At 42.2% G+C, this 105,768-nt stretch overlaps 1 protein-coding gene across 1 annotated transcript; it reads right to left on the bottom strand.

Annotated features, from left to right (window-relative positions):
- Nucleotides 1–43,071: 43,071 nt before the first annotated feature.
- On the bottom strand, nucleotides 43,072–95,427 carry GCH1 (GTP cyclohydrolase 1). Its single transcript, XM_068545259.1, has 6 exons — nucleotides 94,957–95,427; nucleotides 69,293–69,402; nucleotides 57,781–57,836; nucleotides 47,118–47,149; nucleotides 45,960–46,044; nucleotides 43,072–45,180 (listed from the first exon to the last, which is right to left on the bottom strand). Exons 1-6 carry the CDS (start codon nucleotides 95,294–95,296, stop codon nucleotides 45,054–45,056), a joined length of 750 nt encoding a protein of 249 aa, XP_068401360.1. The 5' UTR covers nucleotides 95,297–95,427; the 3' UTR covers nucleotides 43,072–45,053.
- Nucleotides 95,428–105,768: the final 10,341 nt, after the last annotated feature.

The following is a 105,768-nucleotide window of genomic DNA, read 5'->3' as shown; positions in this document are numbered from 1 at the left end:
TGTGTATCCAGTATAGGTTTTTGGTGTGTGGTTACCATGAGGTTTTAAGTTGCTGATCTCTTAATTTCAAATGCATTTTAACAACCCCACATTTGTACTGTCCTTCCCTCATGATTACTGTTTTTGATATTATGTTTTACATCTAATTGTTTTGGGTATCCCTTAACTGCTTATTGTGGATCTAGATGATTTTACTACTTTTGTCTTTTAACCTTTCTACTAGCTTTGTGTGTGGATGACTTCCTAACTTTACTGTATGTTTACCAATGGTCTTTTTCCTTTCATAATTTTTGTGTTTCTAGTTGTGGCCTTTTCTTTTTCACTTAGGGAAGTTCCTTAAACATTTCTTGTAAAGCTGATTTGGTGGTGCTGAAGTTTTAGCTTTTGCTTATCTGTAAAGCTTTTGATCTCTCCATCAAATCTGAATGAGAGCCTTCCCGGGTAGAGTATTCTTGACTGTAGGTGCTTCCCTTTCATCAGTTTAAATATATCATGCCACTCCCTTCTAGCCTGCAGAGTTTTGGCTGAAAAGTCAGCTGATAGCCTTATGCGAATGCCCTTGTGTGTTATTTGTTGCTTTTCCCTTGCTGCTTTTAATATTCTCTCTTTATCCTTAATGTTTGTCATTTTAATTACTGTGTGTCTTGGTATGTTCTTCTTTGATTAATACTGTGTGGGAATCTCTGGGCTTCCTGGACTTGGATGTCTGTTTCCTTTCCCAAGTTAGGGAAGTTTTCAGCTATTATGTCTTCAAATATGTTTTCAACCCCTTTCTCTTTCTCACTTCTCCTTCTGGAACCCCTATAATGCAAATATTTGTGCACTTGATGTTGTCCCAGAGGTCTCTTAAACTGTCCTCATTTCTTTTCATTCTTTTTTTTTTCTGTTCAGCATCAGTGATTTCCACTACTCTGTCTTCCAGCTCACTGATCCATTCCTCTGTATCATTTAGTCTACTGTTGAGTCCTTCTAGTGTATTTTTTCATTTCAGTTATTGTATTCTTCATCTCTGTTTGATTTTTCTTTATATTTTCTAATTCTTTGTTGAAAACTTCTAACTTTTCACTCTGTGCATCCATTCTTCTCTTGAGTTCTTTAATCATCTTTACAATCACTACCTTAAATTCCTTCTTGGGTAGATTGCCTATCTCCACTTCACTTAGTTCTTCTTCTGGGGTTTTATCTTCTTCCTTTATCTGGAACATGTTCCTGTGTCACCTCATTTTGCCTAATTTGCTGTTGTATTTTTATGTATCTTGTAGGTTGGTTATGTTTCCCGACCTTGCAGAAGTGGCCTTTTGTAGGAGATGTCCTATGTGTCCCAGCAGCACACTCTCCTCGTCACCTGAGTTGTATGCCCTAAGGGTTCCCCCTACAAGGGCTGTGTGTGTCCTTCTATTGTGGCATGCTGACTATGTGGGTGGTCTGGTAGACTTGGCTGGCCCCCATTCCGGTTGGTTGCCAGGCTCTGCCTCCTGTGGAGGCTGCCAGCTGCTGGTGGACAGGACCATGTCATGAGGTGGCTGACTACAGAACCCCAGGAGGTGGCTCCAGGGCTAGTGCTGGCTCACTGATGGATGGAGTCAGGGTCTAAAAGACTCTGTTGTTGTTGCCTGCCCACTGGTGGGCAGAGCCAGGTCCTGGGGTTAGTGCTGGCCTACAGGTGGGCAGAGCCAGGTCCTGGTGTCTGGTTTCAGGGCCCAGGGGTCCCCGAGCTGGTGTCAGATTTCTGGGGGTGGGGTAGGGTGGTTCTTGACACAGTTGGGTACAGTGTCTGTGGTGTCTCAAAGCTTGTGTTGACCTGCTAGTGGGAAGGGTCAAGGCCTAGCTGCTCTCAGGGAAGGTTCTGGCCTGCTGGTGGGTAGACTGGGTTCACAGGTTGTGGGATAGTGATTTTCTTGAGTCTGGTGTCTGCCCCCTGATGGTTGAAGCTGGTAGAGGGGCTAGAGCAGGCTTCCTGGAGGGCTGGATCAGGGCCCAGGAGATTCTGGGGCTGGTGCCTACCCATTGTGGGTGGAGCTGGGTCCTGGGCCCTCTGGTGGGCCGGGCCATGTCCAGAGGTGGCTGTGGGCCTGGGGGTCCTAAGGCAGCCTGTCTGCTGATGAGTGGGGCTGTGTCCCCACCAGTTAGTTGCCTGAGGTGTCCCTGCACCAGCACCTATAGGCTGCAGGGCCAAGGCAAGGCTGGGTCCTGGGGTTAATAAGCTAGAGGGAAGATTCTACAATGGCACTTGCCAGCATCAGTGTCCATATGGTAGAACAAGCTCCCAAAATGGCTGCCACCAGTGTCTGTGTCCCCAGGGTGAGCTGCAGTTGCCTCCTGCCTCTCCAGGAGACTCTCCAGGATTAGCAGGTAGGTCTGACTCAGGCTCCTATCAAATTTCTTCTGCCCTGGGTCCCAGACCATGTGAGATTTTGTGTGCAGCCTTTAAGAGTGAAGTCTCTATTTTGCCCAGCCCTCTGGGACTCCTGAAAGTAAGCCCTGCTGGCCTTCAAAGCCTAATGCTCTGGGGGCTCATCTTCTCAGTGCAGGACCTCCAGGCTGGGGAACCTGATGCGGGACTCAGACCTCTCACTCCTGTGGGAGAACCTCTGCAATGTAATTATTCTCCAGGTTGTGGATCACCCATGGGGATATGGGAATTGACTATATCGTGAGTCCACCCCTCCGACCTGTCTCATTGTGGTTTCTTCTCTATGTCTTTAGTTGTAGAACATCTTTTCTGGTAGGGTCCGGTCTTTCTCATCAATGGTTGTTCTGCAAATTGTTATGATTTTGGTGTGCCCATGAGACAAGGTGAGCTCAGGGTCTTTCTACTTTGCCATCTTGGCTGATCTCCTGTTGAGGATTTTTTTTCCCAAAAATATTTAATGAGGTAGCTGAGATCAAATATCAAATCCACAGCATGCACAAAGGTGGTTAATAAGTTCTCAGGCATTTTAAAATATATTTTTAAATGCAGACTATGACAGTGCCTAATAAATATACATTCTTCCCAATTCCTCAAGAGGAATTGCAAAGAGTCCTCTGCAGAATGAGAGCAGCAAGAGTAGGTGAAGCCAGACAGGTGGAGAAAGGAGGGCGCTCTGGGGCATCCAGCTTTGGTGAAGTGGAGTGATCCCTAGGGAACTAAAATACAGTCGGTGCAAGAGAACAAACACCGAGTAGAACTCAGGGACATGATGGGCTGAGAAGGGGCCTTGACTCCACACTGTCAGGGACACTTTCATTAAGATTGAGGCAACACTGGGGACTTCCCTTGCAGTCTAGTGGTTAGGGCTCCATGCTTCCACTGCAGGGGGCACAGGTTCTATCCCTGGTCAGGGAACTAAGATTCTGTATGCCGCACGGTGCAGCCAAAAAAAAAAAAAAGAGAGAGAGAGAGAGATTGAGGCAATGGTCAGTGCAGCTCCCAATTCCCAGGGTGCCTGGAACTGCCCTCAGGAGGTAGTCGGGCCTCCTGCCATCTCCACCGCGAACACTTTGGCCACTGCTCAGCTGCTCAGCCCCAAGTTCTCCTCACTGTCTGCTCACAGGCACAGGGAAGTGTAATCCTCCCCTGTGCCCAGGTGGGTAAGGTCCTAGGCTCCCCGATTGGCCAGTGTCCTTCCCCACCTGGGCACATTATCAAGACAAACTCTGGTCACTTCATCTAAGTTCACTGTCTCTCTTCGAGCTCTCAAAGTCTGGAGGAGCTTGAAGTGGCCTCATGGGACCAGGTGGTATCCTGAGTGGCCGGTTGACCTCCTGTCCCACCCGTGGCACACCGTGGAATCGCCAGACCTCAGAATCAGACCCAGCCTCACCTTTGTTAAACTCTCCTCCTCTGTCAGCTCCCACTGGACTCTGAGTAGGCCAATTTCTTTTATCGTACGTCTCCAGCTGGGCTGCAACCTGTGGATCACTCCAGGTTCAAAGACTCCAGAGCAGCGGAATTTAATGCTATGAAAAGTGCTTTTATGAGCAGCGGTTCTCACCTTCCAGGCACATTTGAGGCAGCTCTGACTCAGTCTCCCATTCAAAGGTTGGGTTTAATGGAGAGCCAGCAGGAAGCCAGCAACCTGACCGTTTGAGGGACTGACCCAAAAAATAAAATAAAAAGGAACAGGTGCTAGAGAGCAGAAGTGCCTGCAGCGGCCTCCTACCCACTTCCACTGGATGTGCCGGGAGTGAAGAGGCTTCAGCTCAACCCCTCCCTGCAGCCAGCGGAGCCCCAGGAGGACGAGCTGCTTCCTACTTCCGCTCTGCCGCCGACAGAGGTGTGGGAGGTGCCTGGTTCCTCCTGTGGTTTCAGATGTCCCTTCAGAGAAGCTGCCCACAGGACCCTGGCCCTGAGCCGGAAAGGGCCTCCAGCTCTCCCAGATGGGCCCCAAATCCCAACTTGGGCACATTTTCAAGACACTTTGCTTTCCATATTTTTTCTGAAGGGGGTATTCCTTGACCAGGATGCCGAGAAGATCCTAGGAACGCAGAAGCTTTGTGCCCATTTTGGAATCTAGTTTCTCTCACCTTGAAAATGGGATTGCTCCACGTCTGGGTACCTTGAAGAAAGTGCTGCAGGACTGAATAGACTGGCTTCAAATCCCTGAGGCTTCAGAGCCCAATTTCCTGAGTTCAGGTCCCAGCTATGCCTCTTACCAGCTCTGTGTCCTTGGGGAAATTACTCTGCCTCTCTGTGCTTCAGTTTCTTCATCTGTGAAATAAGGGTAATACCCAGTGGGGTTCTAAATACATAGTGAGGTAAATATTTAGTCCTCTGTTCAGAGGAGCAAATGAGTTGATGTGTGCAGAGCACCTAGAACAGTGCCTGTCACATAGGTTGTGCTTTTATTGACTGTTAGTGGCTAACATTATTATCATTATTACAAACCCCAAGTGTGGTCCAGTCCAAGCCTCACCAGCCAATGGCAAGAGTCATAGCTACAAAGTCAGAACTCGGGGTTGTTCCCAGCGCTCTTCCCAGCCTAGAAAAACCCACAAACCCAAGCATCCTATGGACTGACCATCTCTTCATTCCCCTCGGAATCTACAGCCGTGGCTGTAGGCTTAGAGACAGGAACCGTGAGCTCCCACGATGATGCCACCCAGGGGCTGCTGAGAGAAAACGTCCTCTAGCCCCCTGTATCTCCTGTGAGCAGGCAGGTGGAGGCAAAGGGCGCTGACACAGCCTATTAAGTGCCCCTGCCAACAAGGGCTGGGGGACGTCATCCTGCAGAGGGAGGAACATTTGGAGTATGATGAACCTGGGACATGGCATTTCCTTGGGGATTCCTTCCTTCTCCTGTCTGGGCAGAGGTTGTTGACATAGCCACAGGGAGGTGAGAAATGAGGGCGACTCAGAGCCAGGGAGAGGTCACGGTCCAGGGTGGGATGGTGGGATCTGGGAACGTAGGCATTCTGACTGCTGGGGGCAGAGAGGCGTGGGGCGGCTTGGTCGTTTCCGGGCAGACTCAACCTCCAGGCAGATGCTAACTGACCCGGAACTCACAACCCAGGGTCCTGCACACGCACACACACACACACACACACACACACACACACACACATCATACACCTTGCGAGCCCATGCATGCACACGCACACACGTCATACACCTTGCGAGCCCATGCATGCACACACACACACGTCATACACCTTGCGAGCCCATGCATGCACACACACACACGTCATACACCTTGTGAGCCCATGCATGCACACACACACACACACACGTGTCAAACACCTTGAGAGCCCATGCATGCACACACACACACGTCATACACCTTGTGAGCCCATGCATGCACACACACACACACACACGTGTCAAACACCTTGCGAGCCCATGCATGCACACACACACACGTCATACACCTTGCGAGCCCATGCATGCACACACACACACGTCATACACCTTGCGAGCCCATGCATGCACACACACACACGTCATACACCTTGCGAGCCCATGCATGCACACACACACACGTCATACACCTTGCGAGCCCATGCATGCACACACACACACGTCATACACCTTGCGAGCCCATGCATGCACACACACACACACACACGTGTCATACACCTAGCGAGCCCATGCATGCACACACACACACACACATACGTCATACACCGTGCGAGCCCACGCATGCACACACACACACACACACATACGTCATACACCTTGCGAGCCCACGCATGCACACACACACACACACACCCATCCCCAGGGATGTTACTCCAGTTCCTGCAGCACCTTGGTGACTAGAATCCCCCAGGCCTAAGTGAAACCAATCAGCGTATTCAGTGGACATAAAAAGGAAGAAAAGCTCACCTTAAATCTTTTCCCTGGCAAACCTCCTGTCACAGTCTGGCGGCTGAAGAAGTGGTTCCCGAAACGGGAGGGGAGGCAGCGCGGTGGCTGATGCCCTCTGGTGGACAGTCTTGGCTCCGCTGTCCGTACATGTGCTCGGGAACAGCACAGCGCAAATCAACAGCACAACTCAAGTCAGCACACGTTTCTGTGCCTGATGGGGGTGCTGCAGAGAAGGCGAGGGTGAGAAAGAGGCGATGCTCGCTTCTGAGGTGCCCACAGCCTCCCCCATCATGTCTCTCCTAGCCTGACTTGTTCTCCCCGACCCGGCATCCAGATGGTAACAGCTTAAACATAACCAATAAACAATCATGGAAGCTCCTCTCACTGAATCCCCATTATGTCCACATCCTGCACAAGGCTCTTCTCATCCACCAGTTCTCACTGTGACTTTAATCTTATCTGATTTTACAGACGAGGCTCAGAGCATGTAAGCAACTTGCCCAGAGTCACACAGCCAGCCCATAAATACCAGAGAAATGCCAGAGATTCTATTTACATGTATTTATTTAAAATGCATACACATGGTGCAAAACTCAAATCTTACAAAGGAGTTCACAGTAAAAACACATCTCCCCCACCACTGTCCCCCCAGGTCACCACCCCAGAGACAACCTCCGTTTTTAGTTTCTTGCAACTTGTCCACAAATATTCTATGCGTATCAAAGGAGTCCTTTTTAAAAAGCACGAAAGGTAGCATGCTATACGCTCTTTTCAACCTTGCCTTTTTCACTCAACAATATCGCTGAAGGTTATTCTGTAGCAGTAAATGTACAGAGCTGACTCATTCTTTTCAAGAGTCTATTGTATGGAATAACCACAGGTCATTTAATTGCCCATGGATGGGCATTTTGATGCTGCCAGTCTCCTGCTATTACAAATACACCACAATGGGGACTTCCCTGGTGGCTCAGTGGTTAAGAATCCGCCTGCCAATGCAGGGGACACGGGTTCGAGCCCTGGTCGGGGAAGATCCCACATGCCACGGAGCAACTAAACCCGTGCGCCACAACTAAAGAGCCTGCGCTCTAGAGACCGCGAGCCACAACTACCGAGCCCGCGTGCCACAACTACTGAAGCCTGCACGCCTAGATCCGGTGCTCCACAACAAGAGAAGCCACCGCCATGAGAAACCCGCGCACCGCAACGAAGAGCAGCCCCCGCTCACCGCAACTAGAGAAAGCCCGTGCGCAGCAATGAAGACCCAATGCGGCCAAAAACAAAATAAATTTATAAGTGCATCCATTCTTTAAAAAAAAAAAAACAAATACACCACAATGAACCTCCTTGCACGTATGTCCCTTTCACACAAGTGGAATTGCTGCATCAAAGGATATGTGCATTTGTGATTTTGAGAGATGTCAACATCTTCCCTCCAGTATAGCTGTACCACCTGACCCCAGCCTCCACCACTGGCAGGGAATGGAACCCAGGGCCTCCTGACTCCACAGCCAAGGCTGTCTCTCCTACAGCATGCCCCTCCTCGACAAACCCTCAAAGTCACAACTCGGACCCACTGGACAGGCCCTAAACACCTTTGCCAGAGCTCTGCCAGGAGGCTCTCGTGAACCACCTTGGAAGCACGGGGTTCATGGAGGAGGGGAGCCTTCCCGGCTCTAAAGGTAGAATGTCCCTCCAGCCGTAGCTCCTGGACAGACAAGGCCCTTTGAGGACGCACCTCGGTCTCCCCAAGCATCTAAAAGGAGGCAGAGAAGTGACCTCTATCCCCGGACTTCAGAGTCACCAGCCCCTCCCTCGGCCACTCTCCAAGGATCTGCACACACTCTGGCCCCTGCTGAGAGGAAGAGGCTCCGTTGCCAGGGAGCCTTTGAGACTTTGGCCTCACTGCACGGTCTTCCACACGGACGAGCCCGTCTTGCTGGATGCTTCTACCACCAAGCAGCATGCGCCTGGGAGGAGAGACGGCAAGAGAAGGCCCTGGCGACTCGCTGCCCCCTCGTGCAGCCTCCCTCACCAGCAAAGCTCCCTCTCCTCTCTCCCGGTCCCCCACTGGAATCCAGGGACACCTGGTGAGCCAAGGCCAAAGCAGCCTTACTGCTGAGGGGACTGGGAGGTGTGGGCAAGGACACCTTCACCAGCACAGAAGACAGTCCGCCAAGGAGATCCACACCATACACTTGGAGGGTTCCAGAAGGTGGGGAGGTGAAGCAAGAGTCCCAGCAGGGCCTGTGCAGCCCACCAGCCTTGGGGGCTCTGGGTGTCAGGGAAGCCCAGCTGGCTCCCACTCAGCACCTGGAGGAAGCCATGACTGGAGATCTGGGCGTGGAGGTGGGGCCTGGAAAACTGCCTGGACGGGCTCCAGGCTCTGGGGCAGGCGGTGAGCACAGGCAGGCAGGGGAGAACTCTCCCAGCGCGCTCCCCTGGCACAGCAGCTACTGTCATTACTTCAGGCACACACCCCCTGCCTGCTGACTGGGGCAGTGCTGCCATCCTTATAACACAGACGAGGAAACTACCCAGCCCTTTATACGGCAGAGCCACAAATCAAACCCCGGTTTTCTGACTGGACATTTGAAACCTAGGGTCATGTCAGGGAGCCCGCAGAGTGACATCAGACCGGCAGCCCTCAAGAGACTATCCCCAGTGGAACCCAGCATCAGCTGCCCTTTAAGTTAAAATATAAAATTTGTCTGAAAAATAACTAGCAGGCTTCGACTACAAGATGACAAGATTCCTGGGCCTGATACTCAGGGACCCTTGTGCAGTGCAAGTTGTCAGCCTGACTTTGCTCTATTTTCTCTTGTGAGTGTGGATTTTAAGAAGTCAGGCCCCTGCCAGCTTCCTCTAAAAATGCCAAGCTTCCTCTAACACGTCAGGCATGGCTCCTGCCACCAGAGGATGTGATCCCCCAGTTGACCCGTGGTCCTCACCCTTGACTCTGCATTAGAAACACCCAGAAACCATTGCTCATTTTTTTAGGCGTAATAATGATACTATGGTTATGCCTTTAAAAAAAAAAAAAGTTATCTCTTAGCCATATGTACTGAGCTGTCTATGGATGAAATAATCGGATGTCTGTGACTTGATTCAAAATAACTTGGAGGGGCATGAGTCGGGGTAGAGATGAAACAAGATTGTCATATTGGTAACTGCTGAAGCTGGGCTGTGGGTAGATGGGGGTTCATGATACGATTCTATCTACTTTTGTACATGTTTAAATGTTTCCATAATAAAAAGTAGAAGGAGGAGGAGGGAGCGTGCGGAGCTTGGTGAAATGCAGCGTCTCAGGCCCGTGCCCGGGGTTGCTGAGTGAGGCTGAGGGCGCAGGCATCTGCCCTCACAGACGCCCTGAGAAAGCTCAGGGTTGGAGCCCTGAGCCAGTCGAGGCTGGGAGGCTGGGTGCCCCTGGAGCACCCCTGCAAAGGCCCGTCTTCTGTCAGCCGCCACTCAGGCTACACTCGGCGTCAGTGCCAGGAATGTGAACCGCCTCGGGCTCAGCCTTTACCTGCTTGCCCCACATCACTGTCAAGATCACAATAAGAAGAGTAGCAGAATCTACACACGGAGCCAGTTTAATCTTTATTAAAATCTTTTTTGCGCACGATGTTCCCAATTTGTTTCTTTGTTCCTGGTGTCTGGAGTCGCACAGCTTCTGATGTTTGTCTTGGAGATGGAGCTAGTTTAAGTAACACAGCGTGGTGGTGGAAAGACCAATGCCAACCAGCAGGAAACATCCCCACAGCCGGGCTGCTGTGCCTGGTCAGCCTTCAGGGGCCTCGGCTCTGCCGCCAGCCTGGAGGGCCCCAAGGAGAGCTCTGGGCACGGCGGGCAGAGATGCGGGCAGCCCAGGCCTGGCCAGTATCACTGCTCCTGTGATCGACTCAGAACTCAACTGAAAGTTAAATCTGATGAAAGCTGACTCAAATTTGTACCTAGAGTGGTGTCATCACTCTGGGCTCCCCTGGGCCCCGGAGCAAACAGAGGCCTTCAGGCTCCATGCACCTCCCCAACCCTTCAGCCAAACTTCTATCTCCTTATCTGCTTTATTTATTGAGGGTGTAGGTATGACCTTTTTTATTTTTTAAGGTTCTCCTTCTTAAAAATATATATCTATTTTTTAAAGTTTGAAAGAACTGACTTTGATATATGGGGAAGACCAGAAAATGTGGCCAAAGCAACTATAAAACTGAACAGGTGGGGACATCGAATGGGACAACCAGGCTGGAAAACAGTTGGCGGTTTCTTACAAAGTTAAGCACACATTTACCCCGTAATCCTTCCATTCTACTCCTATGTATTTGTCCAGCAAAATGAGCCAGTGATGAGGAAGATTTGAGTCTGGACACCTCAAAAATCCTCAGAAGCGCCTATCATCCAATAGGAGCCATGCGCCATTCCCCATTTCTGATCTGTGCAGAGGCAAGATGACTTGGTCCCAGCCCTTGTGCAACCAGGTGGGAAGTACCTTCTCCCCATCTTCACATGCACAAGCACCAAGCTCAGAGGGTCAGGTTCAGCCAAGGTGGGGGAACTCCTCTGAGTGTTAACGCCTTTCAAGGTGAGAGAGAGGATCATCACAGGACAATCCCTGTTGTGAAAGTAACCAGTTTCCAACTTGTCAATTGTAAGCTATAAAGTAGCTTATAATAATAAGCATTTATAATAAGCACAACAACAGACATGAAAACTGGCTTTTATTGAGCCCTCAGCAGATTCCAAGAACTCTACAGATATCATCTGATTTAGTAATTCCAGCAATCCTGTAATGTATTATTCCTATTTTACAAATGAGGAAACTGAATCTCAGAGAGGTTAAGTAACTGGCCCAAGGTCACACAGCTGATAAGTAGCAGAGCCAAGAGTTTGAGGACAGCATCTGCTTTTTCAATTCTTGGGGTCCCTTGTGAGAAGTCACTTCTCTGCTGCCTTCAATGTAGTTGGAGAGATTAATGAAATTCTCAAGGTCAAGTTTCCCATTTGACCTTTTATTTCGTGAATTCACAGGCTTGATTATTTTTCCATCAGCCCCCTCCAGAAGTAGATAGAACCATAGCCCTTTCCCCTTAGGCTCTTCACCATGTCCCTGGCAAGGCCATGAAGGTGTAAAATAAGTATTGGTTGGAACCCTGCTTGAAGACAAGGACACTGTCTAAGGATCCTAGGCTGCCTCCATCTGTGAAATCCAATATTCATGGTCATCATCATTGTCATTATAATAGTTACTATGCATTGAGTGCAAACTCCCTGTGCTAACTGCTCTTTTTTTTAAGGTATTAACTCAGTTAATCTTCACACAATTCCTTGAGATGGATACTATTATTATCTCATTTTACAAATGAGAACTAAGGGCTGGAGAGCTTAAATAACCTGCCAAAAACAGCAAAGACAACAGCTCTCAGGTGAAAGGATCTCTGTTCTAGTTACATATACATCCTGGGGCAGAAAACAAGGTCTCAATGCCTACAAGGCGGAGGGAAGCTAAGCCTCCAATGGCATCTACTGTGCTCTGACTCTGTGATCTGACCCTGCCGTACGCAGCCCCCATCAGGACTGGGGGTCCATGCCCGACTCCTCAAACATGCACTGCCGTGGCTTGGAAAACACACGTAGCTTCCTCAACACACCTGTTATAAAACTGCCCATCCCATGAGGCTGAGCAGTTGGTCAAATACCGACTGAAACACTGAAATTAAATAACCCTGTGGAAAATATTCTATATTAGAAGATCAAACCAGATCTACAAGAAAGCCCTATGAAAAACACAAAGCAGGTTCATGGTGATTAATAATAAATACTGGCACAGTGCTAAGTTTGACCAAATGCCTTCCAGGAGGCAGTTCTCCTCTCCATGGCAGCCAACTGTGTGTGCCACCCATCCTCCCAAAGCCTCTCCTCTGTGCACTCAACACCAAAAGACCCCAAGTCCCTTCCCAACAAGGAGGGCTGATGTACATCCCCGTCGCGATGCTCTGATATTCTTAGTCTCTGACCCTCAAAGAACTACGGGGAGTCCAGGATTATCACCTCAGAAGAGTTCAGAGCTTACCTATGCCAAACCTGCTTTTTCCATTGTGAAAAGTCTTCATCCCCATGGCATCATGTCACCTTGCAGGGCCCTTTATGTCAGCCGACTATAGTTAGCTTTGGCCAAGTTACCTGAGAGTCATAACCCAACGTGAAAGATGCAATTTGAATTCCTCTCAGTTTCCAGCGCCTCAGAAACGAGAGGCGTTCGTGTTTAGTTCTCCTACAGGTTGCTTCTCCGAGCTTATTTATGACTATATTGGATTCTGATGACAGGAAATTATACATGAAACCTCCATCCTCTTTCCCACATTCCGGGTAATGATGCAGTTTCTCTCACACCTTGGCAGCTCTTCTGGGAGAACCTGACGGTTTGGGATGATGGAAGGGCCATTCTAGCCCAGGCTTCACGGGCGTAGCTCACACCACCTGCTTCGGCTGGAGGGAAACCAGCATCTCCTCAGACTTCCCTGCCTCCCAGGCCTTGGCCACAGCCATTGCTTTTCTCCTCATAAACTCAGTTGTTGGAACTGGGGGCAAAACACCTTGTGATTTTGCCATCCAGATCCATCCCTGGACCTTCTAACTAGAATGAGCTGCACTAAAGTCATTTGTGTATTATGAAAGGAGCACAGAGTATCTACTTTTCCTCAAAGCCCAGCCACACCACCCCAGGACTGCTAGTTCTCCCCACACATTGCTGGTTACATATTACAGCTTATAGGTCTGATTCAGAGTGGATCCCATGCCCACAATGACCACCACCTCCCAAATCTGGCTTCCCTGCTCCTACCTCTCCCCTCACCTGGGCCTGAGGACCTGCATACACAGAAACACCAGAAGCCTGGCATCCATACACAGCTGGTCCTAAACTACCTGCTCAACAGATTATTCACCAACCTCAGACTCCAAATATCAACCCTGGCTCCAAACACTCTATTTACCCCATCGTCAAGGGAACAGACACCACAAAACACAATGAAAAAATTTTGACATATGATTTTCTGCATGAATGAGGGGAAGAAAAGGGGGAAAGACTGGAGCTGTAGAAAATCAGTCTATTAGTTAGCTAGGCGCCCTGCCTGCATCCCAAAGCCACCCCAAGCCTCTTGCATCCCATATCATGCTCCATCCAGCCCTGCCCTCAGATTAGAAGGCCCACTCAGGGAAGACTGAAAACAGACACTTAGGAAGATTGGTTTTAGGCTCTGAAGCCTACTAGCAACTACTTTAACTGCCCTCAGCTCCCTGGCAGCACGCCCCAATTTCATCTTACTAAGTGATAACTAATGACACTTAAATTCCATCGTCTGGAAGCAAGGGAGCATAAGATATCTCTGCCAGCCAATTAACCGCAAGGAGAATGTTTAACCTCGTGGAATCCAAGATATTAAAATTAACAAGGAGACGTTCATTTTTCACCTATAAAATTGACAAGTATATTTTATTTTCTTATTTAAAAAAAATTTTTATAACTTTATTCCATAAATTAATTAATTAATTTATTTTTGGCTGCATTGGGTCTTCGTTGCTGCACGCAGGCTTTCTCTAGTTGCGGCGAGCAGGGGCTACTCTTCACTGCAGTGTGCAGGCTTCTCTTTGAGGTAGCTTCTCTTGTTGCGGAGCACAGGCTCTAGACGCGTGGGCTCAGTAGTTGTGGCTTGCGGGCTCCAGAGCGCAGGCTCGGTAGTTGTGGCGCATGGGCTTAGTTGCTCCACGGCATGTGGAATCTTCCCAGACCAGGGCTCGAACCTGTGTCTCCTGCATTAGGCAGGCAGATTCCTAACCACTGAGCCACCAGGGAAGTCCCGACAAGTATATTTTAAATTGCAATAAAAAGCGTCTATACACAGCTGGTCAGGAATATGCACTTTCAGAATAATTTAGGAATATCAATCAAAGTCTTTTAAAATGTGCTTAACTTTGACATAAAGAGGAAACCTCAAGGATGTTCATTACAGCAGTGATTATAATGGCAAAAATATATATATTGGAATCAACCTAAAGTTCACCTAACAGGGAATTGGTTAAATAAATCAGAACATGTTCATATCATGAATGCTAGGCAATCAAAATGATGATGTAGTGTAACCTGATGACATGGGAAGATGTTTATAGTACAATGTTAAATGGGAAAAGCAGGTGCAAAATAGTATGATCCCATTTTTAAAAATTATATATACACCTATGTAAATATGAGTATATATAGATATATATATTCTGAGATAAATGTTTCAAAATGTTATTAGTGGTTATCAATGGGTTAACGTTGGGTTATGGGTGATTTTTACATCTTTATAGTGCTTTTCTATTTTTTCAGCATTTTTCCACCATGAATATGCAACAGTTTATGATCTGAATTTTGTAAAAGATTATCACTGTTAAAGGTGCTTCACCATCTCTAGGGTTCTTACCAGTCTTCACTTTGAAGGAAAGGAAGGAAGGGTGGGTACCCTAGACTTGGCCAGGATATTCCAACAGCAGTAGTGATGGAAACAATTCTAAATGAGGTGGGACTGTCTCAAGAATGAAAGGCTGCTCCACCAAGGCGCTGCTCTCCACAGGTGAGAGTGATGCCTTGAAGGCCCTCAGAAAATCGGGATGCCCTGAAGCTGCTCTTGTCCTGGCCTGGGACCCTGCCAGTGGGGGCAGGGCCTCTGGTCTCTTCCGCTTGTCCCTTTACCAGCCCAGGGAATTCAGCTGCAGTTGACAATCTTGGAAATGGGCAAGTACATAGACAGGCAGATATATGTGCTTAGCAGCTCACCAGAATGTCAGCAGAGCCATGGAGACACTCAGCTTGGAGCCAGCTCATACTTTGGAAGTTTTTCCAGCAGCAGGACAAACAGAAGTCATAAAGGAACCATCCAAGGAAACACATCTTTTCAAGCCAGCAAGTGTCTGCTCTCCAGAGAAATAAAATGGGCGCTGTTTAAATATAGCCAGCATTTTCTTCCATGGAAATAGTGGAAGAGGAGATAGAAATCATGTGGCTCTTTAACTTATTAAGTAGCCAATTAGTAGTGAAAACAGTTGGCAAAAATAGTTATATTAGAACTAACCAATGAGACCCAAGCACCAAGGCGCATTCATATGAAACAAATCACAGTCCACAGCTACACAAGGTTTGCAAAGCTCTGCAAAGCTCTGCAAAATGGGATTTAGCGGTTGACGATTGAATGTCAATATCTAAACTCAATTATTTGTTAAAACAAAAGGCTGAACTGAAATCTGACCCGTGCTTGGTGAAGTGCTTCCTGGTGTGATATGCGAGGGTGGAACAGGGGGATGTCAGAAAAACCTTCAGACCACTGACCAGCCCAGATAGCCCCCCAGGGCAGTCTGGTTCGAGCAAGGACAGCTCTCTTCCCCAGGGAGATGGCTCCAAGCCTGCAGCTGGCCAAAAAAGGGGAAAGAATGCATCCTTATGGAAAGTTTGATTGGGAGACATCCCCAATCTGAAAGTCTTTGTCCCTGCTGGGCAAGCCAAGTCTCATATCATACAACAAATGCCAGAAGGGATTCTCTTCCACTTTCTTCTGTTTGGGGAACACAGGGACTGGCTCAGCCAGATTATCAAGAGCTCAGATCTGGCCGCATCCTCTGTGCTGCAGGAATCTCCCTCCAGGGGGCCTACGAGCCCCACCCTCTTCTCAGCAGCCAGAAGTCCTGTGAGGCCCAGCCTATCTGAATGAGTCTTGAAGAATAATCCTCAGCATTGTGGAGAAGACGTGATTTAAAATACAACTTAAGGAGGAGGAATTTCACCCTCCTGCCCCATCCCAGGAGTCCAAATCAGAGAAGATGGAGGGAGTCCTCCCAGAGAGGGGAGCTGGGGAGGGCTCCAGATGCCCCAAACCTCTGACCACATGGCCCCAAATCGTTGGACAACTTCCCCACCCAGCATAACTATGGGGTTGCAGAAGAGCTACGTGGGGTGGGTGAAGATACTAAGATGCTAAGTCCCTACCTGCCTGACCTAAGGTGGCCATGGAGCTACCGCCTCACTCTGGAGCTGTGCCCTCAAGCTCTAAACTTGGTGGATCCAGGAGGAGCCAAACCCTGAAATGGACACAGATGGTTTGACCGGAGAGAAATGAGGAAAGGAAACCCCTGGACCAGCTCAGCTGCCCAAGCATCCAGGATCCCCACTCTGGGCTCGAGGGCTCCGTTGTAGAAAGAGAAAAGCCCCCTAAAGAAAAAACTGCCCTGAGGGAGAAATCGCCAGGAATGCTCCCATCACCTAGTGCCACACCCACTGAGAAGTATCCCCAGGAAGAAGGAAGCCAACTGCCATTCTGTAAACACCTCCAGAGGGCCAGTGCCAGACACAGAGGTAGATTTGACCAGGCCCTCATGGCCCAGGGCAGAGGGGTCCTGAGGGCAAGATGGCTGTCTCTGATCTCCCCCCACCCCCCACCTCTGCCTCCATCAGCCGTAAGCTAGTATCTCCAGTACGCACACACACACACACACAGACACACACACACAGACTCACACACATACACACACAGACATACATACACACAGACACACATACACAGACACACAGACACACAGACACAGACATACATACACACACAGACACACACACATACATACACAGACACACATACACACACAGACACACACACACATACACACACATACACAGACATACATACACACACATACACACACATACACAGACACACACACATACACACACATACACAGACATACATACACACACAGACACACATACATACACAGACACACACACACACACACACACACACACCCCTAGCATCTAGGAAGGGAAATTCTATCTCTTGCTTATAACCAAGTTACCCCATTTTCTGACCTTAAAAAAGAACAGCAGGTTTCCTTTGAAGGTTTCAAACCTTATTAGCCACAGTGGGAAATGATGCTTTAATGGGGCTGTGATGGTCTGAGCCTCGGGTGTCTGTGTATGCAGCCATATTACTTAGCAACACCATAGCCGTTTAGGTTTAATTTCCTAGCTTGCCTGATAAGGAGGCTGCAAATGTAATTTGTGACGCCGCAAGCTGGGCAAACTCACGGGGCTATTAGATGAGTCACCGGGTGATTGAGGCCACTGTGCCGAGCTCGGCGGAAGAAGGGAAATGAACCCTGATCTGTGGGGCCACTGGCGCTCGGGCAGTCACAGTTTTCCGAAGTGTCTGGGAGTTGTGCTGCCTCCTCTCCTGCTTTCTGGTTTGGTGCCATCGTTTATTAAGGGAAGCTTCGCTCACCTCTCAACCCCTGTCAGAATCCTCTTCCAGCTTTCTGAAATCCTCATTGCTAGCATTACAAACTCAGAGCCCTGTAAGAACGGACAGCTAATAATAACAACAACAGTAATGACAGCAATAAGAGCAAACATTTCTGAACAATTAATAGACACCGTTCTAGTTGTTTTACATGAGTTATCTCCATTAATTTTCCTAACAACCCCAAGAGGTAGTACTACTGTTATTGCCATTTTCAAATGAGAAGACTGGGCACTGAAAGGGTAGCCCCAGTTGTAAGGTAATAGGGAGTAGTGGCGTGACTGCCCACTAAACAGGGCACGCCCTGCCAGAGGGAACAGCTGTCATTCAGGGCCAATCAGCTGTTACCTGGTTGCCAGGTCTGCCACTTTTCTAAAAGAGCAGGAAATCCAGATTTTTATGTAAAATGCCATGAGTTTTAAACCTCACCAGCTAATTCAGCTGTTTAATAAATACTCTGAGAACCAAACCAAGGACGTCTGCCTGCCAGATTTGGCCCATGGGCCACCAGTTTGCAACTTCTTCCTCATTAGAACAAGTACACTTGTACATCAATAAGTACACTCCAAAATGGATAACCAACAAGGACTTGCTGTATAGCACAGGGAACTCTGCTCAATATTCTGTAACAACCTAACCGGGAGAAGAATTTGAAAAAGAAGAGATACATGTATCTCTCTTCTTTGAAAAAGAAGAGAGATACGTGTAAAAAATAAATAAATAAATAGGTGCGCTCCAGTTTTTCAGCCTTGCTTCCATGTGCCTCTGGCCCCCCAGCCCTTGGATCAGCCTCGTTTAGCTGTGTCCCTTCTAGAGCCTCAGCTCCATTCTTCCAGTAGCTCAGGATAACGGTCTTAGTGTCACCCTCGGAACCTTCTCTTTTCTCACATCTCATAGGCAATCTGTCAACAGGTCTTGTGGGCTCTCCCTTACAATTTATCCAGAATCTTCCAATTTTCTCACCCCCACCAAAACCACCCTGGTCCAAGTCACCAACATCTCTTTTTTTTTTTTTTAAGGGACTTTTATTTTTTATTTTAAAAAATTTTTATTTATTTATTTATTTATTTTTGGCTGCGTTGGGTCTTCGTTGCTGCGCGCGGGCTTTCTCTAGTTGCAGTGAGCGGGGGTTACTCTTCGTTGCGGTGTGCGGGCTTCTCATTGCAGTGGCTTCTCTTGTTGCGGAGCACGGGCTCTAGGCATGCAGGCTTCAGTAGTTGTGGCACGCAGGCTCAGTAGTTGTGGCTCGCGGGCTCTAGAGCGCAGGCTCAGTAGTTGTGGCGCACAGGCTTAGTTGCTCCGCGGCAGGTGGGATCTTCCCGGACCAGGGCTCGAACCCGTGTCCCCTGCATTGGCAGGTGGATTCTTAACCACTGAGCCACCAGGGAAGCCCACCATCATCTCTTACTTGGAAATCATGAGCCAATGAGCCACCAACTATGCCCAGCTTCCCCCCTTACTCCATTCTCCCCAGAACAGCTCCCCGCCCCTGTAAAACCTAAGTCAGATCTGGCCACTTTTCTGATCACCCCCCTCCAATGGCTCCATCTCACTCAGTGAAAGTCCTAAACGGCCCTCGGACTGGTCCCACCTCCCACCTCTCTCTCCCTGGACTGCAGATACATTGCTTCCTCCTTGCTGTAGCTCAAATATACCAGATTCAAATGCGCTCCCACCTCAGGCCCTGGAACTCCTACTCCCTCGGAGTCTCTCCCCACAGGTATCCTCTTATCTCTCATCCTCTCTTCACTCTGTTCAGTTGCCACCTATTTGGAAAGATCTTCCTGGACACTTACCCCAAATAGCAGTCTCCCCATCACTCTCCCTCCCCTTGTCCTTCTCACTGAGCCCTAGGACATGCCATATATCATCTGTTCCTGTTTTCTCTCTTCCCACTAGAAGGCACCCTTCATAAAAGGTGGGAATTTGTTTTCTTCTCTGCTCTACCCCTGGTGTCTAGAACTGTGCCTGGTATATAGTAAACATTCATTAAAGATTTGTTGAATGAATGAAGAAATGAACACAGTGGGCGCTTATGAGAGACGCTCCCTTCTCAGATCGCTATACACACCTTGGCCCCATCTTCTCTACACTCTGCGTGCACCTGGGGGACTGTTGTCTCCACCATGGCTGCTGCTTAACAATCCCAGCTCAGTAGGGTGCCAGATTGATTGACCAGGAGACAGTCCTCGCTCTCGCCCACCTGCCATGTGGAATAGGAGCTGGTGATCTGGGAGCATCTTGCTCTGGATGGAAGGAGCCACGGCTCAGTCACGATGATGATGAATTTTATAATTACTCTGGATGAGACATGGCAGGTTTTGCGTTAGAGTAGAACACTTTGATCCTTAATTACAAGACTAGATAAAAGCTCTTTACTCATTTATCTGCAGAATGTGTGTATTTGCTTGTTGGCCTTAATTTCATTTCATATTTATTTGAAAGCGCATATATTCTAGGAAGGTAGATATGATTCAGTCCTTCATATTTCTTTCACATAGACAGAAACAGAGAATTATAGACTGAATGATTCCAACTCCATCCAAATCCTCTGGAAAGCCTGGACAGAGCTGCAGTAATTCGACACGTGTTCCCTCCATGGACCTCCGTGAACCCAGCACGGCATGGTCAGCCCTCCACAGGATCCCTAGAGGGCAGGGCCCGCCCTGATTAGCCATAGGTGATGTCTTGGATATTCATCCTTCCTTGGTCACTAAATGCTCCAGCTCAACAAGAAGATAAGCCAAGACATCAGGATGACTGGCCCCAAATCTCAAGTTTACTGGGGAAGGAAGCATAGCCAAGAGGCCCAATAAGACATACCCATGTGTGGCAGAGAAAGGCTTCATCTAGCAGCACCAACTCTAAAGCTGATGGAAGAGGATCTAGGAAGGTGTACAGACGTGTAGCTTAGTCCTAAGCCATGGGTGGGGGATGCACTGGACCATTTGTCATTTTGCTGAGGGACCCAGCATGTGAAAAAAGCATCTCCATTTGACTACCTTCTCTGTATCCCACAGTCTTGCTCTCTCAACATCTTTTCATCATTGTCTCAGAACTTGCAAGTCCATGTTTTTTCCTTGAATGTTTGTTGAAAAGTCCCCACTTTGGGCATGTATGCCCCACCCATCATCACTACCCTCTCACTCACAGCTGCTCTTCTAAGGATATGATAAGATCTTATCATGAAAGTGTCCACAGCCTTGCCTCCTCTGCCAGCCTGCAAAAACCAAGCCTGCAAGTGCCAAGAGACTTCCCCTCTGCCTCCCCCTCCCAAACAGGGATGGTCCTTTCCTCTGGAGGAATGGGTGACAGGAGGGAGAGAGGAGCAGTACTTGGGGAGAGTTTGAATTACAGGGAGGGATGTTCTTGGGCAGTTGGAAACACTGCGCATGTGGTAGATGAAGGCAAGAGGTTTTATCATTGTTTCTGTGATTTATGATTTATTATGTGATTTATGGAATCGTCTGGACAGTTTTATTTTTTTTAATTTATTTTATTGAAGTATAATTGATTTACAATGTTGTGTTAATTTCTGCTGTACAGCAAAGTGATTCAGTTATACACATATATATATTCTTTTCTATTATGGTTTATTATAGGATACTGAATATAGTTCCCTGTGCTATACAGTAGGACCTTGCTGTTTATCCATTCTATATATAATAGTTTGCATCTGCTAATCCCAAGTTCCCAATCCATCCCTCCTACCAGCCCCCAGCCCCCAGCCCCCTGGGCAACCACAAGTCTGTTCGTTATGTCTGTGAGTCTGTTTCGTAGATAAGTTCATTTGTGTCATATTTTTGATTCCACATATAAGTGATATCATATAGAATTTGTCTTTCTTTTTCTGACTTACTTCGCTTAGTATGATAATCTCTAGGTTCATCCATGTTGTTGCAAATGGCATTATTTCATTCTTTTTTATGTCTGAGTAGTATTCCACTGTATATATGTACCACATCTTCTTTATCCATTCATCTGTCGTTGGACAGTTAGGTTGTTTCCATGTCTTGGCTATTGTGAATAGTGCTGCTATGCATAGGGGTGCATGTATCTTTTTGGATTATAGTTTTCTCTGGATATATGCCCAGGAGTGGAATTACTGGATCATATGGCAACTCTATTTTTAGTTTTTTGAGGTACCTCCATACTATTTTCCATAGTGGCTGCACCAATTTACATTCCCACCAATAGTGTAAGAGGGTTTCCTTTTCTCCCCACCCTCTCCCACATTTGTTATTTGTAGACTTTTTTATGATGGCCATTCTGACTGGTGTGAGGTGGTACCTCACTGTAGTTTTGATTTGCATTTCTCTAATAATTAGCGATGTTGAGCATCTTTTCATGTGCCTGTTGGCCATCTGTATGTCTTCTTTGGAGAAATGTCTATCTAGGTGTTCTGCCCATTTTTCGATTGGGTTGCTTTTTGTTTTGCTTTGTTTTTTTGTTATTGAGTTATATGAGCTGTTTGTATATTTTGGAAATTAAACCCTTGTTGGTCACATCATTTGCAAATATTTTCTTCCATTCAGTAGGTTGTCTTTTCGTTTTGTTTATGGTTTCCTTTCCTGTGCAAAAGCTTATATGTTTGATTAGGTCCCATTTGTTTATTTTTGCTTTTATTTCTATTGCCTGGGGTAACTGACCTAAGAAAACATTGATACAATTTATGTCAGAGAATGTTTTGGCTATGTTCCCTTCTAGGAGTTTTATGATGTCATGTCTTATATTTAAGTCTTTAAGCCATTTTTAATTTATTTTTGTGTATGGTGAGAGGGTGTGTTCTAACTTCATTGATTTACACATGGCTGTCCAGCTATCCCAAAACCACTTGCTGAAGAGATTGTCTTTTCTCCATTGTATATTCTTGCCTCACTTACTGAAGATTAATTGACTGTAGGTGTGTGGGTTTATTTCTGGGCTCTCTATTCTGTTCCACTGATCCATATGTCTGTTTTTGTGCCAATACCACGCTGTTTTGATTACTGTAGCTTTGTAGTATTGCTCTTGACAGTTGTAAAGAAGGCTAAGCAATGGACTTGAGCTGTTTTTAAGTTGCCTTGGGATCCTGGATACTGTTTCTTTTACCATATCACTCTTCACTTGGGCCCAGGCTTTGAAAGGGTTACAAACAGATTTACTCACTCTGGGATGTTCAAGGAGAAAAGTTTGTCATCAAACCTGCCACTAACAGTTGTATGACCTGGGACAAGTCAGTCAAGCTCCCCCAGTTTCTTCATCTACAAAATGAGTGACCTGAAAGGAATGAGCTCTGAGGTATCAGCCCTAAAACTTTATGATGCTTGAAAGTTCTATTCTAGGCAGTCAGGGAATGATGGTGATGAGGTAGCATTCACTGAACGTTCATTCTGTGCCAAAATCTTCAAAAGCATCATCTCAAGAAAAAAGGTCTTAAGTTTTTATTCTGGGTACTATAATTACATGAGAAGATGAGTTTCTAAGAATGATGCCCGGCTGCTGGGGTGGAGAATTGGACACCTGAGCAAAGCACAAATGTGTTGATTCTTCCCCAAATTATCATTCTACTGTGATTTCAAGCCCAGAGACTCCTCGGCCCACAGAACCTCTGGACAGCATAATACAGGGATGGGGGGGTGGTAAAAGGGGGGCTCAAGTGGTGCCACAGCCCACTGTTTACTGCATGTTTCGATGCTATTGGCCCAAGATTACTTGGGGGGTCTGCATTCAAGATTCCCTTCTTTTTTAAGGTGTCTAGTTTGGCCACTGAACCCTTGCTTCAGAAACAGCCAGCCATTTGTAGCAGGGACTTGCCCTGGGCCCCTTCCTGCCCAGAGGGGCTGGGACAAGAATGAGGTAGCCAGGAAGCTGAAGCATCTACTGGTTGGGATGCAGGGGTAGGTAAATGGAAACAGTTGGGTTAATAGCCACAGGTAGGAGTCAGATCAGACTCAGCAGCTATCCTCAGGTAAGAAGACTGCTTTTTAAATATTTAATTTTGGAACGTTTTGAAAGTTCACAGAAGTATTTAGGACTATATGGTGAGCCGCCATTACCCAGCTTCAACGATTATCAATAATTTACTAATCTTGTCTCATCTATCCCAACCCCCCATCCTGACCCCACCCCCCAACAGAGTATTTAAAAGCAAATCCCAGACATGAAGTCATCTCACCCAGAAATGCTTCAGTAGGTACCCGGCTCCACCCTTGCTCCCCATACTCATACACCATCAAATGTCTTTGCATTCTTTCCATCCTCTTTCCCATATCCTGCCCACAAGTCATCCCTAAAATAAGTTCTAGACCCTTCCTCCTTCCTTCTCCTTGAGCCCCTAGCCCATCAATAATCCCGTCTCATACCTGTAACCCTCAACATCTCCCTAGAGACTAATTCTTTTCTTTAACCTATGAACCTGGTCAAGACTCTCCTACCTGAATAAGTAGTCCCCTGACTCCTCATCCACTCTAGATATGGCCCCTTTATCTCACTCTCCCTTTAGAACCAACCCTCTTCAAAAAGGAATCTACACTTGCAGCCTCTACCTCCTCTGTTCCCATCCGCTCCTCAAGCAGTGTTGGCGCTACCAGGTTAATGATTTCCCCGGTACTAGACCCAAAGAGCACTTCTGCAGTGTGGTCCTGCCTACTTATATGGGTGTGCTTATCAATGCAATACAAGTTCATGGTATATAATTTGAAAAAGAGAAGAGGTAAATAGGAAAACTTGTATGAGTACTAAATAAATAATAAAATAGAATTTTCTATTACTCACTTTGGTATATTTGCTGCTGATGTTTTACATATACATTTTCATATTTTAACAGCTGCATGGTAGTCTACCATAGGGTCATGTCATGATTTAGTTCCTGTTGTTGGATATTTAAGCAATGTCAACTTTTCAATATTATGAACAACTCCAGAATAAACATCCTCACAGACACATATCTATGCACACATCCATCTTAATTTCCTCACATTCACTCTTTTTGGAAACCCCATCCTTGGCATTGGGCACACCCATCTCTCAGGGTTCCCTGAGTCCCTTTGTGGATGGTCTCTGGGGAGTTCTCACGTCTCCAGTCTCCCTACTCTGTATCCTCTCCCTGGCTGACCTCGGCTCCACTGGTCTGCACTTGACTTTCACATCTCTGCCTCCAGCCCAGACCTCACTCCTAAACTTTATTTACTAGACATCTGCCTTTGGATGTCCCATCTCAACGGTCATGTCTAATCGGAGGCTCCACAGCCACCTTTCTCCCCACTCCCAGTACCCACCGAAGCCCATTTCTCTTACTATCATTACCTCAGAGATCAGTGATGCTGTGATTCCCAGACACTCAAGCCCCCCAAACTGGGGGTTGTCCCGCACTAATTGTCTTCAGCTGTTTGCAGACAAGCTCTTTCATGTTCTACCTCCTAAATCTGTCTGCTATCCCCTTCTCAGCATCCACTGCCACTGATCTAGTTGAGGCCTCATTATCCTCTCTGAATTAATGCAATAGCTCACCTCACTGTCCTCCAACTCTGATGACAGCCCACACTTCCACCAGCTTTCCACAGCTTCCAGATCAGTTCCTGGGCAGGACATAGGCAGGGACCTCTGTGATTGGACCTCTGCCTACCTCTTCCACCCTCTTTCTCCACTCTCCCCTCTCCATTGTGGGTTCCACATATATTGGAGCTCTTTATGTGCTTCAAATATTTATTGACATGCATCCTTCACTAGGTTTGAGGACAGGGCAGTCTCACTCATCTTTATATTCCAACACACAACACAGACTGAAGGGAACAAAGCCATGTAGGGAAGATCTGTGTCCTCCCCATTGATGGCAACTATGGTGACGAGGAAGGGGGCTATGTGCTGTCTCTAGGGAGGTCTTCTCAGGGCAAGCAGGACCTCACTCCCAGGACTCACCTGGGCTGGTCACCTGTGGGTGGAGACAGAGCCTGACATCCATGAAGCCTTCTTTCTGCCCAATCCTTCAGAAGCTGCTGGAGCCAAGGTGGCCCAATCCAGCTCTCCTGGAGCAAAGGGAACTCAGGGCTCTACGTCTATGACCGCCTTTTATCCCTATCTCTGGTAATGAAATTTCCAGCAATGATGGACTCATTGAAATATAGCTTCATTCACAGAGATGTTTCTATAATTAGACATTAAAAATAAATGAGAATAAGGGAGGAGGAGACAAGAAACAGAGTTTAACTCTTTACAGCCTGTGAGGAATTTAAAGATCATTTCCATAGCTGTGAATGCTGGGGAACCGATGCTGACCTATTCCATGACAATTCCTCCTTGAAGCCCAGACGGCCACAGCTCTTTGCTGTGCTTGGGCGGAACCACATAATTGTGTTACAGCTAGAGCAGAGGTCGGCAAATTACAGCCTGCTGGCCAAATCCTGCCCACCACCTGCTTTTGTAAGGTCCAGGAGCTAAGAATGATTTTCACATTTTTTAATGATAAAGAAGAAAAACCAAAAGAACACTAAGTTATATGTGAATATTAGATATTCACATAAAAATGATATGAGATTCAAATTTCAGTGTCCATAAAGTTATACTGAAACACAACCACACTCATTCACTTATGTATTGTCTAGGGCATCTTTCATACTATAATGAGTGGCCGCAACAGAAACCATGTAACCTGCCAAACCTGAAATATTTACTATTAGGCCCTTTGCAGAAAAAGTTTGCCAAGCCCTGATCTAGAACACAGAGGGCCCATGAATTACAGAGAAATAAAGATGCGAAAATTCAGGCCAACTAAGGTTAGATGAAAGCAATGATTCCTTTATTTCATCCAAGAATTCACATACTTCACTTCTATCTTTTTTCCCCAAAAACTTTACTTTAGTTGTAACATTCAAAGATATTTCAAATAATCATTACAGACACTACAGTCACCCTATTCTCTTGGCTCTATATATGTAGATAAAGATATAGATATATTTTTAACTTTTAATGAAGTACAGGCATATGATTTTTTTAAAAGTCAAATAGTGACAGAAGGCTTATAATTCAAGCAAAAGTCCTCCCCACCGCCCCAGTTAAACAGACAACTCCTTAAAAGTCCCTGTTAAGTCTTAATAGCTGAAAAGTTAGCTGTTTCTCCTGTATTTACTTACCTAAAATTTGAGCATAATTGCTTTCTTGATTGTTCAATTTAGATGTTATCTAAGCTGCATCATGACAGATGAGGATTTAACTCATATTCCTTCCTCTAAGAGAGGTTTTCTCACAATTTTTAGATACCTCAGTAATCAGCGTTTACATGATGAGTACGTAAATATTTCTCACCACAGAGACAAGTAGTATTCCATGGTTATATTTCTAAGTTATACCTCATTTTGTTTTGTTCCATGTATTTAAAAGCTAAGAAGGGGAACGCTGTGTCCCAATACTATCAGAAGTTCTAGACCTCCAACAATGATCTTCCCCAAACTCAGGACACTGCAAATTATGAGAGCAATTACATGTCTTTAAAACAGACTGTGAAACACAGATGTTGCTTAAAAAAATAAACAGTCTGTTGAAAATTACAGGAACTCAGGCCTGAACTTCCCTTCCAAATTGTAATATCTCATGTGGCATTTATATAAGGTAGATTTTGGCCTTTTGCTTCTGATCCTGAGGGAAAAGAAGGAAAGGATGATGAAGACAGTTCTGCATCCCTCACTTCCTCTGCTTACAGAACATTTTATCAAAGAACAAATTCCCCCAAACTTCCTTGCTCGAATCTCTAATGTAAAAGACAGTCGAGAATGCCACAGCGCCCGGCCACATGCTACACTTATAATGAAAAGCTAACTAACTCCTTGAAGGGTTCTCAAAAAGAACCAACCAAGAGTCCTGCCCAACCTCAGAACTTTGTTCCATGGGAGCCCAAGGGATAAAAACGGACAGTGGATCAAACTCTGATCTATCTCTGGGTAGAAGGATGCTAAAAATCACAACCCAAACTTCATGAGATCATTTCACATATTTTGGGTTCAGAGCTGACTTATAAATAAGAGCTTTCTTATTACAAACAATGCTGCAACAAATAACCTTGTACACAAATGTCACCTTCACATGTATACAAATACATGTAGAGGATAAATTTCCCAAAAGTAGAATTGTTGAGGCAAGGGATATATGCATTTAATGTTTTAAATTTAAATATATCTCTATGGAGAGAGAGAGAGAGCCTTTCAGAATCAGATCTTCTTTGCTTATATTCCATATATGATTTCTAGATCTAAAATATTCACGACAACATGGCTAAAATTAAATTGTATCTTCTATGCATTGTATGTGTTCATTTTTCCAGGCTAACTGGGGAATGATTTATCCTAAATTGCCTTTCTGGCCCACGTAACTCCCCATGATGTATTTGTTTGAGGACAGTCCCTTCTAATTCCACCTATCCCCCCCTACACTGTTCTTTAGATCCCTTCTAGTCCAAGTTCATCCCTATATTGTTGTTTATGATCGCCTCAATTCCAAGTTCAGCAATGCTCTGCCTTTAGGAGAAATGATAGCTTATAATAAAAGGTAGATTCCCCACTGATTCACTTTAGACCAGTAAGAATTCTGACCCCACAAAAGGAGCCTGCTGCCATGATGACCTGGATTACCCTGACCAGTAACAAGCAGAAAGAATATGCTCATTTCTCAGAGACAGAGACTTTGAGGGCCCCTCCTCCCAGAGATTACCTCCCACTCAAAGAAAATAAAACTATTTTTCATTAAGGTGTACTTAAAAAAGGTAAATATCCTTTGATTTAGATCAAATCCCTTTTAGAAATAATTTTAGCAAAGTCTTCCAGTCTGTCCTTAGCCAGAAAACCCCATTAAGCAAAATACTATTGTCTCAACTCCATGAAAAGAGTTCCTATAAAGTTAGCACCAGTTTTGTTGAAGGTAGAAGTCTGTATGCTTATTGCATTTGGCAGCTTCAGTGACTTGATTTTTGCTGAAAATAATGTTTCAAAGTATTGGATAACCAGAGAAATGAAAGAAACGGCTGTCCCATATTCTCTAGGAGAGGATTTATAATACTCTTTGAGACCCAATTTGATAATAAATGCATTAAAAGACTGTTAAGGTCTTTTATGTTAAATAAAGGTAGGACAGTGAAAATATTGTCCCCCTAGTAATATATTACATTTTTAAATGATACCCAATTCTGGTAATACCTTGCCAGGAAGTAATTTGGAATATTTATCAAGAGTCTTTAAAATGTGAAGGGAGGAGGTGTGATTACAATAAGGGAATACAAAGGATTTTTAAAAAAATTTTTATTGGGGTATAGTTGATTTACAATGTTGTGTTAGTTTCAGGTGTACAGCAAAGTGAATCTGTTATACATGTACATATATCCAATCTTTTTTAGATTATTTTCCCATATAAACCATTACAGAGCATTGAGTAGAGCTCTCTGTGCTATACGGGAGGTCCTTATTAGTTATCTATTTTATATATAGTAGTGTGTATTTGTCAACCCCAATCTTCCAATTTATCCCTCCCCCTTTACCCCCTGGTAACCATAAGTTTATTTTCTACATCTGTAACTCTATTTTTGTTTTGTAGATAAGTTCATTTGTAGCCTTTTTTAAGATTCCACATATAAGCGATATCATAATATTTGTCTTTCTCTGTCTGACTTACTTCACTCAGTATGACAATCTCTAGGTCCATCCATGTTACTGCAAATGGCATTATTTCATTCTTTTTTATGGCTGAGTAATATTCCATTGTATATATGTACCACATCTTCTTTATCCATTCCTCTGTTGATGGACATTTAGGTTGCTTCCATGTCCTGGCTATTGTAAATAGTGCTGCAATGAACATTGGGTTGCAAGTATCTTTTCGAATTATGGTTTTCTCTGGATATATATGCCCAGGAGTAGGATTGCTGGATCGTATGGTAGCTCTAGGTTTAGTTTTTTAAGGAACCTCCATACTGTTCTCCATAGTGGCTGTACCAGTTCACATTCCCACCAACAGTGCAAGAGGGTTCCCTTTTCTCCACACCCTCTCCAGCATTTATTGTTTGTAGATTTTTTGATGATGGCCATTCTGACCGGTGTGAGCTGATACCTCATTGTAGTTTTGATTTACATTTCTCTAATAAATAGTGATGTTGAGCATCTTTTCATGTGCTTTTTAACCACCTGTATGTCTTCTTTGGAGAAATGTCTATTTAGATCTTTCACCCATTTTTTGATTGGGTTGTTTGGGGTCTTTTTTTTGATAATGAGCTGCACGAACTGTTCATATATTTTGGAGATTAACCCCTTGTTGGTTGCTTCATTTGCAAATATTTTCTCCCATTCTGAGGGTTGTCGTTTCGTTTTGTTTATGGTTCACTTTGCTGTGCAAAAGCTTTTAAGTTTAGTTAGGTCCCATTTGTTTATTTTTGTTTTTATTTTCATTACTCTAGGAGGTGGATTGAAAAAGATCTTGCTGCGATTTATGTCAGAGAGTGTTCCGCCTATGTTTTCTTCTAAGAGTTTTATAGTATATGGCCTTACCTTTAGGTCTTTAATCCATTTTGAGTTTATTTTTCTGTAAGGTGTAAGAATTTCATGTAAGAATTTCATGTAAGAATTTCATTCTTTTACATGTGGCTGTCCAGTTTTCCCAGCACCACTTATTGAAGAGACTGTCTTTTCTCCATTTATATTCTTTCCTCCTTTATCATAGATTAGGTGACCATAGGTGCGTGGATTTATCTCTGGACCTGCAGCATTGGAGCCATTCAATATCGACTATGGTGGTGGATACACCAACCCAAACGTGTGATAAAATTGCATAAAACTTGGGCTTCCATGGTGGCACAGTGGTTAAGAATCCACCTGCCAATGCAGGGGACACGGGTTCGAGCCCTGGTCCGGGAAGATCCCAGATGCCGCGGAGCAACTAAGCCCATGCGCCACAACTACTGAGCCTGTGCTCTAGAGCCCACAAGCCACAAGTACTGAGCCCATGTGCCTAGAGCCCGTGCTCTGCAACAAGAGAAGCCACCGCAATGAGAAGCCTGCACACCGCAACGACCCCGCTCGCCGCAACTAGAGAAAGTCTGCGTGCAGCAATGAAGACCCAATGCAGCCAAAAAATAAATAAATAAAACAAATTTATTTAAAAATATATAAATAAAAAAATAAAATTGCATTAAACTTAATACACACATGTGTCAGTACAAGTATAAGTGGAGAAAACTTAATAAGACTGGTGAATTCTATCAATGTCAACATCTTGGTTGTGAGAGATTGTATGATAGTTTTGCTAAATTTACCACTGGGGAAAACCTGGCAAAGTATACAAGGGATCTCTGCATAGTGTTTCTTACAACTGTATGTAAATCTACAATCGTTTTGATAAAATGTTCCATTTAAAAATGTGAACCTGCCAAGATAAATGTGGCATAAGGTACCCTTAGGTAAAGAAAGAAATTAATTTGTGTGCTATAAAAATTTTAGCTATAAGACAGAGGATAGCTATACATTGCAGGGGATGAGCAGTGAATAGCTCATCCTAAGCCATCTGTTCTTGTCACTTAGGGGAGGGGAAGAGAGAAAAGGTGGTGACTTCTTTGTCCCAGTGAAATCTGTATCTAGAGCCTTATTCTTGAGAAATAGAGATGTTTACTGTAGCATTATTTATAGTAATAAAAAACCAGAGACAACCTAAAAGTCCATCATTATGAAATTGATCGTGACATTAGGACATTTCTACCATGGAATGTCATGTGACCATTTAAACAAATCTACAAGATAAGATACCAAGATAAGAGAGGGAAAGGCTATGTGTACTTTACAGTATCCAAGTATTGTAGACAGTTACATGGGGAGAAGCAGGAGGCAAAGACTGGCAGAGTAGCTATCAAAGTGTTAATAATGAACGCTAAAAGGAAATTTGAGACAATCCAGGGAGTCAGTGCAGTATGGGTATGATATTAAGTAATTATGGTAGATTTTTGTTGGGTGTAATAATGTGTGTGTGTGTGTGTGTGTTTTAAATCCTTCCTTACCCTTTATCCGTTAGTGTTACATACTGAAGCACATACAGGTAATGTCTGGATAGATTTGCTTCAATACTCCAGAAGGGTCCATATATTATTTGCACAATTTAAAAAGTAAGTAAAATAAAACAAATGTTAACAGTAGTTCTTTCTGGGCTATGTAATTATGGGTACCTCATCTTTTTCTTTATGCCTTACTATATTTTCTATGTTTTGTATGATGAACAACTAAAAATCAGAGGAAAAAAAGTAGGATATGTTTAGAAAAATCAGGCCAGAGAACTAAGTGATTTATACACAGGTAATTGCAGCACTGATTATATTAATCTGGAGACAGTCCCTTTTAAGGGGCAATTTACCTTTAGACTTATCAGCTGAGTGGTTGCAGACGCCCTTAACCCTGGGTGGTGGAACCGATCTCTCACAGAGTGATCCACGCAGCTGTTCTCCAGCCCAAATCGCCTGGGTATGGGCCCAGTAGCTTCCTGGTGGGTTCCACGGGTCTGAATGGTTGTATCTTAGGCTGGTGGTTCACAACTGGGGGAGCCCACCAGAATAATCAAGGGCAATTTTTAATACATTTATTTATTTATTTATTTACTTTTGGCTGCATTGGGTCTTCGTTGCTGCGTGCGGGCTTTCTCTAGTTGCGGAGAGTGGGGGCTACTCTTCGTTGCGGTGCGTGGGCTTCTCATCGCAGTGGCTTCTCTTGTAGCAGAGCACTAGCTCTAGGTGTGCAGCCTTCAGTAGTTGTGGCACGCGGGCTCAGTAGTTGTGCCTCTCGGGCTCTAGAGCACAGGCTCAGTAGTTGTGGCACACGGGCTTAGTTGCTCCGTGTCATGTGGGATCTTCCCAGACCAGGGCTCGAACCCATGTCCCCTGCATTGTCAGGTGGATTCTTAACCACTGTGCACCAGGGAAGTCCTGTGATTTATTTCAAAATAACAATTACAAATAGTGAATAAGTCCTCCTAGGGTGCAGGCACATGGATTATCTAAAAGTTCCCCATGTGATTTTGATGGACACACATGGTCAAGCACCGCTGATTTAAATAAGCAAACAGATATGTAATATATATAATATAGAAATAATTTTGTGTGTATGACTTTTCTTACATGTGCCTTAAATATTTTTGGAAGTATATTTAAGAAGGTGATACAAAAATAGTGGTTTTGGGTGTCCCCAGCAGTGGCTGGGAAAAGAGAGAGACTTTTCACTGTATATCCTTTTGTGCTTTCACATTTTATGCAAACGAATGTATTGCCTATTCCAAAAAAAAGGGTGAAAAGTGAAACAAAACCAAATTTTAAAAGAGTCTCTGCTTTAGACACTCGGTTCACCAGAAGCACTTTTCTTTTGCTAAGATAGTCAAAGTTCTGTAAAATGAACACATTTTGGGGGCAGAAGTTTTTGCTAAACAATTTTTTGAGAACGCACCTAACATTGACTTAAAAAGAACACTAGAAATAATCATTGTAGTGCATCTTACATTCTGACAGTTATGGAGACCACTCACCACTTTAGAGCCACGCAGCCTACCATCAGGAAGAACATACAGTCAGCCGGCTGGAGAAGGGAAGGTTTCTTGTTGTGCAGGAATAGTAAAGCATTTCATAAAATATCCCTGGTGATAGCAGTTGGCTGGCTCACTCAAGGGTGGAGGTGGGTAAGCTTCTCCTTAACATCCTTTTGTGCTGTTTGAATTTTGTGCTAAGTACACATATTACCAGTTTAAAATCTCTACACGGTATTTTTAAAATATGAGCATTTAAGACTGTGTGATCAGATGGAACTACAGGTGGCCAGTTCACGCCCCTATCTTAAAGTTACTCCCAGCAGCACTTTTGAGTTCAAAGGGCAAAGCCAATTGCATACATCTTCAAAAATCTGATTCCACAGATTGAGGCCAATACATTCTGTGGACAGGAAATTCAGTTTTAGCAAATACCGCACAATAATTAAATGTGGCTGGGCCATGATCGCAAAATCTAAAATTTAAAAACAAATCTGATTCCAATTCAAAAAAGTGGGGCCTCAGAGTTACAGAGGTCAACTGGAAAAGATTAACCAGCTACAATGGTGAGCTAGAGGTGACCTCATGGTTTAGGCCCATTGGTTAACAAGATGACCAACAGATGGAGAGTCAAGACAGGAACCTCCACTCTAACCCAGTGGCAGGAACGCAAGTCATTTAATCCTCCCTGAGGCCCAACTTGCTCACCGATAAAATGAAATAAATATTCTTAAGAAAGCTGTTGAGGAAATACTACTGTGGAAAGTACTATTAAAAGTTTAATACATCCCATAAAAGAAGTGGCACTTTATAACAATTTTTCCAGATTTAATGTAGGGTACAAACACACATGTACACATGTACACACATACACACATAATACACACGTGTACACACATATATACACACACACACACACACACACAACATTAAATCTGGAAGATTTCTCTTCCATCCTCAAAAAAACTAAAATGCAGGAAACGTAAATTATCAGTTCTCAGGATTCAGGGTTTCACCTTGATTTTATTTATTTTTTATTTATTTATTTATTTATTTATTTTTGGCTGAGTTGGGTCTTTGTTGCTGCACGCGGGCTTTCTCTAGTTGCAGAGAGCAAGGGTCACTCTTTGTCGCGGGGCGTGGGGTTTCTCATTGAGCCTGGAGCATGGGCTCTAGGCACAGGGGCCTCAGCAGTTGTGGCACACGGGCTCAGCAGCTGTGGCTCGTGGGCTCCAGAGCACAGGCTCAGCAGTTGTGGCGCACGGGCCCAGTTGCTCCGTGGCATGTGGAATCCTCCCAGACCAGGGCTCGAACCCATGTCCCCTGCATTGGCAGGTGGATTCTTTTTTTTTTTTTTTTAATTAATTAATTTATTTATTTATTTATTTTTGGCTGTGTTGGGTCTTCATTTCTGTGCGAGGGCTTTCTCTAGTTGTGGCAAGCGGGGGCCACTCTTCATCGCGGTGCGCGGGCCTCTCACTATCACGGCCTCTCTTGTTGCGGAGCACAGGCTCCAGACGCGCAGGCTCAGCAGTTGTGGCTCACGGGCCTAGTTGCTCCGCGGCATGTGGGATCCTCCCAGACCAGGGCTCGAACCCGTGTCCCCTGCATTGGCAGGCAGACTCTCAACCACTGCGCCACCAGGGAAGCCTGGCAGGCGGATTCTTAACCACTGTGCCACCAGGGAAGTCCCTTGATTTTAACTTAACACTCTTTTACAGTGTTCTAGTTAAAAAGACCATGAGAATTCATTGGTTTTCTTTAAATTTTATTTATTTATTTATTTTTGGCTGCATTGGGTCTTCGTTGCTACGCGCGGGCTTTCTCTAGTTGTGGCAAGCAGGGGCTACTCTTCGTTGCGGTGCGTGGGCTTCTCATTGCAGTGTCTTCTCTTGTTGTGGAGCATGGGCTCTAGGCACGCAGGCTTCAGTAGTTGTGGCACACAGGCTTCAGTAGTTGTGGCACATGGGCATGTTGCTCCGCAGCATGTGCGATCTTCCCAGACCAGGGATCGAACCCGTGTCCCCTGAACTGGCAGGCGGATTCTTAACCACTGAGCTACCCGAGAAGTCCCGAGAATTCATTGTTGACCTATCGATACTTTAAGTGCACCAGATACTTTTAATGTTCTAATTATTTTCTAAATATTAAATTTATATGGAAATTCTGTTAAAATAATCAAGCATTGACATAAGAAGTCTCTCTTTCCTACCCCTTCATTAGGAGGTGATTTTGACAACTGTTAAACAAGAGAAGGTCAGATAAGATTTGGATGAGAACTTCAAGCTCACATGTTCCTTGCTCACAGATGAATCAGCTTTCAGAAGGACCCAGAAATGAGAAATTTTTCTCTGAGATTAGCTGTCCTTAGTTAAAGGTACTTTCCAAATGGCCACTATGAAATAATTCTGTGGTCCCTGATCGTTTTAAACTGATTTTTATCTACTAGCTTTTCTGTTTCCTATTCAGTTTATCTCTGGGTTTTGGAAGTGAAATGGCCCTCTAAAAAAGAAAAATCCCCATAAAGAATTTTACCAGTCAAGATCAAATATGACTTTAAAGATTAGTGTCATCACATGGGTGACATTGGAAACCCCGCAAAAAGACAAATTAGAAAGAAAAGTATCGGGCTTCCCTCGTGGCGCAGTGGTTGGGAGTCCGCCTGCCGGTGCAGGGGACACGGGTTCGAGCCCTGGTCTGGGAGGATCCCACATGCCGCGGAGCGGCTGGGCCCGTGAGCCACAGCTCCTGAGCCTGCGCGTCTGGAGCCTGTGCTCTGCAACGGGCGAGGCCGCGGCAGTGAGAGGCCCGCGCACCGCGATGAAGAGTGGCCCCCGCTTGCCGCAACTGGAGAAAGCCCTTGCAAAGAAACGAAGACCCAGCACAGCCAAAAATAAATAAATAAAATAAATAAATTAAAAAAAAAAAAAAAAGAAAGAAAAGTATCTCATTTGTCTATTCATTTGGCACATTTTCAAACATGAAAAGATCCAGGAAAAGGAGAAAGAAGAAGAAACTCATTCTAAAATCAGGAGAAAATCAACAAAGCCTAAGTGTGACAGCCTCAGAGGAAGTTTTCATACACGCCCCGGCATTTCATCACAGCTCTCCCTCAACACAGCCTTCTCAACACTGATCAACAGCCAAACCATGGCTCTCTGGGCAGCACGGTCAGTTCCTGAAGTTCAAGGATTTCTCAAAAGGTCAGAGTTGTGGACACATTGCTTAAACCAAACAGGAGAATGTAGAAATAAGAGGAAAAGCAGATGGACGCATTAGGGCTGTGTATTGCATGTGCTAGGAGTCATCCCAACAGGATTTGTAAGCAAGTCATAACTACACTGTTATGGAGAGCATAAAAGAAACTACTTAAATACAAGACTGGGTGCGTCACTTCCCTCCCCACCCCAGTCAGCCAGAGCCTGGTATTCTTACTCAGAGGGCCATGGACATGTAACTGAAGTCAGGCACCCAAACACTTCGACCGTCCAACCCAAACCTTGGAATTCCCCAGGAATAGGCCCACAAAGTGATGTCCAGTCTTGTGGGATTCACCAATTCCAGTCCTACAATAACACTTCCTCCTTAACCCAAATCTTGACAGCCAAGGAACACACCACGATGAAGCCAAGGAAGTCATGTGGTAGATGTTTTAAAACTGAAGCCTGTCCAGAAAGGACAGACCCTCCCAAAAAAGGAAAGAACTCTGTTCCATACCTGGGAGGGTGACTCTGAGTTACAAAACAAAAGAGAGCTGTGTCCAAGGTAAAGGCTGAGCAGGACCAGGCTGAGGGGGGTTGCCTCAGGAGTAGGAATACAAGGTCATGGAGGAGTATTGTAGAAGAGAACAACCCTTTTGTCTTCTGGTCAGCTGAAGTTTCACTTAGTTGGACAGCCATGGACATTCCAGCATTTGACATTCCTTGGGGTAGACATAGGGCTTCTCAAAAGCAAATGACCAAATAAATTGTAAAGGAGAATATGGGACTGAGGGATCAAGAGGTGAATCTACAGCTTTAAAAAAGGCTTTGAGGAACTTCCCTGGTGGTCCAGTGGTTAAGGATCCGCCTTCCAGTGCAGAGGACGCGGGTTCGATCCCTGGTAGGGGAACTAAGATCCCACGTGCCATGGGGCAACTAAGCCCTCATGCTGCAACTACTGAGCCCACGCTCTCTAGAGCCTGTGCGCCACAACTAGAAAGCCCACATGCTGCAACTACGGAGCCTGTGTACCCTGGAGACTGCACCACAACTAGGGAGAAGCCTGCACACCGCAACGAAAAGATCCTGCATGCTGCAACAAAGATCCCGCGTGCCACAACTAAGACCCAATGTGGCCAAATAAATAAATAAAATATATTTTTAAAAGGCTTTGAAAACACATCAACCAATGAACAATCTAAAGAGGAAATTAACCTCTCACAGTATACACAACAAAAAGTGGCATTTTTGACATCTATATGAATGGCAACTGCAAATGAATGTCCTTGAATTTGCTATGAATAAATATAAAGTTAACTCATAAAAAAATAAAGAAGAAATTAAGAAAATACTTTCATTTACAATAGCATCAGCAAGAATAAAATAGGTGATGACTGTGGAACATGAATGATTTTTAGGGCAGTGAAACTACTTTGTATGACACTATAATGGTGGATACATATCATTATACATTTGTCTGAATCCATAGAATGTACAACACCAAGAGTGAAACCTAATATAAACTACGGACTTTGAGTGATTATGATGTGTCAGTGTAGGTTCATCAGTTGTAACAAATGTATCACTGTGGTGTGGGATGTTGATATGGGAGGCTGGGCATGTGGGGGGGGGGGCAGGAGGTATATGGGAAATCTCTGTATCTTCCACTCAATTTTACTGTGAATCTAAAACTGCTTTAGAAAATAAAGTCTGCTAATAAAAAAGAATAGAATACTTAGGAATAAACTTAACTAAGGAGGTGAAAGACTTGTACACTGAAAAACTGTTAAAAATTGATAAAAGAAATTAAAGACATTAATAAATTGAAAGATACCCCATGTTCATGAATTGTAAGACTTAATATTGCTAAAATGTCCAGCAATCTACAGATTTACTGCAATCCATATCAAAACCCCAATGGCATTTTTTTTTCAGAAATAGAAAAAAACATCCTAAAATTCATATGAAATCTCTGAGACCCCAAAGAGCCAAAACAATCTTGAGAAAGAAAAACAAAGCTGGAGGCCTCATCTGGTTTCCAAACATATTATAAAGCTACAGTCATCAAAATAATGTAGTACTGGCATAAGCATAGACATATAAACCAATGGAACAGAATCAAACAATCCAGAACAAATCCTCAAGTGTATGATCAAATGACCTTTGACAAAGGTACAAGTGCTACACAATGGGGGAAAAACAGTCTTTTCAACAAATGTGCTGGGAAAACTGGACAGCTACATGCAAAAGAATGAAGTTGGACCCTTACCTTACATCATATGCAAAAATTAACTAAAAATGGATTAAAAACCTAAACCTAAGAAATGAAACTATAAAATTCCCAGGAGAAAACAGAGAGAGAAACTTCATGACATTGGAATGGGCAATGATTTCTTGGATATGACACCAAAAGTATAGGCAACAAAGGCAAAAAGACAAATGGGACTACACCAAACCTAAAAACTTCTGTGCAGCAAAGGAAACAATCAACAGAGTAAAAAGGAAACCTACAAAATTGGAGAAAATATTTGCAAACTATTTATCTGATAAGGGATTAATATATAAAGAACTCCTACAACTCAACAACAAAAACATCAAATAACCTGATTTTTAAAAAGTACTTGAATAGACATTTCTCCAAAGATACACAAATGGTCATATGCACATGAAAAGATGCTCAACATCACTAATCATCAGGGAAATGCAAATCAAAACCACAATGAAATACTACTTCACACCCATTCCGATGGCCACTATCACAAAACTGGAAAGTAACAAGTTTTGGCAAGAAGGTGGAGAAATTGGAACCCTCGTGCATTGTTGGTGGGAATGTAAAATGGTACAGCAGCTATGGAAAACAGTATGGTGTTACCTCAAAAAATTTTAAAGAATTACTATATGATCTAGCAATTCCACTTCTGGGGTATATATCCAAAATAATTGAAAACAGGATCTTGAGATATTTGCATAGTTATGTTCATTGCAGTATTATTCACAATAGCCAAGAGGTGGAAACAATCTAAATGTCCATCAGCAAATGAATGGATAAAGAAAATATAGTATATATGTATATAGTGGAATATTATTCAACTTTTAAAAAGAAGGAAATTCTTTAAAAAAAAAAAAAAAGGAAATCCTTATACTACAAAATGGATGACTCTTGAGGACATTATGCTAACTGAAATAAACCTGTCACAAAAAAGACAAATACTGCTAATTCTACTTATATGAGGAATCTGAAGCAAACTCTTAGAAAGTAGAATAACAGTTACCAGGGTCTGGAGGAGGGGAAAAGAGGGAGTTGTTCGATGGGTAGAGGGTTTCAATTTTGCAACATGAAAAATTCTAGAGATCTATTGTACAATGTGCATATAGTTACTACTGTACCATACACTTAAAAATGGTTAAGATGGTAAATTTTATGTGTTTTTAAGCACAGTTTTAAAAACCCAGATCAAGCAATTGCAGTGTATAGACCTCATTTGTACTTTGATTCAAATAACTATTTTTAAAAATTATGGGACACTAGAGAAAAATTGAATGCCAACTGAATATTTTATATTAAAGCATTGTTTTGTGTGATAATGAATGGTATTTGGGTTATGTGATTCCTCTTCTTTTAATTAATTAATTAATTAAAATATTTATTTATTTATTTAGGCTGCGCCAGGTCTTAGTTATGCCACACGGGATCTTCATTGCAGCATGCGGGACCTTTTAGTTGCGGCGTGCAGGCTTCTTAGTTGCAGCATGCAAACTCTTAGTTGTGGCATGCATGCGGGATCTAGTTCCCAACCAGGAATCAAACCGGGGCCCCCTGCATTGGGAGCATGGGGTCTTACCCACTGGAACACCAGGGAAGTCCCTCCTCTTCTTTTAGTTAATCTGAAATATTTATGGGTGAAAGGATGTCTGTGATTTGCTTTGAAATCCAGATGGAGGAATCACGAAGACCATGAGTTGAGACTTACTGAAGCTGGATGATGGGTACGCGAGGCTCATGTACTCATGTACTGTCTACCGTTGTACTTTTTTTCCGTAATAAAGACTAAAACACAAAGCAAGTGCCCCTGGAAGGGTTGGGGCTGTCAGGCATTTACACTGTGCCCTTGAGCTCACCTACTGAGACTTTCCTCCTCACCATCAGCAGGACCAGGCCCATCATGGTGAATCTTGGGTGTTCTGTGTTGATGGACAGCCTTCTCTAAAACCTTTGGTGTCTGCAACTGCTCTTCCACTAAGTGATAAAAACAAGGAACTCACCCAATTTAATCTTTAAAAAAAATTTTTTTTATTGTAGTCGATTTACAATATTGTGTTAGTTTCAGGTGTACAGCAAAGTGATCCATATATATATATTTCAGATTCTTTCCATTATAGTTTATTACAAGATATTGAATATAGTTCCCTGTGCTATACAGTAAGTCCTTGTTATTTTATATATAGTAATGTGTATATGTTAATCCTAAACTCCTAATTTCTCTCTCCCTCCTCCTTTCCCCTTTGGTAACCATAAGTTGGTTTTCTATGTCTGTGAGTCTATTTCTGGTTTGTAAATAAGTTCATTTGTATCATTTTTTTTTAGATTCCACATATAAGTGATATATATTTGTCTTTCTCTGTCTGACTTACTTCACTTTGTATAATAATCTCTAGGTCCATTCATGTTGCTGCAAATGGCATCATCTCATTCTTTTTTATGGCTGAGTAATATTCATATATATATATATATACCACATCTTCTTTATCCATTCCTCTGTTGATGGACATTTAGGTTGTTTCCATGTCTTAGCTATTGTAAATAGTGCTGCTATGAACATAGGAGTGCATGTATCTTTTTGAATTAGAGTTTTCGTATTTTCTGGTTATATATGTCCAGAAGTGTGATTGCTGGATTACATGGTAACTCTATTTTTATTTTTTTGAGGAACTTCCATATTGTTCTCCATAGTGGTTACACCGATTTACATTGCCACCAACAGTGTAAGAGGGTTCCCTTTTCTCCACGCCCTCTCCAGAATTTATTATTTGCAGACTTTTTGATGATGGCCATTCTGACTGGTGTGAGGCGATACCTCATTGCGGTTTTGATTGGTATTTTTCTAATAATTATCGATATTGAGCATCTTTTCGTATGCCTGTTGGCCATCTGTATGTCTTTTGGAAAAATGTCTATTTAGGTCTTCTGCCCATTTTTTTATTTTTATTTTTTTGATATTGAGCTGTATGAGCTGCTTGTATATTTTAGAAATTAATCCCTTTTCAGTTGCATGGTTTGCAAATATTTTCTCCCATTCCATAGGTTGTCTTTTCATGTTGTTTATAGTTTCCTTTGTCGTGCAAAAGCTTTTAAGTTAATTAGGTCCCATTTGTTCATTTTTGCTTTTATTTCTATTACTCTAGGAGATAGATCCAAAAAAAATATGCTGAGATTTATGTCAAAGAGTGTTCTGCCTATGTTTTCCTCCAGGAGTTTTATAGTATCCGGTCTTCATTTAGGTCTTTAATCCATTTTGAGTTTATTTTTGTGTATGGTGTTACAGAATGGTCTAATTTCATTCTTTTACATATAGCTGTCCAGTTTTCCCAGCACCACTTATTGAAGGGATTGTCTTTTCTCTACTGTATATTCTTGCCTCCTTTGTCATAAATTAATTGACCATAAGTGCATGGGTTTATTTCTGGGCTCTCTATTCTGCTCCACTGATCTGTTTCTGTTTTTGTGCCAGTACCATACTGTTTTGATTACTGTAGCTTTGTAGTATAGTCCAAAGTCAGGGAGCGTGATTTCTCCAGCTCTGTTCTTCTTTCAGCCAATTCAATCTTTAGTGAAAAAACTCAGGAGCAGCAACTTGGGCTTATTGAGTAGCTCATTGTTTTATTGACACGTGTGAGTTGTGGTTTCAGGAATGTTTTAGGAATTCCCTGGTGGTGCAGTGGCTAGGACTCTGCGCTTTCACTGCTGAAAGCATGGATTCGATCCCTGGTTGAGGAACTAAGACCTCACAAGCTGTGTGGTGGGGCAAAAAAAAAAAAAGGAATGTTTCTTGCATTCCTAGTTTAGGTGATTAGGTTCACTACCTACAGGCTATGGGGTCCTTCAAAGAGCAGCAGGCCACTCCAGTGGCCCCAGCACCTGGACAGGTTGACAATCAGTGATGGCTGGGGCCTCTGCCTAGGTGGAGCAGGGAATGGGAAGACCACCCAATAGAGGGAATTATGTGGTCACCAGGCATGGACAGAAAAGAGGCAGCAAAACCCTTGCTCCTACTTGGAAGTTTTGCCCAGGCAGGCTTTTCCCTATAAAAGGGAGGGAAACTCTTCCACTCCCTGCACTGCCCAGCTCCCTGCCCCAGCCAGCTCTTCCCTCCTCAGCTGCTCCCACACAGAAAGCAGTGGAGTTCTCAGGAGCTGCAGTTATGCAAAGTTAGGCTTAGAACAGGGACATGAGGGCCATTCAGATTCCTTACTCTTACCCCACATCTGTCCTTCCCATTACTGCAATAGGGTGAGGACAGTAATACCCAAACTGAATACCAAAGGGAAACAGAGAGCCTGGGGTAAATTTATGTCTGGGATTTATATTCTAATAGCTTGATGGCTGAGACAAGCCCTTATGAAGGGTATCTTTGCTAAAACAATGCAGTAAAAATAATTGAATTTATTGACATATCTATAGCAGTGGTTCAAAAAGAAACTACTTTCACAAGAACAAAGTCATAACACTTTAATAATTTGAATAAAACCAACTTCAGGAACAATATACATACAATTTGAACAATTAAACTGAACAGTGTATTTAAATGCATCGAATTCTTAAAAATCCCCAAAATGAACTCAAGGCCACGGATATGAAAAGGTAATTTTGAAGTACTACAGACCAGAGTAAAACAGACAAGGTAATTACTTTGCATTTATCAATACTCTAGACCAATATTGTGGATACTGTAGACCTTTATGAGAACACTTCTAAGGAATGTTAGAATAAAGAGTCATTAAAAAGGAATACAATTGATCTCAGAAAGATGAATTAACAGCTAACAATTTCTTTGGTCCTCCAAGTCACAGGTGTAAAAACTTTAAAATACCAAATGTGAGCTGAATGTTTAATTCTATCTCTAAATGTTAAGCAGGATAATGTTTATATCAGGTTAGATTTTAAAAGGAACTCAGAATCAACCACCACTCTACTTTAGAAACTCCAAGTAAAAAAAATATATATAGGAACTAGAAGTAGGGAAGATTTAAAATTCAAAAAACAAACAAACAAAAAAACTGCCATCTGGCCCTAGCGTAAGCCAAATGGCATCAGAGTGGCAGAGACAGGACTACCAGAGTTACAGCAAGCACTGTAGTTAATCCTTGCTAAGGTAACGGGATAAATTTGAAGAGCACAATGTCAACCAAATAAGAGACTTCTCCATGGAATAATTGTGTTTGTTTTTGCAGAGAGTTGGGGTTTTTTTCGTTTGTTTGTTTTAGTTTGGCCCACACTGCCCCAGTGGAGGAAATTTTAAGATAATCATTAATAAGGCAGCAGCTTCCTGGACTAAAAGACCTATCCCACTTGAACAGTTACACAGAAGACAAGATCCACGTGGACCACAAGGGAAACCAGAACACTGGTTTCCAGAAGCTTCCAATCACTCCAGAAAATGACGGTACATTTTTACAGACACCAACAATACAGCTTTCATTAGACATGGGACATAGCTCAACGCAGTCCACAGTGCAATTCTGCATTCTCTCATATTCACGGAAGCTATGGTCCTGCAGACCTGAAAATGATGGACACTTTCAAAAGTTTCTGTAAATACTTAGAAAAATATTTGATAAGTTAAAAAAAAAAAGTTTTGAGGCATCTACAAGGAACTCACAAAGTAAGGTCCCATGAAACGTGTAAAGGTAGAACTGTGAGAGCTAGTTATTTGCAGTGTCAGTACTAAGTCTTATAAAATAATGGCTTTTAAAAAAAAGGCAAAGGTATCTACACTCTAAATGGTGTGATATTCTCATCAAGGCACAGAGAGTTAAATGTCTAAATCCCTGTATACTGACATGAGAATACACTCGTAAACAACTCCAGGAACTAATTCCCTGTACTTGAATTTTAAAAAGAATAGAAGGTAGAAATTGCCTTTTTAACTCACAGTGAAATTAAAAAACATAGATATTCCACCACCTTCCCTTGGTGACATATGTTACAACTGGATAGTTAAAAAATAAATATATAAAAAATAAAGTGTCACTGGCAGTTAAATAAACATGATTATAGTGGAGCCTGTTGGACTTTGAATTTGCAGAGCAATGCCGCACTCGGTACATAAGTTATTTTAAGCACTATGCCATTTTTGCTTGGGGAGGATAAAATAAATATATTGGTCATAGTTTTCTCCCATTCCCAACACTCCTGTGCTTCTGAATCAAATTACCATACTCCGAACAAAACACACGAATTCTTCTCCCTTCCCAGCACCCTCAGGTTACCTGAAAGGCAGTGGTTTTATGCAAGTAACTTACACTATTGGCAGTTTGCTTGAATGTTGCCACTAAAAGGTGGCAAGAAGAAAGTAGATTAATTACCCCTTTATGAATTACCTTTATTTGACTTGCTTTAAATAATTATTAAATACAGTTAGTGACAAGGAATAAGCAACAACTGGAAATGGAATGTACAAACAATTAAGACCAAATGATGCTGCTAGCTGCACAATCTGTAAACCATGTGGCACACGCTGAGGTTCAGCTCTTAATGAGAGTCAGAAACTCTTCCCGGGTCTTCGGGTCCTCGCGGAACACCCCCAGCATCGTGCTGGTCACGGTTCTGCTGTTCATTTTCTGTACCCCTCGCATTACCATACACATGTGTCTGCAAAACAAGGCAACAAACGTGGCTTCAAGGAGTAGACAGTTGCTGGTTTGGTATTTAAAATAAAAGCAGCCTGAAAGATTAAATCTGATTCAACTGAGTTCACAGTTACCAAGTATATCAAAATGTCGCTTCTTAGACAAATTTGGTCTAAAACTTTTTTTTTTTTTTTTTAAGTTCCTAAGCTTTATAGCTCTTATTCTTATCAGTGGTTGAGTCCTTAAGGCATCCAGTCGGAGGGGGAAAAATAGAATTTTCTTCCTGGGTGAAACTAATACAAAGTGTCTACGGAGATACACAACTTCTAGATAAAAAGAAATTCAGGATTCTCACTTGATCCATCTTCAGGACCGAGACAGCACTAAGCTAGCTTAGGTGTTCCGAGAAATACTGAGGCACGCTGGTCTCACCAGGCAGAATCCAGAGAACGGTGACCACAGTGGGTGAAGCTGGACAGCACCCATAGTGCACAGTTCACGCCATGACAAAGAATGGGTGAAAACTGCCCACAAGATGTTCGCAATTCTCATAATTCATTCTAACTTAAAGAAGTGTCTTCAGTTGCCCTTTGTACCTATTCTTAAGTACAACTCTTTATTTTTCAAATGTGTGACAAAATATTGGGAAAACTCTGCTCTTAGCAACAAAGAGCTAAAGAAGAAATCAAGAGAAGACTGATTTGCACTGTTGTGCAAATTCTCTACACCTAAGCCTATGACTCTCTACACCTCCAGCCCAAAACACCACTGGGACATTATTATAGGCAAACACGGACTTACGTCGCTTCAACCACTACCCCCACTCCAGCAGGTCGCAAGGCCTCTGTGATTGCTACAGCAATTTGTTTCGTAAGGCGCTCTTGAACTGTGGATATGACAAGGAGCTCAGTTTAAGAGTCTGACACGAACAGAGACCTGGAAGCTTTTGTTGTCTCTAGAATATTTGAAATCTTAAAAAGCAAGACTTTGGTGAGGTTTAAGAGCCAAGACACACCACCTTTTACCAGTTTGCTTGCTCTGCTGTCTGGGCCACAGGACACCCCTGTTCAGTCCCCTCACCTGCAGTACAGGTGCCAAGGGGAACTCAGGAACCCCCGGTGCCCTCCAGCACCACTGGAAGGAACAGATCAGAATGACAACTGTCTCTTTAGGTGTGCGGAAGGACTGACCCAATATTGATAACAAGCACCCCCGTGGAGGCAGAGTAAAGTAAAATAAATAAATATTATTAAATAAATATTTAATAATAAATAGCTTGAAGCAGGGTTAACAAAGGAGCTACAGTCCAATTATTGAATTGTACTTAGAGCAACGTTGAAAACCAACGATTTAACCTAAATAATGTAGTTCCTGTGCTGAATAAACAACATCTTTGAAAACATTAAGTGTTCAGCACTGCATCTATTTGAAAACCAACAAAATCCCCAAATATCAGAGCAGGAACTGGTTAAATCAAGCCACAGCGTAGCTGTACAATGGAATGCTGAACAGCCAGCAAAATGAATGAGATGGTTACATGTATGTGAAAAAAATGTTTAAGATTTGGTAAGTGAAAAAGTAGGGAAAAAAGGTGACACCAATTTTCAAATACTATAAAAAAGTAGATTGATTTTTTAAATGTTGGTATATGCAATAAAATGTGAAGGAATGTGCAAATACAATGATTTGTTCTGGAGGCTTGAAACGCAGCAGACTTTCTGTTTTATAATTTTTTTTTTTTTTTTTGGTCACACCACACAGCTTGGGGGAATCTGAGTTCCCTGAACAGGTATTGAACCCCGGCCACCGCAGTGAACGCACCGAGTCCTAACCACTGGGCCGCCAGGGAATTCCCTTGATTTTTATAAGCCATATGTATTACACTTGTAATAAGAACAAAAAATACTTTTTCCTTAATAAAAAATGTTTTTCTGTAAATAAAATAGTTTCAAAGTTTACCTTGTAATCTTCTACTATAGATTTCTACAATCCTAGAACAGAAAGAATTGTTTTAGTTAATTATAAATTGTTTGAAGTGAAACTGGCAAGGCTTCCCCATAAGTCTAAAGAATAATTGCTTTATTGAAGTAAATGTAGGGTCTGGGCAGGAGATAAATGCTTACAGGAGGAGGATAGAAAGATACAAAAACTACAAGTAAATGAGAAGAGGGAGGGTCTAAAGGAGACCACCAACCATGACACAGTGGTGCTTCCCTAAGTCCCCAAAGACAGAGAGAAGTAAGAGTAACATTCACTTAGGAAAAACAACAATTAGAGGTGAGTAATTTTCAAGCTCCCACATGATCAATTTTAGGTCACATCTCATGTGTTCTAATTAATCATATTGTTTAATAAGAGCTTAAAGCTCAAGTTAAAAATAAAGACTATTTGTTAATTAATAGCAGACAAATATCAACTATGTACCAACTAAACCTATTAGGATAATCAGATTAGACCTAAACAGACTTCTTCAGACATTTCTTTATAATACAGGTCTACGTAAGCACTCAGTAGGATTAACCGGCCCCTCCAAATAAAAGCCCCTGATCTTAGCTCATAACACAATCTGTCAAGTGATGAATTTCCCCTTTCAACATCTTTTACTCTGGCTGTAAAATATAAAGATGGCTACAGAATTACACATTTGAGGATTGCAATTCATGTGAAGGGTCTTTTCTTTAAAATTTGGCCTTTTAGTCATGAATTTGGACTCAGTTTAAGGATCAGCTTACCTATGAGGTAGGTTATGGCCCTTTCCCCCACTGTGCCACTCAGACAGAACTGATGACTTGCTTCTTTATACCTGTGACAGCCAATGAAGTCAGTTACAGGTGGGCCGCCTACCCTAACAGGAATGCCTCTAACATTTCACTGCCAGCCCGGGTGTCTGCCTGTTGCTGGTGACCGTGCCAGAAGAGGGTCATTCGTTATTGAGTGCCTACTGTGCATATGATTATGTGGCAAACAGGGCCCCTGTGCTCAGAGTTTATCATTTCTTATTCCTAGTTTGTTTTTCTTTTTCAAGTAAAGAATAGGTGTCGGATTTCTGTCTTCTCAGCATTAAAGATAATCACATAGTGTATGAAGGCCATTCAAGATGGCTGTTGTCTTGCTCTCTCTACATCTCCTGCTTGATGAGTCCCTGCTTCACTCACATGACTATCCAATCCTCTTCATTACAGGGCTTAATCAGTAACTGCCTCCATGCTTGCCCCCTGCCCCAGCCGCTGGTTTCCCTGGTAACTGATGAACCAACCTGATGTCAATTCCCCCTATAAATGCTCGCCTCCTTCTCCCCCCGGGGAGTGAAGGTTGTTGCCGCTCACGGTGAGGTGTTGCTCCAGGACCTGGCTTTGGACTGGTAAGATCCTCCTCTCCACTAAACCGTTGATGTCTCTGTCACTGTTTTGGGGCTCGTTCTTCAGTCTTGAGGCTGGGCAATCAATCATAAGGCTTGCAGGCCTTCGAGGCACAGCCCAATAATTGCTGAGCCAGCCAGGAGGCCGAGGAAACCCCCGTGAATGCAGAGGTGTCGGGAAATACGGGTGGGGAACGGAAAGCTGGGGGTGGGGGGGAGGAATCGCGAGGTGTCTGTCCACTAGCCATGTGGGGCCCTGTGGCAGCTGACTACCATGAGAGATGCCTTCTTCTTCCATTATACTGATGATAGCCTGTTATCCTCAGGGTCTCTTTCCAATTTAAAAGTAGCAGCCCCACTCTCATAGCTCATCTGACTGCACTGGGCTGGCTGGTGAACACAGACAAAACCCAAGGACCTGGAATAGCTAGAAAATAGAAGTATACCCCAACTCACCATCCCTAAACAATTACAGACACAGGCTTTAGGGATACTAACTCAGGGGCAGGCTTGCGAATTGGACGTGGCCAGTTACCTGGGAGGATTTGGTTGGGGTCTGTGGCAACGGCAAACTAATACGAGTACCCATGGGCTTCTGGTCCCAGCTGTGGAAGGGGGCGGAGCAACCATATAGTGTCATGGAACAACTGCCATATGCAGTCTACAGTGCATTACAGTAGGTGGAAGACGCTACAAAAGGCCTACCCGAGTCATCGAGCAATGCACAAAACCATGATTTGGGGTCTAGAACAGCTGCTTGTGACACACAAGACCCTCGTGGACATCGATAGTGACCAAGGAATCCACTTTGCCAGCTGTGAAGTTCAGGAATGGGCTGATAGAAATGACACGCTGGCATTTCCACCTGCCCTACATTCCTCACTGTGGCATTCCTCACTGCTGCCGGCTAATTGAAAGGCTGAATGGACTATTTAACAACTGAGATGGGAAACCGGCTCTCTCAACGCATGGGCCAGGAGGCTAACTCAAGCCCTACAAACTACAACTGAACTTCCCAGGATCAATGGTCCCAGTGCCTACGTCATGTTCGCCCAGAGGTAACCAGTCAACACCATCTGAGTTTAGCTGTTGACCACAGGACAATAACTCGTTTTTGCCCTTGTCACAGGATCTAACCCCAAGGGGAACACATTATAAAATGGCCCTGGAACTGACAGTAAGTCCCAGGTGGTTTGGGTTTGCCGCCCCATTGGGAAATAGGATTAGAAAGGGACTTAGCGATTTCATCTGTCTCCTACCCAGCCCCGCCTAAGACTGCTGAGGTAATTAATCTGGGCCCCTACCGGAGAAAGGCAGCGTTATATTAACCCTGTGGTCGGTTGTTACACCACCTCTCCAATACTAGGCATGGCTGTGGGGACTGAGGGTGGACAGGCGGTGTGGTCCTGCAGGCCAGGACAAAAACCACGTTATCTCAGGATGCTATTATTGCTTATGTTTTGCTTAATGGTCATAACCTCCCCTGTATTGTACCTGTTAAACGTCTTATATTTTGTCCCTTGCCTGAGGGGAGGGACTCCGTTCCAGGGCTGGGTGACAACAGTGGGCTCGCCGCAAAATGAGTCTGCCCCTGAGTTAGTATCCCTAAAGCCTGTGTCTGTAATTGTTTAGGGATGGTGAGTTGGGGTATGCTTATATTTTCTAGCTATTCCAGGTCCTTGAGTTTTGTCTGTGTTCACCAGCCAGCCCAGTGCAGTCAGATGAGCTATGAGCGTGGGGCTGCTACTTTTGGAAAGAGACTCTGAGGAAGAGGGGTGACCAAGATTGTAAGGGTCGTGCAGTGTATGTAAGGGTAGAGGGTATGGTCGGGCCATTCAAGATGGCTGTCCTCTTGCTTGATCAGTCCCTGCTTCACTCACGTGACTATCCAATCCTCCTAGTTATAGGGCTTCATCAGTTACCGCCTTTGTGCTTGCCCCCTGCCCTAGCCGCCAGTTTCCCTGGTAACTGATGAGCCAACCTGACATCAATTTCCCCTATAAGTGGTAGCCTTCTACCCCGAGTAGCGAAGGTTGTTGCCGAGCACGGTGAGGTGTCACTCCAGGACCTTTCTTCGGACTAGGAAGATCCCTCTGTCCACTAAACTGTGGATGTTTCTAGGTTCTTTCTTCAGTTTTGAGGCTGGGCAACTACAGGGCTTGCAGGCCTGTAAGGTGCAGCCCAACATATAGCGTCACTGAATTTAAAAAAAAACTTTATTTTGCCCTCATCTGTCAAGATAACTTGCTGAGAGGTACTTATTGGGAATAGAATTCTAGTTTGACACTGACATTTATCTGCCTTTCAATACTGCCATAGGCAAATCAATGGTCAGTCTAATTGCTATTACCTTGTAGGTAACACTTTTCTGTGTGGCTGCTTTTATGGTATTTGAGTATGTGCACTCTTGCCTATGTTGTGTCTAGACGGGGATTTAATTTCATTTGTCCTGTTTGGGATCCATTAGGCTTCCTGAATCTGAAGACTGATAGGCTGCATGTGCTCTGGAAACATCTCAGCTGTTAACTTCTCTAATACTACACCTACCCCATTGCCTCTTAGCCCCAGGAATTTCAATGAACGGCATATTATACCTTCTTAGTCTTCCATGTCTTACACTCTCATTCATACTTCCCACCTGTCTGTGTTGTATTCCATGCAGTTTCTTCAGACCTTTCTTCGGGTTAACTCATTTTCAGCTGTGCCAAATCTGTTTGATGTGAGTGTACTGGACTTTGGATTCCATTATCACATCTTTTCTTCCTACAAGTTATATTTGGTTCCTTTTCCAATCTGCCTAGCTAATTCTGAAAGTTTCTTGCCCCTTTGTCAAACTTTCAGTACTCTTATTCTTCTAACACACTTGTATATTCTGTATCTGATAACTCTGGTATCTGCCCTATTTGACCAATTGTTTTAGCTGAATCTGGCTCATGGTGACTTTCTTTTACTTTCAGTGAACACATGCTCTTAGGAACATTTGTGGGAATTCTTTGAAGCCTGGATAAAAGTATCCAAACACTCACTTGTTTCTGCTAGGTGCTAGAAGGCTACCTCCTTAGTGACATCTTAAATGATTTCCTTGGGTTTTTTGAGGACCACACAGGTAATGTGAATTCTGACCCCACACCTGAGTGACTATGTGCCTAGGGGTGGTTCTTCCTGCTCTCCCCAGAATATTTAGGGGAGAATAGGGAGGACAAAACCCTGACTTTGGCCCCAGTGCTGGGTAATTCCTGTGGATTCTTACAATAACTGCTTCATATTTCCCCCAATGTGTGAAATGTTAATACACATTATATCTTAGTATGCTATACCAAGATATCATGACAATCTAGTTTACCATACTCTTGGAATCAGTAGTTCTCAAATTTTAATGTAACCTATTTTTGTATTCTTGAAGTGAAGCTCCTTGGATGATGAAAACAGTACTTGTAGCCTACCAAAGTAGGTTTTTTGCTATTTAGGATTTTTATGACTACTCATAATTGAGGGTAGTCTATAATTAACAGCTTTATCAGGCTTTGTTATCAGGGACAGACAGCTTCATCTAATTAATTGTATAGCTTTTCAGGTTTTTCCATGAATTACTCTTGAATTACTTACACAACATGAAAACTAGTGGTTACTTAGAAATTTGAAAGAATGCCTAGTAAATTGACTGGGTCCAGCCCCTTCCCCTCCACCCCTCTCCCAACATTAATTTGACTTTTTCTAACGGTTACTAGCTGATCCAGGTTTTCTAATGCTTGCTTCATTCTTGTCCATCTTTTTCTTTAACCTGTTTTTTAAAGTTTTTAAAGCATATTCTTAGTTATATAACCCCTCATTTCTAAATAGAATTACTCTCTCAGACTTATAAGCAACTTATGATAGATTTTTATGCTTTCAGCTTGTCACCATTGAGTAAGATGTTAGCTGTGGGCTTGTCATATATAGCCTTTATTACACAGGCAATGAGGTAGGTTGCCTTTCTACTCTGAGTTTTTATCATGAATGGATATTGAATTTTGTCAAATGCTTTTCTACATCTAATGAGATATGATTTTATCCTTCATTTTGTTAGTGTGGTGTATCACATTGATTGGTTTGCAAATGTTGAACCATCCTTGCATCCCTGGAATAAATCCCACTTGATCATAGTGTGTGATCCTCTTAATGAATTACTGATTTCAGTTTGCTAATATATTGTGGATTTTTGCATCTATATTAATCAGGGGTATTGGCTTGTAATTTTCTTCTTGTAGTGGCCTTGTCTGGTTTGGTATCAGGATAATGTCTTGAAATGAGTCTGGAAGGGTTCCTCTTAAATCTTTTGGAAGAGTTTGGGGAGGGTTGGTGTTAGTTCCAAAGAATGGCTTTGTAGTAAAGATTGTATACAATTTATATAGTGTTAGCATCATGATTTTTTATCATGTCTAAGGAATTTTTTTAGAATTTTGACTTCTAAATAGTTGGGTTTTTAATCTTGAATTTCTAGTTTTCTTGTTACACAACAGCCTGTTCAATTTTCTTAAGTTTAAGCTTACCTTTTGGCCAAAATTCTATTACTCTGCTGTGTATATCCTTTTTGTCCACTTTAAAGACTGAGAGGTAATTAGTGTTCCTACTCCTTCCAGGTTTGTCAGTTTCTCTATGCATTTCAGCCAGTTCATGTTTTGTTTTGAACCCATTTGATGAAGATTCATGACCACTTTTATTATACAACCTTCTCAAAATAAGAGGACTCACTTTATCCCCTTTGACAAATTTTGCCTTGATTTTTATTAACATTTTATTATTTTAAAAGGGGGACACGGTTGGAGACTAGATTTAACCCAGCGGACAGCTTATTTACATAGCCTACTCACTGGTCTTATAACATCTGTGCTCGATCCTCTGTTTTCTCTTGCATTATGCTTTCTCTCCTCTTCCTCCTCTGGCAACTGGGAAAGTAATCTGGTGATACTTTTGCAGGAAGAACCCATGGATGGTATAATTTAACCCTTGCAAACCTCAGAAGTATTCCTGATGCCTTCATATAACTTGACAAGCTAGACTTGACACTGGGCTGCAAATTCTCAAGTGTGGCTAGAGCAAAAAGTGGAAGAAGAGCAAGAAATAGAGCCAGATCACAGTGGGACTTGTCAGCTAAGGTAAGAAGCTTGAACTTTATTAAAAGCTATGGAGCTGCGAAGGGGCAGCATGGTCAAATCCACACTTGAGAAAGAACATCCTAGCAGCATATGAGAGCAGATTTAAGGATCCTAAGAGATGAGAGGACAGGAGTTAGGAATTTAACACATAATCCAGGAGGAACATGAAGGCCCAGAGAGTGGCAGCGAGGATAGCAAGAAGGCAGCATGGTGGTGATGCGAGGGAAGTGGAGGTGTTACAGGGGGTCAGTGAGCATACAACAGCAATGGATGGACTCCCCCTTACTCCTTGCCCCAAAATACATTTCCAGATGAAGCAAAGATCTAAATATAAAAATAAAGCCATAAAAATAACCCCCCAAAACATGAGTTTATGGCTACATAAGTTTTAAACTTCATGAAAAATACTACTAGAAAACAGACAAATGACAAGCCTGGAAAAATTATTTGCAGCTTTAATATTCAGAGAGCTCATACAGATCAGTAATAAAAAGACAAGCAACCCAATGGAAAAATTAGCCAAGACTAAGAGCAGGAAGTTCCTGAAAAAAATTCAGCCTCACCTGATTAAATGCAAATTAAAACAACGGGTACCATTTTTTACTTACCTGTTTGGGTTTCACACTCTTCAATGTTTGCCAGTGTTGGCAAAAGGGTAGAGAAACACACACCTTTAATCTTATTATTAGAGCATAGACCAGTATGATCTTTTCTGGAGAGCAATTTGGTAATATCAAAAATTTAGCTACCCTTAACCCAGCAAATCCTACTCCAATGTTAGACTCAAAGTAAGGAAATAGGTAAGAACGTGTTCACCAAAGTTCTTCTTTTTCCCATTTTTGACAGTAGTCTCAAACTGTAGGCTATACTTATATCAAAGACTGGTTAAATGAATTATATTAAAGAAATACTATGTAGCCATTAAAAGGAACTTTTTTAGACTAAAAGATGTCCAAGGAATTTCAAGGTATGTTAAGTTTTAAAAAAAGAGTAGTATAGAATGTAGGGTATGATCCCCTTTTGCCTTGTTTAGCTAGTAGTTTTAAGGCTACATGTTCGTGCTTGCGTTGACATCTTCCAGGAGGACAGTGAAAGATCTCTAGTGGGGAATGGAAATAGGAAAGAAAAGTTTTCCCTTTACTCACTCACTTGTATTTCAGTTTAACTGGTATGTTACTTTTATAGCATAGAGAAACAGGAAAACAATGTTCCCTTTGTAATCTAATGTTCCCTTTGTGATCTAATCTACCCTTGTTAACTATCTCCCAGTCACCTCTGCCTAAATCTCTTTTATCAATCAACCTGCTCCCCATCCACTGGAAGATGCCTTGCTCCTACCCTCTGATTTGCCTTTGTTTATGCATTCACTATACCTACAGGAATTTCTCTTCTGTTCAGCCCTCTACCTCTGGGTCTCCTCAGTCCTGCCAGGCCACCGCCATCTTGGCTTCTCTGAACTCAGACCTCCTAACCAGGCACGTCTGTGGCACCTGCTGCCGAGTTCTGTCTGCTCTCCTTGAGGGCAGTGGCTCTGTCCTACTTCTCTCTAGCGGCCACGATACCTGGCACATTGTCCTTTCACAGTAGGTGCCCAACAGTTGAACCATGGCTACCTGAGGCACTACAATTCTATATTCAAGATTTAATTGTGTTCACTCAATTTTCTAATTCAAGAAAATGAATACATGTTCAATGGATTTTCAGCAACAGAAGGAATTTCTATTCAAACTAAATTCACTCTAGAATTCTACTAGAGTTAAACCAGATCAACTCACTTTTGGCATTTTCTTGTTACTTAAAGCTTTACTGTTTGATATTTGACTTCCCTGGCACTGAAAGGTCATTCGTTTAAAGGCAAGCATATAACAAACTTCACATACAAGATTAAAATGAGCAGTGAAGTTTTGCTAAGACATTTAGCCTTATTTATTCCTCTTCATTCCCTAAATATTCCAACTTCTCATAAGGAATAAGAAGTTGGATAATACCTTAGTCTCCTGTTTCATTTAATAGACCCTTTATTCAAAATTTTTACAAAATATCTGAGTTCAGTTCTTTGGTTTACTGCTCCATTTATTTTTCTTACGTTTTAATCCTATTAGTGTAAGGACAAATCCCCATGCTAATAATTAACTCCTTTGTATTGTTCATAAAAGCTTAATTATTGGAGAGCTTTTCCTTTCACTAGGAAAGGAAATAACCAAAGACTATTCCCTTCTACCTCCAAGTCACCACTTTTTCCAAGATCTCACTAGATCACTCTCAAATCCATTTCTATAAAGTGTTACCCATGGCCTACATAGTGTGGTCTTCTAGAGAAGACTGCTTACATTAAGACCATGGCCTAGTGTGGTCTGCCAAGCTTTTTATAATACGAAAACTGTCTATGCTACACCTTTCACACATGGGCAGTCTGATACAGGCAGGAGCAGTGCCAGGATTTCTATATAAGGTGTAGGATTGGCAATCTTGCTGGAAGAGAGGGAACCATGGGAGTGAGCCTACAGCTATGTTTGCACAGCAAGCCTGCTGATCTTAGACTATGTATTATAAAACAGTAAGAATAATCAATTATAATAAAGACACTTGTATTCAGCTGATATAACTTTATCGCTTGGGAGTAAGTTATTGGAGAGGAGGTTGCTGATAGAAATGATAATAAGGTTGATTACCCCCATCACCACCAATACTATTTTTCAGCCACTCCTTGGCACCGCCATTGGGTACAGATCACTGAAAGGCACCAACATGTTTGCGTATTTGTCTTAAGAGCCTGATTGCAGTGAAGCAATTATAGTTATGATGTAATAACATCCTTTCATGGTACCAAGTAGTCCTGCCTGGTAGTGAGATTGCCGAGTAGGAATAAAACTAGGGAAACTAGTCAGAAACTAGGGAAATTAAATTTCTCTCTTCTACCTACTTTCTCCTTAATCCCTAGAAGAAATGAGTAAGAAAGTGGAAGTGAAAACAAAGTAAAAAGAACAGCTGTGGAGAGCAGGCATCAGATTGCAGGGGTGGTGTTTACAGAGTCCAACACAGAATTGAAAACGATCTGGACCACCATTTCAGGATTGTCTAAGTGGAGAAGAAGCAGGAACATATCAGAGCCACAGATAGTCAGTTGGTCACAAAGGTATGTTTATTCCACTTTCACCTCAATCAAGTTATCCAAACTTAGCTTGGCTTATTTTTAGAAGGAGGGGGACTCTTGACGGCATTTCATTACCTACTCCTTCATTTTCACTCTCCTTTAACACATACACCTCCCAATATTTCCCCATCACCCACAACTCGCTAACTCTATACAAGGAAACTACACACAAGGGTATTTAGGTCTAGTCCCCAGTAGTTTATTGTCCCTGTCAGAGATATATGAACACTGACCCTCAGTCTGACTTCTAGTTAAACACAGGAGACCATGCTTGTATATATCACCACTTTTTCCTAAAACTCAAAAATGGTAGCAAAGGCCAGCACCCACAGGATAAAGAATGAAAAAAGACTGTAGCAGAAAGAGAAATAAAGAGAGAGTTAGTATTGTCCCAGAACAGAGCTGAGGGGGAAAAAAAAAAAAAACTGAAAAAGCCAAGGAAGGCATGGTCTTGGGTCTGTAGAAGCAACGGAACCAGATGTGAACCAACTGGCCCTACAGGATGCAGAGATGTGTGGAGGTACCCAGGTACAGTGGAAGGCAGGGTTGAGGCCCCCACTTCAAAGTGCAGTGCAGCTAGACCTCTGTGCCGGTTTCCTCTCCCCCGCAGTTAGATAAACCACCCTTAAAGAATGGGGGCTGAGCTGAATGCACCCTCAGGTCCTCTCCAGTCAGCGAAGGCTCTACTGAGAGAAGTGTGAGGTAAGGCTTCAAGGATGTGCAGGTGGGAGGTGGAGAAGGAAGGCAGGCAATAGGGGAGCGAGAAGGAAAGGGCATTTGTGTTTTCAGGTCGTCTTAGTCTGTCTTAGACTATACTTATTGTCTATATATTGTCTCTGCAACTATGAAGTAAGTTGGAATGTACCTTCCAAGTTAGATCCACACTGATCAAGAGACAAAGCCTGATAAGATTCTCACCATGTAGGGGCAGGTCCTATAAACCTGTCATCTTATTCACTACACAGTCATACTTACCTAGCAAGTTTGCTGAGGCCAAGAACTTGCTTGTTAGGAAGATAACCGATATGGACCTTCAGAGAAGAGACAGAAATCATGAGCTAAGTGAAAACACAGTACTTCTTTGTGACGAAAGGAAACATAATACAGTATACTTACAATGCAGTTCAACACAATGAAAACATCATAGTTTTAAAACATCTAGAAGCTTTAAGACATAGAAAATGAAGCACTTACATAAGCAGTTAAAAAATCACATAAATTAAGTAAAAGGAAAATTAGAATGACTATTAATAAAATGACAAATTTGAAGTACAGTCGTGGTATTTCCTGGTGAAGTTAAACTCTTGATGCAATTCTTAAAATCTTTCCTCTGTTGAGGGGAAACTTTCTCAGGAAAGTGCTAATTATCCCACAGCAACATTAAAATGTAGCTAAGAAAACCTCCTTTAAATGGCTGAAACTGTAAGTATAAATATTGCCATTCTACACATCATGGTGGCCTTAAAAATCTTGCCCTGTTGCACAGAAACAGGGTCTCTGTGATCTTTGCCATCCTGGGCAGTCCCATTTCTAAGCTGCTAGAGAACACCATCCTCCTGACAGGAAGAAAAGGACACAGCTACAAGTTGTGACTCAGAAAGAATCTGGATCCTAAGACCTAAGTTCTTGTAGGACCTCCTATAAGGCAAAGCCATTTCTATAATCTTAAAAAGCACTGATTAATATCTAATATGAAGAAGTTACATGTCTTTCAGCCAAGTGTTAAGTATGAGAGAATATTAGTTCTCCAAAAAGATTAATAAATGGTCACTTATAGGCAATCAATTTACCTAATATAAAATGATCAACTCATTTGCATCATGGTTTGCCAGCATTTGTTGCATTTGTTCACCTAATATTTACTGTACACTTGAATAATCCAGGAGTAATTAGTGGGTTTGTTTTTTTTTTCATCTATTAGGCACTATGCTTTGGGAGTCTGAGAATACCAATTCATTGCCTTCCTGCTCAGCAGAAGGAGAAAGTTAAGTAGCACCTGAACATTGGGTATTTCAAAGAAAAATTAGAGTTGAAACTTTCCCATAGAACCAAGGTACAGAAGTACCACTTGAAATTTATACACTTATATACAGAGCTATAATTTATTTGTTTATACTATTTTTAGTCTTCCCGAAGATCCTGTCATCTAAATGGTCACTTTTTATTTTTTTTGGCCACGCCGTGCAGCTTGTGGAATCTTAGCTCCTTGACCAGGGATCGAACCTGGGCCCTCGGCAGTGAAAGCACGGAGTCCTAACCACTGGACCACCAGGGAATTCCTGTAAGTGGCCACTTTAGGCAATCATCACTGAACAATATGTTTAAACACCGAGTTAGTAAGAACACAGACACAGAAGTAATCAGAGCAGAAGGTAGGAGGATATAGTGGAGAGAGGCTGAGTACAGGCTCAAGTTCCTGGGTCTGACCCCAGCCAAGTCACTAACTCCCTATGTCCTCTTGGACAATTCACAGCTTCCTGGGCCTGATATTCTCACTTAAAATAAAAGGTAGCCATGAGCTCAAAGGTACTCTCATTTCTGAAAATCCATAGCCCTGCTGTCACGGCCCAGCATCATTAGTTGTGGGACTACCAGACCATATATGCCTCCTCATGTGATGGAACACGGAATCCTCAGCACCCCGATGAACTACACTTGTCAAATATGTTTAACCTTAAACTTAGGAAGTTTTAGATCTAATCCAGTTTATAGAAAAATGCAGAGATTGAATGGAGCAAATCCAGAAACTGAGACACTCTACAGAACAACTGGCCTAGTTTCTCCAGTAAAGAACGTCATCAGGGTGGGGCTGGAGGTGGGGCTGGCAGAGGAGACTATTGTAGGTTAAGAGACTTAAGATGCATAACAACCAAATGCAATGCGAGTGCAAATGTGTAACCCTTATTTGGATTCTGGTTTAAACCAACAAGACAGCTGAGACACCTGGAAACATGTAAAGATCAGTTAGTTATTAGATGCTATTTAGGAATTACTGTTACTTTTGTCTATGGTAGTGCTACTGAGGATAAGTAAGAATATTTTAGAGATAGGTAGTAATAATTAGTAATGAAGAGTCGTGTTGTCTATAACATACTTCAATATATTGAAGGATTTACTGCCAACTTTTTAGGTTGATAATCAAATCAGTTAAGTTTCTTAAAAAAATCCTTATCTTTTAGAGAAATATGCTGGAAGAAATTATAGAAAAAAACCAATGTTATCTAGGATTTGCTTCAAAATAGTCCAGTGGGGGACGTATATAGAACAAGATTGGTCCTTTACTGATAACTGTTGAAACTGGTTGATGGGAACATGGAACGTTATATACTAATATACCTATTCTTAGATATGTTTGAAATTTTCTGTAATAAAAGGTTTTAAAAAGAGATACCACTACACACACATCAGAATACTAAACTTAAAAAGACTGAAAGTGCCAAATGTTGATGAGGATGTGAAGTGACTAGGACTCATGAGAGTATATGAAATGTAAACTGGTACAACCAGTTTGGAAAACTAAAAGTCTGTATTTAATAAGTTGAACACAGGTATACCCTGTATCCCTGTACATCCACTCCTAGGTATATTCCAATAGAAATGCATGCAAGAGGAGGATCAAGATGGCAGAGCAGGAGGACATAGAGCTCATCTCCCCCAACATGCACATCAAAAATCCATCTACACATGGAACAATTCATACAGAAAACCAACCGGAAACTGGCAGATTTCTTATATTACCAAAGCTATAAGAAAGTTCTCTGTGTAAACAGGTAGGATGAAAAAATAAAAAGGCATCAGGACAGGACCAGTGCCCCTGGGAGGGATCTGTGAAGGAGGGAAGGTCCACAGGGGCAGGCCCAAGCCCTGAGGGGCCCCCTTGCCTACTGGGAGGTTTGCTGGAATAGACAGAGGGGCTAGAGGGGCCTGGACTCTGCTTGCAAGGAGTGCGCAAGCTGGCTGGCCAGCAATCGGGAGAGAGGGCACCGCTGGCACCCACCTGGCCACACTTCCAGTCCAAAACGCTTGCCAGGGCTGGGAGGGGTGCTGCTAGTACACACAGGGCTTAGGCACTGAATCCCGGATGGACAAGTCCTGAGAGAGGACCCAGCCTAGCTGTAAAGAGACAGTCCAGAGGGCCTGGGGTGTGGTCGGGGCCAAACCTCAAAGTCTACTGTCAGCATTCACATGGTAGGGGCAGTCCAGCCATGGCGGACTTGGTCAGCACACACACTGGGTGGCACCACAGAAACGTCTTGGGTGGACAGCCTCTGGGGAGGAGTAAACAGTGGCTCACTACCGGCCAGGAGCACTCCAGGTCCGCTCACCCCACACTACAGCTTGGTGCCAGATCTGGGGCAGATAGGTCCTGGAAGAGGTCCACCACAGAGGCAGCCCAGGTCCCAGGCAGCAGCACAACCACCTGGATTCCTGCAGTCATCGCACCCTGGCCCCCTGCACCAGCCCACTTCACATCACAGCCTAGAGCTAGGCCTGGGACGAACACAACGGAGAAAGGGACATGGCCTTGGGCTGCTGCTGAGCAGAGGTGCGGACACCTGCGTGGGCGGTGCCTGGGTTCACTGTGACCATGTGGGCTTCACCTGCTTCAGCAGCCACATGCTTTGAGACAGGGCATGCATTCAAGGGCCATGGAGCCTTACTGAACCTGACCCTCTGGGCTTCTGCTCCAACAACTGGGGAGCACACCCCACCCCGTGTGTCACAGCCACGGAGCAAAGAGGAGACCCCACCCGACATCCAGCTCAGGCTCTGGACACACCACCAATCACATCCGCTATCAGGAGGATGACGGCCAGTACACTTTGAGGAAAGACGCGGCTGGCATGCATACCAAAAACAGCCCTTGCATCAAAAATACAGGACTCACACAGTCTACACAGGGACACTCCCACGTTAAAACAGCCCTTCAAGACCACAGTAGATTAACTTTATGAATTTAGGAGAAACAGTTAAGTAAAATGAAAAAGCAGAGGAACTACTCCCAATTAAAAGGACAAGAGATATCCCCTGAAAGAACTAATAATGAAACAGGCTTTACCAGTCAACTAGACCCCAAGTTTAAAAAATAGGTAATAAAAATGCTAAAGGATTATAGATGGAAATGCAGATCACTGTAACAAGGAACTAGAAACTATAGAGCAATCAATCAAAATTAGACAACTCAATTCCCAAGATAAAAACCAATCTAGAAGCAATAAAACAGAACAAATAAGTGATCTGAGAGATAGAATAATGGAAATCATCCAATCAGAACAGCAGATGGAAAGACAAACAAACAAAAAAAAGAAAGCACCATATGAGAACTATGGGATAATATAAAGTGTGCCAACCAACTCGTAACAGGGGTTTCAGAAGGAGAAAAGAGAGAATATCAAAAATGTATCAGAAATTACGGCTGAAAACTTTCCATACCTAAAGAATGAAATACATTCAGGTACAGGAAGGATAGAGGGTTCCAAACAAGATGAACACAAACAGACCCAGACCAAGATATATCATAATTGAAGTGGCAAAGGTTGATGCAAGGATTCTAAAGGCAGCAGGAGAAAAACAGTTACAAGGGAACCCCCCTAAGGCTAGCAGCAGATTTCTCTGCAGAAACTTTGCAGGCCAGAAGGAAGTGGCATGATATATTCAAAGTCCTGAAAGGGAAAAACCTGCAACTCTACCCAGCAAGAATATAATTTAGAATAGGAGAAATAAAGAATTTCTCAGACAAGCAAAAACTAAAAGAATTCAGCAATACTAAACCTACCCTTAAAGAAATATTGAATGGTTTTCTCTAAATAGCAGAGAAGCAAGGATCTATAAGGGGACTTCCCTGGTGGTGCAGTGGTTAAGAATCCACCTGCCAATGCAGGGGATACGGGTTCGAGCCCTGGTCTTGGAAAATCCCACATGCCACGGAGCAGCTAAGCCCATGCACCACAACTACTGAGCCTGTGCTCTAGAGCCTGTGAGCCACAACTACTGAAGCCTGCACGCCTAGAGCCCATGCTCCGCAACAAAGAGAAGCCACCACAATGAGAACCCCACGCACTGCAACGAGTAGCCCCCACTCGCCACAACTAGAGAAAGCCTGTGTGCAGCAGTGAAGACCCGATGCAGCCAAAATTCATTAATTTAAAAAAATGTTCTCAATTAAAAAAAAAATCTATAGGATAGGGAAAAATCACAATAGGAAAAGCAAATATATGGGACTTCCCTGGTGGTCCAGTGGTTAAGAATCCACCTTCCAATGCAAGGGACATGGGTTCGATCCCTGGTCAGGGAACTAAGATCCCACATGCCATGGGGCAACTGAGCCCATGCTCCACAACTAATGAGCCTGTGTGCCACACCTACAGAGCCTATGCGCTCTGGAGACTGTGTGCCACAACTACAGAGAAGCCCAAGCGCCACAGTGAAGAGACTGCATGCCGCAATGAAAGATCCCACATGCTACAACTAAGACCTGATGCAGCCAAAAATAAAATAAATATATAAAAAAAGAAAAGCAAATATATAAAAGGATTGAAGATCACTTAAATAAGCCAGTACATAGATTAAAAAACAATAACTGAATCACTGTGCTGTACACCTGAAACTAAGATGACATTGTAAATAATGTTTACATTATTTACACTGCAAAAAAATCAAAAAAAATTGTAAATGCAATTATAACTACAATTAACAGTAAAAGAATAAACATGAAGATGTAAAATGGGACATCAAAGCCATAAAATATGGGAAAGGAGAGTATAAAAATGTAGATCTTTTAGAACATGTTCAAACTTATATGATATGACTATCAGTTTAAAGCAAGTAGATATAGTTATGGGTCAACATACTTGAAAACCAGGATAACCACAAATCAAAAACATACGACAGATTCACAACAACCAAAAAAGAAAGGAACTCAAGCATAATATAAAAAAGAACCATCAAACCACAAAAGGAAAAACATAAAGAGATGAACAAAGAAGAACTACAAAATCAACTGGAAAACAAGGTTTCAAATGGCAATAAGTACATACCGATCAATAATTACTTTAAATGTCAATGGACTAAATGCTCCCGTCAAAAGACATAGAGTGGCAGACAATAAAAAGACAAGAAACTAAAATGAGCTGCCTACAAGAGACTCACTTCAGGGCAAAATACACACACAGATTGAAAGTGAAGGGATGAGAAGAGATATTTCATCCAAATAGAAATGACAAGAAAACAGAGGTAGCAATACTCATACTGGACAAAATAGACTTTAAAACAGAGTCCATAAAGAAAGACAAGGACATTATATAATAAAGGGATCAATACAAGAAGAGGATATTATACTCATTAACATATATGCACCCATTCTGGAATACCTAAATATATAAAAATACTAACAAAGGGAGAAAGTGACAGGAATACAATAATAGTAGGAGACTTTTAACACCTCACTGACATCAATGTATAGATCTTCCAGACAGAAAATCAATAAGGCAACAGAGTTCCTAAAATGACACTAGACCAGTTGGCCTTAACTGATATCTATAGGATGGACATTACATTAAAAAAAAAATTCTTTTCAAGCACACATGGAACATTCTCTAGAATAGACCATATACTAGGTCATAAAACAAACCTCAACAAATTTAAGAGGACAGAAATTATTTCAAGCATCTTTTTTGACCACAATGGTATGACATGAGAAATCAACCACAAAGAAAAACAGGAAAAAACAAAACAAAACAAAAAACACATGGAGGCTAAATAATATGCTACTAAAAACCCAATAGGTCAATGATGAAATCAAAGAAGAAATCAGAAAATACCTTGTGACAAACAACAATAAAAACACAACCTTACAAAAATCTATGGAATGCAGCAAAAGCAGTTCTAAGAGAGAAGTTCATAGCAATACTGGATTTCCTCAAATAAGAAAAATCTCAAACAACCTAACCTATCACCTAGAAAAAGAAGAACAAACATAACCCAAAGTCAGCAGAAGGAAGGAAATCAGAAAGATCAGAAAGAAAATAAATAAAATAGAGATTTAAAAAAAACAGAAAAGATCAATAAAACCAAGAGCTGGTTTTTTGAAAAGATAAAATAGACAAACTTCTAGCCAGGCTCACCAAGAAGAAAAGAGAGAGGACCCAAATATACAAGAAGTGAAAGAGGAGAAATAACAACCAATACTGTGGAAATGGAAATACCAAAAAAAAAAAAATCATAAGACAATACTATAAACAGTTGTATACCAACAAATTGGACAACCTGGAAGAAAAGGACAAGTTTCTAGAAACCTATGGCCTGCCAAAACTGAGCCAAGAAGAAAGATAATTTGAACAGACCAATTACTAGAAGTGAAACAGAATCTGTAATAAAAAATTTAAAAACAAAACCTCCCTGCAAACAACAGTCCAGGACTTGATGGCTTCACTGGGGAAATTCTACCAAACATACAAAGAAGAACTTACACCTATCCTTCCCAAACTATTCCAAAAGACTGAAGAGGAGGAGACACTCTCAAATTCATTCTAGGAAGCCACCATCACCCTAATACCAAAACCAAAGACACTACAAATAAAAGAAAATTACAGGCTAATATCTTTGATGAATATAGATGCAAAAATCCTCAACAAAATGTTAGCAAACTGAATCCAATAATACATAAAAAGGATCATACAACACGATCAAGTTGGATTCATTCCAGAGTTGCAAGGATGGTTCAACATACAAATCAATGTGATACATCACGTTAAGAAAAGGAAAGACAAAAACCACATGATTATCTCAATAGATGCAGAAAAATTATTTGATAAAATTCAACATCCACTCACGACAAAAACTCTCACCAAAGTGGATATAGAGGGAACATATCTCAACATAATAAAAGCCATTTAAGACAAACCCACAGCCAATATAATACTCAACAGTGTAAAGCTTAAAGCCTTCCCACTAAATTCAGGAATAAGACAATGATGCCCACTCTCACCACTCCTATTCAACATAGTATTGGAAGTCCGAGCCACAGCAATCAGATAAGAAAAAGAGAAGGTACCCAAATTGGGAGTAAGGAGGTAAACTGTCACTATTTGCAGATGACACAGTTCTCTATATAGAGAACCCTAATGACTCCACACAAAAACTATCAGAATAAAAGAAATCAGCAAGGTAGCAGGATACAAGACTAATATACAGAAATCTGTTGCATTTATTTACACTAACAACGAAATATCAGAAAGAGAAAGTTTAAAAATTCTGTTTAAAATCACATCCAATTAAAAAAAAACAAACCTAGGAATAAATTTAACCAAGGAGGTGAAAGACCTACACGCTAAAAACTATAACACATTGATAAAGTAAGTAAACTGAAGATGATTCAAAGAAATGGAAAGATATCTCATCCTCTTGGATTAGAAGAATTTATATTGTTAAAATGGCCATACTACTCCAGGCAATCCACAGATTTAATGGCAATCCCTATCAAAATACCCATGACATTTTTCACAGAATTGGAACAAGTAATACTAAAATTTACATGGAACCACAAAAGACCTAGAATTGCCAAAGCAATCCTGAGGGAAAAGAGCAAAGCTGGAGGCATAACTCTCCCAGACTTCAGACAATACTACAAAGCTACAGTAATCAAAACAGCATAGTATTGGCACAAAAACAGACACACAGATCAATGGAACAGGACAGGAAGCCCAGAAACAAACCCATGTACTTATAGTCAATTAATCTACAACAAAGGAGGCAAGAATGTACAATGGAGAAAAGACAATCTCTTCAAAAAGTGGCGTTGGGAAAGCTGGACAGCTACATGTATATCAATGAAATTAGAACACTCCCTCACACTGTACACAAAAATAAACCCAAAATAGTTTAAAGACCTAAATATAAGACATGACACCATAAAACTCCTAGAAGAGAACATAGGCAAAACATTCCCTGACATAAGTCATAGCAATATTTTCTTAGATCAGTCTCCCAATTCAAAAGAAATAAAAGCAAAAATAAACAAATGGGACCTAATCAAACTTACAAGCTTTTGCACAGCAAAGAATACCATCAACAAAACAAAAAGACAACCTACCTAATGGGAGAAAATATTTGCAAACGATGTGACCGACAAGGGGTTAATATCCAAAATATACAAGCAAGTCATACAACTCAATATTGAAAAAAAAAAACCCAATCAAAAAATGGGCAGAAGGTCTAAATAGGCATTTCTCCAAAGAAGACACACAGATGGCTAACAGGCACATGAACAATGCTCAACATGTTAATTATTAGAGAAATGCAAATCAAAACCACAATGAGGTATCACTTCACATTGATCAGAATGACCATCATCAAAAAGTCTACAAATAATAAACGCTGGAGAGGGTGTGGGGAAAAGGGAACCCTCTTACACTGTTGGTGGGAATGTAAGTTGGTGCAACCACTATGGAGGTTCCTTCAAAAACTAGAGTTACCATATGATCCAGCAGTCCCACTCCTGGGCATATAGCCGGAAAAGATTAAAACTCTAACTCAAAAAAATACATGCACCACAATGTTCAGAGCAGCACTATTTACAATAGCCAAGACACAGAAACAACCCAAGTGTCCATCAACAATTGGTTTAAGAAGGTACAGTATATGTATACAATGGACTGTGACTCAGCCATAAAAAAGAATAAAGTATTGCCATTTGCAACAACGTGGGTTGACCTGGAGAATACAATACTAAGTGAAGTAAGTCAGACAGAGAGAGACAAATATCATATGATATCACTTATATGTGGAACCTTAAAAATAATACAAATGAATGTATAGACAAAACAGAAACAGACTAATAGACATAGAAAACAAACTTATGGTTACCAAAGGGGAAAGGGATAAATTAGGATACAAACTATTATACATAAAATACATAGGTAACAAGGATTTACTGTATAGCACAGGGAACTATATTCTATATCTTATAATAATCTAGAATAGAAAATAACCTGAAATACATATATATATATACACACACACACACATACATACAGCTGAATCACTTTACTGTACACCTGAGACTAATACAATATTGTAAATCAACTACACTTAAATTAAAAAATAAATTAGTGAGTTCCCTGGTGGCCTAGTGATTAGGATTCTGGGCTTTCACTGCCGTGGCCCAGGTTCAATCCCTGGTCAGGGAACTGAGATCCCGCATGCTGTGTGGCTCGGTAAATAAATTAAAAATAAATAAATAAATAAATTATTTCAGAAAATTAAAAAATAAATAAAAATTTAAAAAAGAAATGCATGCATCTGTGTGCCAAAAGAATGCTGGTAGCAGTACTGTTTGTAATAGCCAAAAACAAAAAAACCACCACCAACAACAACCAAAAAACCCAAACAGAGAGAGAGGGGAAACAATACAAATGTCCTCCAAGAACAGACTAAATTGTGGTATGTTTGTACAATGGAATTATATATAGCAATGAAAATATAATGACAGGCAATAACCTAACATCAAGGACTCTTTCACTATGGAACAAAAGAAGCGAAACACAAAAGAGTACATTCTGTAGACCCCACCTATTTATATATAGTAACTGAAAAACAAGCAAAACTAATCAATCTATAATGTTACAAATCCATATACTGGTTACCTGTGGGGACAAGATGGGTTAGGGATTAACAAGGGGCACAAGGTGAGCTTCTAGGACACTGATAATGTTCTAGTTCTTGATCTGTGAGGTAGTAGGAAATACCCTAATGATTTGTGCATTTTTCTACGTTTCACTTCTATAAAAAATGAAAAAATACTTTAACAAAAAAATATGAAGCAAATGTTAACACATTAAATTTAGGTGATGGGTGTTTAGATATTCATACCACTATTTCCTGTAAGTCTTCTATTTGAAAATTATTAACAAAAAGTCAAAATAAAATAAAATTATGATATGGGGGGAGGGAAGAGAAAAGGACAACTCTTGGTAACCCACATGTTCTCAAAAGTAGGTTTAACTACAGCAAACTAGATAACATTATCTAGCTCACAGATTCATTTTTCCTAAAATAGAAAGGGTTGGAAACAAATTAAACCCACTAATACTATAACCTCTGCCACAAGAAATTCTGCAATCATTACTGCTCATGTCATATTATACAAAAGTATATCTCGGATCAAGTCAAAATAAAGGGCAAAGGTTTTCAGAGCCTGCAGCAGCTACCTAAAAAAAAAAAGATGGTCTTTAATCTCATTATTTTAACCTATTAACATGGTATTTACTGTGAAATGTTTGCCCAGAGGGCCTTCTGCTACTTTGTTTTTATTTTGTTAATTTCCAGCTATTAGATTAGTAGGGTTGATAAAGAGTAAATGTTTATGTGTAATTCTAAATATCTGGGATATTAGGAATTAGCAGGTGACAATTTAAAACATAATTATCCTAACTTTAAAACTGTGATTGTGCTTTTAAACACTGTTAGGAGACAACATAGAAAAACTTACCTTTCCAACAAATGGAACTAGATGATGTTCACACATGGAAAACATGTCTATGTCCTTGACAATCACCATCTCATCATGATCTTCATCAAATATAGCATCGTTTAGGACATCTGAAATCAGAGGCTTGCTTTAGTAACGTTTCCAATTTTATAGTAAGATAAAGAATAGAAAAGCTAACACCTTGTAGGTACGTGTAAATTGACAGTCAACATAAGAATGTTAATCCTAACTAAAATATTAATGGCATGCAAATTAAAACTAGTTATTTTTCTCCCACCACATTAGCAAAGCCTTTTTCTTTAAATGGTGGGGGAAATCCTTATGATGTGGTATTACATAAAAAATGCGGGATTACCAATGTATTTGTAGCATAGAAGAGGAAGAGAAAAAGAGGGAGGGAAGAAAGGAGATAGATTATGCAAAACAAAAGAGTGGGTATTTCTGGTGATAGGAATGGTCTACTTTCACTTTCTTCCTTACATTTTCCTGTACCTAACACTTTCTCTATAACAAATGTGTAGAAAACTATGTCTGAGAAAAAACCAATTCTTACCTCTCTGATTTCTGAAGCTAGGTCCAGATACCCATAAACTTGACCTCTGTTATTACCACCCCAAATAATTATCTATTCTTATAAAATTTTCTAGTTATTGTATGCAAGCATCAGACTCATTCTAAATAGATGCCTTCCTCCTCCCTTCCTAAGGAAGTTAATTCTATAGTTTCTATGTGTGTGCCTGTCCAGGTTGGCTTTGGGTGATGAACAGTGTCTTGTTTAACCTGTGGACTCTGTCATATATGGCCAGGCTTACAACAGACATTTAGAAACAAGAACTTTATTTTTAAAAACTGCACTCATATCTGAACAGCTTTGGCAGACTAGATACATTCAAGTCATCTAGGTATGTGATTTCAAGGATTTGGGGATACCCAATCTACACAGCATGAGACAGAAGGGAGGAGATGAACAGAGCTTTGTAGCCACATACTGCTATTTCCCCTTGGAAAGGCAGGCTGCTGAGTGAGGCACAGGGAAGATGTGCAAATGTCCACCCACACAGCCTGACCTTCAGTGGCTCCGTTGCTACCAGAAGAGAGGCTCACAGATATTGAGTTATCATTTAACCACAGTTGTCATCCCCCGATTTAGGCTATTCAGGGACACATTTGACTGTGTAATACAGCAGTTATTAGTGTGGTAAACAAAAGTGAACATGTGGGGTTTAGACACACAGATAAACAGGACACCCTGGTTAAGAGAGGCTAAAAAAATCCAGGGAGTAGAAGGCTCAGGGCCATTCTTTAAGTAAATACTCCTCCAAAAGCAGTATTCTCTTCTGAATACTCTGTCCTAACCTTCAGTCCTATTTTTGAAAGAAGTCCAAAAATAGATCCTCAATGCTCCCCAAAGTATCTTGGAGTTCTCCATGATTTTAATGTAATGTTACTGCCATGCATAGCTGTCTAAAATCTTTAGTCACACAAGGAATCTTCCTGAAAGTAAAAACAAAAAAATTTTTCTTAAAGGACAAAAGAGAATTGTCAAATATAGGAAGTGTTCATTTGTTTTCTCTGGCAAAAAATGAGAGCATCCCCATTCTAAGCTCTGACAACAACCATATGGCACGTGTTAAATGCTGGCCCTCAAGTTAGGCTTATGTTAGCATCTGGCTCCACTGCTAACTGCTGAACCTTGGGCAAGGCACTCTGTGCCTCAATCTTCTCAGCTATAAAATGGGCATGAAAAAAGTATCTACTTCAAAGAGGTATCCTGAGGATTAAATGAGATAATCCACTTGTGTTTAGAAATATGCAGGTGGGGTATGCGATAGATAACATTATTACTATTACTATAATTAAGATTAAGAGAGTTGCTAAACTATGTTCCCATGCACATTGATGTACACCAGAATTTAAAAAGCAATAATTTGCTTCTAAGGAACAGACTGCAGAAAAGGAAAAGTAATAAATTTACTATGGAGAAACCTGGCAGACACTGCTTGAATCAAATAATTAAGGTTAACTTTACCAGTAATAAGACATACTGATATCATGTAGCTCCTGACATAAGACCATGAGAAGGGCACATCACCTCTCTGGAATTCTTCCCCAAAATCTGTAACTGCAGTCTAATCACCACACAAATTGACGGACATTCTACAAAATACCTAAACAAGAACTCTTTTTAAAAAGACATGGAGGGAATTTCCTGGTGGTCCAGTGACTAGGACACCGCACTCTCACTGCTGTGGGCCTGGGTTCAATCCCTGGTCGGGGAGCTCAGATCCCACAGGCCACGCGGCGTGGCCAACAAAATAAATAAATAATTAAAAAATAAAAAGACATGGAAAGACTAAGGAACTGTCCACACTAGAGGAGACTAAAGACACATGACAACTAAAAGCAACAGAAAAACTAAAATCCAAATAAAGCCTACAGTTTCGTTCATAGTGTTGATGATTGCACCATGGCCATGGGAGATGTTAGCATTAGAGGAAGCTGGGGAAAGGGTATATATAGAATCTCTCTTACTATTTTTATCATTATTCTGTAAGTCTAAAATTATTTCAGAATAAAAACTTTTAAAAAACACAACAGAGGGACTTTCCTGGTGGCGCAGGGGTTAAGAATCTGCCTGCCAATGCAGGGGACACGGGTTCAAGCCCTGGTCCAGGAGGATCCCACGTGCCGCGGAGCAACTAAGCCCATGCGCCACAACTACTGAGCCTGCACTCTAGAGCCCACGAGCCACAACTACTGAAGCCCGTGCACCTAGAGCCCGTGCTCCACAACAAGAGAAGCCACCACAATGAGAAGCCCGCACAGCGCAACAAAGAGTAGCCCCTGCTCGCTGCAACTAGAGAAAGCCTGTGCACAGCAACAAAGACCCAATGCAGCCAATAAATAAATAAATTTTTAAAAATTAATTAATTAGGGCGTCCCTGGTGGCGCAGTGGTTGAGAATCTGCCTGCCAATGCAGGGGACACGGGTTCGAGCCCTGGTCCGGGAAGATCCCACATGCCGCGGAGCAACTAGGCCCGTGAGCCACAACTACTGAGCCTGCGCGTCTGGAGCCTGTGCTCCGCAACGGGAGAGGCCGCGATAGTGAGAGGCCCGCGCGTGGCGATGAAGAGTGGTCCCTGCTTGCCGCAACTAGAGAAAGCCCTCGCACAGAAACAAAGACCCAACACGGCCAAAAATAAATAATAAATAAACTTTTAAAAAATTAATTAATTAAAAAAAAGACACACAACAGAACAATGTCCATCAACTGGAATATATAAGCAATGGAGTACTACTCAGCAATAAGATGGGATAAAATAATGATACATGTACTAAGATGGTTGACCCTCCGAAGAATTATACTAAGTAAAAGAAGTCAAAGACATACACACAAAAAAAACGATGTGAGATTCTAGGAAAAGCAAATATAGTGATAGAAAGCAGACAGAAAGTTTACCAGAGACCTCAGAGGTGCGACAGAGGGATTGGCTGCAAAAGGATATGAAGACTTTTTTTTTTGGTTGATGGAAGCCATCTAAACCTTCGTTGTACTGGTGGCTATGCAACTGTATGTGTTTGTCAAAATTCAAATTGTGCATATAAAGTTGGTAAATCTTATTGAATATAAGTTACACCTTAATAGAGCTAACTTTAAAAGAAACTGTGGTATACAGGGACTTCCCTGGCAGTCCAGTGGTTAAGACTCCACACTTCCACTGCCGGGGTCACAGGTTCTATCCCTGGTCGGAGAAGTAAGATCCCACGTGCCACGCAGTGCGGCCAAAAAAAATAATAAAAACAAAAAAAGTTTAAAAGCTGTGGTATATTATGAAACCTTTTGTGTAAAAGTCGAAAGGAGATACGAACATATACACACATATATACACTTCAAAAGGAAACACTAGAAGAATAAATCAAAAAGCAAATAAAAATGATTACCCATAAAGGACTAAAAGAACAGGCAAAAAGGGATATGATAAAATGAGACATCTTTGAATAAAATTTGTTACATAATTTTGACTTTGAAATCATGTAAATGTTTTACACACTCAAAACTAAACTAAAAAGAAAACAACTAGCGACCCCATACGTTGTGATGCTTTGTGTGACAATGGGGCATTGATGCTTTGCCTATATCCCATTTCATTAAAATGGACCCAGACTATAAACTTGACCCAGCCTAATCATTTTTCTTCAGTAATGAAGTCTCCCTGCTATATTTATTTATGCTTTGCTCCAACGTATCTGAAAGCTACCATCTGTGGCTAATAAGAACAAAACACTATCACGGATTGTTTTAATTTCCTGTCTGTTATCAGCAGCAAGGAGGTAACCCTGGAAACAAGGATTTATGGTATTCTATTTCCTACTGTTGGTCATAACCAACAAAAGAAACCAAAGCCACCTCCAAAAGTTAAAGGCCTATCTATAACAACACCACACACAAAAAGTATAAAAGTATACCTTTCTCATGTCATTAATGACTAAGCAATGACAACAAACAACCCTGCTGGGCAGCCATCCCTCAAGCATTCTGTCCCTTCCTGAAAGTGCATTAAGGCAGGCCCACTAATGACCCAGAGTAAGCATTTAAGCACCCTCTGAAGCAGGAGTTCTGACTCCCCCAGTGAGCTTGTTAAAACACAAATCCCTGGACCCCACCCCCAGAGCATCTGATTTAGGAGGTTTGGGTGAGCCTGATAATTTGCATTTTTAACAAGTTCCCAGAAGATGCTAATACTCCTGGTCTGGGAACCACACTTTGAGAGCCGCTGTTTTGAGGTATTCCATGTTCTGTGCTGCTACATAGAATCTTTACACCTTGAAAATGCTCCTACTGATACATCATATATATTAAGGAACACAGACCTGTTTCTGCTGGGGTAAAAGGAAACTCCTAGGGGAAATTCCACACAAAAGGAAAATTATATCTAAGGAACTTTCTTTTGCATGAGTGGTAACAGTAATTAGCACTATCCTGGATGTTTTGTGATCAGCACCAAAAATTAGAGATCTCTGAGGAAGTCAGAATTGCACAGATGACCCATCTCCCTGGAGGACAGCATTTAAAGACAATGGAAGAACACCTGGAATGCTGAACATGCGTCCACCCTAAGGGACAGGAAAGAGAGAATGGGGTCTGCTTACTGGTTTTCGAATTAAGAGGGAACAAGATGCAGAGAGTGAGACCTAACAAGGCATCAGGCTTCTTCGCTCTTGGCTGGAATTAAATCAACTCAAGGGGCTAACAAAGACAAGCCCACCTGATTTAGTGGGGAAAGATCTGAATCACTGGCCCAAACCCTCTAACATTAGAGCTGCCTCAACCAGCATAGAGTACTTACTTCATTGTACTTCCTGGTACCACTGTTATCTGTGCTGATTTCTCCCAACCTTGGAGGTAAGTGTTGTAGCTGAAGGCTTTGGAGTTTCCACACAGTACCCTACACACCACGCACAGAGCCAGAGCTAAACAGAGATCTTCCATCTTATCTAATTAATATCTCGGTCTTTACCCTGTGATTTACTTCCTTAAAATAGAAGAGACTCCAAAGAAACTCATGTGGCCAAGGGAACATAAGAATTCTCATTGCAACATTATTGGTAATAACAAATACTAGGAATTTAAATGCGCATCAGAAGAACAATTATACATCTTACTTAGAAAAGCACTAAAACCATTAACTAAGGTATCTCTTCCTTGTGAGTAGCAGTAACCTTCGACCAAAGGTGTGCTTGATTATCCTTTGTCAAAATCACATATGTACTGACCTCCCCGCTTACCGCTTCAGAACAGTTCTCAAAGTTCTCTGAGAGACTGTCTCTCAGGTTATAATCCTCAGGTTGGCTCAAATAAAATTTTCCATTTCTTACTTAGATTGGCTATTGATTAATTTTTTTCACTGACAAGAGTATGTCCATTTAAATGAAGTAGAAACAATACTACCTGTTGTTTGTGGACACACACATAAAATGAAAGTATAAAAACACGCATGAGAGTAAGAGATCAAATTCAGGATAGTGGTTAACTCTGCGGAGGGAGGCTAGCAGGATCAGAAAGAGATAACTATGAGCTTTATCTGTATTTTTTAAAGCAATTATAGCAAAATATTAAGGTTTGCTAAAATTGGATGAATGTGGGCTAAATTAGTTCTTTATACTTTTTCTTGTATATTTGAGATATTTCATTAATTAAAAAAAGATTTTTTAAATTGAGGAGTTCATACGCATGCTGGTGTTTTGTTTTTTTTCCTGAAAAAAAAGCAAGAGACTGAGGTTGCCCTTGCACAGAAGAACTGGGACTGGAGAAGGGTTCCACAGGAAAGGCACAGCCTGCTTCACGCAATGCTGCAAACGCCTTCGGAAACCTCCCTAAATCACACTCTGCCATTAAAACAAAGGCTTCTGCCCTGAGTGTGACACTGAAACTTTTTGCTTTCTACCTCCTGTTTGAAAAGTTTGTCCTACGAGTAAGAGCAACATTAAAACAAATTAAAAGAGAAAAGAAAATCACTATCTCTGCTTTCATTTCCATCATGGTAATACACCTCTCGTTAGTATTCCAACAGGCACAGCTTTTTGCACTTAACAAGACAGAGCTAACATTTATAAACTGGCCAAAATAAGCATGAACCCGAACATTCCACAGACTGACATAATGACAGAAACTAAGATGACTTTAGACAACCATTCGCACCATCTGCTGAAGTAGGCAGAGCTGCTGCACAGCTTTGATATGCTCCATGAACTTACTTTGTAAACTGCAAGTTTGTCAGCAGGAAAGATCCAGTGCATTGCAAAGAAAGTCAAAGTTCGGTTATTTTGGAAATTTTCCTTCCTGCCATCCTTGGCAGAGATAAATTCCCATGTTGCAACTAAGCAACTAAAATATAGCTAAGACAACATGAATGGACCTTGAGGGCATCATGCTAAGTGAAATAAGTCAGATGGAGAAAGACAGTGTATGATCTCACTTACATGTGGAACCTAAAAAAGCCGGACTTGTAGAAACAGGGAGTATAATGGTGGTTACAAGAAGCTGGGAGGGTGGAGGAGATGGGAAGAGGTAAGTCAAAGAGTACAAACTTCCAGTTAGAAGATGAATAAATTCTGGGGATTTAACACACAGCTTTCTAATTATAATTAACAATACTGTATTAAATATTTGAAAGTTGCTAAGAGAGTAGATCTTAAAAGGGTGGTAATCATATTGCAACATATAAGTGTATCAAATCAATACATTGCACATCTTAAATTTATACAATTTTACATGTCAATTATATCTTAATAAAGCTGGGGAAAAAATACAGAGCCAAGGCTATGGAAATAAATGTGCTGGCTGCCCTCAAAGAGTATGGATATGCATGTTTCAGCAAATACAGTAGCAATATGCTCTTCCCATCCTCTCAGCAGCCGTTGTAATGAACACAACATCTCTCCCTGAGAGACAAGTTTCATATATGAAGTTAATTAAGACCTTTTTCTTGATCACAACAGTAATGTTTGTTACAGTTTACTACAAGACATTAAAACACTGGAATGAGAAAATGGAAGCACATAAAATCTCTCTACCCACAATGACTTAACTGGCTCTTAGGGAACCACACGCACAGTCGTTCAAGAAGTAGTATGGTAAAGTAGAAGGAATGAGTTAAAAGAGTCCAGAGACCCGAGTTCTCTTTCAAGCTCTGTGCAGACTGTGACCTGGGTGGCCGGGTCCTCACAAGTAAGAGGATGGTTTTGAAAAAGGAATTCAACATGACTCCCAGGTTCCTGGTTTGCACAACTCTGCGAGTGTTGGAAATTGATGCCAAATTACAACAGAATTACCCTCCCACTCCACTGGTCAGCTTCTGAGATGTGTACAGCAACGGCTAGTGGCTTTCTGTACTGAGGAAGAGAAAAGCACCTGTTTTAAACTATTCAGATTTATTCATGGATAAAACTGAAGGTTCCCAATCATATACACTATTAACTCTCAAAGTTACCTAAGCCAAAGAACTCTCATTCTGGTCACAGTTTACTACTCTGAAAATCTGTGGTAAAAGTTTCTTATTTGTGGAAAATAAGATCCTTAAAAGGCTGTTTAAAGAAAGAAACGCGGTGTATTCAAGGAATCATTAAAAAAAATACACACCTGTCAAATTTAGTTTTTTAATTGGATAATTCTGTATACCTTTCACAATCCAGCTGTTAAACTGAAAATGGAATTTACAAAACAGATGGTGGTAACAAGGTCTGGTGTACAGTTCTAAAGAAAGAGCACACCAATCTGATAAACTATCCATTTGCTTCAAAGCCTTTAATAGGCTCATCCCTTATCATCCTACTTTCACTTCTGCCATGAGATTTCACACTGACAGATGTTATGGAACCATTTGTAATGCTATCCGACAAATAAGTACCAGCAGGGTGTGCAAGTCTCTATCATTCATGACAAATGATTAAGGGACAAGGGATCACCTTTTAGAACAGTGGCTCCCAAATATAGCCAATCATAGGGAGCCTTGGAAAATACAGCTTCCCAAGCCACCCTGACAAAGTCCGATTCACTGGGTGTCGGGGTGATCCCAGGATTACATCTTTTAAAAACCCAAACGATTCCGATAACCAGTCAAGCTGGGAGCATAGGCTTTTAAGGGGTGAGAGAGGATGAAGGTTGAAAATGAACCCACTACTGGCTCTAATTTGCTGTTCAGCAAGGCCGAACGGTGGGCAATATAATTCCTCATCATAAACCCTCACTACAGTCACTGAGTCACAGGGAGACAACTTGCACGGAACACTGTGAGCTCTGCAAAGGAGGCCTGGAAGAGACACTGAGGTTGGAGGTGGTGGGGTGAGTGACGAGGAGAGACTAAGGGAAGAAGCTGGAGTCACCTTCAGAGCGGGTGGCAGAGAGGACCACATGGCCCAGCAAAAAATAGAGGAAGGAGGATCTCACACAAGAAAGTTGTACCCATCTCCCAGAAAAAATATCAGCCATTTAAGAAACCAATTGGCCCCTACAGCCAATGCACTAGAAATCAGTTTCAAAGGTAACATGATCATGTTTTCATAGAACTCCTATACTAATTTCCAAGCAGGACACAAATATATCAGACTGTGACCTCAAGAACCTTAAGATCTGAGGAAATAAGAAGTCTATGTGTAAAAATATTTGGAGAATGACTATAGCTAAACTACAAAAGCAATAGTTTACATAAGGGGAAAATTATGGGCCAGGAGAAGAAATACGGCTAAACTGAAGATAAAGATTTCAGCCAGGCCTTAAGGATGGATACGAGGAAAGGAAGAGAGGGTTTTCTAGAGGGCGCGAGGGAAGGAGGTACTATATGAGATGAAATACAGAGGTGGGAAACAATAAAAGGAGAGGTACACTGCCTGAATGGATCATGCAGTGGGCAGAAACCAAATTCCCTTCTGCTTTAGAGCATTTTTCAAGTTAAAATTTACATTTAGTTCGTAACCTCTTTCAAGTCCTGCCACACTCTGCATTGGTCAAAAGTTATTATCCTCATTTGACAGATGAGGAAACTGATGCTCTATTTGGAAACACTAAGTGCCTGCTGAAGGAGAGCCAACTGCTGGTGTGAGGGCTGGATTTTGACCCCTGTCCTCTGACTTCCAGAAGCCACCAGAAGTCTGAACCTCGTGAGCCCAGTGGCTGGAAAGCCAAATCAGGAGTTTCTGCAGCCATGAGGTGACAAGGCCTAGAACAGCAAAGGAAATGAAGAGAGCAAATCTGATTCTTTAAAAGAAAAATAAAATATCAATAGTTATGTATATGGAGGCTGAAGGACAAGAGAGGGTCAAGCTAACTGCCAGCCCAGGAGAGCAGCTAGAAAGAGTGGCCTGATACCAACCATCTGCTAGAGCCCAGAGCTGGTGCACCTCAGTCGCAAAATACTGTTTAACCAACTATTTATTTGGTTTATATGCAGGAAAATTCAGTAATTTAATGCTACTTTGACCTTTACTTTTCGAAATCAAACTGGAACAGTTTCAGGGGAAAGGAGAATCACATTAAATCTTCAAACTAATAAAAAGGCTTTTTTTAAAAAAAGGAACTTCTCTATGGAAGTTTATCCTAGGAAACCAGTAAAAGATAGCTTTTCAAACCAACTAGAGTCTTACAATCTTCAAGATCCAAATATTGTGTCTCTCCTGATTGTGACATTGCATGAAGAAAACAGCATTCCTAATAAAAATGTTTTCCCTGAATTTAATCAAGTCTTTAGACCTAACTTCCAGTTTCCAGGAATATGAGGGATAGAGAAACAAATTAAATGAAAACAAGAAGAAAAGAATCACACAAATCTCAAAGGTGGAATATCTTACAGGATAGCTGACAATCTCTGATAAATCAGGGGGAGGAGGGTAGTAGGAACTTTTCTAGATTTAAACCTAACAATCAAATGCAAATGTATGGATACTGAGTGGGTCCTAGTTTGAACAAATCATGAGTGAAAGACATTTGGGACAACTGGGGAAATCTGAATGTAGATTAGGTACTAAATGATATGAAGGAATTAATAGTTAGTTTTACTAAGGATAGTATAAACGGTTAAGAAGAAAAACACCTTCAAGGGTGACATTTCACCTCTAAATACACATCTCTGATTTGCTCTCAGTAAAAGAATAGACCATACCAATATGACAAAACGTTAATTTTGAATCTAGGTAGTAAGTATACAGCTGCCCCTCATACAATTTTGTCTACTTTTGTGTTTGGAAATTTTACATAATAAAAATTAAAAGTAAAATAAAATGTCATGATTCTAACAGAATATCAGTTTTCTTGGTATTACTGTTTAACCAATGAATCCAACAATTCCTCTTCTAATTTATATAAAGCTTTATTAATAGACTAAAACCTCAAGTGCTAGTATGACTAGCAACTGCTTACTCTTCTTGGAGAAGTGTCTACAATACTCCTGAGGGGAAAGTCTTTAAATAAATGTTTTGTCCAAGCAAAGGGGCTATAGGTTAGAAGATCACCAACCCTAAAGAGCATATCGACGAAGAACCTTTTAAAAAATCTGCGTCACAAGAAAAATAAGAGAGACCTGTTTCCATAGAAACTATCTGTGTGGCTTGAATGTTTCAAAGAAACAGCACCTCTAGCAACAAAAGAAGCCTGAGGTCCTTGCTAGGACCTCACCTGTCAGCTGCTGGAAGTCAACAGAGTGAGCAAAGAGAGAATGCCGACAAGCGTGCCCATACTACAGAGACCTCGGCGAGACAATCCAACTCTAGCGTAACTGCCTTTCCCTGCAGACCAGATCCACAATAGTCTTGAAAGTGACTTGTGCAGGGTCATAAACTAGTTAGTGCAGATGCTGTGACTAGTCCAGACTAGTTGTTCTTCCCGTTATACCAGGATGAGTCTTTGTTAACACACTAAAATGGTTTGAGAAACACCAAATGGACCCTAGCATCAATATTATATCAGTGAACATTTCTAACATGCTAAATGTGTAGCTAAAAGACTTGTCCCTCTTATAAGCTACTTTACTTGTAAAGGGCCACCCTTGAAAAGGCTCAGTTTGTTGTGCTGGAGGGGTACAGAAAGAAAGAGTTAAGATATTAAAATGAGACAAAAAACCAGCATGGGCTAAGCTTGGCCTCCACGAGGCAAATCCTGAAGGCACTGACAGCTGGGGGCTGTCAGCTAACTGCACCTTACCCTTATGGCTGAAAGGCAAATTGTTTCTGATGGGCAACCGGAGTGGCACTCCTCCACAGTTGCCTGTGCATTAACAGAAGCACTTGTATCTTGAAGGGGTGGTGAGCTGGAGAGGTGTGATCTACAGCAGCTCTACCTTAAAGCGGTCTGGAGTTCTGCAGAGTCCTCGCCGAGTTAACAGCCTCTCAGTTGAACTCCAGCACCCAGTACCTTCATCACTGCTCAGGAACATCTTAATGCGAGTGCATAAACTATACCATCGGTGTAATTGTATCTTAAGCTATTTTAGTTACAAATTCCTTGTTTGGGACATTTGTCAATGGCCTCTGTTGAACTGGGCTCTGATTCCTGCTTAGAATAAAAACTAATACATGTATGATCATGCCTCACATCAATAGCCAGGAACTTCACTGAAACAGCATCTGGACCAACCAGATCTCAAAAAAATTCAACCCAGAACTCAGCAACTGCCAATTTCCTCACCTGAACCTGGGTGCTTGTTCACAGAACTCTAGAGAGGCAAAAGGTGTTGAGTGGTGGAGGTGGCAGGGGGGTGGATTCTCATGGTTAGCAGCCAAAGCTTAAAAAAAAAAAGAGGAACAATTAGAGGTAGAGAGCAGGCATAAGGGCCAAATATTGCAGAACAAGCCTCATGTAGGACTTCTGCCTCAGTCTCCAGCTCCAGTGTGAGAAGGAGACAGAGTGGATTTTCAAAACAGGCTATGCACTAAGCTATGCACTAAACTAAAATGCTAACTTGCCCTCGTGAGGAGGTGGTGATGGAAGAGAATTTAAAAATGCAGGCAAGAGGCTAGAACACAACAAAACATTACAGCCATGGTGAGGAAAGACAGGAGGAAATCAGTCAAGTGTTTCTGGAAGGAAGAGATCTACTCGATGTCTGTAGAATCACTCTGGCACTGATGGATGGGAGCAGGACAAGCTAGGAGGCAAGACAGCCAGTAAAGAAGTGAGAGATGACTAAGAGTCAAAGCAAGAGAAGGTAAGAGAGTCTAGAGATAGTCAGGAAGTATAAGAGTCAGGACTTGGGGCACGAGTAACCAAGGGGATTAATGAGAAGGAAGAATTGCAAGATGAAATGAACGACCAGATTATAAAGCCTGGACAAGCAACATGTGTTCAGGTAAAGTTGTTCATCAGACGGGCTGACTGGTCAAAATGGACTTTAGAAACATCAGAGAAAAAAGCCGGCCCTAATGCCTTCCCATGCTGATCTTTAAAAAGTTTAAAATAAACCTGCTTTGAGGGCTTCCCTTGTGGTGCAGTGGTTGAGAGTCTGCCTGCCAATGCAGGGGACACGGGTTTGAGCCCTGGTCTGGGAAGATCCCACATGCTGCGGAGCAACTGGACCCATGAGCCACAATTGCTGAGCCTGCGCGTCTGGAGCCTGTGCCCCGCAATGAGAGAGGCCGCGACAGTGAGGGGCCCGTGCACCGCGATGAAGAGTGGCCCCCGCCTGCCACAACTAGAGAAAGCCCTTGCACAGAAACGAAGACCCAACACAGCCATAAATAAATAAATTAATTAATTTAAAAAAAAAAAAAAACCTGCTTTGAAAGCTTCATTTAATTTTAGCTCTATGGTACAGACAACTATGAATATTAGTGTATTCTTTTTATTCCAGAACACCTAAGAGCGTAATCTTCTCTTAACTATCATGGACTATTTGTTTAAAAAAAAAAAAAATTCAAAATGAATTTCCTTCTAGGTTCAGCTCAAAATCTACCTCCTCCATAGTCATCTGTGGTTTCAAGTCTCTCTGCCATAAGAACCCACCTTCATTCTGACCACACAGCACCCCACTTGCTCCGCTCTGCAGGAACTTAGTGTCTGGTCCCGGCTAGCACAGACCAGAGGCTCCCTGCGGGCCAATCCAAGGCCAACCAGTTTTGCTTCCCTTTTAACAGTTAGCTCAGGGTCATTCACAGGCCTGATGTTTGATAAATAAATATGCACACAGTTAATATATCTTCAATTCTGAAGATTCCTTAAAATAAGAAAATAAAATACTTACAAATTTAAGAACATACAACATTCTACAGATGAGTTACTGGCTCAAACAAGGACCAAACGGTTCTTCTTAAACTTTAAACTTTAAAATGATGCTCTTAACATGGACGAACCTTGAAGACATTATGCTAAGTGAAATAAGCCAGACACAAAGGATAAAATGATATGATTCCATTCATATGAGGTCCCGAGAATACTCAAATGCAGAAAGTAAAATAGAGGTTACCAAGGGCTGAGAGGAAAGGGGACCAGGGAGTTATTGATTGATGAATATGGTTTCAGTTTGGGATAACGAAAATGTTCTGGAAATAGACTGTGGTGATGGTTGCACAACAATGCGAATGTACTTAATGCCACTGAACTATATACTTAAAAATGGTTAAAATGCTAAACTTTATGTCGTGTATGTTTTAAAGCAAACAAATAAAAAAAGAATATACAACATTCAACTGTATGCACTTCAACACAGTTGCAAACATGCAGTAGGAAACACAACTGGGTAAGTTGGTAGAGATGCAACATAATTATGTTGTATTATTTTGCCTAATTATTCAAAGAGAAGATAAAATAAATTGTATCTCTGAAATTTACATACCATTGTAGTTACAGAAAAGATTACTTCAAATAAAAGGAAAGATTAAGAATTTATAACTGCATTTAAGAAAAAGTACAAACCCCAAAGACAAAGATTTAAAACAGAACTGAAAAGTTTCCAAATAGTAAAACCATTAAAACAGACTCACATTTGTAAAGTACAAATGATCAAAATATAATTAAATGTGCTTTAGACAAAATGTATAAAATTTCGGTTTTCAAATATCTCCCTCAAAAGATTAAGCGGGGAAAAGTTTGTTAGTTATTAATCTACCTTTGAACTGAATGTAATTTAGCTAAATTTTTTGCAATTATTCACAAATTCCCCTGATTAAAAATTTCATGAACTATCTTAAAGTCAGGATGTTAAGAAATGCCTCAAAACTAAAACTACTTGGCTTTCTGTCTGCTAGAATTCAAGAAGAAAAACAGAATGCCTATGGATTACACTGCTCACACCTTAAATGGATCGTCATATGAAAACGTAACACAGGCACTTAAAACCCGAGGGGGCACCATGTCCATTGGAACATGAGCTCTGTCGTCACACACACCTGGGTTTTGCTCTGTGCCCTCTGGCAAGTGACTTGACCAGAGGCCTCTCAGTTTCCAACTCTTTATAATGAGTACGGCCTCCAAGTTGACAGGAGGATCATATGAGATCACACGCATACAACCTGGCCCACTTCCCAGGGTTTGGGTGCCCATGTTCTTCTCTTCAACACCTAACACTTTCATTCACCAGCAACCAGCACACTGCTGCCTTGATACACACCAAGGGGAAGCTCACGTGGTCCTACCAGTCAGGAAAAAATACCTCAAAAAATGTCTTATTTTCTGTAATTTGTTAAATTACTCCCTAAAGTCCTACAGTCTGGCTTCTGAGCACATTAAGCTATTGAAACTACTAACACCACCTTCAAATAAAATCTCAGTACTCATTGCTAACACAGACAAAATGTCTGTAACACTTCATACATGCTGGGCATTTCTCTCAGCACTTTATATGTACTAACTCACTTAATCCTCACAATAACCCTGTAAGATGGATGATTACTATTAACTGCCCCATTTTACAGATGAAGCAATTAAGGCACAGCTGGTCAGTAACAGGATTTGAAGCCAGGCAATCTGACTCAAGTCTACTATGTCTCGGGACCTTTTCCTTCTGTTCCACATTCCTTTTAAAACCATTTTCTGCCAACACTTACACTCCTGGATCTCCTGCCTCTCACATCTCCCTTTAGGGCGGTCTCTGCTGGTTCTTCTCTCACTCTCCTTAGTGTCAGAATGCTGACGTCTCCTCTTCTCACTCCTTTGAGGAGCTCAGGCACTCTCCGAGCTTAACTCTCAGCTTTATACTGATAATTCACAAATTTGAATTTCTAGCCTTAAACCACCATGCCATCTCATGGCCTGTTTAAGTCACTCCCTTTTCCTCTGCACAAATGCAAATTTTAACCACCCTCATCTCAAACTCTGGTCCAGTTGCTTTTGGTGCATAACAGAACATCCCAGAATTTAGTGGTGTACAACTATTTTATTATGTCCTGGGATTCTGTGGGTCAGGAATTCAGACAAGGCACAGGAGAGATGACTGGCCTCTGGTCCACAACGTCTGGGGCTCAGTGGGGACGACTCGTTGGCTGGGGGCTGGAATCACCTGGAAGAGTCTTTACTCGCATGTCTAGTGTTTGATGCTGCTAGCTGTTGGGTGGGACCTCAGCTAAAGCCATCAGCTGGAACACCCAGTTGTGGCCTCGCCACATGGCAGAGCTTCCTCACAGCATGGCAGCCTCAGAGTAACTGGACTTTTTACATGGTGGCTCAGGGCTCCAGAGTATCCCACATTCTTAAAACACTTTCCAATTAATCCAACCCCATAGTTCTTCCTCATCATAAAAGCAGGAATATATTAAGCATCAGGTGCTTTTCGCATACCTTCTTAATTCTTGTAAGAGCCCAGGCAAAGCAGGTATTACCATCCTTTATAAAAAGAGAAAGATGAAAATTAAGTTTGGAGACATGCCAGTAATTATACAGATAGTTAAGGGACAAGGTCACATTCAAACTCAGTCTCTTTCTTTACGCAATATGGATCACAATGAAGATCAAGCTTGCAAATATATACATCTAACTATTTTTCTCTAATTCCAGGGTAAAGGTTTTCAGTAACCAGATTTTTCTTATTAGCTAGCCCTTAAAAAGTTGTATTTCCTTTGCTCCTAGATTTGAAACAACTCTGTCACAATGTTTTTAATTTATCTATTCGAAAATACATGTACATACTTCAAAGATCAAAAACTGAAAATATAGTGAAAAGTCTTGCTTCTACTCTGGTCTGCCATCTGCCCAGTTCATATCCCTGATTAACATATAACCACTTGTGTATCCTCCAATTCTTAATGTCAACATAAACATTTTATTGTCCCCCCCAACATAACTCCTCTGCGTCATTTAGCCATTCTAAGGGACTAGACATATAGGATGGTTCTTTTCATGGCTGCAGTGACTAACCTTGAGCATATGTCATTTCGTGTATGCAATTCCCAGAGGCAGGATTTTCAAATAGGATATATGTATTTGTATTTAATAGATGTTGCCAAATTATCCTCCATAAAGATAGCTACACTCTCAACAGTAATATTTGTTTCCCTATAACTTCCATAATGTAATGCAGTATCAAGTTTCTAGACTTTGGCCAATCAAACAAGGAAAAAGTATATCTTTGGGTGGTCTGTGTGCATTTCTCTGATTGAAGGTGAGGTCAAGCATCTTTCCATGTATTTAAAAGTCACTTGTATTTCCTTTCCTGTGAATTGTCTGCTCACATGTCTTGCCAATTTTTCAATTGTGTTTTTGGCCTTTCTCTCACATTAATTTCTAGCATCTCTTTTATATTAGTATGATTATCCTGTTGTCTACAATATGAATTGTAAATATTTCTTCCCAGTTTGTCATTTCTGTTGGTATTTGACCTGTGAAAGTTCTTAGTTTTTATATAAAGTAACAATTATTTTCTTTTATGGCTTCTAGATTGAGGCATAATTAGGTCAATCTCCAGTGCAGAATTAAAGAAATGTATTAGAGAAATGAACAACCTTATATATCTTTAAGCTTTATTTAAAATACTTTTAAACTTACTGAATAGTTGCAAAGATGGCCTAAAGAGTTCCCATATATCTTCTTTATAGAAGAACTCTAGTTAATAAATTCAGAAGGAATTAAAGAACCAAACATCATTATTTTTCAACTTCTAAAAAATACTGGATATAGGCAATCACCAATGGCTTCTAAAGTCAAGTGAAATGCTGGTGAGAAGCTCTGTAACAGACAACTTAGGCTGATAACGCTTAAAGCTAATCGATTATAACATCACAAAAAGACAACTAGATATTTAACTGCTTACCGATGGAAGCACATGCCACCACCTATGAAGTATTCTTGACTAAATTTAAGAGTTATTTGGTGGGGGTGGGAGTGGGGAGAGGCAGGAAGGCAAGCATCTAAATCTAACTGCTAGTATATAAGCAACACAGGAGCTAAAGGAACATGTTAAATTAAATCGTGAGAAAAATAACGAGCAGAACCCAGAATGTGGGAAATTCTATAGGACAAATGACTCTGGTTCTTCAACAAATTGTTAGGGGATAAAAAAGAATACCAAACTAACAAATTTTTTAAAAACTTGAAGACTTTTATCAAATATAATACGTGAATCTTGTCTGAATCCTTATTCAAACAAACCAATTTGTAAAGAGATACCTATGAGAAAAATCAAAGAAATGTAAATATTGGTTAGATATTTGATATTAAGGAATTACTGTTGATTTCAAGGATGACAATATTTTTAAGTCTCTATTTTCAAGATATAGTAAAGTATTTATCAATGAAGTGACATATCTAGGATTTGCTTTAAAATAATTCAGTGGGGGAAGGTGTGTGACAAGAGGAACGAAGCAAGACAGACCTATGTTTATGTTAAAGGTTGGGTGATGGGCACATAGAAACTCATTATACTATTCTAATTTTGTGTACATTTGAACACTTCTACAATAATTTAAAAACTGACTGCAGTCCTGACAGATTTTCTAGAGATTCTTCCCCATGAGAATTTTGATGTGCCAGGGAAACACGCCAGTTGCTTCAATTGATACCTTGGAATAATATGTTGACTGGATATAGAAGAAGCCATCTCGCCAAATAGGTGAGTTTCTACAGGCGCAGGACTATGAAGGACACAAAGATGTCTAAAGGATGACCTCTGGCCTAGAATAGAAGTGTTCAGGAGATCCAGTAGAAATAACTTCCATGGCTTTTCCATAAAGCTAATCCCCTACGTTTTTCTTTAGTGTATATAAAAAAGCCAGCATTTATTGAGCACCTATGCACAGAGCACTGTGGTAGGAGAAAGACAAGTGTTAAGAAGGGGTTCTTGTCTCTTTTTTTTTCAATATTTATTTATTTATTTATTTGTCTGCTCCAGGTCTTAGTTGCTGCACACGGAATCTTAGTTGCGGCCTGCGGGATCTTTAGTTGCAGCATGCAGGCTCTTAGCTGCGGCATGCGGGACCTAGTCCCCTGACCAAGGCATGCGGGATCTAGTCCCCTGACCAAGGATCGAACCTGGGCCCCCTGCATTGGGAGCACGGAGTCTTAACCACTGGACCACCAGGGAAGTCCCAAGAAGGGGTCCTTGTCTTTAAGAAATTAATTCAAACAGTCATCAAGTTATCTACATGTGCTGGGCAATTTGCTAGGCATTCAAAGGTGAGTACAGACAGTCCCTCTTCTAAAAAACTGTGACTGAGGCTATAACAGAACCAAATTCTAGTGAGTAAATGTCCTCTCAATCTTGAGTATAACAAATTTACCTTGATTCAGACAATATTTGATTAACCCCAATCTAAATTATCCCTCAATCTAATTGCCATAAACTCAGTAGAAAATGTATAACCATAGGGAACATATTCATTACATAAACTGGAGTTATGAATTGTTCATATAATCTAGGATTCATAACCTAGGATTCATCAAAGATTAGATAGTTGCCCTCTCCTGGCAAATTTTATTACTGCAGTCTGACTCAACCAAATACTGGACTCAAATAGAGGTATACTGCAAATGAGTCAGTGCGGGAATGCCCAGGCATAGAAGAGTTTCTAGAGCTGGACAAAGAAAACAGCAGAGGGCTTCCCTGCTGGCGCAGTGGTTAAGAATCCGCCTGCCAATGCAGGGGACACGGGTTCAAGCCCTGGTCCGGGAAGATTCCACATGCTGCAGAGCAACTAAGCTCGTGCGCCACAACTACTGAGCCTGCTCTCTAGAGCCCGCGAGCCACAACTACTGAGCCCACGTGCCACAACTACCAAAGCCCATGTGCCTAGAGCCTGTGCCCCACAACAAGGGAAGCCACCGCAATGAGAAGCCCGCGCACTGCAACGAGAGAAAGCCTGCGTGCAGCAACGAAGACCCAACGCAGCCAAAAATAAATAAATAAAATAAAATAAAATAAAAAAGAAAACAGCAGAGAAGATACAGAAAGGGAAGGGGAGGGGAGGTGATTCAAATAAATCAGTAAAATATTATGATTAAAATTAAGTAGACTATGAGAGATTATGATGATTCTCATTCTCTATCATTCTCCCAGTGCTGCTACTTTTCAGATATGATCTTGTGCAAGTTCTCTCTGTGCCCCAGTTTCCTTATCCCTAAAAACAGGGCTAATATTACCTACCCCGTAGGGTTATTGTGAAGATCAGTGAGGCAATACATGCAAAGAACTCCCAACTGTGTTCAGCACATAGTAATCAGGAGTGTTTGTTGTTATTCAGATGTCAGCTCAAGCATCCACACTTCCCATCTCCTAGCACAGATCAAGTTCCTTTGGTAAATGCTCTCACTGAGCTGTGTTCTTTTTATCACTAGATTTCTCCATCTATAATCACACTCATTCATGTGATTCTGATGAATATCTGTTTTAGCCTAATAGACTGTCTGTTCCAAGAGGGAAGGAACCATATCTGGTTTTGCTGAACCTGTTTCCCAGCATTCAGTGCAGTAGTTGGCACTCAGTGAATAAATTAAATGAAATTATAAAGTTCCCAGTCAGTCTTATGAATAATAGCATTTAACACTGGTATAGGTTAAACTGTGTTGAAGGTTAAGTTGAAGTCCTAAATCTCAGTACCTCAGAATGTGACCTTGGAAATAGAGTAACTGCAAATGTAATTAGCTAAATTAAGATAAGGCATACTGGTGTAAAGTGGATTCACTCCCATGTGACTGATGTCCTTAAAAGAGGAAAGTTTGGACACCGACAGAAGCAGAGATGGGAGTAATGCAGTTGCAAGCTAAGGAACACTAAGGATTGACAGCTACCACCAGAAGCTGGGAAGAGGCAAGGAAGGACCGCACTCCCCTCCCCATTCCCTGTGATTTTCAGAGGGAGTATGGTTCCGCCGACACCTTGATTTCAGACTTCTAGTCTCCAGAACTGTGAGACAATAGATTTCTGTTTTTTAAACAGTCCAGTCTGTGGTACTTTCTTATGGCAGTCCAGTGAAACTAAAACAAGTACCAGTTTGTTTAGTATTTCAAAGTTATGTGTAGGACTTTTCCTCCCAGGCCAGAAACAAATGTTAACAGATAATACATTTTTAAAAGAAACTAGTAAGACTAGATTTTCTCCTCCATTCTCAATGACTCTTAACAGCTTTAATCAACTTTGACTACTCCCAAGTTCCAGTCATATACTTCAATAGTCTTGTTATTTTTTCTTCTTTATTCATAGTACCTTTTCTGGCAATACACAGAACTAAGTCCTATGTAAGAAGTATTCATTAACAAAATGAAAATGAAACTTATTAGTGAATCAAGATTTAAATGAACTATACACATCTAAAATAGCACCTCTCAATAATGACATTAACTCTTCTACAACCTACTTTAAAACATGGGACATAAACTCACCTTTTGCCCACAATATGGGAGGCTATGATAAATAAGTATTATCACATCTTAGAAGTTGTTACAATTCTTAGTTCATCATGGCAGTCTGATTTGGTAAATCACAGGCGTTCATGATTCAAAAAGAAAAACCTTTTGTGAGTGCTGGCACGTTTCAGTATGAAGTGGCTAAGACTCATTTTTGTGTAAATAAACTATCTAATTGCCTCGCTTTAGCTTTAGAGAATAGTTGTCATCTTGCAGTGAACATGGTTGAGGCAGGGTGGGGAAACAGTCAAGAAGTCCATCACTGGGACTTCCCATGTGGCACAGTGGTTAAGAATCCGCCTGCCAATGCAGGGGACATGGGTTCAATCCCTGGTTCAGGAAGATCCCACATGCCGCAGAGCAACTAAGCCCGTGCGCCACAACTACTGAGCCCGTGTGACACAACTACCGAAGTTTGCACGCCTAGAGCCCGTGCTCCGCAACGAGAAGCCACCGCAATGAAGCCCGCGCATCGCAATGAAGAGTAGCCCCTGCTCGCCGCAACTAAAGCCCATGCACAACGAAGACCCAACACAGCGAAAAATAAATTAAAAAAATAAAATAAATTTATGAGAAGTCCATCACCTGTGATACCATCTCCACTTCCTGCATTATATACAGGCTCACAGGCTTCCCAAATTTGGAACACTGTCAACTTGATTTATGGAAACTGTCTTGGCATCCTGGATAAGACAAGCTAAAACCTACTTCAACTAGAAATGTGACAGAAGACTCAAGACTATTGTGTACTCCCATAAACTTATAAAAAGGACAATTGATGAGACAAGTTACATTCACTTAACCTTTGATGGATAATACTATCTAAGAGGTTGTTCCCATTTATACCCAGGAGAGGACAGGGAAAGGGAAGGGTCAGACACAAGAACATTAAGATCAAAGACCTCAGGCAACAGCAGACCCTCCAATTTAACTAGGATTCTGAATTTTAAAAATAGTGGAAATACAGGAAGTATATAGAAAAGAAGACCTCATCAAAGGTTCTCTGAATATGTAAGAGAACTAGGATGTGGTTAAATTGAAATGGGATAGCAACAGATAAAGATGAGCTGGTCCAAGGATCACCCTGTGATGCTATTCAAAGCACAGCCATTCCTGGGAGAGGTGATAGTGTCTCTTCCAGCACCCCCTCCACTACAAGCTACAGCCCAGTGGTGAACAGTAACCAGGAGACTTGCACACCCTTGACAGAGCCCCATTACAGGTGACCACAGATGCACCCATTATAAGGTACATACTGGAAAAGTAAAGAAAGGTGTACCACGCAAGGGTCATGAAAATACGCTGCAGTGCAGGGAGAACTGACAAATTCCCCAAACACCAGAAATTAGCATCAATTCACTCAAGAGGAACTAAAAAAAATAACAATTTGGGGAATGTAAAGTACCAACTTATTTTATTTATTTTATGTTTTACAAAACTTAAGTCAACACTAGTAACAAGTAATATACAGAGATATAAAAGATGTTAAGTAGCTTATCTACAAGCATAGAAAAGTGACAGTTTCAAAGAAGTTTGCTTCTATCCAAAATAATCTATAGTGGTCATTGACTTATACTCTCTAAAGAAGTAAAAATTAGGGATTGGGTAGGAGTGTTTTCTCTATTACTTACTTCTGTATTTTCTATAGATTTAAAGTATCCTTCCTTCTCCCACCCAGGTTGGTCCAAGGCCTGGACCACCACCATTTCAGGTTCATTCCTTTAAGTTCAGTATCGTCCTTGTCATCCTCTCCTCTCTGTCTTCTATTTATGTACCTCTAAGTAATCAATATTAAGTCCTTAAGTGTGATCCTCTAGACAGAGGCTTTCAAACTTTTGACCACAACAAATACAAGAAATACTACATTCTACAACTGGAGCCAGTACATACCAGAAAAAAATCACACCTATAAAACCTACTTGTAAGCTTCTCAAAACATTTACCCTTACTACATATGATAGACTGATTTTCTCCATTCTACTCCACCTTATTTTAATGCTGGTGACCCAAGTATTAGGTCAGAACTCAGTTTGAAATGCTTAGTAGAGAAGATACATTGACATATCTCACTAAGTAGCAACATAAGGAAGCAGGTAAGAGTTCTGCATTCAGGCTGCATAGATTCCAACACCAGCTCTACCACCTGAAGCTGTCAACCTCTGCCTCAGTTTCCTTATCATGGGGTAAAAGAACAGTGTTTACCTCAAAAATGAGGATTAACCAAAGACCATCCACATAAAGCACTTAAGAGCATAAAAAGTATTCAATTAATGGCTATTAATAATTCTTAAATGGTCTGTGACATTTTCACTGTCGTAAAATACATATAACACTCATCATCTTAACCATTTTAAAATGTGCAATTCAGTGGCGTTTAGCACATTCACAATGTGTGCAAACATCACCACTCTCTAGTCCTAGAACATTTTCATCATCCCAAAAGGAAACCTGGAACCCATTAAGCAGTCACTCCCCATTCCACCCTCTCCCCCAGGTCCTCTTGGGTAGGGAGATTAGAGTCCCCCTAATCTGATTTCTGTTCCTAGGTCCATGGACTTTTTAAATAAGAAATTAACACTTGACTAGAACTGTCTTCTAAGGTAGAATGAAGTGTTCTTTGCAGTCATTAGTCCTATGGCTCATGAGACAAACTTCTGCTAATCATTTCTTAAGTAAACCTTTTGAGACACTTTAGGTCTCAAAAGTCGGGAGGACCCCCCCTACTCTCGAGGTCAGAAATCCCTCTCTCCTGTGAATTCTATTAGGGCAAGATTCCCAAAGCCTGACCAAGTGCGGTGGACACTTTGAGTGTCCACAAGAGGCAGACTGAGCAAGGCCCTAAGAAGATGTTTCTTCATTACATCGTGGAATATCACCAAATGGTAGAATATTCACCAAATGAAGAATGTTTATTCTTCAGTCTTTGCATTTTGAAATTCTGTATTTTTGGCCCCAAACTTTTACCAACAAGGGTTTAAAAAGTAAACTTGGCCACAGAACTAGATATCCATTTCTTGGCTTTAAGATGTAGTGTCATTTCCTTTATGTGCCTCACCCCTCTCACACTGATTTCCCACCCTTCCTTTGGGGTGGGGGAGACTGGGCAAAAATAACTGTTTTTCCCCAGAATCTATTCAGGAAGTCTCCAGAAACTTGATTGGGGAAATAACCTGAGCAGGGAGGTTACCTTGCAAAGCAGCAGCACTGTTATTCTTTGAGAAATGGTGACGGCAGAAGGCTTCTTAGGCCAAAGGAATAAATGTCACCAAGAGGTACAGAAGATGTGAACTGGAAAACAATGCCCTTGGTCCGAGCTGTGCAAGACAGAGCTTTTTTAACTTTTTTTTTTTTTTAATTAATGACCAACATCGCTCACCCAGCAATTAGGCAGCGAAGTTCTCAATCATTTTCCACCGCCACCCCGCACCCCCTGCTTCCCGGCCTCCTGGGCAAAAGCCTGATCCTCCTCAGGCGCCGAGGGCACTGGGCCAACCCCGCTCCTTTGGGATGCGTGGGTGGGAGGTGGGTGATAGAGGGACTCCGGGTCCCACAGCCCAGCGAACCTCCCCGACTCCCAGGAAGTCGCTTTCCTGCTTTGGGGTTTGGGGAGTGGGGGAGAAAAGGGGGAGAAGGCTTTAAGCAGCAAACTAACCCCCAAAAACCTCACACTTCAAACTCCAGGAAAGCCCATGCCCAGAACTATGCCAAATTCTGGCAAAGTCCTGAGCTTGAGTGAACTGGATGTGAACAAAAGAGAGAATTACGACTTTCGGAACACCTGGGTACCCTGGCAAGTCAGCGAGAGTGAGGGTCCCCGAGTTTGCAGCGAAGGATCACCCCCGGCTCCAGACACACAAAGCCAAGGCTTCACCCCAGACCTACCAAAAATGAGACCTCCAGAGCAGAGATGACCTAGGAAGCCGTCACGTCCACAAGCCCAGGTGCACGTTCCTCGGGCATCCGGCCCTGGGCGCTCAGGCGAGAAGGGCTCCAGGCTCCCACCCGGGGGCGGGGGTAGGGGGCGTGGGGAGGCTCTGTAACCGCGGTCCCGCCAACCCGAGGCTGGAGGAGAGGGCCGCGTGCAGTGAGCGGGGAGGACCCCGCGAGGGCCGCTTCAACCAGTCCCCGGGTGGAGAGACCGCTGACTCCCACCGCGCCCAAAATGCGTCCCACGCAGGGCCCTCTCCTTGGCCAGACGGCTGGGCCAGGGCCGAGGGCAGGGTTCGGAAAGTGACAGCACTCGGCTTCCTCCGCCAAGAGTGAGCAACTCCGGGAACTTCCCGGAGCCGCCGCGCGCTTCCTGCAGCCACCTCCCCAGTGCCCGGCACGCCGGCCGGCGGGAGCACTGACCTGAGATGGTCTCCTGGTAGCCCTTGGTGAAGAACTGCATGGCCGTGGCCGCCCTCCAGGGCGTCTTGAGCAGCCCCTGCCTCTGGGGGTCCTCGCCCAGCGAGCGCAGGATGGACGAGTAGGCGGCCGCCAGGGTGGGGAGGTTCAGCTCGTTGTCCTCCTCGCTGCGGGGCCGCTCGCCCTTCCAGCCGTCCGCCGGCTGGATGCTCTTGCTCTCCGGCCGCGGCGGCTTCTCGGTGGGCGTGCTGGGCCTGGGCCGCGGCGGCTCCCCCTCGGGGAACCCATTGCTGCACCGGGCGTCCCGCGGCTTCGCCTGCACCCGCCCCGGGCCCTTCTCCATGGACCTGCCGCAGCCGCCCCGGAGGGATCCTCGGACGCGTCAGGGGCTGCAACTGAACTTCGCCGGCGGGCAATGGGCTGCTACCGGAGTCACCTGAAGAAGGTAGGCCTCGGGCCAGGGGTACGCTCCGAGCCCGGAACAGACGAGACTGAGAAGTGCCGGAGCGCCTCCTTTTTATGGGCTGGCGGCTCGGCCGGCGCCGCGGGGCGTTTCCATTGGCCGAGGCTCCTGGCGTCATGGCTCTCACTCCGCCCCCTCGCCCTGCCCTCCGCCGGGTGCTCTGGAAGCCGGCGACTGTAGCGCGGACTTTGTCCGAGTCCCTCCCGCGCCAGGCAGGAGGATTGGGTTGGACCCCTCCGGCTATTGCCGGATGAACCGAATCCTAAAGGGGGCAGGGGTCCGGAGCTGGAACCTCGGCGAGGGGAGGCAAGGTCTGGGTGCCCCGTCAGCCCTCTCCTCTTAGGGCAAAGAGTACGCTGCATCAGAAGTGTTCTGGTCGCCTCGCCCTGTGAAAGATGAGCAAACAGGTGGCCTCGCTGGGGAAGAGACTGGGTTAAAATGTAGGTATGGAAACCAACTCATACTTTTAGGGCAAGAGAATAATATGAATTGAAACGACTGCGTTTGTTAGTTAAAAATATGTCCAACGCACCGGCCTCCAGCTGCTGTCAGGAGGAATGTTACACCAAGTGGTCCTTAAGTGAGTCCCTATATCTAGGAGGACGGTATCTGTGGTGGCCAGAACTTTGACCCTGCAGAAATTGGTTTGCGAGCGAAGAAAAATTAGGGCTCTCATTAAAAACCCATTTGCGTTTTGTGAAAACGCAATTGTGGAAATTTGGTGCTGATCGTTTTAAGAGTGACATGCTGAGTGCCTTTCTCCTGATGCTGACAGAGATTGTGAAACGTTATTGATCAACTGGACTCTTAACCAGTGACATCTGCTTTGACTGTTTAAGATTTTGTAAATGGACTTTTTTTTTTCTCACTAGAGGGATTATTTCATAACACCAAAGGTGAGTTTTAAAGCATGTATCAAATTAATATTTTATGATTTGCCCCAGAGAGTTTCCAATGCTGATTTTCTGACATATAAACACGTATTTAAAGGCTTAGGATCAGACAAACCAGGAGGGAAGCCCCTGGAATTATTCTATACTAATAAAGCAGCTCAGTTATTTTTATTAGTAATTTGTATTTATTGGATGTCTGCTCCAGGCATATTCCTGTTCTAAACATTAAGGAAAGAAATATGGGAAATACCTAGCCTCCTAGGTACTTTTAGTCTAAAGTAGAAGGATTATTGGTGTAAGTGGGGTTTTTCAAAATAGATATTGGATTTCTATATACATTAAATATCAAATTACATAGATCAAGAAATATGAACATCCCTTGGAAAGCCTCTTTGTCACTCTCCTAATATTTATTGTCAGTGTTCCCCCCCCCTCCCCATCGTTAAGGTCCTATAATATTTTTTCCCTCTAACTGCTCTGCCCACTGTCCAATGATACTTCCTGGTCAGAATTATCCACTGGGTCTCAAACTATTTCAAGCTGGAGACAACATTAAAGGATGGCCTTGTATTTAACAGATGAAAATAAAGATACCAAATGAAGTATTTTTAAAACAGAGGGATTCAATGGAGATGCTTTCCATGAGATTTTCTTTTTTTTAGTGGCAATCATTTGCCTTCCTTTAAAAACACTTGTAAACATTAACTAATATATTTCCCAAAGCAATTTCTAATGAAATTTTTACCCTAAAAATTAACATTGTCTTATAAACACTGCCACTAAGGCATTAGCATTTTTATTGCCAGTTACCAGTACAAGGTCTCTGGATTTGTTCTATATTTACTTGTAAATTGGAGGCAGTGTATTTCAGCCAAATGCCCAAAGGCAGTACAAGGAAGCTTTAAAATCATGAACACTATGCAAACAGTTTAACAGTGAAATGTAGGTAATTGGCAGGGATGGTTGTAAGTAGAAATGGGAGAAGAAGAGGGAATAAATTAAGACAGGAGGGATATATCCCACAGAATTAATTAGCATAAAATGGTTCAGCAGTGAAACTCTGAGCATTCCAACCAGGAATTACAACAGCATTCATGTTTTTAACCCAGTAAGGGGACTCATTTTCACCTTGGACCCAACCTGGGAGTTGCTTTCTATCAAAAAGCCAGGAATTTTTTTTTTTTAAGTTCTCCCATTTCTAGGGCAGTAGCAAAACAGAGAAGCAGATGAGTGAGATACACAGCACCAAAGACTGAAAATACTGCAGGGCTACAGACATATGTAGTCACTTGCCAAGGGTAACAGGTAAACTAACATTAGGCATTTGGCAATGGTAATTGGAAAAAAGCAAATTTCTCTAAGTGTGCTTGATGAAGGTTCTTTATTTGAAATCCAAACTTTGGAGGAGATTCTGGATCAAGATTGGACATAGGGCTTCCCTGTTGGTGCAGTGGTTAAGAATCCGCCTGCCAATGCAGGGGACATGGGTTCGAGCCCTGGTCCGGGAAGATCCCACATGCCGTGGAGCAACTAAGCCCGTGCGCCACAACTACTGAGCCTGTGCTCCTGAGCCCACGAGCCACAACTACTGAAGCCCGTGCGCCTAGAGCCCGTGCTGCGCAACAACAGAAGCCACCGCAATGAGAAGCCCGCGTACTGCCACAAAGGGGGTAGCCCCCACTCTCAACAACTACAGAATGCCGGCGTGCAGCAGCAAAGACCCAATGCAGCCAAAAATTAAATAAATGAATAAATAAATAAATTTATATAAATAAATAAATAAAAATAATTTAAAGATTGGACATAGATAATAACAAGGTGGACACAAGAAAGGTGTCCTTGTTCCACTCCTAACTTACAGAAACTAGCCTGTGGAGTCAATGCAATCCTGAGATGTCTCACTAAATCCCCCAAATGTAGGGAGAAGCAAAGTGAATGGAGGCCCTTACGTTTCTTCTCTTCTGAATGAGGAGGAATGGAACAAGAGAGAAAATGGGAGAATGTGAACACTGAGCTGACTTTCTGAGATGGAAGGGAAGGCTTGAGGGCACCTCACTGAGTTGAGAAAACTATCCACAGCCCAAAGGTACCTCACAAGGGAAGAATAGACATACCCCAGATAGTCACCTGTCCCTGGTAGAGGATCTTTAATACCACCTCGGAAGAAAGGGCAGATGCTAAAAAGGGGATGTTAATGGAGAGTCCAGCCACCACAGCTGAATTCTGTCCTAATCGTCACGATCCTTCAGGGAGAATGAGATACAACACAACCTCCTCCAGCCCCAAACTGCAGCAGAGTGAGGGAAACAAACAGTCTTCCACTGTAATAGGAAACACAAAGAAGTCACCCTCAATAATATGAGGCATGGACAGGAGGCAGAGAATCAGCATGGCAACCGTGCAAACATACTGTACAATGGCCAGATGGAACAAAACTAAACAAAGAAAGATAACAATGTAGCATGTAAAAAACACAACATCAAAAAGTGCAGCTGAAAACAATCTCACAGAATAGAAGAAAATTCTTCACAAATGTTTCATTTGTTTGCTTGGTGTTGGACACCCGTTTAATGCGGACACTCAAGGCCTGGGCAGACTAGGGAGCACACAGGAGTTGGGCAGGCAGGCAAGGTGGGTGGGTCACTGGCCCACACCTGGCCCCAAGAGGGGATGCTGGAGGTGGGGGCTGACCCAGGCATGCCAAGGGAAGTACCAGAGGGTGGCCTAGGCAGGCAGACCCCCCAGGAGACCCGTAGGCCAGCCCTGGAGAAGGTGTCTAAGCCAGAGGATGAGTGCTCAGGCCAGAGCTTGGCCCAGGGCAGCAGGGCTGGGGCCTGGCTGGGGTCTCCCGAGCTTAGGGGCTGGCATCGCTGGGTGCCTCCCCAGTTGGATTCAAGCAGCTCCTGGAGGCTTTATTCTTTATTCTTCTTCTTTATTGAAGAAGTTCCCAGAACTTCTGCTGCCAGGGTCCTTGTCCCCACCATGAGCCACAGCCACTGCCCGCCTCTGCAGGAGACCCTCCAACTAACAGGTAGGTCTGGTTCAGTCTCCCATGGGGTCACTGCTCCTTCCCCTGGGTCCCGATGCGTACACTACTTTGTGTGTGCCCTCCAAGAGTGAAGGCTCTGTTTCCCCCAGTCCTGTCGAAGTCCTGCAGTCAAATCCCACTAGCCTTCAAAGTCTGATTCTCTAGGAATTCCTCCTCCCGTTGCCGGACCCCCAGATTGGGAACCTGACGTGGGGCTCAGAACCTTCACTCCAGTGGGTGGACTTCTGCGGTATAAGTGTTCTCCAGTCTGTGAGTCACCCACCCAGCAGTTATGGGATTTGATTTTACTGTGTTTGCGCCCCTCCTACCGTCTCATTGTGGCTTCTCCTTTGTCTTTGGATGTGAGGTATCTTTTTTGGTGAGTTCCAGTGTCTTCCTGTCGATGATTGTCCAGCAGCTAGTTGTGATTCTGGTGTTCTCGCAAGAGGGAGTGAGAGCACGTCCTTCTACTCTGCCATCTTGGTTCCTAATCTCAACTGATTTTCAACAAGGGTGCCAAGACAGTTCAATGGGGTAAAGAAGAGCCTTTTCAACAAATGGCACTGGGACAATTGGATATCCTTTTGCATGTAGCAAAAGAAATAAGTTGGGACTTCCCTGGTGGCACAGTGGTTATGAATCCGCCTGCCAATGCAGGGGACACGGGTTCGAGCCCTGGTCCAGGAAGATCGCACATGCTGCGGAGCAACTAAGCCTGTGCACCACAACTACTGAGCCTGTGCTCTAGAGCCCACGAGCCACAACTACTGAAGCCCACATGCCACAACTACTGAAGCCATGGGCCTAGATTCTGCACAACACAACGAAGAGTAGCCCCCACTCACCGCAACTAGAGAAAGCCCGCACACAGCAACGAAGTCCCAACGCAGCCAAAAATAAGTAAATTAATCAATTAAATAAAAAAAGAAAAAGAACTAAGTTGGATCTCTGTCTCATGCTACAAACAAAAATCAGCTCAAAATAGATCAAAGACTAAATATAAGAGCAAAAATTATAAACCTTTTAGAAGAAAACATAGGCATTAATCTTCATAACCTTGGATTAGGCAATTAGATTTACTAGAAATGACACCAAAAGTGGAAGCAACAAAAGAAAAAAAAAAAAAAGATAAATTAGACTTCACCAAATTAAAAACTGTTGTGATTCAAAGGACACTATCAAGAGAGGAAAAAAACAACCCACAGTTGGGAGAAAATATTTGCAAATCATATATCTGATATGGGACTAGTATCTAGAATATATAAGAACTCTTACTACTTAATAATAAAAGGACCAATAACCTAATTTTAAAATGGGCAAAGGATTTGGATAGACGTCTCTCCAGAGAAGATATACACATGGCCAATAAGCATGAGAAAAGATGCTCAACATCATTAGCCATCAAGGAAATGCAAATTAGGGTATGACTGAATACTACTACCTCATACCCACTAGGATGGCTATATTCAAAAAGATAGGTAATAACAAGTGTTTCTGAGAACTAAAGAAATTAGTATCCTGGGCTTCTCTGGTGGTGCAGTGGTTGAGAATCTGCCTGCTAATGCAGGGGACACGGGTTCGAGCCCTGGTCTGGGAAGATCCCACATGCCACGGAGCAACTAGGCCCGTGAGCCACAACTACTGAGCCTGCGCGTCTGGAGCCTGTGCTCCGCAACAAGAGAGGCCGCGATAGTGAGAGGCCCGCGCACTGTGATGAAGAGTGGCCCCCGCTTGCCACAACTAGAGAAAGCCCTCACACAGAAACGAAGACCCAACACAGCCAAAAATAAATAATAAATACATAAAATTTCAGTTTAAAAAAAAAAAAGAAATTAGTATCGTTATACACTTCTGGTAGAAATATAAAATAGTCCAGCTACTTTAAAAACAGTCTGGCAGTTCCTTAAATGGTTAAACATAGAGTTCCCATATAACCCAGCAATTCTACAGCAATTCCAAGAGTAATAAAAACATACATCTATACAAAAACTTATACATGAATGCTTATAGCACCAGTATTCATAATATCCAAAAAGTGGAAACAACCCAAATGTTCATCAACTGATGAATGGATAAACAAAGTGTGATATATACATGCACTGGCATATTATTCAGCCATAAAAATGAAGTACTGAATACTAACATAGCCTATAACATGGATAAATCTTTTTTTTAAATGTATTTATTTATTTATTTGGCTGCATTGGGTCTTTGTTGCTGTGTGCTGGCAGCAACTCTTCATTGCAGTATGCGGGCTTCTCATTGCAGTGGCTTCTCTTGTTGTGGAGCACGGGCTCTAGGCGCATGGGTTCAGTAGTTGTGGCTCGCGGGGTCTAGAGCACAGGTTCAGTAGTTGTGGTGCACGGGCTTAGTTGCTCCGCGGCATGTGGATCTTCCTGGACCAGGGATTGAACCCGTGTCCCCTGAACTGGCAGGCGGATTCTTAACCACTGTGCCACCAGGGAAGTCCCACATGGATGAATCTTGAAGACATTATCCCAAGTGAAAAAAGTCAGGTGCAAATGGTCACGTACTGTGTGATACTATTACATGAAATGTTCAGAATAAGCAAATGCATAAAGATAGAAAGTAAATTAGTGTTTGCCATGGCCTGGGCAGAATGGGGAATAGGGAGTGACCACTAACAGGTATGGGGCTTCTTTTGGGGGTAATGAACATTCTTTAGAATTAGATAGTGGTGACGATTGCATAATTTTGTGAATATACTAAAAGTTACTGAACTGTACCTTGAAAAGGATGAACTTTATAGTGTGTGAATTATATCTCAATAAAAAAAATTAGTTCTCTTAAAAATACAGTTGGCAAAAAATACATATATTTGATTGGCAAAAAAAAATTCATTCGGGTTTTTCCATAAGATGTTTCAGAAAAACCCGAATGAACTTTTTGGCCAACCCAATAGTTTTCTAGAATATACTGTTCTAGAAAACATTGAAACAGAAGGCTTAACTTAACTCCAAGCTAGATAAAATTCAAGGATAAAGACAGCTTCAAGGATAGAGTGTTTTAAGCATCCAGGCAAAAACCAAGCCAAACCAAAACAACAAATTGCCTAAAAGAAAGGGGTTGGGAGTAAGGACATAGGCTACCCTCCAAATTTTCCACAGCAACGTCCATTGCCAAAAAACAAACAAACAAAAATTTGGAGGAGACAGCTTTATAGCTTTAAGGAAAGTAAGCTATACTCAGTGAAGAAAGCATTCAAGTTATAAGGGTGCACCATCTCAAAGATCTATGAACTCAAAGATCTATGAACTCAGAAAGCACAACTCCTATAAGTTTTTATTGAGAAAACCACTTGACATGAGATCTTGCTAATTGAGATAATCAAAATAAAGAACTCAAGAGTGAAGAAATTATGGTAAACATTTAAGTGTAAAACCAATTTAAAATATTTAAATATGAAAACAGTGCTAAGTATAAAGCCAATACTAAATAACTTTGATAATCATCATTACAAACAGAAGAACATGAACAGTGTGAACCTGGACAACATAAGAATAAGAATACAACCAACCAAAACTAAGAATTGGAGAAAAGGAGATAGGCACAGTCTTCACCCTTCATAAAAAGAAGTCAATAATATTAGTTAAACTGAAACATAGTAGTAAAAAAATCAAAATTAAAAAAAAATCTTCATGGAGTTTATAATTTCTTTTTTTTTTTTAACTTCAGAGAGATTGTTAAAGAAATATTACTGGGGTGGGGGTGTGAAGAAATGTTGTGTCAACTTGACTGCGCTAAGGGATGCCCAAATATCTGGTAAAACATATCTAGGCATGTCTGGGAGGGTGTTTCCGGAAGAGATTAGCCTTTGAATTAGTGAACTGAGTAAAGAAGATTGCCCTCCCCAAGGCGAATGGGCATCATCCAACTCCTTGAGAGCCCAAATAGAACAAAAAGGCAGGGGAAAAGCAAATTCACTCTCTCAGCTTGAGCTGAGAGATCCATCTTCTCCTGCCCTGGGCCTCAGTCATCAGTCAGTGCTTCTGGTTCCCCGGCTTTCCAACTCAGATCATGCCTTACACCATCAGCGCCCCCTCACTCCACCCCTGTTCCCAGGCCTTTAGACTCAGACTGAATTACAGCACTGGCTTTCCTGGCCTTCCAGCTTGTAGATGGCAGATCGTGGGACTTCTCATCCACCATGACCGTGTGAGCCAATTCCTATAATAAATCTCCTCTTATATATATATATTTATATCCTATTGGCTTCGTTTCTCTGGAGAATCCTTACTAATACAGATTTTTCAAAATAGATTCCTTCAGATTTGCTTCAGATCCCTTTTCTTCTATTAAATTCAAATAAAATGAATTTAAGTGTTTCTATTAAAAATAGCATTTCTGGTAGGATGCCATTTGGCAAAGGGTTTCAACCAGTTTGTAGTGAAGAATTAGAAATTCACATTGGGATGCCACTGCATGGTATTCATAGTTACTGATCCAATAAACTGTATTTGGTTCTCATCCTGCTGGGTACGTTCAGTTATAAATCACTTTAAAGTCCCAAGTACGTCGGAATTCCCTGGTGGTCCAGTGGTTAGGACTTGGCACTTGGGCCGGTTCAACCCCTGGTTGGGGAACTAAGATCCCCCAAGCTGCAGCACGACCAAAAAAAAAAAAAACAAGTCCCAAGTACAGAGGAAGCCATGTGGAACCCCAACCGAAGATTGGATCCTGATGCCCACAGTCAGCAATCAGGTAAATGCCACTGATTTAAAACACTGAAGGCTGTTTTAGCAATGATTCTTCTATGGGTGTACCACGTGTTAATTGCAGCACAGGAAATATGGTCAGAGAGGACAAAATCCAAGCTTCTGTTTCCTGATGAGCTATAAAAAAAGTCAGGCAGCACAAGCTGTCACACCCTGAGGTGCCTTAGGGAGAATTCATAGGGAGAGCTGAATGTGAAGCATTCTTTAGTCTGCTTGATGATGCGGGCTGGGAGTGGAGCTTCAGTCCTGGGATCCCTTCCTCCAGTTACTGCCCTGGTTCAGGACCACCTGCCCACCCACAGGTGTGTTACAATACAACAAGCCTCTTTCCATCCATATTCCATCTAACCTTGTCCATATCAGTAGGCACAGATAGAAGACTCCCTGGAGACAGTTTCCCCTATTCTATACTGGATCCCAAACCAGATGTGAACATTGAGATTGAGAATCCAAGCCAAGAAGGAGATATTTAAAATTTCATATAATTGTCCAAATGTTTTCACTTTGAGCCAAGTCACTCAGGATTTCAGTCAGTTCGAGTCAGGTGTTTGTCCTATTTGGTCTATCACCTGCAGTGTGCAAAATATTTGTGGTTTTAAAGACTAACAAAAATTAAGCTTGTACTCTACCCTGGCAGAGTTAAATTTCAGAGAGGGGCTCTACTGCCATGGAGAAGGAGTGCCCTCATGATGCCATCAGGATTAGGTGTCATTCAACAAATATTCAGTGACCATCTGCTACATGCCAGGGTCTGTATAAGGCATAAAGGAGTACAACAGTGAACAAAAGAAACAAAAACTCCCTGCCTTCAAGGAGCTTCCATTCATTCATTCAACAAGTTCTTTGATGTTGTTACCTCTAAGGCATATGTGATTTTTTTTTCTTCATTGTTTTTGGAAGAATTCTAGGGGCTTTATTGCCACTTAAAAAGCAAAACTGGGGATTTCCGTGGTGGCACGGTGGTTAAGAATCCTTCTGCCATTGCAGGGGACACGGGTTCGATCCCTGGTCCGGGAAGATCCCACATGCCACGGAGCAACTAAGCCCGTTAGTTGCTTCGTGGCAACAACTACTGAGCCTACGTTTTAGAGCCCGCAAGCCACAACAACTGAGCCAGGGCGCCTAGAGCCCATGCTCCACAACAAGAGAAGCCACCGCAATGAGAAGCCTGCATGCACACTGCAATGAAGAGTAGCCCCTGCTCGCCGCAACTAGAGAAAGTCCGGGCACAGCAACGAAGACCCAATGCAGCCAAAAATAAATAAATAAATTTATTTTTTTAAAAAAAGTAAAACTGGGTAAGCTCACAAATTAGAAAAAATAAGGGCTATGTCATGTAGTTGTTAAGAAACAATCTGAGGTGTCACCCTCCCTGGGTTCGTGCCCTTGCCTCCATCGGTTATCAGCTTGTTGACCATGGGCACATTTCCTAATTTCTTTAAGCCTCAGTTTCCTCATCTGTAGAATGAGTATACTAATAATAGAATATTCTTCATAGGCTTGTTGAGGGAGTTTGAGATAATCTATGTAGAGAATTTAGCAACAGTACTAGAGACAGAACAATTGAGTGATAAATGTTAGCCATTGTTAATGGCAAGAGTGTTTAAAATACGAAAAGAATATCTGATTATAGAAAGATCCCTTGGAAAATGAGTATTTAACTGCTAATTTACTTAAGGGAACCTAAGTACATAC

Source organism: Eschrichtius robustus, chromosome 1 (genome assembly GCF_028021215.1).
Source record: "Eschrichtius robustus isolate mEscRob2 chromosome 1, mEscRob2.pri, whole genome shotgun sequence".
NCBI lineage: Eukaryota > Metazoa > Chordata > Mammalia > Artiodactyla > Eschrichtiidae > Eschrichtius > Eschrichtius robustus.
The sequence above is the reverse complement of the archived record's forward strand: the minus strand, read 5'-3'. Positions and strand labels throughout refer to the sequence as shown.

Coding starts and splice junctions, on each gene's coding strand:
- GCH1 (XM_068545259.1), bottom strand. CDS start 95,296: ATGGAGAAGGGCCCGGGGCGGGTGCAGGCGAAGCCGCGGGACGCCCGG. Junction 47,150..57,780: donor GGCCTCAGCAAACTTGCTAG/GTAAGTATGACT, acceptor TTTCTGTTCTAG/GATTGTAGAAATCTATAGTA. Junction 46,045..47,117: donor CTATAGTAGAAGATTACAAG/GTAAACTTTGAA, acceptor TCATATCCACAG/TTCAAGAGCGCCTTACGAAA.